The 144,179-nt window shown below is 41.6% G+C and overlaps 4 protein-coding genes, 1 long non-coding RNA gene and 3 other non-coding genes across 8 annotated transcripts; 5 read left to right on the forward strand and 3 right to left on the reverse strand.

Moving 5' to 3' along the window:
* Positions 1 to 10,235: 10,235 nt before the first annotated feature.
* On the reverse strand, positions 10,236 to 14,434 carry LOC126006677 (uncharacterized). Its single transcript, XR_007494867.1, has 2 exons — positions 14,195 to 14,434; positions 10,236 to 11,288 (listed from the first exon to the last, which is right to left on the reverse strand). It is a non-coding gene; the product is annotated as an uncharacterized LOC126006677 (long non-coding RNA).
* A 1,498-nt stretch (positions 14,435 to 15,932) lies between these two features.
* C4H12orf4 (chromosome 4 C12orf4 homolog) lies at positions 15,933 to 57,310 on the reverse strand. Its single transcript, XM_049772484.1, has 14 exons — positions 57,244 to 57,310; positions 53,966 to 54,160; positions 52,811 to 52,956; positions 47,337 to 47,518; positions 42,218 to 42,317; positions 41,991 to 42,112; positions 39,391 to 39,497; positions 37,328 to 37,525; positions 35,985 to 36,113; positions 30,759 to 30,833; positions 26,711 to 26,913; positions 17,095 to 17,154; positions 16,373 to 16,505; positions 15,933 to 16,231 (listed from the first exon to the last, which is right to left on the reverse strand). The coding sequence occupies exons 2-14, from the start codon at positions 54,141 to 54,143 to the stop codon at positions 15,933 to 15,935; spliced, it is 1,932 nt and encodes a 643-aa protein (XP_049628441.1). The 5' UTR covers positions 54,144 to 54,160; positions 57,244 to 57,310.
* Positions 57,311 to 57,780: 470 nt separating this feature from the next.
* Positions 57,781 to 75,701, forward strand: RAD51AP1 (RAD51 associated protein 1). The gene is made up of 9 exons (XM_049772485.1): positions 57,781 to 57,797; positions 62,581 to 62,630; positions 67,889 to 68,018; positions 70,430 to 70,539; positions 70,814 to 70,900; positions 71,397 to 71,546; positions 73,441 to 73,605; positions 74,589 to 74,738; positions 75,568 to 75,701. Exons 1-9 carry the CDS (start codon positions 57,781 to 57,783, stop codon positions 75,699 to 75,701), a joined length of 993 nt encoding a protein of 330 aa, XP_049628442.1.
* On the forward strand, positions 67,270 to 67,373 carry LOC126007314 (U6 spliceosomal RNA). The gene has a single exon (XR_007494896.1). It is a non-coding gene; the product is annotated as a U6 spliceosomal RNA (small nuclear RNA).
* A 2,127-nt stretch (positions 75,702 to 77,828) lies between the features above and the next one.
* LOC126007383 (U1 spliceosomal RNA) lies at positions 77,829 to 77,992 on the forward strand. The gene has a single exon (XR_007494959.1). It is a non-coding gene; the product is annotated as a U1 spliceosomal RNA (small nuclear RNA).
* Positions 77,993 to 85,968: 7,976 nt separating this feature from the next.
* Positions 85,969 to 113,369, forward strand: DYRK4 (dual specificity tyrosine phosphorylation regulated kinase 4). Its single transcript, XM_049772486.1, has 14 exons — positions 85,969 to 86,055; positions 87,655 to 87,735; positions 88,578 to 88,703; positions 90,302 to 90,434; positions 92,307 to 92,474; positions 96,771 to 96,912; positions 97,214 to 97,354; positions 98,784 to 98,922; positions 103,056 to 103,137; positions 109,422 to 109,594; positions 109,730 to 109,790; positions 110,327 to 110,456; positions 111,048 to 111,223; positions 113,131 to 113,369. Exons 1-14 carry the CDS (start codon positions 85,969 to 85,971, stop codon positions 113,367 to 113,369), a joined length of 1,878 nt encoding a protein of 625 aa, XP_049628443.1.
* Positions 94,189 to 94,328, forward strand: LOC126007692 (small nucleolar RNA SNORA72). Its single transcript, XR_007495190.1, has one exon. It is a non-coding gene; the product is annotated as a small nucleolar RNA SNORA72 (small nucleolar RNA).
* A 2,595-nt stretch (positions 113,370 to 115,964) lies between the features above and the next one.
* Positions 115,965 to 129,283, reverse strand: LOC126006521 (A-kinase anchor protein 3-like). The gene is made up of 4 exons (XM_049771979.1): positions 129,217 to 129,283; positions 128,364 to 128,392; positions 119,672 to 121,987; positions 115,965 to 116,120 (listed from the first exon to the last, which is right to left on the reverse strand). The coding sequence occupies exons 1-4, from the start codon at positions 129,281 to 129,283 to the stop codon at positions 115,965 to 115,967; spliced, it is 2,568 nt and encodes an 855-aa protein (XP_049627936.1).
* Between the last annotated feature and the right edge of the window lie 14,896 nt (positions 129,284 to 144,179).

Consider the following 144,179-nt stretch of genomic DNA (forward strand, 5'->3'; position numbering starts at 1 on the left):
CCTAGGGTATATTCCTAGGAGTGGTATAGCTGGATCGTATGGGAGCTCGATTTCCAGTTTTTGGAGAAATCTCCATATCGCTTTCCATAAAGGTTGAACTAGATGGCATTCCCACCAGCAATGAATAAGAGTTCTTTTCTCTCCACATCCCCACCACCGCTGCTTGTTCTCATTCTTTGTGATGTGTGCCAATCTCTGTGGTGTGAGGTGGTACCTCATCGTTGTTTTGATTTGCATCTCCCTGATGATTAGTGATGTGGAACATTTTTTCATGTATCTTTTGGCCATTTGTATTTCTTTGTCAAAGTGTCTATCCATTTCTTCTCCCCATTTTTTGATAGGATTAGATGTTTTTTCTTGTAAATTTCTGTCAGTGCCTTGTATATTTTGGAGATTAGCCCCTTATCTGATGGGTATTGGGTGAATAGTTTCTCCCACTCAGTGGGTGGCTCTTGTATCGTGGGTGCTATTTCCTTTGAGGTGCAGAAGCTTCTAAGCTTAATATATTCCCATCTGTTCATCTCTGCTTTCACTTGCTTGGAGAGTGCAGTTTCCTCCTTGAATATGCCTGTAGTCTCAATGTCCTGGACTGTTTTACCTACGTGTTGTTCTATATATCTTATGGTTTTGGGTCTGATATCGAGGTCTTTAATCCATTTGTATTTTACCTTCATACATGATGTTAACTGGGGGTCTAAGTTCAATTTTTTGCAAGTGGCTACCCAGTTGTGCCAACACCACTTGTTGAAGAGGCTTTCTTTGCTCCATTTAGGATTTCTTGTTCCTTTATCAAAAATTAGGTGATTGTATGTCTGGGGAACATTCGCTGAGTATTCAAGCCTATTCCACTGATCTGAGGGCCTGTCTTTATTCCAATACCATGCTGTTTTGCTTTGTAGTACAGTTTAAAGTTGGGGAAAGTAATTCCTCCCATATTCTTTCCCCCAATGATTGCTTTAGCTATTCTAGGGTGTTTATTGTTCCAAATGAATTTCAAAAGTGCCTGATCCACTTCTTTGAAGAATGTCATGGGTACCTTTAGAGGGATCACATTAAATCTGTACTATGCTTTGGGGAGTATTGCCATTTTAATGATGTTAATCGTGCCAATCCATGAGCAGGGTATGTGTTTCCATTTCCATGTGTCCTCTCATTTATTGGAGCAAAGTTTTATAGTTTTCTTTGTATAGGTCTTTCACATCTTTAGTCATGTTGACTCCAAGATATTTGAGTTTGTGTGGCACTAATGTGAATGGGGTTGTTTTCTTAATGTAGCAAGCCAAGACAGTATTAAGAAAGAAGTTAAAGAGAGGATAGCAGGAGGTAAACTGGGAAAGACTTTTAACCTGAATGTTAGAGATTTTTTTTTCTTCAGAAAATAAGTATAAGAGCAGCAGATGTGTTGAAAGCAAAAAATCAACTTCATAATACTTGAATTTGAGCTCATTTAGTGTGGCATCTAAAGAAAGGAGAAATGCCAAGTTGTTCAAGTATTCAATATTTCAACATCAATCCCACTACCAGTGTGATTTTTCTCTACCTGTGTCCCAGTTTCCTACCCACCACCTCACCCTGTTATTTATTTCATACTTTTGTTATAACATAAAGGCAAATGGAATTATCAAAACTTATATCAATAAGAATCAATTTGTAATAATTGTTCTCTCTCTCAATGGTGTCAGGTAAAGTCATTATCTGAGGATTGACTGGACTGGTTAGTGCTAGTTGAGCTGTTTAGAATTATTTTTAGTTTAAATGATCTGGGTAGTCTTTTATGCAACTTTCCCATCAGATTTGCTTTGACCCTACTGCACTGATAGTCCTATAAAATATTGAGGTATGACGTGGCCATGTTTGTGGTCATGTGGTCTCGATCTATAGATCTGGAATAACTTGGTAGCATGGCAGTTTGATGAGGTTCAGTTGTGGAGCTGGGCTGTTTCTATGTTAAAAGGCCATTTCTACATTGGGTCTGGGGCCTGCTGTGCCTTCATGCAGAAATGGAAAACTCCCTACATCATTCTGAGAGGGCCCCAGTGTTGTCTATATGGATTTGTCTACCTGGAAAGATCTGGTAGCTAACACATTCTTTTGGAGATGAGTTGTGTTGTATCCTCTTTTGTCAATCCCATACTGTCCCCTCTCTATTTTCCTCCAGCCACTGTTAGTCCTCTTTAAGCAGGAAATATCTGATTATCTCATGGATAGTAGAGAAGAATGTGTCAGGATGAATGTCTGTGTAATTGTCACATGGACAGGGGACATTAAGTTTCATAACAATTTCATGTTTCAAAATGTACATCTCCAAATATTATATTCCTGACCTGTTCAAATGTAGGGTTTATGCCCTACTCTATGACTTCCTACTTGACATTTGAATTTGTCCTGTCCTTTGTCTGTGAACTTTTGTTGCTGTTGGCCCAAGTGGCATTGTCTATCTTCCAGAAGCATCTGGACCTGACCTTTTGGGAGTGACTAGGACTCTCAGATAGGACCCCCACCCACCCACACAATGCCAGAAAAAAAAAAAAAGGCAGGGCTAGGGGTTCAGCTCTCAAAAGTTTAGCATCCTGCTAGGCCCAGTGCCCTGCTCAAGTTTCCACTTGAACTTTCGAAGGCCTCAGTACCCTGGATGCTACCAACTGTTTACACTTATAACTTGCTGGCTGGGACTGAACTTGGCATACGTTCCCCTCACAACTCAGTTATGCTGTAAACTCCTGGAAGACACGGTGTTTCCCATGACTTAGTCTCCCTCCTAGCCACCAAAAGGAAGGAAGGAAAAAAAGGAGAAAGGTCAGACAGGAAGGAAGGAAGGGGAGACAGGAAGGAGTAAAGGGAGGAGAATAGCCAATAAATATTTATAGAAATATTATATGCCAGGTAGTATGCACTTCCTTATTTAAATCTTCTAACTACGAAATGAAATAAACACTATTAACTTACAGGGCGGTGAATTGAAAAGGGTTAGTAAGGTTGGCCAAAGGCAACAGGTTCTTGGGGGTTGGGGTGAGGAAGTACTTGGACCTAGTTTTCCAAATACACAGCATGGTGCACCACAGGTTCATGTCTGGTGTTTGTCAGGCTTGTGAAGAATGGGGGAAAGGAAAAAAAGTAGGAGAGAGTGAGAGAGAGAGTGAGAGAGAGAGAGAGAGAGAGAGAGAGAGAGAGAGAGAGAGAGAGAGCTGAATGAAGGAGCACTCTCCTACAGGAGTCAGCTTGTCTGCTAACTGCCTCAACATCTCCAAAATGTGTGCTTGCTTCTCTTGTGAGAACTTCCAGGTTTCATTCTCCATGGACCAAAGATGTTTACTGTGGTTTGTTTGAGGGCCACAATCAGGGGTACTTGAGATTCATTCCTGGAGGAACTCAAGGGATTATGCCTTGCTGGGGATAGAACTTGGAGTCTTCGCATGCTAAGTAATCCATTCCTTTGCACCATCTTCCTTGGTGTGCTTTCCCACCTGCAAGAGAACCGCCCCCCCCCCCCCGCATCTACAGTTAATTTTGGAGCAGTGGACATTCAATTAGCAAAGACTAAGCTGCTGTTTCTGTGGAAAACATTGTTGAGGTTCTTTCATCAATCAATATGAAACCTATTTATTCCCTTCCCCCCATTTTTAGTTAAGCAGACTGATTTAAAATTGTAGTCTCCCCTTTTGTCTTTCTTTCTTTCTTTTTTTTTTTTTTGGTTTTTCGGGCCACACCCATTTGATGCTCAGGGGTTACTCCTGGCTAGTGCTCAGAAATTGCCCCTGGCTTGGGGGGACCATATGGGATGCTGGGGGATCGAACCGTGGTCGCGATCTTTCCTTGGCTAGCACTGGCAAGGCAGACACCCACCTTACCTCTAGCACCACAATGCCGGCCCGTAGTCTCCCCTTTTGATTTTGGTTATACCTAGCAGTTCAGGGCTCACTCATGGTGGTGCTCAGGAAACCATTTTGAGGGTTGAGGATTGAACTTGGGTTGGCCACATGCGAGGCATCTTCCTAATTGTACTATTGTGATAGCCCCCTAGACAGCCCTTTAAAATGTTTCTCTTTCAAGATTCTTCTTCTTTTTTTTCTTTTTGTTTTTTTTTTTGGGGGGGGTCCACACCCTGCAGCGCTCAGGGGTTCCTCTTGGCTTTACACTCAGAAATCGCTCCTGGCAGGCTTGGGGGACCTTATGGGATGCCGGGATTCAAACCACCGTCCTTCTGCATGCAAGACAGATGCCTTATCTCCATGCTATCTCTCCGGTCCCCTCTTTCAAGATTCTTGGCTAGCTATAGCTGATTCATTGACATGGATCTCTGGGCCCATGACCCTTTCACCTTAAAATTCTGAACTAAGCTTCTATAAGATGTTTTTCTTGTCTGGACACAGACCTAATCTTCTTGAAAACAGGTCTACTACACAGCACACATCTGCACAGTGTGGCACCTCAACCCCAAAGTCACTGGCACAATATACCACATTGAGAAAAGGCAGCAAAGGAACATGAAGAGAACATAGGTGCTGTGTAAGGTCCCACGTGGGAGCACAGAAGCTGGATGAGTCCATTTTTCTGCAGTTCGAGGCATGACCACATATGGGGAAGCCAAGGCAGCTGACACATCCTCAGGTTATCCTGTGGTGAGTTACAATGCCCATGCAATGGAGTTAGAAAGGAATGTTTCTCTTCGATAAGACGTGCTCTTATTCGTGCGTGTGTGTGTGTGTGTGTGTGTGTGTGTGTGTGTGTTGAAGAAAAAAAGACATCTGACACATCTGTGGCTCTCTAGGTCTTGTCCACAATGAAACTTGATTTAGAGGTTCAATCTTCAACTTGAAAATAATAAGCTCGAACTGCAGACAGTTAGGGCATTTGCCTTGCATACATCCAACCCAGGTATAATCTATGGCATGTCAGAGGGTCCCCTGAGCACCACCAGGAGTGATCCATGAGCACAGAGCTAAAAGTAAACCCTGTGCACAGCTCACTCTGGCCCCCTACTCATTCTCCCACTTCAAATAAATAATGAGAGGCTGATTTATTGTCGAGTTGGGTATATAAGAATCTGGGTTTACCCACGGAAACCACGTAAAGAACAGCAAGAGCAATTAGGAGCCTACAGTGGTGGTTGTCATTCGATACAACACGAGCCAAGGAAGTCCCACAGGGAACCCCCAGAGATTCCTAGTCCCCTCTCTGTGAGAGTGGGGAGTTCATCCTGCTCTTTAGAGCTGCTCAGCACTAGAGGTCACACAAAGGCTTGTCACGTCCTCTGTCTTTAGCTGTCAAGTCTCTTGTCTTTGCAGAGAGAGGATCTCGTTCAGCCTCATGCATTTACATGAAAACAGTTCAGGAGACATTTATTGAACAGAACATGCAGCGTCTGATGTGACACTCGTGAACCATTTCCCGGCTCTCTTGGACACACAGAAACACTCACTGACCTCAAGTTGTAGGCTTCAGCTTGTATGAGGGTGCTCCTGGAATTAGCACTTCTTTAAGAAGTCACTGAACCATTTTATTTTATTTTACATATTGGGGGGTTAGTTTGGGCAACACCCAGCAGTGTTTAGGGATTATCCTGACTCTGCACTCAGCATCTCCTAGCAATGCTCCTGGGACCATATAGGAGGCTGAGGATAAAACTTGGGTCAGCTGCATGCAAGGCAACTATGCCCAAACCTACTGTACTACAGTCCCCACAGAGCAATTTTTTTTTCAGGGGGTGTTGGTGTTTGGACCATACTCATGGTGCTCAGGTGTTATTCCTAGCTCTGTGCTCAGAAATAATTTCTGGCAGGCTCAAGGGACCATAAGGGATGCCAGGATGGTACCCTGACCAGATGCATGCCAGGCAAACACCATACCCAGTGTACTGTCACTCCAGCCCCAGCTGAGCAATTTTAAAAGGATCTTTCCCAGAACACATTTCATGAAAATGAGACCTTGCAGGATAAATAAAATGGCCAAGTTAGGTTTTGCTTTTTCAACTTTTCCAGAATAATAGAAATGGTCATTCCCTGTAATCTATGTGATGAAACTAAACCTCACTGACTAGCAATATCGCTTGCTCAGCTCCTTATCTGTCTGATTAAATTCAAAACTACTCACTTGACTTCAATTGTTAGCTATGCAAATGTATTCGAATATTTCAGGAAGTAGGGGGAAATCATTTGGAAAGGCTCTTGGAAGACAAAAGGATAGGAAACAACCCATCTACATAATCCTGAATATATGGCTCTTGTGTTAGAATTTAAATTCTTCCATACTTAGGATCATGATGCTGATACCTCTGCAACTTCTTTGGAACAAAAACAATTCAGACTCATATAAATGGACAAATGAAATATGAAAATAAAAAGCCACCGTTTTCCAAAATAAGAAGTTGAAAGATGGATGAGACTCCATTCCACTCTTCTAACACAGCTCTGAGAAGAATCCTCAGAGCCTGGAAAAGAGGAACATGACCACATGGAACATTATTTCATTCCTGTGAGAATTAGCCAGTATTCAAAGGAAGGGACACAGGTGATGGTGTAGTCCGAGCCAAAAAGAGACCCGTCCACTCCCAGGCAAGCTCAGATGCATTTTGTTAAGATTCTTTGCATGCTTTTCTTCCTTGTGGATCTGACGTCACGCTGAGGAACAGCTGAGCCATCCCCATGAATGACCTTACTTGGTTTTGTGCTAAGAGCAGAAACCAGGGCAGGGGAGGAGAGAGCAGTACAGAACAGAGACCTCGGGTGGGAGCACTGATGCAGCAGGGAGTGCACTTGCTATACACGTAGACAACTGGGTTCAATTCCCCTATAGCCCTTCCAGGCAACGCTAGGAGTGATTTCTGAGGACAAAGTCAGGGGTAAGCACCTAAGGAAAAGAAAGAAGGAAAAAAAAGAAAAAGAAAGAAGAAGAAAGGAAGGAGGAAGCAAAGAGGAAGAAAGGAAGGAGGAAAGAAGAAAGCAAAGAGGAAGGAAGGAGGAAGGATTGAAGAAAGGAGGAAGGAGGAATGAAGGGAGGAGGGAGGAAAATAGGAGGAATGGAGGGAGGAGGGAGGGAGGGAAAAAGAAAGGAAGGAAGGAAGGAAGGAAGGAAGGAAGGAAGGAAGGAAGGAAGGAAGGAAGGGAAGGAGGGAGGAAGGGAGACCCTGGTTCATTGTTCTGCTTGATTTATTTTTTTTAATTTCTCAGACTTAGTTTTATTTGTTTTTTTATATTAATATCTTTATTTAAACACCTTGATTACAAAAATGATTGTATGGGCCCGGAGAGATAGCACAGCTGCATTTGCCTTGCAAGCAGCCGATCCAGACCAAAGGTGGTTGGTTCGAATCCCGGTGTCCCGTATGGTCCCCTGTGCCTGCCAGGAGCTATTTCTGAGCAGACAGCCAGAAGTGACCCCTGAGCACTGCTGGGTGTGGCCCAAAAACCAAAACCAAAACCAAAACCAAAAACAAAAAACAAATATGATTGTAGTTGGGTTTCAGTCATGTAAAGAACAACCCCCTTCACTGGTGCAACATTCCCACCACCCATGTCCCAAATCTCCCTCCTCCCCACCCCACCTCCACCTGTACTCTAGACAGGCTTTCCACTTCCCTCATTCATTCACATTGTTATACTTCTCAGTGTAGTTATTTCTCTAACTGCACTCACCACTCTTTGTGGTGAGCTTCATGTCATGAGTTGGACCTTCCAGCCTTCCTTTCTTTGTCTCTGAGGATTATTGCAAAAATGTCTTTTATTTTTCTAAAGCAGATTCTACAGTCTTGGGGACTATCCTGCCATCTGTCTTAGAAATATAAAGAGGGGCCAGAGAAATTGGGGAGCAATAGGTCCATGCTGGCCTGGCACGTGGTTGAACTTGTCAAATGGTGTCATTTGAGTGACTCGGCTCCCCGAGGCCCTCAGGGACTGAGCAACTGAGTGAAGAGCCAGGAGTAAACCCAAGCACCCCCAAAGCCCAAAATTATCTAAAAAAAAAGAAGAGTCTGGGGGGGGCAACAGAGAAATAGCTCAGCGGTAGGGTGTTGGCCTACCAGGATAGCCCTCAGTTTGATCCCCGAAATCCCATATGGTCCCCCCAGCCAGGAGCGATTTCTGAGCACAGAGCCAGGAGTAACCCCTGAGTGCCATTGGATGTTTCCCCCAAAAAAGGAGAAGTTGGAGTGATAGGTAGTTAGGACACATGTCATCCATAGTATTGACAAAGATTTGATCCCCAAAACTATATAAAATTCACCAATCCAGGGGCGTTTGCCTTTCATGCAGAAGGTCATCGGTTTGAATCCTGGCGTCCCATATGGTCCCCCATGCCTGCCAGGAGCAATTTCTGAGCATGGAGCCAGGAGTAACCCCAGCACAGTGGTAGGGCATTTGCCTTGCATGCAGCTGACCTATGCAATGCTCAGTGGCCCAAATCCCAGCATCCCATATGGTCCCCTGAGCCTGCTAGGATTGATTTCTGAGCACAGAGTCAGAATAACCACTGTGTGCCACCGGGTATGACCCCAAAACCAAAACAAATAAACAAGCAAATAAATATGAACAGAATATGTGCTTGCAGGATCATTTCTCACTGATGTTCATGCTGAGACCCAGGTCCTCCACCCTCCAGACCCACTTCTCTCCATTTGTTTCCTGATTCTTTTTCTGTACTTGAGACATTCACTGCCACCTCCAACTCAGCCTTCTGAGATACCTTCTTCACCCACCCATGAAAACTCCTTAGACCACCTGTACCCTACCTAGAAACTCTGCAGACTACTCAAGAAAGGGTCATAATCTGGCCCTTTCCAGACCAAATATAAAACTGCAGATGTCCTTAGCTACCATGCACTAGCATCCTACCAAAGATAGGTACTTTGTGCCCTAAAGCATCATTCCTTTGCTATCAATTTGTATTGGCTGTGTCTCCCTTCTGCTGGTATGTGACAATTAAAACAAAGAAACCAGTAATACTATTTCCTCATTTTCTGGCTTCTGTAGATCTTCTAATATTGTACCATGTGAAAAGTGGCTACTCAAGATTTATCTTGACTGCATAGGTTAAGCCAGTCTAGAAATCAGACTGATGTGAAAAGCCATTTTGTAAGCCACGTGATAAAAAAGCCTGGAGATGGCAGATCAGCAGTGGTGATACTCAGATTTTGCCCAAGCATGAACCCTGACTCTGGCACCAGCTCACACTTAAGCAAGTACTCAGCAGAACATTCAGGGGAATTTATGAGTCCTGTGATATTTACTTACTTGTCTGGAAAATCTTTTGTGTTGTTTGTTTTGGAGCGACACCTGGCAGTGCTCAGGGGTTACTTCTGGCTCTGTGCTCAGAAATTACTCCTGACTCTGTGCTCAGAAATTACTCCTGGCTCTGGGTTGTCCTCATGCAAGGCAAACACCCTACCAAATGTACTAGTGCTCTGGCCCCTTATCAGGACAGTCTTTTACTGGTTTGTGTTTACAACATCTCCAAGTCACCAGTCGCATCATCAGTCAAGATGGTCTTTAATGTTGCTTATTCTTATAGACTCCTGTGGAGGGGGGGGTCTCAAAGACCACAATGGTCCACAGAATCTTCCTTCCTGGAAAGATCTTTATCTCTCTGACAATGGATTTGTAAAACATTTACTGTATAGTGACAGTCAGGAGTTGGGGGCTCCCCCTGCATTATTTCTTAGACAACTGTCTATTTATGTAGAAAATCAAATTCTTTCTTCTTTGTTATAGGAAAGCATTTGGTAATGTTAAGAAGTTCCTGTATTATTCCATATGGTCATGTTAATTTTGTTCTGTTTATGGAACTTAAGAGAGTGTATTACAATGTAAGAGGTCTAACTTTTCCCTCTGTTGACCATAAAATTGATTAATAAAAAATATTGCTTTGGCTAAGTGGTTTTTAAAAAAAATCTAGTGACTGTTCATAGCAAAAGTGTTATGGGGAAGGATAAATGAATAATTGATATGCACATCTGAGAAAGGAAAAAGAGTGAACAAGGAGGGAAACAGCAGAGACAAGTTAAAGAAGTGCAAGAGAATATTAAGAGAAATATAGGAAGCCAGAGGGAGTACAGACACTTGGCTTGCAATCAATTTTTTTGGCACTATTCCTGGCATTATACACAGTTTTTCAAGCATCACTTGGAATAATTCCTGAACAGAGAGCCAGGAATAAGCTCTGAGCATCACCAGGTGTGCCCCTCCGCAAAGAAGAGAAGAATGTAGGAAGCAGGATGGAAAAATAAAGTGATCACCATTCTCCTCTTTTAAAGTAAGAGTTTATTTATTTGGGGGCTTTGGACCAAATACAGTGGCACTCAGGGGTTACTCCTGGCTATGTTCTCATAGATCGATCCTGGTAGGCTTCGGGGACCATGTGGAATGCCAGGGATTGAACCTAGGTCCATCATGGGTCAGTCACTTGCAAAGCAAACACTCTACCGCTGTGGTATTGCTCTGGCCCTGATCACCATTCTCTCATTTCCCCAATGCTGTTGAGAACAACAACACTACCAGTGTGGGTTTATATATCCCATCTGGCTGCAAGCAGCACCCAACTTCACTAGATCATGAAGCAATATTAATAGGCAAGTACAAGATCCTGTGGGAAGATAAAGATGGGGGTTAATAATTCAATCTTTTTCTGACTCTCAGTTATACAGCTAGAGAAAGCAACATCCAAAGCAAGGTTTGGAAACAAGAGAATTGAAAAGAATATGCAAGCTTTGTATCCTATGCCTGTATTTCTACAAAAAAAGGATTTCACAAAGATTTCAGCGGTGAGGTATAATTGGGGGCTTTTTAAACTTTGCTTTACAAATAAAGTCAAGAGATTATATTTATCTGCTTTGGTAAGCCTTGCACCTGTTAAGATTTGAACGTTCTAGAAAAGTCAAATGTCTCTGTGGAAATGTTAGTGGGACAAGCTTCTACATCCTGTCCAGAGGAAGGACAGTGTGACCCAGAGAAGGTTTTCACTCACGCTCACAGACAGGGTGTGGCAGTGGTGGAAAACAGAGAACTTTTTCCATAAAGAAACTTTAGAATAAATGCACAGTCAGGACTAGATCCCTGGTTGTCCAGCATGGGCATTTCTGGAATGTTCGAACAGACACGTATCCTGGGTTGACTTATAACTTGGGTTGCAAGTTTTCATTCTGGGCATCTTTAGCCTGGCATAGCTCTCATTCCTGGGGTGTCGAAGGATCCTTTTTCTGCAAAGGTTCAGTGCTTGGAAGTCAGTGTGAGTGTTGAAGAGACTCGGAAGATCTGGGGGAGCATGTTACTGAGTTGGTAAAACATTTCTTCTGAAATACTCTGTAAGGGGTTGAAAACAAACAAAAAAATAGTTTGTACCACTTGTTGTATCAGCACTGATCTTTCCGAATTCTAAAGAATTGAAAAACAAAGAAGTCTGGGGAGTTCAGTAAGTGAAAATGACCTCTTCTGACTATGGGCCATGGCTGTTTTTCCATCCACAGAGAATCCAGTAAGTCTGATTATTAGGGGGGAAAAGGCCTGATTATATTAGTGTATCAGCAACAAAAAAATACCACTGCTTTTTCTAAGTGCTGTATAGATTGTCTGTTCTTAGTGTAGTATCCTTCTTTATGAAGGACTCACAATCTAGAATGCAAGGGCATGTGTTCCAACCCTGGCACTACCTTCACCATCCCCGCCCCAAGTCTCTATAAAATAAATGTAGGACAGAGACAGGTACACAATAAAAAAAAAAACCAATAAAACGACACAAGAACAAGCTGGCATGAATGTGGGGAGAAAGGGACCTTCATTTACTGCTGGTGGGAATGTTGACTGATCCAGCCTTTCTGGAAAACAATATGAATAATTCTTAAAATAAAATCTAGGAATTAAGCTTCCATTTGATCCAGCGACTCCACTTCTTGGAATTTTAGTCCCCAAGTGCCTCCAAACAAAAGGAGAAATGACAGTTGCCAACCCCAGCCCCTACGTTCCTTGCAGCACTATCACAAAATCTGGAAACAACCCAAGTGTCCAAGAATAGATGACCATTTAGAGCAGAGGTCTCAAACTCGCAGCCCGCGGGCTGTTTGCGGCCCTCCACACAACATTTTGTGACCCTGCTCTAGAGGAATCTTTTTTTGTTTTGTTTTGTTTTAGTTGTTTGGGTCACACCCTCCAATGTTCAAGGCTTACTACTGACTTTGCACTCACGGATCACCCTGACTTTGCCTCCTTCGGCCCGCAGGTAAATTGAGTTTAAGACCCCTGATTTAGAGAAACTGTGGTACATCTATACTATGGAATATTAGTTAGTCATATAAAACGATAAAGTCATGAAATATGCTGCCATATGAAGGGAGCTGGAGAGCATCCTGCTGAGTGAAGTTAGTCAGAGGGAAAGAGACCAACAAAGAATAATCTCTCTTATGACAATATGAAGAAACATAATTATGGAATAATGAATGCCCAAGGGCAATGGAAACAAAGAACATGAGAACTAGTCTTCAGTAGGAAACACACCATTTGAGGGGGTTAGGGGTTGACAGGGAGGGACAACATTTATGGCGGAGGGAAGAGTTTGACCAGGAGGAGGAGCTGGTGCTGAAAGATGGTAGAGTGTTATATATGAAATCTATAAACCAGAGTGCAAAAAATTTACATACATACATACATACATACATACATATATATATATTTAAAAGTGACTTACAGAAGCAAATGGGGGTGGGACACCAATAGATACTGGTGAAAGGATTGATGGTAAAACATTACATGCTTGCAACTTAATCATAAATAACTTTGTAATTTCATGGTGATTAGATTAAAAAATTAAAGCAATATGGCTTCCGGTTTCCTCTTGGATTCTGGAGACCAGCTCTTGCCAGGTATGGGGTTTGGGGAGGCCCCATACCAGAGCCTTTCTCCCTAGCCTGGGGAGTGTTGGGAGGCTTGGCAGGCCCCCAGCCGTCCTTGTCTTTTTTCCCCTGACTCCAGGCCTTCCCTGGGAGCCAGATCAGATGGCCAGAAGTGGGTTCAGGTGGATTCTTAGTGGTCCTCAGGTTCCCTCCTCCCTCCATACTCCAGGGGGGAGTTGCATGGAGAGGAGGGCGAGCAGACATCTGGCTTCCGATTTTGTCCTTGATTTTGGAGACAAGCTCTTACCAGGTATAGGGTTTTTCTCCCCTGGACTTCAGTCTTTCCCTGGGCACTGGTCTAGGTGGACTCTATAGGGGTCAACAGGCTTTCCCCCTATCTCTCCCTACACTAATGGGAATGCGCTCTGGGAGGAGGGCAGGCTGTTCTAGCACTGGTTTAAATTGGGACAGTCAGTGGAAATTTTTTCTGTTTGTTTTCATATTGATAGTATTGTGTGCATATATTCTATATATCCATAATATCCATCTTGTATTGGGACCTTGATACTGCCCTACAAAGCTCATTTCTAATATTTTACTGCCTCAGTCCCAACCCTTACTTCCCCCCATCCTCCCATGTAGGTGCAGCTAATGACATGAAGCTCACCACATAGAATGATAAGTGCAGTTAGAGAAATAACTACACTGAAAACTATCATAACAATGTGAATGAATGAGGGAAAAAGAAAGCCTGTCTTGAGTACAAGTGTGGGTGGGATGGGGAGTAGGTAGATCTGGGAAATTGTGGTGGGAATCCTGCACTGGTGAAGGGGGGTGTTCTTTACACGACTGTAATCATACAACTACAATTATATTTGTAATCATGGTGTTTAAATAAAGATAATTAAAAAATTAAAGAAATAAAGATTGAGGAATCAAGTTTGGCTTAGGCGTTCAACAAAAAAGAAGGCTTGAGTGGAAGGTGCTGGCACCTTTGACAATACAGTGAAAGCACTCAAGGCAACCACATCATTTTTCCCTTAAAAAAAAGGAGCAAGTAGAGGGTGGAGGAATAGTACAGCAGGGAAGGTGCTTGACTTGCACATGGCGAACCTGAGTTTGATCCCTGGTATCCCTTATGGTCTCCCGAGTATCACAAGGTGTTATCCCTAAACTAAAAGCTGTGGGTAAACCCTGAGCACAGCCAAAAGTGTCATTTTGCTCCCCTACACACACACATATAGACACACAGATACACACACACACACACACACACACACACAGTAAAATTATCCCGAGTTAGTACAGAGTGTTTTGCTCTCTCTGTGGAGCATGTGCTAAAAGATGAAACTGGAGTGGAGGCTATATGTACAAATAACATACCTGTGGTACCAGAAATTGCACTGTTCTGGAAATCCCCCCATCCCAGGAAGCCATTTCCATCATGAAACCTAAAATCAAGAACAAATGGTTTCACTGAATTAAAGTTCCACTCTCCAGACCTCCCAGTGAGTGCCTACCTGAGATAATGTGAATTTTTATTGTGGGGTTACAAGTCCTGACTTATTTCCCCCTCCATTTGTCTGTAGGAATGGGGAAGTCTGAATGGCGGGGTTACTTCCATGATCCTTACTTCTCCATGTCACACTACATTGTGACAACATATACAGCCTTGGGATTTCTCAGTCTTTGTGTTGTTTCCATACAGGAAGCACACATACATTATTACAGGACAGGAAAACACACACAGCTTGTTCAAGGTGAATTACAATTGTGACTTTATTTTTTTTCTTTATGCCTTTCAAGAAATAAAAGGAAACAATAAACTTTAATAAGAACATCTGAATATCCTTGTAGGGCACAGGAAGGGGTTAGTTTGTAGCTGGGAAAAGACAAACAAAAAAGCCTTTCAAGGGGCCAGAGCAATAACACAATGGGTAGGGTGATTGCCTTGCATGCGGCTAATCTGGGTTCGATCCCCGGCAGCTCATATGGTGCCCTGAGCCTGCCAAGAGCAATTTCTGAGCGCAGAGCCAGAAGTAACCCCTGAGCACCACCGGGTATGGCCCAAAAACCAAAAGAAGGAAATAAATATAAAAAGGAAAGTAAAGAAATATAAAGGAAGAACAGGTAGAAGATGGAAAGATAAAAATAAAGGAAAGAAGGAAGGAAGGATAGAGAGAGGGAAGAAAGGAAAGGAGGGAGAAAGGAAATGAGGGAGAAGGAAAGAAGGAGGGAGTAAGGTACAGAAATAAAGTATCTTACTTTATTAAAAAGGAAGAAAAGGAGGAAGGAGGGAAGAAGGGAGGGAGGGAAGGAGAGAGGGAGAGAAGAAGGAAGGAAGGAATGGTTTCCAGATCATGACCATGGCACAGTTCACGGGTTAATTTTCCTGGGATTGGCCCAGTGGTGACCATTTCCAAAACAAGGGGGAGATGAAACCAAAAAGGTTCAGAAGAAAAGCAGTGGGAGACAAGTGATATAGTGCATTCAATTCCTGCACCTCCTAAGGTCCCTGAGCACAGAGTCAGGAGTAATCCCTGAGCATTGCAGCATGTGTCCCATTAAAAACAAAAAGCAGCTGGTAAGAGAAGGGGAAACAAAGACATATGTGTAGTGGGGTGCAGTCATATTCCTATGCCAGCTGTCTGCCAGCAGTGCCACCCACCCCAGTTCTGTACTCCTTCCTTGGGCTCCTCAGCAGGTCCATCCTTGGACACTTGGAAGCTAACCTGGTCTCCCAGGGCCTGGCAGCCGGCGCCTGGCACAGGAAGCTCTGAGCTGGGCTTGCATGGCTCTGGTGCATGGCACCTCATAATGCCAGGAAAGGGCTGGCGTGCCACGGCCCCGAGGCCTGGGGCCCAGAGCCTGCCAACGAGGCTGGGTACTCCTGGTGGCCTCGGGAAGCTGACCTGGGCAGGGACCTGGTCGTGTATTGAGAGGCAGACACAAGCGACAAGCAGGGTAAGGAGGAAGGGGGCTCTGGACAGATGGCAGGATGCAGGGCCCCATCTCTTGAGGGGAGAGTGCCAGCCCCAAGAGACCTGGAAACAAGGAGCTAGGAGGAGGCACATCTTTCTCTGGAGGGGGGGAAGACCCTGAGCTGAAGGGGGGCTGGAGGCTAGATCAAAGTGTGCAGGATCGGGAAGAACAGCCAGAACAGGGCCCAAGCTGGCCTGTCCCACAGATCCTGAAACAGAACCTCAGGCAGCCCTGGAAGCAGGAGGGAATGATCTGAGGACAGACAGAAAGGCATTTCAGCTGGCCATCGTGGGCCAAGGCGAGGGCTCATCGCCATGCAGGTGGCAGAGGCTGAGACGTGGCTGAGATCAAGGGAGACCGACACAAGGGGAGCATGCAGGGCCCAGCTCCTGAGCAGAACGCGGGCACCAAGAACAAGGTACTCGCTCCAGATCAGACCTTATCAAGTTCAAGACAGCAGGAGGTACACAATGATTGACAGGTCAGGACCACATCCCTGAACACCTCACTAGCAATGCTGAGGCACAAGCTCAGGAAGGACCAGGAGGGAACGGAATGCAGGTTGGCAGGCTCCCCTACCTCCATTTCCACCTGGAAATAGAAGGGAGGCTGCCTGGAAGACGTGGCTCATGGAATGGAAAAGTGAAGGGAAAGGGGATGAACCTGTCGTCTGAAGGATAGAGAGGATCCAGGGCAGGAAGAAACACATGAGCTACACAGTGATGCGAGAGGAGAAACAGGAAATGACCAATGGGCCAGAGTGACAGCAAAGCAGTAGGGCACTGCACATGGATGACCCAGGATGGACCTGGGTTCGATACTGGCATCCTATATGGTCCCCCGAGTTTGCCAGGAGTGATTTCTGAGCACAGAGCCAGGAGTACTGCCTGAGCACTGCCAAATATGTGCCAAAAACAAATAAAAAGGGGCTGAAGCATAGCACAGCTGGTAGGGAATTTGCATTGCAGGCAGTCAAGACAGGATCAATTCCCAACTCCATAAGGTCCCCTGAGCTTGCCTGGAGCAATTTCTGAGTACAGAGCCAGAGTAACCCCTGAGTACCGCTGGGTGTATCCTCCCCCTCAAAACAAACAAACAAACCAAAACAACCAAAAAAACTGCTCATAAGCAAAACAAACAAATGAAAGGCTTACAACTTATTAGCCTTGCTGGACCACTTAGTGAAGGCACCAACCACAGTGGCAACTTCTACCGTATCCTTCTCCTCGGCTGATCCACTTGCAATATTTAGGAGGGAAAAGCAGGTCACTGCTGTGAAATATAATGTCCCTACTCCTCACCTTTGACACCCTTAAAACACAAGTTCTGCTCTCCGTCAGCACCAATGGTATCGTCATTTCCTAAAAATAAAGCAAAGATAAGAAGAAGCTATTGATCATATCGACCATTTTTTTTTCCCTTTTAGGTCACACCTGGCAAGTGTTCAGGACTGGTTCTGAGCTCTGGAATTCCTCCTGATAGGACTTGGGGGACCATATGGGCTTCTAAGAATTGAACCTGGGTGGGACCTCATGCAAGGGCATATGCCTCACCTGAGGTACTACTGCTCTAGCCTCCATTGCATTAATTTGTAGGGAGCATCCACAGTGGTACTGGGTGGCAGACGGTGTGTAAGGTGGGAGAGACAGAGCCACTCTTTGTATTTCTCTATCTTGTAGTGCCTGGGAACAGGGCATATAGTGCTAAGTACTAAACTTAGGGCTTGCATGTGGTAGACAGGTGCTCTACCATAAGGCTTGTCCACAGCTCCCAAAATATATATTTTTTTAATTTTGAAAATTTATTTGGTTTTTGGGTCACACCTGACCAGCACTCAGGGGTTACTCCTGGCTCTATGCTCAGAAATTGCTCCTGGCAGGCTCGAGTGACCCATATGAGATGCCGAGATTCTAACCACCATCCTTCTGCATGCAAGGCCAAACACCTTACCTCCATGCTATCTCTCGGCCCCCACCAAATAAAATTTTTAAGGCTTAAAAAATCATCTTATTTAAACATAGTGGTTTACAAGTTTGTTATAACTATATGCCTAAAAGTGAACTCAGACCTCTCTTTAATGCCATACATAAAAGTCAAATAAAAATGGATATGAAAACCTTGATATCAGATCTGACACCATAAGGTAAATTGAGGAAAATGTGGGCAAAACATTTTGTGGCCACGAAAGCTAAAGGTATCTTCAAGGATGAAACAACACTGTCTAAACAAGTGGAAGCAAAGATAACACAAATGGGGGCTATATTATATTATAAGAAGCTTCTGCATCTCAAAGGAAACAGTGACTAGGATCCAAGACTACCATGGAATGGGGAGAAACTATTCACACCAATAAACATCTGATAAAGGTCAATATCTAAAAGTATAAGGTCCTGGGAAGAGTTTAGCAAGAAAATGGGATTAAGAGATGAAAAGACCATTTCCTCCAAGAAGAGATAGAGATGGCCAAAGGCACACAAATAATATTAAGACAAAACTTAAACACACACATACACGCATTCATATCGAATTCCCCATCTCAACATTTAGCACACAACTACAACAACCTAAGGATGCTTAGGGTCATCTCTACAGAGGGTGTGTGGTTTATTCTGTTGAAGCCACACCTGGTGGTGCTCAGGGTTTACTCCTGGCAGGCTCAGGGGACCATATGGGACACTTGGCATTGAACCTAGGTCGGTTGTGCCTCAAACCAAATGCCCTATCTAGTATGCTATCTATCCCTCTGCCTCCCAAGAGGGGTTTATGGTTTAAGTGGCTGAAACAGAGCAGGAGAAATAGTTGGTGTTTTACATTTTAGAGTGTTAGTTAATGGGGATTCAGTCCATGAAAATCCGTGCAATATACTTCTAACATGGGCCACTAAGATAAAACATAACAATGGTGGAGCCCAGATGATAGCAACAGTACAGAGGGTAGAGCTTTGTTGTCTTACACATGGGCTCAATCCTTGGCACCTCATATGGTCCCCCTAAGTCTACCAGGAGTAGGACTGCTCTGAGTGCAGAGCCAAGTATGTCTACAATAAGACAAAACAAAACAAAACAAAACAAAACACCCACTTGCCAAAGGAGACAATCACATAGTAACCCCAAAGTCCCCAATTATCCAGAAGGTTACTAATCGGAAATGAAAGGTTGGGCATTAGACCTTCTGACAGGGAGGCTCCCTCCACACCTGTTGGGTCACAGGGACAGTGATGGGACCCAGGCTTCGAGGCACAGAGGACAACTGCTAATCTGAGTCCTGCTTTCATTTCTTCTTGTGGTAGATAATTTCCCCCCTTTCTTTTCTTTTTTCTTCTTCTTTTCTTAGCTGAGCTTTCTCCAGCTCCTTTTAATCTTTGGAGCAGAGGACTTCGCACATGCACATGAAAAGTGCCAGCTGTCTGGCTGTGTTCTGTTAGCGGAAGAAACTCGCCAGAATGTACTGGGATCCCAGTGAGAAAGGGCGAAAACAACCCTGGCCTCCGCTTCCTGTGTCATGTGGCCCGAGTTCATAGAATAAACCCCTTGACCTGAAGGGCTGGTTAAATACAAACCAACTGGGAGGGAGGCCGGGGCCCAATATACTTTGGTGATGTTAAATTGGACACTTGGGAAACAAACTTAATGTTCTGCAGCTGGCCTTCCCGGATTTAAAACATGGAACTTCTGCAGCATTCGTGGGAGAGGGAAACGCTGGCTGGAAGTAACTCTGAACCGGGTGGCTTTTTTGAAGCACTGTTTTTTGAGGTTGTTTCCCACCTACGTGCACCCATTTTTATAAACTGGTTAACCAGGAGTCCGGCTGCAGGAAGGCTGGCATGTTTCTTTGTGGCTGGAATGCATCATGATCTTTCTTTGTTACTCCTTGAGACTCTTTTAGAGAGGGGATAGCGAGGGAAGATCACTTAACCAGGTGGCTAAAAATCCCCAACGGAATGAACATTTTTTTTTTTTTATCAAGTCACAGGAAAAAAAAAAAAAGATGCATTTGTCAATCTCATCTCTCCTGATCCCACATAAGGTGAACCCAAGTGTATGGAATGAGAAATGAGAGCAAGACCAAAGTAACTTTTGTGTGATGGTTCATGGCTTTCCTACTAAAAATGTGAACATAGGAAATGAATTGGAACGCAGGGAACCCTTTACAAAATTCCTCTTTTACATGAAATTTATTTGGACATCTATTTGCCTATAGAAAACAGGTTTCACAATGTATTAAGTCAGGAACTTAATTTTAATAAAAAGTAAACATATATATATTTTTGGTTTTTTGGGCCACACCCTGTGACGCTCAGGGTTACTCCTGGCTATAGCGCTCAGAAGTTGCTGCACCTTGGCAACATATGGGGACAATATGGGACGCCGGGGTGATCGAACTCGCTGGTCCGACCGAGGCTAGCGCAGGCAAGGCAGGCACCTTACCTCCCACGCCAACCGCCCGGCACCCCACATATATATATTTTTTGAAGGGTGCAGTTGGGAGGAGGCTTTGAGCCACACCCTGGCAGTCGCTCAGGCTTACTCCTGGCTCTGTGCTCAGGGAGCATTCCTTGCTGGGGCTTCAGGGGAGCGATATATAGTGCTGGAACTGCAAAGAGAGTGCCTTAACTTTGCAAAGGGAGTTCCTAAATCTTGAACTTAACCTTGCCTTAACCTGCAAGTGCCTTAACCTTGAACTATGCCTCCCGCCAGTAATAGAGTTAGTATCTTTTTTTCCTAAATGCCAACTTTTTTTTTTTATTATTATCTGAAACACAATTAGAGCCAAGAAGAACCTAGTTATACACAATGACTAAATACAATATAGGATTCTAGGTGAAATTCTGAAACAGAAAAAAAAATGTTACATTAAATTTGAGGTAGTCAAAGAGAAGTAGTACAATTGGTAAGTCATTTGTCTTGCATGTAGCCATCCCGGGCTCCATCCTTGGAGTCCCATATGGCCTCCATGATCTCTGAGTTTAGAACTAAGAGTAAGTCTTGGGTATCACTTGGTGTGCCCCCCAAATAAAAACAATACAAAACAAAAATCCCAAACAGGAAGTCTAAATAACGTATGGGCATTTATTATTTTTCATTTTTCTTTATTTATACATCTTGATTACATAAATGATTGTGATTAGGTTTCAGTCATGTAAAGAACACCCCCCCTTCACCAGTGCAACATTCCCACCACCAATGTCCCAAATCTCCCTCCATCCCACCTCACTCCCACCTGTACTCCAGACAGGCTTTCCAGTTCCCTCATTCATTCACATGATTATGGTAGTTCTCTGTGTAGTTATTTCTATAGCTGTACTCTTTGTGGTGAGCTTCATGAGGTGAGCTGGTGTTCCAGCCCTCCTCTCATTGTCTCTTAGGATTGTTACAAAAATGACTTTTATTTTTCTTAAAACCCATAGATGAGTGAGACTATTCTGCGTCTCTCCCTCTCCCTCTGACTTATTTCACTCAGCATGACAGATTCCATGTACATCCATGTATAGGAAAATTTCATGACTTCATCTCTCCTGATGGCTGCATAATATTCCATTGTGTATATGTATATGTACCATAGTTTCTTTAGCCATTCGTCTGTTGAAGGACATCTTGGTTGTTTCCAGAGCTTGGCTATTGTGAATAGTGCTGCAATAAATATAGGTGTAAAGGGTTTTTGTATTGTATTCTTGTGTTCTTAGGGTATATCCCTAGAAGTGGAATAGCTGGGTCAAATGGGAGCTCAATTTCCAGATTTTGGAGGAATCTCCATATCATTTTCCATAGAGGTTGGACTAGACGGCATTCCCACCAGCAGTGGATAATATTTGCCATTGGCTTGTGGTAGATGGCTTCAACTATATTGAGAAAGGTTCCTTCCATTCCCATCTTGCTGAGAGTTTTGATCAAATGCTTTCTCTGCGTCTATTGATATGATCATATGATTTTTATTTTTCTTGTTGTTGATGTTGTGTATGATGTTGATAGATTTACAGATGTTAAACCATCCTTGCATTCCTGGGATGAAACCTACTTGGTCGTAGTGTATGATCTTCTTGATGATGCATTAGATCCTATTTGCCAGGATTTTGTTGAAGATCTTTGCATCAGCATTCATCAGGGATATTGGTCTGTAATTTTCTTTTTTTGGCAGTGTCTCTGGTATTAAGGTGATGTTGGCTTCATAAAAGCTGTTTGGGAGTGTTCCTGTTTTTTCAATTTCATGGAAGAGCTTGGCTAGGATTGGTAGTAGCTCCTCTTGAAAGATTTTTAAAAATTCATTAGGCAATCCATCTTGGCCTGGGCTTTTCTTTTTGGGCAGATATTTGATTACAGTTTCAATTTCCTCAGTAGTGATGGGGGTGTTTAGATATGCTACATCCTCCTTACTTAAATGTGGAAGGTTATGTGTCCAAGAATTTTTCCATTTCTTCTAGGTTCTCATATTTAGTAGCATAAAGTTTCTTAAAGTAGTCTCTGATTACCCTTTGGATCTCTGCAATATTTGTCATGTTCTCCCCCTTTTCTTTTCTAATACGGGTTATCAGATTTCTCTTTCTCTCTTTCTTTGTGAGTTTTGCCAATGGTCTATCAATCTTGTTTATTTTTTCAAAGAACCAACTTCTGCTTTCGTTGATCTTTCAGATTGTTTTTTGGTTTTCCACTTCATTGAGTTCTGCTTTCAGCTTTGTTATTTCCTTCTGTCTCCTTATTTTTGGTTCCTTTTGTTAGTCATTTTCTAATTTTTTGAGCTGCGTCATTAAGTTATTCAGGTATGCCCATTCTTCCTTCCTGATGTGTGCCTGTAGAGCTATAAATTTTCCTCTCAGGACCGCTTTTGCTGTGTCCCATAGATTCTGGCAGTTTGTGTCTTCATTATCATTTGTTTCCAGGAAAGTTTTGATTTCCTTTTTGATTTCATCTCGGACCCACTGGTTGTTCAGTAGCAGGGTGTTTAATTTCCAATTGTTAAAGTTTTTCTTCTATGTGGCTTTGTAGTTCACAACTAATTTCAGAGCCTTGTGGTCAGCAAAGGTAGCCTGCAAGATTTCTATCCTCTTGATTTTATGGAGGTATGTTTTATGTGTCAGCATGTAGTCTATTCTGGAGAATGACCCATGTACATTGGAGAAGAATGTGTATCCAGGTTTTTTGGGATGGAGTGTCCTGTATATATCTATTAATCCTCTTTCTTCCATAACTCTTTTCAGGGCTAGTATGTTTTTGTTGGGTTTCAATCTGGTTGACCTATCAAGTGTTGATAGGGCCGTGTTGAGGTCTCCACAATTATTGTGTTATTATTGATTTCTTCTTTCAGATTTGTCAGTAATTGTATTAGATAATTTGCTGGTCTCTCATTGGGTGCATATGTTTAATAGTCTGACTTCTTCCTGTTGCACATATCCCTTGATTAGTACATAGTGTCCATCTTTGTCCCTTACCACTTTTCTGAGTATAAAGTTGGTGTCATCAGATATTAATATGGCCACCCCCGCTTTTTTGAGGGTGTTGTTTGCTTGGATGATTTTCCTCCAGCCTTTGATTTTGAGTCTATGTTTATTATGACTATTCAGATGTGTTTCTTGTAGGCAGCAGAAGGTTGGATTCATCTTTTTGACCCAGTTTGCCACTCTGTGTCTTTTAATTGGTGAATTTAGTCCATTGGCATTGAGGGAGATGATTGTCATAGGATTTAATGTCATCTTTGTAGATAAGTTTGCTGTGTTTGTTGGTCTCTCTTGTCTTAGAGTAGACCTGTCAGTTTTTCCTTTAAGGCTGGTTTATCATCTGTGAAGTTTCTGAGCTGTTGTTTATCCATGAAGCTATGTATTCTTCCTTCAAACCTGAACATGAGTTGGATTGGGTGCAGTATTCTCAGTGAGGCATTCATTTCATTCAGTTTTGTCACAATATCCCACCACTGTCTTCTGACCTTGAGAGTTTCTTGTGACATGTAAGTCTTAGGGATCCTCCTTTGAATGTAATTTCCATTTTTGATCTTGCTGCTTTCAGTATTCTATCTCTATCTATGGGATTTGTCATTGTAATGAGGATGTGTATTGGGATGTTTTTCTTTGGGTATCTTTTAGCTGGTACTCTTTGGGTATCCAGGATTTGATTGCATGTAGTCTTTAACTCTGGGAGTATCTCTTTGATGATGTCTTTGACATCCTTCCTGGGTTTCTGTTGAGTTTATCAAAGACTTCTATTTTCATCTGTTTGCATTCCTTGAGTACTTTTTCCATTGCCTGTTCATTTGTCTTAAGGTTCTTTTCCAATTTCTTCTGTTGTGTTGAGTTTTTCTGCATCACATCTTCCAGTACTCTGATTCTCTCCTCAGCTGCTGATACCCTGTTTGCGAGGCTATCCATTGAGGTTTTCAGTTGAGCATCTGTGTTTTTCAGATCCGTTATTTCAGTTTGGAGTTTTCTGATTTCTGTCTTTGTGTTCTGTTCAGATCGATCTATGCTTTTTTGGAGTTCTACGAACATCTTCCATATTTCTATTCTAAACTCCTTATCTGAGAGGTTAATCAGGTGGTTGGAATTTATTAGGTCATCCGAGCTTTCGTCTTCATTCTCTGTGGATGGTGTTTGCCTGCGAGGTTTCCCCATTGTCACGCTTGTAGTGTGGTTTTTCCTGCGTGTTGTGGTGGGGTTCATTGATTAGAAAGAGTGCGTGGCCGTGAACCGAAGCAGCCACGCTCTTCTGCTGCCTCTAGTTGACAGTCCTCAGAGTGAACAAAGGCACAGCAGGGCGGAGCCTCCACAGGCCAGAGACCTCAGCTTATTGGACAGCGACCCCCGCAGCCAGAATGTACTTACTGGGCAGCTTCAAAATGCAGTTTTTTGGGGGTGCGCTCCCTAGGCCTCTGAGGAAATCTTCAGGGATTCAGAAACACAGGCAGATAGGCGCAGAGGAAGTTTCCCTTGAAGTCCTCAGAGTCTAGAGGTAGTATCTTATACTGCATTTGCACACATCTTTTACTTTGGGAAACCATGTTCAGAAACAATGACCAAAATTCTTTCTGACACTCACAATTTCCTGGTCAGTCAGCCACTTTGTTCTCTGAAAACATGCCTTAGAAACAAGCAGGTACTGAGTGGCTGCTGTGGGCCCTTCCCAGTAGGCTCATTGCTGCCTCTTTCAGAGGTTCTAGCTTGCACACATTCATTTCAAGGATTCTATGTTCCTCCAAACTATTTTAAGTTGGGTTTTACAATCTTTGTATTATTTCTATGATTATACCCTCTGACCACTATTTTTTTTTTTTTTGGTGACTTAGGGAAGAAAGCAAAGAGTCGTAAATGATCACAGCATGTTTTGACTATAGAAGGTCCAAATGTGTATTACCCAGCATATTTGAGAAAATGTTCAATTGAAGCTGATGTCTTCCTATCACACGCCACCACCATCTATGAATGTTTAAGCAGAGAATGCGAACAAAAGCGACGTGGAAATTACATGCACCCAAAGTGAATCCCATATGCACCACTTGTAAGTGTGGAGGCAACGTTCAGGCTCCTTGAGACAAAATGGGAAGAGAAAGAAGTTTTAAAAGTTGGGGCATCTATATGCCTTAGCTGGAGCTAAAAATAACGTTCATTTTTTTAGTTTTATCTATGATAGGAAAAAAAAATCACGTAATTCCTGAGCATAAAGGCTTAAGGATTATTCATTGTTATTCATTGTGCCATTCAACTCTATTAATGAGAGAAGAGATGCAAAGATTAATTAGTAAAAAAAAAAAAAAACATGCTTTAAAATGTAAAGCTGCTGAGAAGGGAATAGCACAGTAGGGAGGGCACTTGCATTGCATGCAGTCAAATCAGGTTTGATCCTCTGCATCCCATATAATTCCCCAAGCACCAGCAGAAGTGATTCCTGAGTGCAGAACCAGGAGAAACCCTGAGCATAATGGGTGTGGCTCAAAACCAAAAAAACAACAACAACAACATCAACAACAACAACAACAAAACAAGCATGGTAGGAAACTTGCTGCAAAGAACAGTGAGTGCAGTTAGGGTAGAGAAGAGTCCACTAAGACAATGATAGTTGAAATTGATCACTGTGGACAAGAATTTTGTGCTGAAAGGGGACTAAGTGACATGGCACCCCTTCATTAACAATGGTGCACACCATTGTCAGAAAGGGAAACGAGTGAGACAGAGTGAGAGTGAGAGTGTGTGAGAGAGAGAAAGAAAGAGAGAGAGAAGCAAAATGCCTGCTCCAAAGACAGGAGGGGGTGGGTGGGAGGGAAACGGGGACACTGTTGGTAAGAAAAGTGCACTGGTGAAAGGTGGTGTACATTCTATGACTGAAACCCAACTATGAACCATTTTGTAACCAGCTTGCTTAAATAAAGCAATAAAAAAGTAAAGCTTATCGTGATTAATTTATAATAGGAGGGTTAATATATTCATAGCATGGTATTTCTCTTTCTTCCTTCTCCTTTCCTCCCTCCCTCCCTCCTTTCATTTTCTTTCTCTTCCTTCCTTCCTTCCTTCCTTCCTTCCTTCCTTCCTTCCTTCCTTCCTTCCTTCCTTCCTTCCTTCCTTCCTTCCTTCCTTCCTTCCTTTCTCTCTCTCTTTCTCTCTCCCTTCTCTTTCTTTCTTTCTTTCTTTCTTTCTTTCTTTCTTTCTTTCTTTCTTTCTTTCTTTCTTTCTTTCTTTCTTTCTTTCTTTCTTTCTTTCTTTCTTTCTTTCTTTCTTTCTTTCTTTCTTTCTTTCTCTCTTTCTCTCTCTCTCTCTCTCTCTCTCTCTCTCTCTCCTTCCTTTCTTCCTTCCTCCCTCCCTCTCTCCCTCCCTCCCATTTCTGGACCACACCTGGGTCTGTGCTCAGGGGCTATGTCAGCCAGTGCCCATATTTGAGCCCAGGTGCAGTCACACCCCAAACTTTCCAGCCCACCTGATGTCATCCCTCCCTGCCTGTTCACCTCTGACATCTCATGCACCAGCAAGAGCGGAATGCTGATTGTGGTGATGTCATGGCTGCAGCAAGTCTTGAGTATATTCCGAAGTCCCATGATGGCCGGATCACGGGCAGTGATGTTTCCTGATTTCACGTTGTCGTCCACACAAAGATGAAAGGCGACGTGGATTTCTGAGAGGTTCGAATGGCGTGTGATGTAGAACTCTCCTGCGAAGAACACATACCAGTCTAAATTTCAAACACGTATGTAGGTCACATATAACGATGGGCTTCATAAATAACTGCATGGGAGAATCCACACGTTGAAGCTTCTAGATACAGCAGGAACCACATGTGGGTGCAGGAAGTAGATATGGTTTTACTACACCTTCATCCTTGGGAAGAAGGTGATGAAATTAAGAAGGGAACCAATTTTGCCCTATGTTAGTGAACTGATCTGAAAAGATCACCAAGTAATAAGAACAGCACTTAAAATACTCATTGTCTCAAGTTATAGCCAAGTAATAATCGCAGTACTATTCTGTGCTTCTGTGCTCAAATTACCTCCTTCATCCAAACAGGATTAATCTGAACGGGATTAAACCAAACATGGTGTTGCCTGATTCAACTCTACTATATCCTCTGCTGGCTCTTTCCCATTTGCACTAATAGAACCCACCTTTGTAAAGTTACTTAATTCAGACAGAAACATCAAAGTTCCCCATAATTTTGTTTCCTTGGGGCCAGAGCCATTCATAGCACAGAACTAGGGTGTTTGCCTTGCATGTGGTAGACCCAGGCATCCCATATGGTTCCCTGAGACTGCCAGGTGTGGCCCAAAAAACAAAACAAAACAAAAAAAAACAAACAAAAAAATAAATAAAATAAAAATAAAAAAGTTGTTCCCTCAAAGGCCTCGTCCCCCATGTTGCTGTCACCAACTATTTGTCAGTGTGTGCAGCTAACCAGAGTGCTCCGTTCTGGTCAGTAACAAAAATACTAAAATCAACCAGACAGAGAAAATATAATGAGGAAACGTCCTGAGAACAGTAGTTATGACTTCCCCAGAGGCCATTAAAAACACAGGTTTGCTTACTCAGAGACCTAAAAGGGTGTGTGAGACAATAGCCTCTGTACCCAATAGACTGGAATGTTCTGGAGTGCCCTAGTGATGGCTCAGGGGGTTGGAAGTTATTGCATTAAAAAAAAAAAGGGCTATTGTCCAGGAAGTAATGAAACGGGGGATTTAGTGACCCATTAGGTACTTCTAATCCCCCACTGGCACTCCGTAGTTCAACCCCAGATAACTTACCTTCTTGGCCTATTTTATCCATAAATAAAATGGGAATCGTGAGCTGGCAGGATAATTTTGCTCATATGATATAGCAGATAAAGAACAGAAGGGGTGTTTAGATGATCTGGTCTCTAGAGCTAGTTGGCTGAGTGATTTTTGAGCAAATTAAATGCAGCCTATTGAGCCTCTGATACAAAAAAAATCCAGGGCCTGACTGCTTCTCAATGAGGGTGAAAACAAGATGGCAGACAATATATTATTTAGATTACCAACTACATCTACATATAAACACAACTTTCCCCTCACTCCTTTGTCATCTAAAAGAATTTATGATTTGGGTCTTCTTTCATCTCCTAAAAATTTCTGGCCAGTGTAGGAATTCTTTAAGTGAAAATTCAGATTTATCAGCATATATAATGGAATGGTTTTCTTTTCCTTTTTCAGTGCACACTTATGAAAATAACTGCTTGATTTGGTGGGAGTAATGAGATACTTTTGATAGCATTTTCCTCTAAAAAGAAGCAAAGAAGGAAATCAATATACCAACAAGGAGTGGATATTTTTTTCCTCTTTTATTACATATCCATTATGCCTTTAGTACTGAGCCAAAAAATCATTTTGACACATCGAAACAGATGCCCATTGCTCAGGAATAAATAAGATGGGACCTTTTTTCTGGGTCTGCTTTTGGTTTTTTGTTTTTGGGTCACACCTGGGGGTGCTCAGGGGTTATGCCTGGATATATATGCATGTGGAAATCCTCCTGGTGATGCTCAGGGACCAAATGGGATGCCAAGGATCAAATCCAGATTGGTTGTGTGCAGGGCAAATGCTGTCCCCTCTGTGCTATCACTTTGGTTCAGATGGGCACCTTTTAAGAAAGCCACAAAATAGAGAAAATGTGAATTATGGATCTTTGGAGAGAAACAGAATCAATCCTTCCATGAGGAAAGTATTTTTAGAGGGAGAGGAGTGTTTCCAGGTCCACAAAGGAAAGGAAACAGCATGTGGTGAAGTGATCCCGCCTATGACAATCCCCAATAAGGTTAGAGGGTTGAGGGCAGGAGGTGATGACCACAAGCTCAGTGATTTCCACTGACAAGAGAGGCTAGAAATGGGAATGTGATGTGCTTAATTGGCATTTGAACTAACTACAAGAGGAAGATGTGGGGGGAGGAAGTGTGAGAAAACAACCCTGGTTATTTATGAAACAGAAAAGCCATTTGCTTGATGTTCTTTCTACTTACAAATAGAGAAGTCTATTTTGTTTTTAGGGCCTCTCATCGGATGTATCATATCAAACACAAATTATCACCGGAAGAATTTCAATCTGGGAGAGGGTCAAGAGAGTGAACTTATGACTGAAACCCAACTACAATCATCTGTAATCAAGGTGTTTAAATAAAGATATTAAAAAAAATAAAAAGAGAGAGTGAACTTCCAGATGCTCAAGAACAACTTCCAGGTCAATAAAGGACATTTCAGTCATGGCAAGGAAGAGATATTCAAAACTAAATGACTACCATCCTTTCTGCAAGTTCACCTGTTTGAGTCTCTCTGGACACTTCTTACTATTCCAGAGTCAAAATGATTTCCCAGCTCAGTACTAAAGGCACAATGAAGATGTAATCAAAGAGGAAATCTGAAATAGTAAATCATAAGAGAACTTAAGCAATGGCCTGAGTAAATTTGATTTTAGGGACAGAGGGTGGTGGTGAAAAGTTCATCTCAGAGTAAAAGTTTAAATTTCAGGGCCTGGGAGATGGTGCAGGGCAAAAGTGCACTGACCTTGTAAGCACAAGGTAGTGAGTTGGATCCCACATGCACCATAGAAAGCCCAGGGAAATCTGTTTTTGGGAACCCCTGTGCTGTGAGAGTGTGGTCAGATGTGTGAGCCCAGAGGAGCACATGTCTGAGCACCCCAGTGCCCCCCAGTGAGCATTGTAAACAGAATGTGCTATCCTGCAACAAGATGACTGTGATTCCAAGTGTAAGAACAGCAAGCATATGTGGAACTGCCAGCAAGCACTAGTGACCCAGCATAGGACCATTACACCTGCCATCTTAGCAGCAACAACAAAAGAAGAAGCATTTGTGTGGAGGGAGGGGAAGGATTTAAATTGCTGGACATCTGTGATGGGTACTACAAATGATACAAACATTAAAAAGATGATATACTACGAAAAAAAAAGATGATAGACTGAAGAGACCAGAGAGATAGTACGGTGGGTAAGGCACTTGTCTTGCACTTGGCCCACTCAGGTTCAGTCTCTGGCATTCCATATGGTTCCCCAGCACCACCAGAAGTGATCCCTCCTGAGTGCAGAGCCAGGAGTAAGCCCTGAGTAATGCTGGGTGTGGCCCAGAAATCAAAAATTAAAAAAAAAAATCCGGAAAAGTCTTTTATTTTAAGAGCTCGTGGAACTGGGTGATAGTACAGTCGTTAGGGTACATGACTGGCAAACACCTGACTTAGATTCAATTACCAGTATCAGTTGCCCCCCCCCCCCCAAAAAAAAAGAATCACTGGTGCAGCTCTGGAGACATTCAGAGCTGCTAGAGTGACCTGGACCTCTGTGGGGTCACAGGTCCACAGAATCCTGGCACTGAATGCTGGTTCAGTTGGCAAAGAATTAAAGTGGGAGACTTAGGCCTTCTGGACATTGCTTGGAGTTCCCCCCAGTCTCTTAAAAAAAAAAAGCCTCCTGTTTCAAATCTATCCATGTTCCATGTAGTATATGATAAGAAAAGCCACATTTGAAATAAAAACAACACTTACCGGGTAAAATGTTTAAATAGTTTCTATCAGCATTTTTAGTCTTATCATCACTGCCTTCATTTCGGCTTCCAGAATCTATTAATGAGACAGTGCATAACAACATGAGAATAGGTTGAAACTACGACCAAGCCCCAAACAACTACAACACTGAACATTCTTTCATATCGGGGAGGGGCAATGCTTAGGATTTACTACTGGCTCTGCGCTCAGATATCACTCTCATGGTGGTGCTTAGGGGACCTTAAAAAATATCAATGGTCCCATATGGCTACATGCAAGGCAGATGTCCTTCCTGCCAGACTACTGCTCTGGCACCCTAGCATTGGTCATTTTAACACCTACTTCAATAGATGGTCTCATTCAATTCCTACCAATCTGCCATAGCCATAACCTGATGAGGCAAGTCCTATTCTACATGATAATATGATGAGAAAACAGAGGCTTTGATAGATTAGCTGAACCAAGGACAGGCAGATAAATGGTGGAACCACATCTCAATTCCATATATGCTAATTAGACTTCACATTCTACTCTTTTTTGTTGTTGTTGTTGATTTTTAGTTGTGGTTGTTTTGTAATGTTTTGTTATGCCATGCCATACCTGGAAATGTTCAAGGATTACACTTGGCTCTGCATTCAGGAATTACTCCCAGGATGCTGGGGATTGAACCTGGGTCAGCCACACGCAAGGAAGCGCCCTACCCATTGTACTATCTCTCAGGTCCCAGACTCTACAGCCATAACCACATGAGCCTCGCCAATACAGAGTATTTCATCTGTGAGGTTTGGGGCACTAGGTTAACTCGATGTAAAAATACCTTCATTCAAGAGCTGTCGAGTGGCCATTTTTATTTTTAGTATCTGAGTCACTGCTATCGACTTCACATGTTCAGGGCTAGAAGCAAATGGTCTGCAGCACCAAGAGTCACGTGCTATTAGTTAATTCCTGAAAGTTCTAACATCTTTTGTGGTGCTACCTAAAATTGATTTCAAATAGACATGAGTCTTGGTTACTCAATACTTTCTTCTTTCTAGGTAATAGGATATTACTTAACATTGCATCACAATTGGTCATTATTACATGATTATGAATGCATATGAATTTTTGTGTTTAAGGTTCACTCCTGGCTCTGTGCTGAAGGATCACTCTCTTTTTTTTTTGGTTTTTGGGTCACACCAGGCAGCGCTCAGGGGTTCCTCCTGGCTCCAGGCTCAGAAATCGCTCCTGGCAGGCTCGGGGGACCATATGGGATGCTGGGATTTGAACCAATGACCTTCTGCATGCAAGGCAAACACCTCGCCTCCATGCTCTCTTTGGCCCGAGGGATCACTCTTGGTGGGCTCAGGGGAACTTATGGGGTCCTGGGAATCAAACCCACGCCAGCTGTGGCCGATGCACATTCCTTACCTGTTGTTCTATCTTTCTGACCCTAAATTATTTTATATAACAATACATATTTAAAAATACAAGATACTTATACATTTTATAAGAATTATATTAAGTGGGGGCTGGAATGATAGCAGAGCGAGTAGGGCATTTGCCTTGAATATGGCTGACCTGAGTTCAGGTCATTCCATGTGGTCTCCCCGAGACTGGTAGGAGTCATTTTTGAGTGCAAAACCAGGATTAATTCCTGAGCACTGCTGGGTATGGCCCCACCCCTCAAAAAAATCTGTCAAGGGGAGGACTGATGGGTAGGGAACTTGACTTGTATGCGGCCAATCCAGGTTCGAGCCCCAGCATCCCATATGGTTCCCTGAATCCACCAGGAGTGATTCCTGAGTGCAGCTCCAGGAATAACTCCTTAGCACTGCTAGGTGTGGACCTCCCAAAAAGAATTCTATCAAAACTAAAAAACATATACAATAAATGTTATCATTCAAACTGGATATTATTAAAAGGCTATATTTTTATTCACTGCACATAATAGACATATATATTACTTATCATCTACAAGAAACTACATTGGAAGATTGTCAGCATCAGAAAGTCAGAATTTGGAGAATATGGCACCTTTCAAGTTATTCTGAATAAAAAGAAAACTCAGCAATTTTACATGGTGGCTACTCTGACGAACTGTTAATACCTCAACTTAGCTGGTAAATACTTATGTTCTGCCCACATACATGGGAGAGAGACAGAGTGAAGAGGGTCTGATCTGTGTTGCCAGAGTCCATATGTTAAATGACAGCATGTGTTTCTGATGGAGAGCCATGACAGCTTTCCCGAAATGCCTGATCACAGTACAGAAACCAGAACAATAAGGAGTCTAATCTTGTTCATATGAGCCTGAATAAACAATCCCAATGATGTAAGCAAAGAAGAACATTTCATTGTCCATTTTCCCCCTTTGATGTTTTAGTGGTAACATCTTGTGCTACAAGCAAGATGTTGGTATTTTGCATGTGTCCATTTTAAAAAATATGTATGTAAAATGCACAAACTATACTTGTTTTGGCTTTTTTTTTTGGTTACAAGCAGTAGAACTCTAAAGATGCCAATACCAAAATTCTGTAATAACAACGTTGGCATCTCTTTGTGCAGGTACTTGTATGCTGAGATGCAAACGCGTAGAAGCAAACACATGGATGGGCACATCCAGAAAAAGGAAATGCCAGAGCATTCCCACAAACCTTTTCTCTGACAACATGTGAGCTCCTTTAAGAAAGTTGTCTTCTATAAAACTTCCTTGTTTCACTGACTCACTGAAACCACAAGGACAAAATAATACCATGATGGACATGCACTGCCTTCTCTGTATGTGGTTAAGAAACTTCCTGTCATTATGCCTTGCTTTCTAGCGCTTGTTAAATATACTTAGAATCCTCCTCCTTCTCCCACTCCCTGTCAGGAGCTCAATCTTCGGGCTTTGGGTTACTACTAAGAAGACACAAACATTTCTCATGCTAGCTTGAAATGAGGAGGGAGAAAAAAAATGTAATCTATTAGAGCCATAGCGATAGCACAGCAGGTAGGGCATTTATTTGCCTTGCAAGCGGCTGACTCGGGTTTGATCCTCCACATCACATATGGTCCTCCAAGCCTGCCAGAAGCAATTTCTGAGTGCTGCCAGGTGTGGCCCCCAAACAAACAAAAATCAACCTATGTTTCAAAGGCCCTTTGGGAGGCTATTACTTCTGAAATGATTTTTTTTTCATTTAGTTGGGGGAAGCAGGGGCTACTGAATTCCTGGGTCAAGTTGGGTGGGGTCCCTGAGAATCACTCTGGACAATGTGTTTTCTGATGTGGGCATGGCATTATGGTATCCAAGCCCTGCAATGGGGCCATCAAGTCCATCTTGGTAGTGCCAAGGAAAAGGGGGGGGGCATTCAGTTCCAGGAGAGAACTCAGGGATTCATGCATATAAGGCTCCCCTGTCTTGATGTTTTGAGCCATTTTCCCTTCCCATAATGATCTATTGATATTCATTATGGCTTTGTCATATAGAACACTGCTTACCACCAAAAAAATACAAAATAATATAGGGATGTAACTGGAAGATATTAGGTTAAATGAAGAAAGCCAGAAGAAGGAGGATAAATACTGAATGGCATCACTTACTTATATGTGGTATTTAGAGTAAGTACATGAAGAAATGCAATGGTCTAAATGGTCTAAATGGGACCATTGTCTAGAATACTCTTGGCCTGAGACTAGTGAGGAGAAGAAAAAAAATTGAATGGAGGTGGAGAAATATAAATCTGAAATAATGGGGGACAAGGGCCAAGAGGTCCCAAGGTACACTGGTGGTGTTAAGAAAGGACAGAAGTTGGGGCTGGAGAGATAGCATGGAGGTAGGGTGTTTGCCTTGCATATAGAAGGATGGTGGTTTGAATCCCGGCATCCCATATAGTCCCCCGAGCCTGCCAGGAGTTACTTCTGAGCATAGAGCCAGGAGTAACCCCTGAGCGATATCCAGCAGGTAGGGCATTTACCTTGTAAGTGGGCAACCTAGGTTCTATCCCCGTCATCCCATCTGGTCCCCCAGCCCACTAGGAGTGGGCACCAAAGCCAGGTGTAAGCCCTGAGCATGGGTGGGATGTATATGTTGTGTGTGTGTATGGGGATGTGGGGTATGGGGATGGTAGTGGTTCATGTCTTACCTAGCTAGAAAGCATCTATGGTGGATTAATTAAAAAATATCTTCCAAAAGGGGAAATGCTTAGGGAATATACAATGTTTACAAGGACCGCCAGAAACCATTTTGATCATTGATCTCATGCTACTTATGTGTATCAACAAGGTATCAACATGACAGCGTATCATCAATGGAATATTAGAAAGGTGTATACTTGATGCTATCACTGGCTCTTTGGGATCAGTGCCCCCTAGAGTAAAATTCAAGTTCATTTTGAGATTTAAAACAATTTTCCACAAAGTGTCTACTTTACAGGACTAATGTCAACATTTTTGTAATGTTCTTGGGGCTTAGAGAGATAGTACAGTGGGTAGGGTGCTTGCCTTGCATGTGGCCAACCTGGGTTCAAACCACAGCATCTCATATGCTCCCTTAAGCACCACCAAAAGGAATTCTTGAGTCCAGAGCTAGGCATAATCCTTGGGTGCAGAGTAAGGAGTAATCCCTGAGCACCACTAAATTTTTTAAAAATCCCCCACATTTGGCTAAGATCTAGCATGAAATCATTCCCCCTCTCCAAAATAATGGAAATTAAGAACAGAACTCAGGCCTACACCATAGAACATTCTCCAGTTCTGATCTAAATTTCTTCCTCTATTTTATGCAGAAGGATGGTGGTTCAAATCCCAGCATTCCATATGGTCCCCAAGCCTGCCAGGAGTACCCCTGAGCACTGTCAGTGTGGCTCAAAAAACAAACAAAAAGGAAAGGGATAAAAGAATTTACAGATTTAAGGCTTATACCATAGAATGATCTTCAGTTCTGATCTAAATTTCTTCCTTTCTACGAATACAAATTCCTCTATTTTGTTGTTGTTGTTGTTGTTGTTGTTGTTGTCAGATCACACCCGGCAACGCCCAGAGGTTACTTCTGGCTCTACGCTCAGAAATCACTCCTGGCAGGCTCAGGGGACATATGGGATGCTGGGATTCAAACCACCGACCTGCATGCAAGGCAAACGCCTTACCTCCATGCTATCTCTCTGGCCCCAAATTCCTCTATTTTAATGATGACTCACAAGCCATGAAAGCAATTAGAGACAAAGCAGACTGAAAGTGACCATTTTTAAAAATCTGAGCATTCCTCACCATGTGATTCTCTCAGCTTGCTCCTGCGCTGTGTTCTTGCATACAGAACCACCTGTTGGACCACTTCCAGCTGTTCTTCGATTCGAGGGAAATGGAAGTCTGTGCATTCTTGGCAAATGGTGGCGAAATCTAAGCATCCAAACATGCACAATTATCTAAACATGAGCTATGCATTTAATTCTTACATGAAGCAACAAACAAACAAAAGCATAAAGACACAAACAAAAGTAACTCCCCAGTGTGATTTCCTGCATTGCCCTTTGAGTAATGCTGTGTGGATTACGTAATGATGTCTGTGTGATTTGAAACAGAGACCCAGTAAGAGAGTATCTATCATTTCTATGAAAGGATTGTAAGAAAAACCTAAAATCTTGAAGCTCTCTAATCTCACAAGAGGAAGAAACAAAAGTAAAAAGAGCTAGTGGGGAGATGTGCATTTGGGTGACTGAGTTGCCTTTTTCTTTTTATTCTCCCTTCAGTTTTCCTTTAATTCTTTTCTTTATTTCTTTTTTTTTTTAACTGAATAATGTTGGTTTTGGTCTACGATACTATCAATAATGGTTTCTTCCATGGGTTCTCAGCTTGCAGCTTGGCACAGGAAATCAGACAGAGTCACGGGAAAAGGTTTATTTAGGCCAGGGGTTGTTCAGTAGCTTTTTGGAACTTTCTGCGCCAGACAAGTTTCTTCCTTCTGCTGCTTTCTCTGCCACTTTTATTAGCCAGAGTTTAATATAAATCACCTCAGGGTCAGGGTTGAGTAAGAAAGAGTATTTGTGCTAATTAACTCAGAAAAGGTGAAAGGAAAAAAAAACTAAAGTGATTTTAAAGGTGGATGACAACAGTTTCTCTTCTGGCTTCGCTGAGTACAATAACCCAATTGCCTTCTTTTTTGTTTGGTTTTGTTTGGGGGCCACACCTAGTGGTGCTCGGGGCTTATTCCTGTCTCTAAGATCAGGATTCACTCCTGGCAGTGTTCAGGGGACTCTGCAGGGTGCTACGGATTGAACATTGTCGACCACATGCAAGACAAACACCTTACCCACTGTACTATTGCTCTGGTTCCCAATTTCCTTCTTTTCTTTTCTTTTTTCTTTTTTTCTGATTTTTGGGCCACATTAAGTGACACTCATGGGTTACTCCTGGCTATGCATTCAGATATCTCTCCTGGCTTGGGGAACCATATGGGACTCTGGGGATCGAACCCAGGTTGGTCCTGGGTCAGCCGCGTGCAAGGCAAATGCCTTACCACTGCACTATCGCTCTGTTCCCAATTCCCTTCCTCTTTAAGACTGGTATTACATGGAGCAATTTGACTACATGAAGCACAGATGACGTTAACTTACCTCTCTTAATTCCACTGTAGGAATTGATGCGGTTATCGACTAGCAAAACCAAGCCACAGAGAGAGGTGGAGTAGAGCGACAGTGCGGTCTGCAGTCTGTGGAGCTTCACCCCACTTCTGTGATTTCTTTTGTGCTTACAGAAATCCAGCATATCTGCTCTCAGCAACCTCAAATTATGCATGGTCTTCAGCTGGGCTCCTGCGGGATGAGCAATGGGCCCAGAAAGATAATTAAGTGACTGTAAAAAATCAGTGTGACCTAGCTGTTAGGAAAAATGAAGTCAAGAAATTTGCCTCTACATGGATGGATATCGAGAGTATTATGCTGAGTGAAATGAATCAGAGGGAGAGGGATAGACAGAATGATCACACTCATTTGTCAGATATGAAAAAAAATAGTGTGGTAATAATATCCACTGTAACTCCAGTTACCTGAGACCCGCCCTTTTCCGGAAGGGGTCTTGGGAACTGGATATTAGGTGTAACCTTACCTGCAAGACTCCTCCCATTCCGGGGAGTGGTCTTGGAAGGTTATATAAAGCCTTTGACCAGGGGATTAGGGTCTTTGCTCTTTTGGCTTTAGGCAGGGTCTCTGCCCTTCTGGTCTTTGACAAGCATGGAGGTCAAAGGAAGATAGCTGAAAGGAGTTAAGATGCAGGGCTAGGGGCCGGCGAGGTGGCACTAGAGGTAAGGTGTCTGCCTTGCAAGCGCTAGCCAAGGAAAGGACCACGGTTCGATCCCCTGGTGTCCCATATGGTCTCCCCAAGCCAGGGGCAATTTCTGAGCACGTAGCCAGGAATAACCCCTGAGCATCAAATGGGTGTGGCCTAAAAAACCAAAAAAAAAAAAAAAAGATGCAGGGCTAGCGAAGAATGGCTGTGCTTGAAAGGTTATAATGTAGGCCACACACATGTGGTGGATAGGGTATGAATAAAGCTGATGCTTCCTGATGCCTGCCTGTGAGTGAGTTCAATACCCGTCACTTTCCTGAACCCCAGACTCGCCGGTTCATGGGGGATGAAGCCACGTGGCCGGGGCCTAAGGACAAAGGCCTCCATCCTTCACCATCCATCTCCATCCAGATCCATCCTTATTTATTTAAGACAACAATCCACAAACAATAGAGGAAAGAGGATCAGGAGGACTGGTCTATGGTAGGAAACTTGCCACGAATAGCAGGGGAGTGCAGTTAAAGCAGAGAAGGAGCACTATGACCATGAGAGTTGGGAACAATCACTCTGGGCGAGATCTGAGTGTTGAAAAGAGGTAAAGTGATATGTGTGATAGTCCTCTGTGACAATATTGCAAACCACAGTCTTTAGAAGGGAAAAGAGGAAGAGCAAGAGAGAGTGAAAGAGAGAGCAAGAAAGAGAGATAGAGTGTCTATCATAGACGTGGGCAAGAGGGAGGGCAGGGGGCGGATGGGAAGCAAACTGGGGGCACTGGTGGTGGGAAATGTGCACTGGTGAAGGGATGGGTGTTGGATATTGTATGGCTGAAACTCAATCATAAACCACTTTGTAAATGTGTCTCATGGTGATTCAATAAAAATTAATTATAAAAAGTCAGTGTGACTAGACTCCAATCTCTATGGCAAGAATCCAGATAAGCTCATGGTATACATAATGCAAAATGGGCCTTCACTTTCCATTTTTCCAACTATTAATATTTAATCTACTTGCCAAGAAAAGGTCTAAGTGGAAAGAGAATAAATGCGTATAGCCAAATTATAGCTTTTCTTGGACCGAAGTGTGATTAAAAAAAAAAAGTCCTACTCATTTTATTTTATTTTATTTGGTGGGGTGGGGTTACACCTGGCAATGTTCAGGGGTTACTCCTGGCTCTGTAGATAGGGATCACTCCTGGCAGTGCTCAGAGGTACATATGGGATATTGGGGCTCGAATCCAGGTTGGCTATGTGCAACTATCACTCCAGCCGAAAAGATGTGATTTTTTTTTTAATAAAAAAGAGCATGAGTTGATTTCAACATATGCTAGGGTTCCATATCCAAAAAAAGTTTCACAAGTTATAATGAAACAGGCATGCAAAATATTAATACTTACCTAAATGAATAGTAAAACTTTCTTCCAATTTTCTCTGTTCCTCATAAATCCTTCCATTGGCATCTGCAGATTCTCTGAACTGACTTGGCTGAACTTTAATTTCCTCACTGAAATGAATAAAATGATTGAGGATTTGGGGGGGGGGAGAGGGGGAAAGGGTATGTCTGTCCAGAGCTTTTCTTAAACAAAAGCATGCTTCAAAAGGATTGAGACAAAACTCAACAGCTGAGAGCAGCATTTCTTTGTTTCTCAACTCTTCCTTAATACTTGCTGACAGCAAGAGCCTGAGCACCAACAGGTTCAGAAATTCCCACATGCTCGCTCGTTTCCTCACGGTTAAGTAACGCGAATTATTCTCTTTGGTCATTACTAGAACGGTTCACATTTTTTCCTGTAGTATTTTAATGGCCGAGCAGAACGATTAAACCAGATAACTCACTCTTACTTTAGAATGACAGATGTGTCCTCTCTTGGGAATGGCTGTTAGGCAAAACTAGAAAATAGGCCACGAGGAGCAATGCAAATTGAAAATTTAAACCAAAATGGAAAAAAAAATGGAGTTTTTTTTTTTTTTTTTTTTTTTTTTTTTGTGCTAATTCCAGTGGTTTCCTTTCTTCCCAGCAACATTTGCCTCCCTTTAAAGGTCTTCTCACCTGCTCTTTCCTCAAAGAGCATTTCCAGAAAATGCTGTATTTCTTGAAAATGCTCCCAGGAAGGTTTTCAACTCTTTAGCTCAAAGGGTGAAATGACAGAACTGCCAATAACCACCTATTCTTCTGACTAAATTTTGATGACTGTTAAGGACAGGCTTGCTTCTCAGTCTCATTGGTTAACTTCATGAAGTCCTATTTGTATAGATAAGAAATGGAGCCTAACAATGAATGGGCATTATTCATTCAAGATATTCCTCATTTGAGGAGTAAACCACAAGAGATCCCTGGTCACTTTCTACCAAGAAGTAGCCAGATATTTGACAAAATTAAACACCTCTGGAACCCATCAGAGATTTGAATTGGAATCAGGAAACCGGGTCAACTATTTCTACCGTCTCACTAGATCCTAAAGGAGTTTGCCCATCTCAGGCAGCGCATGGGACACCTGGGCTGTGACAAGAAGAAATTTGCTGTAAATATAATGGATTTTTATATTTTATTTTCATTTGGGTTATTTGGGGATTGGGGGTGTTGGTGTTTATGCTTGGTTTGCTCAAGGCTTATTCCTGGCTCTGTGCTCAGGGATCACTCCTGATGGTGTTCAGGGGGTGGCGGCATAGGTAGTGTTGGGGATTCAACCTCAGTCAGCTCCATGGAAGGCAAACAAACACCTTTACATGCCATACTATGGCTTAATGAATTAAAAAAACAATTCAAACACAAGCTTGTTTTGAGTTCAGAATTGTAATGGTTTCAAAACAAGAGCCCTTGGCATACACTTACAAGCTCTTTTCCATTGGTCTTCAGAAGGGAATTCCAAGGAAAAAAGGGGGACAGGGGAACGGCCTAGAAGGGGAACAGTTCTAGAAGGTTCTCTATACAAAATCTGTCTCTTGCTCATGATTAGATAACTATATCCATGTCACTCTACACAGTATTGGTTTGCTTAAAAGTCATTCCTTTAGGACTCCACAGTTAGGATAAGGATTAAGGCCTAGTGGCCTTGCATGTGGCCATTCTTTGTTTGATCCTTGACATCACATAAGTACTAAAAGCCACTCCTGAGCAAAGAGCCAGGATAGCTTCTAAGTACTCTAGGGTTTAGCCTCAAAGCACAGCCTCCCAATCCCCACCCTCAAATAATTCTTTTGAAATATAAGCTCCACACGAGTAAGCAATGTTTTTGTTTTTACTGCTTAGATATTTGGCATCGAAGAGTCACTGTTAACCAATATTTACAGCCCTTGAATGAAAACCAGTTTTAAGCAATGAGATCATACCCAGGATATTAATAAATGTTACTTTATAAGAGGTATGTATATAAGGCTAAGATCTAAGAGAATAACTAGTGTTTTTTTTTTTTTTGGTTGTTGGGCCACACCCGGTAATGCTCAGGGGTTACTCCTGGCTATGCGCTCAGAAATTGCTCCTGGCTTGGGGGACCATATGGGACGCCGGGGGATTGAACTGCGGTCCGTCCTAGGTCAGCTGTGTACGAGGCGAATGCCCTACCGCTGTGCCACCACTCTGGCCCTGAGAATTAGGTTTTTTTTAAACCACTTTCTTAATTTCATATTTATTTATTTTTGGTTTGGGGGTTCATACTCAGCTGTGCTCAGGGCTTACTCCTGGTTCTGCATTCAGGAATCAATCACTCCAGACAGGGCTCCAGGGACCAAATGGGGTTCTAGGGATTGAACCGAGTTGGCTGCGTGCAACTCAAGTACCTATCTAGCTCTCCACCACTCTCCCTACTTCATCTTTAGTCATGGTAAAATTATCTAGGTTCTGTCAAACAACTTGCAAGTATCAACTTACTGCCAAGGTTCAACTTTCCAAGAAATTAAAAACTATTACTATCCATAATAGTAATAATTTCTGTGACACCTCCAGGTCATTTAGGTGAGCCCCCCCCCCCCCCCGCCCCCCGAAACTTAAGATCAATACCTGATGGAACTATTGTTGGGATTCTTCAGGTCTTGATGAAGTTTGATCACCCACTCCTGATACTCTTGCTTTTGGATAGCAGTTGACTGCTTCAATTCATTAGACCATTTATTTTCTAAGACCTAAAACATATGAGACAGTACCCCACCTGGTCAATCCACTTGACAAAAATAAATAAGTTAAAACCAAAAAACAACTGCCTACCAGAAGGTCTGCACGTCACTTACCTGTTGGGATTCAAAATGCTGAGCAGCCAGAGAATTAACATCTTGATCCGTCAGCGATTTCCCCAACTCCTGCATCACTTTTTCCATTTCGATGCCTTGTCTAAGACAGGAATAGATGGATCAGGTATATTCAGCAAACTTTCAAGGTAAACAACCACTCCAGATTTACTAAGCCACCTCTCCAAGAGGAAAACAAATTCTAAGAGACAGGAATGTGGCTGGGAAAGGCAACTATAATATCCAGCACCACTTTGGAAACCAAGATGTGGAAATGATGACAATTATTTGTCTAATAACAATAATATCCTCAACAGAGCAAGATTTTAGTTTAAGTTTCCTTCATAAATGAGAGCAGCTTAAACCTAATTCCTCTTTTTATATATATATATATATATAAAATCTTTATTTATTTATTTATTTATTTATTTATTTTGGTTTTGGGGCCACACCAGTTGACACTCAGGGGTTACTCCTGACTATGCGCTCAGAAATCACTCCTGGCTTGGGGGACCATATGGGACACTGGGGATCGAACCCAGGTCTATTCTGATTCAGCAGAGTGCAAGGCAAATGCTGCGCTATCACTTTGGCCTGGGTTTTTGGTTTTGTTTTTGAGTATAAAATCTTAATTTAAGCACCATGATTACAAGCATGATTGTAGTTAGGTTTCAGTCATAAACAGAACACCCCCCCTTCACCAGTGCAACATTCCCACCACCAATCACCCCCCTTTCCCCTTACCCACCCTAGCCTGTATTTGAGACAAGCAGTCTATGGGTTTTAAGAAAAATCAAAGACATTATCGTAATAATGCCTAGAGACAATAGAGATGAGGGCCAGTAGGACCGTTCACCATATGAAGCTCTCTACAAAGAGTGGTGAGTGTAGTTAGGGAAATAACTACACAAACCTGATTCTTTTTTTCCTTTTTTCGTTTTCTTAGATTTTTGGCTCACACCTGGCAGTACTCAGGACATTAAACCCAGATTGGTCACATGCAAGGCAAACTCCTTACCTGCTACCTGATTATTTTTTTGTTTCTATGACTATTGGGTCAAAAGTCCAACTTGCTTGCCGTTTGAGAATCTCCTCAAAAATGACTGAGCTGTAATTCCTGACAAAACACATTTTCTACCTATTAACAACTAGGTGCTCATTGACAAAAGGAGTTAAGGTGATTTCAGCCTTGAAAAGTTAGTTTATATTAGCACCAGAATCTTCCAGTTGGGCTCTAAAGATCAAACTTGTATTAAGTCAGAAAGATCCCTGTGCAGAGAATAATATTTCTTTGAAAGAGAGATTTTTAACTATTTCTTCATTATCCATCTGAAATTCAGAAATTTTAAAAAAAGTTTTTTCCTAGAGAAAAAGGTGAATGAATGGTATTAGTTGTTCAATAATAGTTATTTATGGGGACAAATGAGAAATGATTAGTGGGACTGAAGGAGCCTTTTGCAGGGCTGGAAATATTATATTTCTTCATCTCATTCTTGGTTGTGTGGGCTGTGTTTATGTTGTGGAAATGTATTGGGTTGCCACTTATTGCCTTTCCTCTAAGTCTATCTTAGTCAGCTCATTAACACTTTTTTTTTTTTTTTTTTTTTTGGTTTTTGGTCCACACCCGGTGACGCTCCAGGGTTACTCCTGGCTATTTGCTCAGAAGTCACTCCTGGCTTGGGGGACCATATGGGATGCCGGGGGATCGAACCGCGGTCCGTCCAAGGCTAGCGCAGGCAAGGCAGGCACCTTTCCTCTAGCGCCACCGCCCGGCCAACACTTTTTATTTGTTTGTTTGTTTTGGGCCACACCCATTTGATGCTCAGGGGTTACTCCTGGCTAAGCGCTCAGAAATTGTCCTTGGCTTAGGGGGACCATATGGGATGCTGTGGGATTGAACCATGGTCCTTCCTTGGCTAGCGCTTGCAAGGCAGACACCTTACCTCTAGCACCACCTCACCGGCCCCTCATTAACACTTTTTGAATTAAAAAGCCTTTGAATACAAATGTATAAAAATAATTTGCTCTAAAACATTTCAAACGAATTTGGCAAAAATGAAACACAGAAATGAACTCAAATGATTTTTACCATTTGGTAAAATGTTTAAGTAAACTCTTCTTAAAAGCCAGTTTACATTAATGTATAATAACAGTGAATGGTATAATCTATATGATTACAGCTCATTATACATTTATACCATTGTCATATTATGGTCTGAATTGCATTTATCCCCCACTTAGTTATAATGTAGATGGCCTCATTACTTTAAAGTGAGTACTAGAAGACTGATTTTTATTTAAAACAAAAAGGGGTCCTCAAACTTTTTAAACAGGGGGCCAGTTCACTGTCCCTCAGACCATTGGAGGGTCTGACTATCGTAAAAACAAAACTTATGAACGGATTCTTATGCACACTGCATATATCTTATTTTGCAATGAAGAAACAAAACAGATACAAATACAATATGTGGCCCATGGGCCATAGTTTGAGGACCACTGAAGAATATATTTTGCTGTACTCGTGTTCCCTCTAGTGGATAAAAGGTGTCATTGCCACTTTGAAGTTGCCTTTTTTTTTTTTTTTTTTACTAGGTAATATAAATTTTCAATGAGGAAAGATAGAATTTCCCAAATCAAATTTCATTAACGGTTGTTTCACCCTAAATACAAATGCCATGTAGCTAATGACATGATATGGATTTTTTCTATGTTTCCAGTGAAATAATTATATATTGATTTAGTGTGTTAGCTGTGACAGTTAAGACAGCCTGTGAATTATCTTGAAAAAACTTCCTAATAGATAGCTGTACTCAGGGATCACTCCTGGCAGGGATTGGAGGACCGTTTCAATACCAGGCAGACTGCAAGGCAAGAAAGAGCCTTATCTGCTATCTTACCTCGACGAGTCCCTAAGTGCCTTGTAGTATGTGTGCTTACACATGCAAGGCAAGTGCTCCAATTCTGAAGGATATTCTTGACTGAAAGCATCTTTATTTATTTATTTATTTATTTATTTATTTATTTATTTATTTATTTATTTTGGGTTTTGGGTCACACCCAGAAGCACCCAGGGGTTCCTCCTGGCTCTAGGCTCAGAAATCGCTCCTGGCAGGCTCGGGGGACCATATGGGATGCCGGGATTCGAACCACTGTCCGTCTGCATGCATGGCAAATGCCATACCTCCATGCTGTCTCTCTGGTCCTTATTTTTATTTTTTTAAACTTGATTAATTGATTTATTGGTTGTTGAGCCACACCCAGCAGTGCTCAGGGGTTACCCTTGCTCTGCACTCAGAATGCTCGGGGGACCATGTGGGGTGCTGGGAATCAAACCGGTTCACTCCTGGGTTAGCCACATGCAAGGCAAATGCCCTACCGCTGTGCTATCTCTCTGGTTCTGAAAGCATCTTATAAAGATGAAAAATGGCATTAAAATGATAGAAGGGGAGGTGTGGGAGTCATTTCTGTTTATGAAATGAATTAAGCAGCAAGATACTGGGTGAACTTTCCCAGACACCAGTGAATCCCAGCTCATTTTGAGTCCTACTGTTCTTCTTTGTATCAACATAACATACCTGAAGAACATAGCTGAGAGGGGCTGAAATAATAGTAAGGCACTTGCCTTTCATGAGGGTGACCTGGATTTGATCCCCAGCATCCCCTATCTCTGGCAACCTGAGCACCACCAGGAGTAAGCCTTGAGCATCATGGGATGTGCCCCCACCCCCCAAAAGAACACTTTAGTTTTCCTTTTCAAGCATTTTGAACACAAAAGGTAAATTAAAAAAAAAAACTCTTAAATAAATCAATGCCTCGAAACAGATGCTTAGGAAGTGAATGGGGTAGGTAGGGGGAGTAAAATCTACCCAGGAAGAGCTGTCAAAGAATGTTTCAAAACATAAAATACGGTCCAAGAGATAGCACAGTGGTAGGGCGTTGCACACAGCCGATCCAGGATGGACAGTGGTTCGAATCTGGCATCCCATATGGGTCCCCCGTGCCTGCCAGGAGCAATTTCAGAGCACAGAGCCAGGAGTAACCCATTAGTGCTGCTGGGTGTGACCCAAAAAACCAAAACAAACAAACATAAAATCAACCAGCAAACACATACCCATAAACTATTCCACAGTCCCCCACAAAATGCACAAAGTATTAGTAAGTACAAAAAGTTCTAATATGCCTTCACCATCAAAAGAATTTTTACATTAGCAACAGTGAAAAAACTGATGCGAGAGCTGGAGACAGTTCAGTGGGGAGGGTGTTTGTCTTGCATGGAGTCAACCTGGGTTGATTCCCCAGTACTTCCTGGAGATGAACAGGAATGATCCCTGAGCACAGAGCAACAAGTAAGCCTTGAGCACCACCAGGTGTGGCTCAGAAATTTTAAAAAAGTATAACTTTTAAGACATTTGACTTGCATGAAGTTCATTTGCATTAGATTCCTGACACCATATATGGCCCCCTGAGCACTACCAGAAGTGATCCGGGAGCATACAGTCAGTAGTAAACCCTGAGCACTGCCGGGTGTGTCCCAGAAACAATACATAGACAAATAGCTAGAATAAAGTGTATTCTAATTGACAGAATTACCAGTGTGCAGAGCCAAGACTAAGCCCCGAGGGACTGGAGTGATAGCACAACAGGTAGGGCATTTGCCTTGCATGTGGTTAACCAGGGCTCAATCCTAGGCATCCCATATGGTTTCTCGAATCTGGCAGGAGTAATTTTTGAGTGCAGAGCCAGGAATAACCCCTGAGCACTGTCGGGTGTGGCCCCAAAGCAAAATAAATAAATAAATAAATAAATAAATAAATAAATAAATAAATAAATAAATAAATAAATAAAGACTAAGTCTTGAGCATTTTGGGGCAGGTGTGACCCAAAATATAAAAACACAAACAAAAATATATACAGGTACTATAATTAATCTAGGAAAATTACTTGGAAGGCTTCATAAAATTACAAAGGCCTTCTTAATTGAAATTAGAGACTTAAATATGTAACATTTTAAATTCTAATGTTAAATTCTCTTCCACTTTATTTCTTAGTCTGATTTTAAGTGAACATATGCTGTTCCTCAGGGCATTCTAATTGACAATACAGTTACGAATATGAGAATTACCTCTCCCGCAACTTTTTGAGTTCCACATCTCTTTCGCCAATCAGTTCTGAGATGCTAACAAAGTAATTGTGTTCTAAATTTAGGAGCGTTTCAGAGGCAGGAGAATGGATTAGATCATGGTACACATCTGCAAAATCTTCATCCCAGCTGGGTTCTTCGGGCCTTGCGTGTTCTAATGTGGTCTGCGAGACAATACAGAACATTCTTAAGTCATTATATAGTGCTTTCATTTAACACAGTATGGGAAAAAGATGTCTAGCAGGATTCCATTTTTGTACCCCACATAAACCAGAAAAGACTTACTTAGGTATTTGGATACAAATATAGAAAGGAGCACTAGAGAAATAGTTTTGTGCTTAAGGCACTTGCCTTGCACATGGCAAACCCTGGTTCGATCTCCCACACCACATATGCCCATTCCATACCCATTCCACCGCCCCTGCCCCATCAGGAGTGAGGCCTGAGTGCAGAGTCAGAAGAAAGTCCTTAGAATTGCCAAGCATGTCCCCCAAATCATAAGAACTAATATATGGAAATAATATGGAAACATGAAGGGTGAGTTGTTCATATGAGTTACATGGTAGGAGGTGGAGGAAAAAGAAGGGCTCACATATATGTAAACACATACACTCCCACACATGCATGCATTTACAATTAGATCTGCTATGGTCTCATTTCAGTAAAACAACACATACACACACAGGAAGGAATGATTAATGCTAATGGTGATTGTCGAGATGGTGAAATTTCTGATGCTTTTTGTAATCAAATGTGTTGTCTAAAACTTGATACATGGATTGTCTCGTGCCTTCAAAAGCCTGAAGCTGTATTCTAATAACTACTACTCTATACCTTTATCTATTTTATTTAATTTTTCGGCCACACCTGGGGGGTACAGATGGCTTTCTCCAGGCTCTAGGCTAAGGAGTAACTCCTAGCTGAGCTTCGAAATAACCAGCCCATGGGACTCAAGCTCTGTTCAACATTCATTTCCGATTCAAAATGAAATTTTGCAGGAAGGAGTCAGCATCAGAGGAACCTGCTTGGTCAAACATAAGGCTAGTTGGCTGCCCTGCTAACCAGCTTGTCTGCTCACTGTGGTTTGCAGCATCAACTTCAAACTCGGCCTCAAGCAAGGCTTACGGAATAGGCAAAAGTCACTGAGGTAAAAAGCACTAGAAAGGAAGAGTGATTCTTGAGAGGAATCAGGAACTCAACTTAAGGACCCACAGAGAAAAGAATCTGGTGAGCAGCCAGGCCATTATTTCTCCCCTTCTAACTTTAGGTATAGAGCTCAACTGTCCTTACTGCTCAAGCCATGTGGCATACTTCACTTTTTTTTTTTTTGCTTTTTATGGGCCACACCCAGAGGTTACTCCTGGCTATGCACTCAGAAATTGCTCCTGGCTTGGCGGACCATATGGGATACCGGGAATCAAACCAAGATCCGTCCTGGGTCAGCCACATGAAAGGCAAGCGCCCTACCACTGTGCTATCGTGCTGGCCCCATACTTCACTTTTCATGGCTGCTGATATCTAACAAATAAGATGTTTGCTGGGTAGTAAACTCTAGATTGAACATTTCTTTCATTCAGTAATTTGAATTATCTCATTCCATTTTTTTCTTATCTGAATGATTTCAAATGGGACATCTGGTTTGACTTAGTTCTTGGCCTTACCCGGTGACACCCCGTGCCAACCAGATCTCCTGGATGTTATGCTCTTATTGCCTGGTTTTCTTAAAGCCCTGCATGCCTTATCTTTAGGAAGTTCTCAACTTCACTTCAGCTGTCCCAGATAATGATGGGGGGAGAAACTTCATCTAAAAACTGGATCAAATCCAGCCTCATTTCAGTTTGCTAACACCCAGACAAGCCTCTTTCTCTCACCTCCACCCTATGTCATTGAGGATAGACCATCAAGCACTGAATAGTCAGACCTGAATACATCCTTACCTCTACAACAGTTCAGACATTCAATCTGACATCACTGCTAATTAAGACATTTCAGTGCTTTCTTCAATACATCTAGGCAACTGATTAGTTTTGTTTTGGGGATACACCTGGAGATTCCTGGGGTTACTCCTTGCTCTGCACTCAGGAATTACTCCTGGTCATGCTCTAGAGACCATATGGGATGTAGAGAAACTTCATCTAGTTCAACAAACAATCTAGATCCATTGTGTTGACTATTCCTTAATGTTTTGATGAACTATAAAGTACCTATATAAACTAAAATGTCCCTATAAATAGACTGTGTTTAGTGTTAGACTAGGAGCCAATGTGGATGAAAAGAAAGAACAAAACAACTAACCAGAGAACCCATCCCAGACGGGGTCAGATAGACCAGTGGTTTTCAACCTGCGGAAAATCCACCCCAAACCCCCACTAATGTAGATCACTGTTAAGAGTGGATTCACCACAATCACACAATTATATCACCATTACACCACAATGCCACCTCACATTTTGCCAACAGGTTGGTTAACCCCAGGAACTTTATACAACCACTGACATCAGCAAAGGACTGTCAAGCTTTGAAGCAAGAAGCTTGGGTTCAATCTTCAGCACCACATGGTCCTGATACTGCCAGGGTGATCCCAAATTACAGAATCACTTTGCCCTAAGTACTCCAGAGTCTGACCTCCCCTCACCCCCGAAAAAACTCAAAAAATAAAAACAAAAAACAACAACGAAGAAAAACAGACAAAGATTAAAGAAATCTCGTTTGTTTTTATGGGACTATCGAGATCATTGGATGTTGGGAGAAAGACAACAAGAAAGACAACAAGTTGACAAGTCAAAACAACTTGGGCATCATTAAAAGCAGGTTTTAGGTGAGACCAGTTTCTCAGCATAACTAATGTGTTTTCACTGTTTTGGCATGCCATTTCTATGCTAAGTGCTCTACAGCTTTAGTGCCTGCATAAAGGAGGGGAATAAGATTAGGGTTTTATTAGGAAGGCAAAGGAAGAACACCAATCAGAGAATTGGGGTATTTGAGCAAAGATTTTATGCCAGACCATAAAATCTAAGCAGCATAGGGAAGAAAGGAAAGCTAGGTGTGAGGTAATTGGTGATAAAAATTTAATAAAGCAGAAAGGTCTGTGGAGTGGTAGGTTTAATAAAGTTAAAAAAAATCAGTTGTGGGACCAGAGCAATAACATAGTGGGTAAGGCATTTGTCTTGCATGTGGCTGACCAAGGACTGACCTAGGTTCGATCCCTGGCATACTGTATGGTCCCCTGAGCCTGCCAAGGAGCAATTTCTGAGTGCAGAGCCAGAAGTAACCCCTGAGTGTTGCTGGGTGTGGCCCAGCATCTCCCCCCTCCCAAATCAGTTGCCTTGGGGCTGGAGTGATAGTACAATGGGGACGGTATTTGCCTTGCACGGAGTCAACTCAGGTTCGATCTTCTACATTCTATATAGTGCCATGAGTGTAGAGCCAGGAGTAACTTGAATATGGCTGTGTGTGACCCCAGAACTAAATATATAAACACATATGTATAAATGTATGTATATATGTGTATTTATGTACCTATATAAATTTATACATATTTAAAGTTAAAGTATCAGTTGCCTTAGGTCTGGAGTGATAGATAGCACATCAGCTAAGACCTTACATACAGCCGATACAGATTCCATCCTCTAACATCCCATATGGTCTCCAGAGCATGGCCAGGAGTAATTTCTGAGTGCAGAGCAAGTAGTAACCCCAGGTATCACCAGGTGTGTCCCCAAAACAAAAACAATCAGTTGCCCAGATGTACTGAAAAAAGCACTGAAAAGTCTTATTTAGCGGTGATGTCAGACGGAATGTCTAAACTGTTGTAGAGGTAAGGATGTATTCAGGTCTGACTATTCAGTGCTTGATGGTCCAGCCTCGATGACATAGGGTGGAGGTGAGAGAAAGAGGCTTATCTGGGTGCTAGCAAACTGAAATGAGGCTGGATTTGCTCCAGAAAGCCATCTTACTTTCAGACGGGCACTTGGAGTTTATAAAGGGCTGGTGAGGGTAGTAGGAAAAAAGTAGAAAAGGCTCCTAGGCTACCACCTAGTGGATACCTGTACCATCTAAAGGCACTCTGGGGCCTCCATGGGGGTTGCACAAGAGAATGCTATGGGAACTGAGTGGTTCCATGTAAAAGACATAAACTTTAATCTCTGTACTATCACTCTGGTCCTCTCTGTTTTATCTTTCTCTCATTCTATATCAATAAAGGAAGCTTAATAATTCTACGATGCTGGGCGTGCTTTAGAAAGCTAAACTCTTTTTTTTTTTTTTGGTTTTTGGGCCACACCCTGTGACGCTCAGGGGTTACTCCTGGCTATGCGCTCAGAAGTTGCTCCTGGCAACATATGGGGACCATATGGGATGCCGGGGGATCGAACCTCGGTCCGTCCTAGGCTAGCGCAGGCAAGGCAGGCACCTTACCTCCAGCGCCACCGCCCGGCCCCATAAACTCTTTATAAAAAGAGGTGCTTTGAAAAATTCTTCTGTACTTAACAAATTTGCAGAGAGTTAAGATTATTTACTCAACTGATTCTTGTTTATTTTTTTAATTGTACACCTGTACTCTCATGACTAAAGTAACTAATATAAAATCTTGTTTTGCTTTGCTGATGTTGACACCTCTAATCGGGAAGATAGATTGGGCTCTTCCTCCACTTTGTTCCATGTTCTCACAAGATTTACTCCTAACCTAACACTTACTGTAGTAGTAAGTAAAAAAAACAAATAGTGCACTAAGATAAATGATATCTCGGCCTTCTGAAATGAAGTTACTTAAACAGGAAAATGACAACGGTATGTAATTATAGAATAAGAGTGGAGATCATGAGAGAGAACAATAGTAAAATAGTAAAATATTATAAAGCACTACTTACTATAGCCAGTGTAGGGTTGTCAGACAAAATACAAATTACCCAACTTCATTAGAAATCTGTAATTTTTGCTATATGTATGTATATGCTATATGTGATATACATACACTAAGAAAATATGTTCCTTTCCTGAAACTGATTTAACTGATTAACTATCATATTTTCAATGACTAAACCTTGACGTTTTGTTCTAGTTAGACTCACTTTGGCTTTTGGTTCACATCTGTGTGTGCTCGGGGCTTTCTCCTGGCTATGGGCTCAGTAGTCAGTCCTGCTAGGATTCAGAGGGATCATAAGCAGTGCTGGGGATGGAACCTGGGTCAGCTGTGTGCAAGACAAGCATCTTACCTGCTGTACAATCTCTTTGATGAGCTCCTGATCTATTTTCTTTTTGGGGGGTGAGGGACAGTGTCATTCAGAGTTACTCCTAATTCTGCATTCATAAATTACTTCTGGCAGGGTTGGAGGATGGGATGCCATATGGGATGCTGGGGATCATATCCTGGTTGCCTGTGTGCAAGGGAAAGGCCCTACCCTATGTGCTATTGCTCCACCCCCAACTACCCCTTGCCCCCAAATCTATTTTCTTACCTCTGCATAAGCTTTGGCCCATGCGCTTGTCAGCTGGTGTAAATCAACTTCGCCTGACTTCACAGCTTCTAGTGAAGCTTCAGCATCATTATCATAATCTTTGAGAGACTCTTCCTCTATAAACTGGCTCAAAGCTGTTTTTAGGTCTGTAATAGGGGTAATATATAACACTATCAGCAAAATTCAGGTATAATTATTGATAATTAAAATAATGAATCTACCAATTAAAAGATGCCAATAATTCTTTTTGTGTGTGTGTGTGGTTTTTGGGTCACACCTGGCAATGCTCAGGGGTTATTCCTGGCTCCCAGCTCAGAAATTGCTCCTGGCAGGCACGGGGGACCATTTGGGACACTGGGATTTGAACCGATGACCTCCTGCATGAAAGGCAAACGCCTTACCTCCATGCTATCTCTCCGGCCCCAATTCTAATGAGCCTTATAACAGATTTTTCATTATACAGTTAGACTTCCGACTTGGTTGCCTTATAAACAACTAGAAGGAGTATAGAGAAAAATACACAATAAAACCAAAATTTGAGGAATCTTTCTGTTCTTGAAAGCATTTAAGTGCTTCCTGTTTTATGGAGGTTTCCAGTACATTCTATGCTTATAATATTATGTTTTTGTTTTGAGACCACACCCAGAGATAGTCAGAAGTTACTCTTGGCTTTGTACTCCTGGCAGTGTTCATGGAACCATGGGATACCAGGGATCAAACAGGTCAGCCATGTGCAAGGCAAGTGCCCTACCTGCTGGACTATTGCTCAGCCCCCTAAGTCTATGATTTCTAACAAGAGACTTACAATAGCGGAGATGACAGGATAAAAATTAAATAGTATTTTCTTTTTTTTTTTTTAATATTTTTGGGGCTATACTCAGGAGGGCTCAAGTGACCATATGTGGTATCAGAGGTCAAATCAGAGTCGAGCATGTGCAAGGCAAGCCCTTAGCCCTTGTACTATCCTTTTCTAAAATAATATTTGACTTCTTTGGAGGGTGGGGAGGCCATGATGCTCAGGGGTTATTCCTGCTCTATACTCAGGAATTACTCCTGGTAGTGCTTGAAGGCCCAAATGAGATGCTGGGCATCGAACCCAGGTTGGCTGCGTGCAAGGCAAATGCCCTAACTGCTGTGCTCCAGGCCCAGACTAACCTTTCTCTATAAAGCAGGGTAAGTTATGCAGTTGCATCAGACGGCCATGTAAGTGGCTGGCATTCTCTTCGACAGGAAATTGCAGAGGAACCCTCAGTTCTAAGCACTGATTACCAACTTTGAATTTATACACAAATTCCCTTTCTTTGTTGCAGAATCTTTCTCTGTTTGTCTTCATCCTTGAGAGCAGAATTTCTGTAGAATAAACAAAAATATTTGATTTATAAGCAGCAGGTTAGAAATCCATAAAAAATGCATTTCATTTCTGCTGTACCACTTTCAAAATTTTTTTCCCATTTTCATAGATTTTATTTATGTAAGTCTGAGCCAACTATTCCAATTTTCATCTATTTACCTCTATATCTACATAGTAAAAAGTTGTTTCTTTTATTTATTTATTTTTGTTATTGTTTTGGGGACCACACCCAATGGTGCTCAGGGGTTACTCCTGGTTCTGCAATCAGAAATTACTCCTGCCAAGTTTGGGGGACATATGGGATGCCGAGTATTGAACCCAGGTTGGCCATGTGCAAGGTAATGGCCCTATCTGTTGAGCTATTGCTCTGACCCTGAAAGTGTTCCCTTTAAAAATGAAAACAGGGGGGCTGAAGAGATAGCATGGAGGTAAGTCGTTTACCTTTCATGCAGAAGGTCATCGGTTCGAATCCCGGTGTCCCATATGGTCCCCCATGCCTGCCAGGAGCAATTTCTGAGCATGGAGCCAGGAAAAACCCATGAGTACACTAAGTGTGACCCAAAACCAAAAGAAAAAAAAATGAAAACAGGGGGCATGAGTGATAGCACAGAGGTAAGGCATTAGCCTTGCATGTGGCCGACCTGGGCCAGCCCTAGTTCAAGCCCTGGCATCCCACGTGGTCCCCTGAGCCTGCCAGGAGCGACTTCTGAGTGCAGAGCCAGAAGTAACCCCTGAGCACCACTGGAAACAAAAAAAAGAGGGGGGGAAGGAAACACTTTATTTGAAAGTTGAGCTAAAATGTTAGGCCAAGAAATGTATGTCTTATTTCCAGATAAGATTCTGAAGAACAAGAAAGTTGTTATGCTCACCCATTTAACATTTTTTTAATTTAAAGCATTGTGAGTTACAAAGTTATTCAGTTAGATTTTAGACATACAAAATTTCAGCACCAATCCCACCACCACTATCAACCTCCCTCCACCAATATTCTCAGAATTCATCCCATGCCCCAGCCCACCATCATAACAGGCCCGTTTTTAAGTTGATTGCTAAAGTTTGGGTCCCATGATTTCACTGTTGTTGATTCTGTGGCTTAGACATTTATTTTTGTTCTTTCCTAACTCCATCTAAGTCCCCTATTATTTCACATCTGTATTTCTCCTTCTCCACTCAATTTCTTTCCTTCTCTCCTCACTATACTTTGGGGCCAAGAGTGTTCTCAACAAGCCCCATTTAAACCATTGTATTTTTTTTAAATAAAAGGTATGCTAGTTGTCAGATCTAGACTTTATGGAACAGCTTATGAACACAAAGAGATAAAGAATCAGGAACCAAGAAGTAATCTCTGGGATTTTAGAGGTTGAGGAAGAGATGTGATAGTGGGTGAGGGAAAGGAAGGTGACAATGGAGTTTCATGAGGAAAGCAGATACATAAAATAGAAAGTCTAGGATCTGCCAGGAAAACTTGACTCTATTAAAAAAATATTGTTGAAAAGAAGAACAAACATCAAATAAAGACGTATCAGCTTCTCAGAGGTGCCCAATCCCTCAGCTTTTCCAAACTAGTTTTCACACATTTCTCGACTTTGAAATTCTAATATTTCTCAAAGTGCCTATCAGGTCATGTTGTTTATCTGCTTTAACATCTTTCTCTGACATTCCACTGCTCTCAGAATAAAATTTAGACTCTAACTCAATTTACAGGACCCTGTCTTATATCTTCAGACTCTTGTTCCTCCTTCCACTCAACACACAAGTTCCCCATCTTTATTTTTCCAGCCAGACTGAACTTCTTTCAACATAAAGCCTCTCTTCCCACTTCCAATCTTCTAGAAAGCTTTCCCTTTGCTGAGATCACTTCTGCCACTCTTCTTCCCTCCTATAACAACTATTTATTATTCAAGTCTCAGCTTGGGTAAGAGCCAGATTTTATTTTTAATTCGTGTGACTGCTTTAAGATTTAGGTAAATAGAACAGTCGAAGCCTCTAGCAAACAAGTCAGTAAGTGAAATAAATAAAATCATACACGTTCTTTAAAACATATCAATATTCACCCCCTCAAACCTCAGGCTGCTAATTTAGTACATATTCCTTTGCATTTCACCAAATCCTTTCCTCTTTAAAGAATAGGCAATAAAGGCTCAATGTAGAAAAGAATGTAAAAATAACAGTCAAAAATTAATCTCGCTCAGATTTAATATTTCTGGGAAACAAATAATAGTTTTGGCTCCAAATAGTTTGTCATTTAGAATCATTGTATACCCGGTTCGGAACAATAGCACAGCGGTTTGCCTTGCTCGTGGCTGACCCAGGACGGACCTGGGTTCGATCCCCGGCGTCCCATATGGTCCCCCAAGTCAGGAGCGATTTCTGAGCGCTTAGTCAGGAGTAACCCCTGAGCATCATCAGATGTGGCCCCAAAACAAACAAACAAAAAAACCCCCCAAAATTAGTATATTTCAACAAATATACCTTGTCTTCCCTCTTTTATTTAAACATTTTAAATTTATTATTTTTACAATGAAATGAAACTACAAAAGGTTTCTCTTGCAGAAAATTGGGACGGAGGCCAGAGTAAGGTGCTTTCCTTGCACACAAACGACTGGGTTCGATTCCCAGTACCACTTATCTCATCCCCTCCTCACACACCCTTCCAGTAGTAATCCCTGAATGCAGAGTCAAGAGTAAACCATGAGTACCGCAAAGTCTGAGAAGACCCAAAAGTCTTCTCCATACCCCACTCCTACCCCAAATGCCCAGCAAATGGAAAGGTATGAAGAAGCCTGAAACCTGATCACAGAAACGAAAGTGAAGTTTTTTTTGGGGGGGTGGGGGTGGGGGGCCCACTAGACCCTGCTCAGGGATTACTCCAATCTCGGAGCTCAGAGATCACTCTAGGTGGGATCAAGGGCCCAAACGGGGGTGCCCCGAGGATGGAACCTGGGTAGGCTTTGTGCAAGGTAGCTCCAAGCCCCAGCAGTGTAAATTGCTTGCGCTTCAATCAGAAAGAGAATAATCAGAAATCAGAAAGAAGATGAGAAGGGCCCCTTCCTTCGAAGCTGTCAGTCTCAAGGGGGCTCACCTTCTCTCAGTTCCAAAATCCAGAGCTCCAGGTACTCCCTCCCAGCTGTCAAATTGCTGCTGCTTGGGATCAGGTGACTAGCCTTCTGGCTTTCCTAGCATCGTATTCGAATCCGCAGATTCGTCAAAAATATTTTAATTCAAGCTCATCCCTGTAGAAAATTTCTCGGCCCCTTTTCTTCCATCTTTCCAAGGGTTCCCTGTTTTCTCGATTTAATTAATTCTTAAAACCGTAATTCTCTCGCTGAATGTCTTTCAGAGCTAGTTCTCAGAGCGAACGTGCGGCGGTCAAACGCAAACTAGGCGTTGATCGGCGGGGGAAAGCGGATGCGGAAGAGCAAAGCCGGGCAGAGTGTGCGTCATTAGGGCAAAGGCGCATGCGCATGGTCAAGTCTGGTGGCTGGTGATTGGAGGATGTGACGGAACGGGCGGGGACTTCCAGTGTGGATGTTTGGGCGGGAATTTGAAACCGCCTGGACACTGCCACTGCCACTTCGCTGTCCATTAGGACCTGGGAGTTGCAAGTTGAAAAGGGACCATGGTGCGACCCCAGAGGTAAGTAGTTCATGACTTCCTAGGGGAAGAGGAGGAAGACGCTGCAGGTAAATTGTACTCAATAGAGGAGGTTCAATGGATGTGGTTTAATTTGTAGAGTAGATGACCATATATCTCAATGCCTAGATTTGATCCCAAATGATCTCATGTCCATGTTCTATTATTCTCACAACTTGTATGAATTCATTTATCTGTATGTATAAAAATAGGTGCAATACTTATGCTGGTCACATCTAATAAAGCACCTGTAAAAAAATACAGGCAGAGGTGGGGAAGGAGTGATGGGGGAGTGGTGGTGGGAATGTTGCACTGGTGAAGGGGGGTGTTCTGTTTATGACTGAAACCCAATAACTCCAACTTGTAATTATTGTGCTTAAATAAAGATTTTATTTTAAATAAATAAATAAATTGTACTCAATGATCAGGGGAGGAAGGGCCTGCCCTAGGGGAGGTGATGGCTGTGCGGTGGGACGGATGAGGCTGAAGTGACCCTCCAATCTTCGATGAGAGCCACCCCTGCCTCCGAAGTATCCTAACAAACCTGGACATAATCTAGCCCTTTGCCTCTCTTATTGCTCATTTATTATTTTTAATTTTTTATAAAAATCTTTATTTAAGCACCATGATTACAAGCATGTTCATAATTGGGTTTCTTTTCTTTTTTCTTTTTTTAAATAATATTTTATTTAAATACCTTGATTACAAACATGGTTGTGGTTGAGTTTCAGTCATGTAAAGAACACCCCCCATCACCAATGTCCCAAATCTCCCTCCTCCCTATAGTTAGGTTTCAGTCATAAACAGAATACATCCCATTCACCAGTGAAACATTCCCACCACCAATGCCCTCCCTCCTTCCGCACTCCTGCCTGTATTCGCAACAGGCATTCTACCTCTCTCATTCTTTAACATTGTCATGCTAGTTGTTAGTGTAGTTATTTCCCTAACAGCGTTCACCACTCTGTGGTGAGCTTCAAATTGTGAGCTGGTCTTTCTGGCACTCCCAGCCCTCCCAACCCTTAACTCTATTGTCTCTGGGCCTTATTACAGTAATGTCTTTAATTTTTCTTAAAACCCACAGGTGAATTAGACTTATGTGTCTCTTTCCCTCTGACTTATTCACTCAGCATAATAGATTTCAGGTACATCCATGTACAGGAAAATTTTATGACTTCATCTTTCCTGATGGCTGCATAATATTCCATTGTGCATATGTACCAAAGTTTCTTTAGCCATTCATCTGTTGAAGGGCATCTTGGTTGTTTCCAGAGTCTGGATATTGTAAATAATGCTGCAGTGAATATATAGGAGTGAGGAAGGGATTTTTGTATTGTATGTTTGTGTTCCTAAGGTATATCCCTATGAGTGGAATAGCTGGATCAAATGGGAGCTCAATTTCCAGTTTGTTGCGGAATCTCCATATTGTTTTCCATAAAGGCAGGACAAAACAGCATTCCCACCAGCAGTGATTAAGAGTTCCTTTCCACATCCCCGTCAGCACTGATTGTTCTTATTCTTTGTGATGTGTGCCAGTCTCTATGGTGTGAGATGGTACTTGATTGTAGTTTTGATTTGCATCTCCCTGATGATTAGTGATGTGGCGCATTTTTTTCATGTGTGTTTTGGCCATTTGTGTTTCTTCTTTGTTCATTTCTTCTCCCTATTTTTTGGATGGGATTAGATGTTTTTTCCTTATTAAGTTCTGTCAGCACCTTGTATATTTATGATATTAGTCCCTTGTCTGATGGGTATTGGGTGCATAGTTTCTCCCATTCTGTGGGTGGCTTTTGTATCTAGGTACTATTTCCTTTGAGGTGCAGAAGCTTCTCAGCTTAATATAGTCCCATCTGTTTATCTCTGCTTCCACTTGTTTGGAGAGTGCTGTTTTCTCTTTGAAGATGCCTTTAGTCTCAATGTCATATAGTATTTTACCTACGTGTTGTTCTGTATACTTTATGGTTTCAGGCCTGATATCAAGGTATTTAATTCATTTGGATTTGATCTTTGTGCATGGTGTTAGATGGGGTTATTGCTCATTTAAACAAGGCCCCTTTATTAGTAAATCATTACATTAATTAGTAAATCATTAGTACCATTTACTTTGCATTTTCACCAAGCCTTGATTCATCCCTTTCTAATGTTCATCCCTAATGTTTCCTTTGATACAGATTGTTTGGGTAGCCCCGTATTACCGGCTTAAAACTCCAAGGCCTAAAAGCTAGTTGACTCAATTCACACAGCTAGTAAGTGGAAGGTTAATCCTCAAAATTGAATGTACCTGCTTCTAGGACTTTCCGTTTTGCTACTTGAAATAGTCCCTGTACTTAAAGTTGAATGCCATGGAGTCCTCTTTGTTTTTAAATCGATGATGCAGGTGCAGAAGGTAAGAACTGAAGAGGCATCTTGCAATATGATAGAAAGTAAGAAAGAGGAAAAAATTTTACTAACTTAAGAGCCCAGACTTCTAGAAGCGTGTGGAGGTGGTAAGAGCCCATGCATAGTGGTGTAACTGAATGTGGGACTCATGATAAAAAAAAAAAAAAAAGGCAACAGAAAATGGTTTCTAAAGTTGCAACCACTGACTATTAAATAAAATCATTCAAACATGAATTATTTGATTTATACAGAATCAGTGGATCTGAGTGTTTCTAGTAGTGCTTTCCTGACTTGGCATTTCTCTGGTATAAAGAGCTGGAGATTAAAAAGGTTTAAGAAGCCCTGCTTTATAGGGTAGTTAATTGGTGTCTCTTCAGGTAAATGGAAGTATGAATGAAGAAAAGGAACCAGGTAGGAAATATGGTATGGAGGCAATCCTGAGAGAGGGAACAAATAACCAAGGCTCTAGCTTAACTAGGGACAGAAACAAGACCATTAAACCTATAGCATTCATTAGGAAGGAGAAAATGATTTGTTAGGAATTGAGTCTGAAAAATAACCAGCGATTAGAACAGGTAGGGCTCTTCAGACTTTATAAAGGAGGTTGGATTTTGATTCTAAGCACAATAGACAGTCAATGAAGCATTTTAAAGAGGAGAGAGAAATCTGGCATCCCATATGGTCCCCCGTGCCTGCCAGGAGCTATTTCTGAGCAGACAGCCAGGAGTAACCCCTGAGCACCTCCGGGTGTGGCCCAAAAACCATTAAAAAAAAAAAAAGAGGAGAGAGAAATCAAAGTTTGGTTTTTACAAAGTTCAGCAACTGCTAGAATGAATAGGGAGTGGGGGTGACGAGGAGGAGTGCAAGGAAGCCATTTAGGGGGCAGTCATACTCTTTGGCAATGATTTGAAGACATGGATTGAAACTGATGAATTTGGGGTATATTTTGAAAGTACTGCTGATAGCACTTGCTAATGAAGTGGATGTGGAGATAAAGGTAGGGAGAATCAAGACCAACTGTCACAATATTTTTGGTGTGGATTAACTAAGATGCAGCAGTCTAGAGAAAGATTATTCAGGAGGCTTGGGTACTGAAGAATAGGTACAAAAGTTTTGTATCAAGCATATTAAGTTTAAAAAAGATGGGGCCAGAGAGATAGCATGGAGGTACGGCGTTTGCCTTTCATGCAGAAGGATGGTGGTTCGAGTCCCGGCAACCCATATGGTCCCCTGTGCCTGCCAGGGGCGATTTCTGAGCATAGAGCCAAGAGGAACCCCTGAGCGCTGCCGAGTGTGACCCCCCCCAAAAAAAAAAGTTTAGAAAAGGCTTTTAACATCAAAGAATGGGAGACATAGTCTCTTTGTAACAGTTGTCAGAGTTTCACAGTGAAATTCTACAGACATCCCCTTCCCCTTGTGACTCCTGATACTCAGGAAGCTTATGAAGATGAAAATTCTTTTCATGATAAAATTAATATGGTTATTTTTCCACACTTCTATCATTTGCAGTGTGATGGGGGTAAAACTATTGGCCCCTCAGCAGAAATCAGGATAGTGACACCAAACTGAGACTAAATTACTGGATTCTTTACTGCCAGATGCTAGGAGTAAATAAAGGAGGGCATCAAATTCACTAAAATATATTTGATAAAGCAATAAGAATTAGTATGTTCATTCTAACTCAACTCTAGAGTATATTTTTAATGTACTATATACAATAGATTCGACTATTAGTGTCCAGTCTTAGAATTTCCCTTTTTTATCGTACTCTTTTTTTTTTTTTTAACTCCAAAAAGTAGGAAAGTAATAAAACCCATGCTTTGTAAATATTCTCTCTGGAGAAAGTGACAAGTATCCATAAAGCTTTCCTATAATGATCATCTTAGGTAAAACTGCTCTTGAGACCAAGTTATTACCTAATTAATCATTTTTGTTACAGGAAACTCAGTTCAATCTCCTGATGTCCCATATAGTCCCCCAAGCCAGGAGTGATTTCTGAGCACATAGCCAGGAGTAACCTCTGAGCATCACTAGGTGTGACCTAAAAATAAAAAAAAAAAGAAAACAGTGTAGCAAACACATTTGTGATAATTATTGTATCACCAATAAAGTCATTAATACAATGGCAGAAGTTTTAGTAAGCACTTATTGTTAGTTGTCCATTCTACTAAATCGGGGTGCTTCTATAAGAGTGACAGCATCAGTTTGTTTGACTGTTTTTGACCACACTAGGCAGTCTGCAGTGTTTTTTTATAATGTGTTCTATATCTCAGGCCCCACATTTCCATATTCATTCTGAAAGGAATTCAAACACATATCCATTTACTCAAGGCTTTGAATGCCCTTGAATGCTGGAAGTGGAAATTTGATATTTGTATAAAGGGACATGTTTTTTTCTTGTTTGTAGGCATAAGAAGTCAGTTGATTATTCACAGTTTGATGACTCTGACAGTGATGGTAAGTAGAGCTTATTATTTTTCCTTTAAAGATACCAGACTTAAAAGTAAATAAATAAATAAAATAATGATTCCAGACTTGAGGCTGGAACAATAGTAAAGTGGGTAGGATGTTTGCTTTGGACACGGCCAACCCCCAGCACCCTTTCCTCAGCTCCAGGCAGGGGTAATTCCTGACACAGAGCCAGGTGTAACCTGAGAACCACCAGGTGTGCCCCCTTCGTGTAAATAAATAAATCCTAGACTTATGGTATGTGTAACTCAAATATTGAACATATTTCACAATTGCTTATGAGGTAGGTTAAAACTATTTTTTAAGCACTTGGGATATGTAGTGAAGAATAAATGAATAGATTCAGGTGAAAGGACTATTCCAAACTACGCTGGGTTCATGTTTTTCAAAGTTGGGTTTGCCACCTTCTATCCTTTCCTTAGAAGCAAAACTGCATTTTTTTTGTTTTTTGTTTTTGGGCCACACCCGGCGGTGCTCAGGGGTTACTCCTGGCTGTCTGCTCAGAAATAGCTCCTGGCAGGCACAGGGGACCATATGGGACACCGGGATTCGAACCAACCACCTTAGGTCCTGGATCGGCTGCTTGCAAGGCAAACACCGCTGTGCTATCTCTCCAGGCCTGCAAAACTGCATTTTTAAGACACAATTTTTATTGCAGAATATAGTGTGAAATTCTCATTAATTGTCCAATAAAAAGGCCCATGGCAAAAAAGCTGAATAGAAAATTTTCCTAAGCAGAAAGCAGGTTAGCAGATATATGAAAGGATACTCATTGTTAATAAATTATCCAGGAAAGCAAATCAGAAGCACCAGAGGACCCGAAATGGTCTGGATTTGATTTCTAATATTATAGGAACAAAACCTAATCTATGTTGAGATCTCTGTCACTTCCTCTCTCCTGTGAGAATAGCTGTCATTAGGGGATGAACAGGTAAGTGTTGACTAGGACATGAAGGAAAAGGAGTCCTGAGCACTGTTGGTAGACATGGGAATTGAGGCAGCCACTTGGAGAACAGTAATATGGAGGATCTTCAAGAAGTTAAGGGGCCGGCGTGGTGGCGCTAGAGGTAAGGTGTCTGCCTTGCCAGCGCTAGCCTAGGACGGACCACGGTTTGATCCCCTGGCGTCCCATATGGTCCCCCAAGTCAGGAGCGACTTCTGAGCGCATAGCCAGGAGTAAACCCTGAGTGTCACCGGATGTGGCCCAAAAACCAAAAAAAAAAAAAAAAAAAAAAAGAAGTTAAAAATTCAGTTATATTAGGGCTGGAGTAGTAGCACAGTGGTAGGGCGTTTGCCTTGCACATGGCTGACCCAGGATGGACGCAGGTTTAATCCAAAACAAAACAAAACAAATTCAGTTATTGGAGCCAGAGTGAGAGTACATCAAGTAGGGTGTTTGCCTTGTACACAGCCAACACATATGGTTCCCTAAACACCACCAAAGGTAATTCCTGAGTGCAGAGCTAGGAGTAACTCCTGAGCACTGCTGGCTTTGGTTTAAACACACACACACACACACACACACACACACACACACACACACACAACACACACACATACACACAAACCAAACCAGTTATTATTGGATCCTGCAATCCAATATCTGGGTATTTCTCCAAGGAAAAGAAAAACACTAATTCAGAAAAATACTATCTCCTCTCCATTCCAACTGTTGTTTATAGAGTCTTACCTTTAGAAATAATCTGACCATCAACAATTGGATAGTAGGAGCTGGAGAGATAGTATGGAGATAAGGTGTTTGCCTAGAGTGCAGAAGGTTGGTGGTTCGGATCCCGGTATCCCATATGGTTCCCTGAGCTTGCCAGAAGTGATTTCTGAGCGTAGAGCCAGAAGTGACCCCTGAGTGCTGCCAGGTGAGATCCGAAAACCAAAAACAAACAAACAAGCAAAAATAAAACAGTTGGATAGTGGAAAAAGGTGTATCTATACACAATATTATTCAGCTATACGAAAGGAAATCTCATCATTGGTGACGATATGTGTAGGCTTTATGGTGTGCTAAGAAAAATAGGTTAGACAAAGAAAGACAAAGAATATATTATCTCACTTATATGTGATTTTTTTCTTTTTTCTTGCTCCAATGCTCCCCATCTCCCTCCTCCCACATCCCCTGCATATGTGAAGTTTTTTTTATAAAATTTCATTGAAAGGCATAGTTTTTGTATGGTTTTTGGGCCATACCCAACAGTGCTCAGGACCTATTCCTTACATCTAGCCAACCTAGGCTCGATCCCTGAAACTCCATAGGGTCTCTGGAGTTTGCCTGGAGTAATTCCTGAGCACAGAATGAGGAGTAAATCCTGAGCACCGCAGGGTGTGGCCCTGAAAACCAAATATAAATATATATAAGGACTTAGAAAATGAGAAAATGGCTTCTATCTAAAGAGTTTTACAATAGAGTAGAACTCTTCTAACAAAGCCAGACATAAGCTCAGGGATGTTGGTCACATGCAAGATAGATGCCCTATCCACTATGCTTTCTCTCTGGCACCCCCCTCAGAGCTCTTTAAGTCAAATGTTTAGAAGTTCCCGGGTTTGAAGTAATCTGCTTTTGCAGTGGACACAAACTGAAGTGTGCCTGACTTGAGGGAAATAGTGTAGGATAGAACTTGTAGCTTTCAATGGCTGACATCAGTCTGTCACCACATACTTAGCAGTTGCCAATTGTATTCTCCTTATGGTTTTTGTTTTTGAGCCACACCCTGGCGATTCTCATGGGTGACTCCTGGCTCTGTACTCTGGAATTCCTCCTGGTGGGGCTTGATGGGGGGTACTGATTGGGATGCCTGATATTGAGCCTGGGTCAGCCATGCACAAGGTAAGGGCTCTTCCCACAGTGACACCACTCCTGTCCACCAGTTATATATTGAACACTGATGGGGTAGCTGGAACGGTATGCCACAGATTATATTACTACATAGAGAAGCATTCAAGCATTGGCTTTGGTTAAAAAAACAACAAAAAAAAAACCCAAAAAACAGTATGTGTATTCATTGATGCTAAGTAAATGACTAAAAAATTACAACTTCTCTGAAGTCAACCATGCCTCACAGATGAGTTTATTAGCTATAGTAGCAGTTTCATATTGCCGATAGAACTGGGTCAGTCTGGGCTTGGTAGAACAGGACAACCTGGGGAAAATTGTAATGGACTTTGCCAGAAATGAAAAGGTCACTATTATTGTATATAAGATTGTAAGAACACTATGATGATAATGGAAGGAGAAAGTTCTACTCTAGTGTAAAACTCCTCCAAAAGAAGCCAGTTTTCCCTTTCTCTAAGTTCTTCTTTATTTAAGTATTTTTGGTTTGGAGGGCAATACCCTGTGGTCTTCAGGACTCACTCCTGACTCTGTGCTCAGGAATTACTTGTGGCATGCTCAGGGGACCATATGGGGCCTTGGGAATTAAACCTGGGTCAGCTGTGTTCAAGGCAAGTACCCTACCCATTTTACTATTTTCTGGCCCCCAGTTCTGATTTTTCTTAGCTTATTTAAGTCATTTTATGGTAATGGGATTTTGAAAGAAGATGTTTGGTAAGTTGCAAAAAAATTATAAAAAATCTTTTTTGGGGGCTGGAGCAGTGGCGCAAGTAGTAGAGCATCTGCCTTGCACATGCTAACCTAAGACAGACCACGGTTCGATCCCCCAGTGACCCATATGGGCCCACAAGCCAGGAGCAATTTCTGAGAGCATAGGCAGGAGTAACCCCTAAGTGGCACTGGATGTAGACCAAAAATCAAAAAAAATCCTTTTCCTCCTCTTTTCAGAACGACAAATTTAACTAACTTTTCCAGTGGTCTTATATCTCTGTTATTTTTCTTTGATAATTAATATATTATATATATACATATATATATATATATACATATATATATAAACTTGCTTTTGCAAGTTTTGAGTGAATTGGATTTTTGATAGAATGGCAGTTTTTAAAATGAGCACCAGGTACTGGGACTGTGAGGGTAGGCACATATCCACCTTTTATAAAGCCATGGGTTTAATCCCTGTATCATGTGGCCCCCTGAGCATTGGCAGCTGTGACTCTCGTGACCTCAATCACAAAAATAAAGGCCAGTGAGAAAAGGTTGAAGAGTAAACCGTGGGGAGCTAGCGAGGTGGCGCTAGAGGTAAGGTGTCTGCCTTGCAAGCGCTAGCATAGGACGGACCTGGGTTCGATCCCCCGGCGTCCCATATGGTCCCCCCAAGCCAGGGGCAATTTCTGAGCGCTTAGCCAGGAGTAACCCCTGAGCATCAAACAGGTGTGGTCTGAAAAACCAAAAAAGAAAAAGAAAAGTAAACTGTGAACATAAATACCATATACTGACGCTGGAGATAGTACAGAGGGTAAGGTGTTTGTCTGTACTTGGCAGACCTAGGTTTGATCCCTGGTATCCCACATGATCCCCTTAGCACTCCTGGTATCCCGTATGGTTTCCTTAGCACTGCCAGGAGTGATCCTTGAATGCAGAGCCAGGAGTAACCCCTGAGCACCACTGGGTGTGCCCTCCAAACAAAATAAACAAACCATATACTAGCAGTATTTGTTTTTATTTATAGGATTGAAAGCTTGGACATGCATTATAATGAATTAGAAAATAATTTTAGTGCTCACTTCGGCAGCACATATACTAAAATTGGAATGATACAGAGATTAGCATGGCCCCTGCATAAGGATGACACGCAAATTCGTGAAGCGTTCTATATTTATAAAAAAAAAAAAGAGAGAGAAGAGAATTTGAATGCAAGGGATATGGCTCAGAAAGACAGAACGCAGACCTGAGTTTGATCATTGCTATTAGATGCCTCCCCTGTCCCTGACTCCCCCGATCGTGACCCCTGCACTACTGGAGATTGCCCTGCTGGCTCAGTACCACTGGGTGGGACCCCCATGAAACAAGGATTTTGTCAAGGTGTCTGACAGTGGTGGAGTGCATGCTTCAAAAATGTAAGACCAGGGCTGGAGAGATAGCACAGTGGTAAGGCGTTTGTCTTAGACACAGAAGGACACTGGTTCAAATCCTGGTATCCCATATGGTCCCCCTGAGCGTAGAGCCAGGAGTGACCCCTGAGTGCTGCCGGGTGTGACCCAAAAACCAAAAAAAAAAAAAAAAAAAAAAAAAGACCTTGGTTTTAGTCCTTTACTCACCACCTACCCCCACACACACCTGTGCATGCAATTTCACAGGTTTTTTTTTTTTTTTTTTACATTTTGCATATAATTAGATGATTTTGTCGCTTCCACTGCCCCTTCAACCAAGAAATCCAGGACAAAATTAAAAGAAGAAAAGCCAAACTCCAAGTTGACAAGTCTCCAAAAAGAAGACATGCTTCAAGAGGAAACCCCTAAAAAAAGGTGAGAGGTAAGATGAACAGCTATTTAGTACATGTAGAAGAACAGGGATCTAACATGAATTGCCTTCAGAATTAAATATGAAATTCATAAATACAAAGGGAAATAATTTCAGTCTCAGGGCAATCAGCAACAAAGATTCTAAGCTAGAATCTACTGATAGGGTTTAGTATCTGCAGTGAGACAGGACTATTTGATTAAATATATGCTCTAAAGGTCTATATTGCACATACAGTTTTTTAAAACCTAAAGCTATTTATTTGGTCCTTTTTTTTCCCTCACATTAAAAAAAAAAAACTCTCTTGGGGGCCAGAGTGATAGTACAATGGGTAGGGCATTTGCCTTACTTATATGATTGCCAAGCACTGCCAAGAGTGATTCCTGAGTGCAGAGCCAGGAGTAACCCTTTAACACCGTCAGGTGTTAACATTGTCAGGTGTGGCCCAAAAACAAAACAACCAATTTTCTAGGACAGTAGTGCAGGAATTAGATTAATGCCAAGTTTGACTCCTGGCATTTCATATGGCTTCCCGAGCACTTCCAGGAGAGTTCTTATGTGCATAGTCCCTGAAGATTGCTGGTTGTGGCCCAAACCCTTTGTCCCCCCTCAAAAAAAATTCCTTTTTTTTTTGGTTTTTGGGCCACACCCAGTGACACTCAGGGGTTGCTTCTGGCTATGTGCTCAGAAATCACTCCTGGCTTGGGGGACCATATGGGGCTTTGGGGATCGAACCCAAGTCCGTCCTAGGTCAGCCATGTGCAAGGCAAACGCCCTACCTTGGCACCATCGCTCCGCCCCCCCTCCCAAATTCTTATCTTTTTATTGGGATTTATCTAGCACTGATTAGGTCCTCTTGTTTCTAGTCAAACCTGGCTCCAATTCCATTAGTTAGTACCTGGTACAGAGGAAAGGGATTGGGAGACTTTTTCAGATGTCAGCCACCAGCCAGCAGTGCTCAAGAGTTGTTCCTGGCTCTGAGCTCAGGGATCACTATTCAGGGGATCAATGGGTTGCCAGAGATAGAACCCAAATCACCCATGTGCAAGGCAAGTGCCCTACCTGCTGTACTATATATTTCCAGAACCTGTAGGAAATTTATTTTTCTTTTTAGGGTATGTATGTAGGGATAATTGCTTCCAAGCAGTACTGTGGGTTCTTGGGGCCTCTCCCCATAGTACTCAGCTAACTGTGCAGGCTAGATAGTTCCATACTTAGCCTGGTGATAAGGTAGTGCTCAGGTTCAGTGTGCTGGGGGCAGTGAGGAAGTGGCTATGCTAGGGATTTACCAGAGGCCTTTGTATGCAGAACATGTGTTTTTTTTTGGTCCTTGGGGCTATCTTCCAGGTTCCCATGTCATTGTGCTTTGGTAGATCTATAAACAAGTAAAAACAAAGCTGTCATTACTGCAGAATACTATTTGTACCCTCCCAAAATGTTCCCCTCATTCTTCAGGGTCCAACCCAGCCTCTGCTCCCTTCTCACTGGCCAGTTTTTACCCTCCTTTAATTTTATATGCATGGATTTCTACAAGGCATCTATTTATATTTATATTGACTTTCTTAGAATTAATTTTGAAGCTTACCCATATTTTTTTTCTCTCATACCAGCCATGTAGGACTTTGATTTTGAATGTTTGAAGTCTTTTGTTTGTTTGTTTGTTTGTTTGGGGGCCCCTCCTGGACTATTCTTATCTCAGTGCTCACGGTACCTTGCAGTGCCAGAAATCGAACCCTGAACTTCTGCACGCAGAATGTACTCTGCGGCCCCGCTGTATGATCGCTCTGGTGCTCTAGGTGCATTTTTTAACCTCCTCAAATAGGAGACATGATAATCTGCTCCCCGAGGTAATTGTTAGTTCTTCCCTTTTCTAGTGTGTTCAGCTAGCTAGAACATTACCATTGTGTTTTTTTGTTTTGTTTTGTTTTGGTTTTTGGGTCACACCTGACAGTGCTCAGGGGTTACTCCTGGCTCTATGCTCAGAAGGCGCTCTTGGCAGGCTCGGGGGACCATATGGGATGTCGGGATTTGAACTACCGTCCTTCAGCATGGAAGGCAAATGCCCTATCGCTATGCTACCTCTCTGGCCCCGGAACATTACCTGGTAGGAACCATAACAACAAAGGGCACATGTAACTCTAAGGATGTGCTTTTTATTTAGGGGCCACTTATGGCTGTGCTCAGGTCTTACTCCTGCCTCTGTGCTCAGGAATCATTCCTGTTGGACCTCTGAGCACCATATGGGGTGACAGGGATTGAACCAGCTACCTGGGTGTCCTGTCTCTCTGGCCCTAAGACTCTAGTAGTTAAATAATTTTGTTAGGCTAGTGACCCTTCAGGAAAATGGAAAATTTGTGCCTTTATGGAGGTTGAGAAATAAAAATAAAATGCCCCTGGTTCTCTGTACCTGCTGCAGGATGGCTCTGGATGACAAGCTCTATAAGAGAGACTTAGAAGTTGCCCTGGCACTGTCTGTGAAGGAGTTTCCAACAGTCCCCATTGAGGTGGAAGTGTCTCAGGATAAAAGTAACTTGATTTTCTTTCTATTGATCGATCCGATTGGTTGGTTTTGTTTGTTTACTCAATATATTGGAGGTGGGGGCATAGTTGACCCAGGAACCACTCTCTATCCTACCTCACTGAGTAAGCTGAATGGTTTGATGCATGGTGCTGGGGACCACCAGGGCCAGCCTGCTGGTTCTTGAGGGCCTCCAGGGCTATCCCCAGTAGTTCTGGGACTGTTGGGGGGAGGGCATCTATTTAAGCTGCATATGAATCATTTCTTTCTCCTTATATTTAGGCATTGAAAAACTTGGCAATGGTAGGGTGGAAACAACGGCCAAGTCCCCCCTTATGTCCAACTGCAGCGTTGCCAGTGATTATTTAGGTAAGTTTTGGATCTGATATTAATAATTGCAGTTGTGTGTGTGTGTGTGTGTGTGTGTGTGTGTGTGTGTGTGTGTGTGTGTGTGTGTATGTGTAGGGAACAAACTCAGCACCCTCAAAACCTCATATGTGGAACACTTGTGCTCTGTCACTATAGGACACCCACAGGCCCCACAAAGCAGATAATATAGACCGCTCCTCCACCATCTTTTTAAAATATTATTTGTCACCAACATTTTCTTTTTTTCTTTTTTTTATTTAAACACCTTGATTACATACATGATTGTGTTTGGGTTTCAGTCATGTAAAGAACACCACCCATCACCAGTGCAACGTTCCCATCACCAATGTCCCAAGTCTCCCTCTTCCCCACCCGACCCCCACCTGTACTCTAAACAGGCTCTCCATTTCCCTCATACATTCTCATTATTAGGACAGTTCAAAATGTAGATATACCAACATTTTCTATGTTTTTTTTTTCAATACTTCTCTTGAAGATCTGGATAAGATTACCAAGGAAGATGAGTGTCATAGTGTGCCAGGAAAAAGAAAAGCAGCATCAAAGGCTGTGGTGCAACAGAGAAAGATGCTTCTGGAAGGCAGTGATGGTGATAGATCTGAGGACTCGGAGCCAGATTTTGCAACTGGTAAGTTACTCTCTGCCTCAAAATCTCCTACTGAAATTCAGGAAAAGATTTTGGAGACCACTGTCTGCAGAGTACTATGCTCTATGATTGGAATGATCATCATTCATCCATGGAATGTAATTGATGGAGAAAGGGGTAAGAATCTAGTCTGGAAGTGGACGTTATGCCATGTCCTTTGTTTATTTGTTCATTTGGTTTTTTTGATTTTGGTTTTGGGCCACAACTGGTGGTGCTCAGGGCTTATCTCTGACTCTGCACTCAGGAATTACTCCTGACAGTGCTCAGGGGACCATATGGGATGCCAGGTATTGAACCTGGGTCGACTGCTGCAAGGCAAATGTCCTACCCACTGTACTATCACTCCGACCCCTAGTACCAGGTCTTTGAAAACTGAGTATCATTTAAGCAAATTAAAGATGGAGTAAAATAGCATTGTTGACTGGTCAAATGGCATAAGCAACCGAAGAGACTAATGTAGGTACAAGGCATGCAGAGAGGAGCATTTTACCATAGACAGCGTGATTTTCTAGGTACCCTTCATGCTTTTTCCTAAAGTGACCTCTGCTCCAAAGCACATGGCTGCCCTCTTATCCCAGGTGGCTCAGAGTGTGTGGGACTGAGAGGGAGATCCTAGAGTCCTTTTGAGGACTCTGTCTAGAGTTGACAGAGGGAAGGGCGGGAGTGAAACTGGGGACATTGGTGGCAGAAAACGTGCATTGGTGAAGGGATGAGTAATGAAATATTGTATGACTGAAACTACAACATGAACAACTTTGTAAGTGTATATCTCACAGTGATTCAACTTAAAAAATTATAAATAAGATTTCCTACTTAGGGACCAGGGATGTGGCTCAATGGGAAAGCACCTGCCTTGCTTACTTGTGACCTTGGTTCTATCCCCGGCACTGGAAGGCAAGTTTTTAGTGAGTCGAGAAATTGAGAGATCACTCCTGGGAAATTTTTGTGACAGTGGTAAATCGCATAGTTATATTTTTGCTTGCTTGCTGAATATCTCTAGGTGATTATAGATGTTTTACTTAAATTACGTTGTCCATCGTTTTTTTCCATTTAGAAATAAGATTCTGGAATTTAGCCATAGGACAACAGATAGGGCGCTAAAAAAAAGTATAACATTCCCCTAAAAAAGTATAACATTCTTCATGCCTTTGTTGTTACTGTTGCTATGATCACCAGAGGTCACACACAGCTTAAATGCTGAGCTGGCCCACTTGCTCATGGTACTTACCTGGGTTCCACATATTTTGTGGTTCTGCTCACACTTGCTCACTTGCACACACCAGAGATCAAATGCTTTTGCATTGCTGGGGCTCCCAGGAGCACTGCCACCTGGATCCCCTTTGGCATGTGGTGTGGTTCTGGGGATCCAGCTCTGGACCTCACTCCTACAAGGCAAATACTATGCCACATGCCCTCCCCAGACCCTCTGCTTAAAGAAATGCAGGCACAGTGAGTTAGTGACCTAAAACCATTCAGTATGGAAGTGGTCAGGATTCCCACCTAGCAGCCGTGCTCTCCATCATTGCAAATGTCCTACCACCAGCAGTGATGCAACACAAAGGCACCCAAGAACCTGGTCACCCAGAGGAGGCCTTCGGAGGCATCATGTGCTTTTGGCTTTTTTTTTTTTTCCCTTTGTCACAAAGGTAAACATCTGTAACATTTCTTTTTTTTTTTTTTCTCCATTTTTGGGCCACACCCAGTGATGCTCAGGGGTTACTGCTGGCTATGCGCTCAGAAATTGCCCCTGGCTTGAAGGACCGTATAGGACTCGGTGGGGATCGAAGTGCAGTCTGTTCTAGGTTAGCACGTTCAAGTCAAATACATTACCGCTTGCACCACCACTCCAGCCCCCATCTGTAACATTCTGTTTTAGGTGAAGAGTCTGAGGAGGATTCTGACTTCGGAGAGAGTGAAGACGAGGATGAGAAATTTATTGTGAGAAAAAGTAAAGCTAAAGAAGTGAAAAAGAAAGAAGTGAAGGCAAAGCCCCCAGCTGAAAAGAAAGAGAAGAGACCCAGATCAAAAAGTAATGCTTTAGGTAAGCTTGGTTCACTTAATTCGGTAAAAGGACATGTGTTTGATTTTTTTTTTTTTTTTTGGTCTGTTTGTTTTGGGAACCACACCAGGTGATGATCAGGGTTTACTCCTGGCTCTATGTTCAGGAGACCCTATGGGATGCCAGGGATCAAACTGGGTCAGCAGCGTGCAAGGCAAATGCCCTCCCCACTGTGCTCTTGCTCAGGCCTCCCATATTTGGTTCTTACCTTCACCTTCCTATAAGTCAGCCAGCCCCTGGCTCTCTCCTGCTGGAAGGGAGAAAAGCAGATAGGATTGTCAAGCCCACTGCCCAGCTAGTACTCCCTTCCAGAGTGCCAGCAGCCACCCACTGAGGGTAATTTGTTTTATCACCTGCTCTGACAGGGAGAAAATTGGGGCTCCCAGAGGTGAAATTGTTTGTTGAGCAATATCCCCAGTTTGGTTTCTACTCTTGATTCAGACTCTTAATAGCTCTCCACCACAGGCAAATTACTTAGCCTTTTCAACTTCTTTTCCAACTGTGGGGATGATAATATCCATTTCTGAGTTGGTTTAATGGTTCAGGTTAATTTCTTTTTTTTTTTTTTTAATGAAGATTTTAATTTGGTTATGGGGCCACATCTGGTAGTATTTGAGATTACTCCTGGCTCTGTGCTCAGGAATCACTTCTGGTAGGCTCAGGGCATCTTATATGATGACAAGGAATCGAACCCAGGTCGGCCATGTGCAAGGCAAACAGCCTCCTCGTTGTGCTATTACTCCAGCCCCCAGGTTAATTTCTACCATATCCTTGCCATACTTCAATGTACCTGTGCTCTGAAGAGGAGAGAGCTGTTTTCTGGTTCTTGGTACACTTTTGCAACTTTAATAGGTTATCAGGTTGTATTGCCTTTCTTAAGTGTTTGGCTGTATAATTATATGCCTTCATTCTAGACCTGCTCTTCCTCTGACAAGGTTTGTCTGTGTATTTTTTTTTCACATTAGTGACTTCGATAACCTCTGCTCCAGCTGCTGTCAAATCAGAACATCTGCCTTCATCAGAAACTGGGTCTCTTTCTCCAAAGACCCCAGGAAAACCCTTGCAAATACATCGTACTCCCACAGAGAGCAAGCGGCCCAAGTGGGTTCCACCAGGTGAGGCATACTTCTTTTTATTCATATGCCAGGGATTCACAGATGGTTTACTATACATAGGTAAATCAAAATAATATACTATATCAACACAGCAAAAACATTCAAATCAGATTATCATATCAGTAGATGTAGAGAGAACATTTGACATGAATGATCAGAACTCTCAGTAAAATAGGAATAGAAGAAATTTTTTTCAGGATAATAAAAGCCATTTACCACAAATCCACAGTCAGCATGTTCATGATACTTAGTACCCAGACATGAAAGGGGTCGGGACCTCTATCCCCAGAGTAGGTGTGTGGGGCTTCCTCTGTCCAGGTCATCCTTTGGGAAGAGGGCAGGAGAGATCATGTGGTGTTGGTGGGCTGCAAGCTAGTTGTGCAGCTGAAGCCTTGTACTGTTGAGAGTGGGATGAAAAATTTACCAGACTAGCATTTTATTACAGCTCAGTCGGGGAATTATATTACATAGCTGGGTCCAATGCAGGAACCCTATAGTCCACAGATTATTGCAATTGGAAGATCTGACAACAAGAAAAAAGAAAATGAGGGGTTGTAGCTCAGCTGTAGGGCATTTGTACGCGGTTGACGCAGGACCGACCTAGGTTTGATCCCAAATGGTTGACGCAGGACCGACCTAGGTTTGATCCCAAATGGTCGTGTGTCCCCTCCCCCTCCCACCCACCCCCAGCCAGGAGCGATTTCTGAGCACAGAGTGTGTCCCAAAAACAACAACAACAAAAGAAAATGAAAAATTAAATTACTTGCAGGGGTGGGATGGCGGAATGTCCCATATTATCAGCAGTCCGTGATGGTTTTTTTTTTTTCAGCCGTATCTGGAAGTAGCAACAGCAGCCGCCCCCTGCCAGCAATGCCCGTTAAGTCTCCGAATCAGAGTCTCCGCCTCGGTTTGTCCAGGTTGGCCCGAGTGAAACCTTTGCATCCCAGCGCTCCTAGCCTCTGAGTGGGCTAGTACAGAACTGGTCGGTGAAGACGGTCACAGTTTTGCAGGCGTAGCTACATTGGATTTGTATTTATATCCGAGGAAGTTGTTGTCGAACAAAGGAACGCTGGGACCTGCTTCACAGAAATTAATTCTCTTTACCCACTTGGGTTATGTTCTCATCACTAAGAGATTTCATTTATGTGACTTGTCTTCTGTAAATCTTCTATTTGCCTTCTGTGTCATCGCCATTGTCCTTCAGCGATTTTCAGTTTGACATGGAGTTAACCATTTAGAGTCAAGGTGCTAGAAAAAGCTTTTAACATTTAAGAGGCCAAAAAAAATAAATAAATAAAATGCCAGTTTGTTTTCATTTCCTCCTGGAGACATTTCCCAAGTAGTGTCAGTTATTAAAGATACACGGAGGGTCTCGTTATAGGGTGTTTTGTATTTTCAGTCACAGGTTTCTCTATAAGAATTCAGAGTTATTTTCTAAAGGAAAACAGTTTTTATTCTGAGGGGTTGTGGGGTTTGTCTCTATTTTAGAAGCAACAGATGAGGGGCTGGAGTAATAACACAGTGGTAGGGCATTTGCCTTGCGCGCACCCAGACCCAGGATGCAACTGGGTTCGATCCCCAGCATCCCGTATAGTTCCCCAAGCCTGCCAGGAGCGATTTCTGAGTGCAGAGTCAGGAGTAACCTCTAAGCGCTGCCAGCTGTGGCCCAAAAATCTAATAAATAGAAAATTAATAAGAAGTAACAGATGGGTATAGTGTAGCATATGAACTGCCAGGACTTTTCTATGAATTCCTCACTGCCAAGACCACTACAAAAAGAGAAAATGTTTTGGTAAAAGCCCTTTTCCTTCACCAAGTCATATCACATCCCTCCGTCTTCGTTGACATTTCATGATGAAATTAGCATTGCCTTTTTGTTGGGGGAAGGCTGTTTCTTATTCACTCTCTGTTTCTCCACGTCTTTTTTGTTTGTTTGTTTTTTGGGTCACACCCAACAGTGCTCACGGGTTCCTCCTTGCTCTATGCTCAGAAATAGCTCCTGGCAGGCTCTGGGGAACCATATGGGATGCCAGGATTCAAAACACCATCCTTTTGCAGGCAAGGCAAACACCCTCACTCCATGCTATCTCTCCAGCCCCTACTCCACTTCTTTTAAAGGTGGCTGTCAAGTATTCATTCCTAGTATGCTATCAGGTAGCAGTACTTTTCAAGAAGAGTATGTCTGAATTCATGGAAATAAAAAAATAGTAACAAAGTTTATATTGATAGTAAGAATTTTTGGCTGACTCCCGAATACTTATTATTTTTTTTTTTTTTTTACAAATCATTCATGTCAACCTTTCTTTTTTAAATGTAATATTTATCTGTTCTTGATTTATGGAAACATTTCTGTTAATGTGAAATAAGTAACAATTGATTAAAGTGAACATTTGCCTATTGTTGTCATACTTTTCTCTTAAAATGTTATTATTTTAGGGACCATACTTTGCAGTGCTGTTAACAGTAGAGTTTCAGACATAAGCATTCCAACTCCAAACTGGCCAGCAGTGTCTAAGTCCTTCCAGTGCCCTAATTCCTCTGCGCTGCTTCTTTTTAAGACTCATATGTGGGTTTAATGATTATAGTTTGGGAAAGGAGGAAAGAGAGAGGAGAGAGAGGAGAGAGAGGGGGGAGAGAGAGATAGAAAGAGAGAGAGAGGAGTGGGAGGGAACTTGGGAACACTGAGGAGGGGATTAGTGGTAAAACATTATATTTCTAAAACTCAACAATCAATAATATGGCCAGAGTGGTAGCACAATAGTAGGGCATTTACCTTGCACACGGTTGACCCAGGACAGACCCAGATTCGATCCCCTGCATCTCATAAGGTCCCAGAGCCTGCCAGGAATGACTTCTGAGCACAGAGCCAAGAGTAACCCCTGAGTGCCACTGGTTGTGGCCCAGATAAAACAAAGCAAAACAAACGGAAGGAAGGAAGAAAAAATTTTAATTTTATGTTTTAAACTTAGGGGTATAAACCTAACAGTATTATAAACAGATGGCCTAAACTATATTTCCTTTTACCAAAAGGAGATATAGATATAATTATATCTCCTTTTTGTTAAAAATTATATATTTAAAAAAAAGACGATACTTACCTGGTAGGGGCGATTCCATGATCACGAAGGTGGTTTCCCCAGGGTGAGGCTCGCCCACTGCACTCCGGGCGTGCTGACCCCTGCGATTTTCCCACATGTGGGAAACTCGACTGCGTAGTTTATGGTAGTGGGGGACTGCGTGCGCGCTCTCCCCTGGCACTTTGGTCTCAAGAAAAGATTTTCGATCTTTCTGTTATTCACCGACAGTTAGCTTTCAACTTATCATCCTAACACAGGGAGGTTTGTTTACGTTACTTTCCTCTTTGCCGAAATAGGAGCAATTCTTGCACTCAAAAAGTGTCTAGTTCTAAGAGGCTTCTGAGCCATACAACCACTGCCACGGGTTTTGTTACCTGTTATTATATACTCTTCAGCTTACTTTCTTATATGTAGCCTGGGTAGCACTCCACATTTAAGAATCCTGTCGGGCTTTAGGGACCCTCAATGCACATCACTGATTGAATGCGGGTCAGCTGCCAGGTGTGACCCATAAAGAGAAAAGGTACCCCTTCCTTGGATTTCCTTCTGGACATACTCGCCTCTCTTTCTCAGGGTATAATGGCAAGATTTTCCCCTTAGTGACTGACATCACTCAATCTGGTAGTAATGCAACCTTCTTTACCTCTTGATTCCCACTCATGTGGTGGGTGTCTCAAGTGAGGAGGCGCCAGTCTCAGCAACTTCATAATCTTTATTAGGTTTCTGGTAGAAGCATTTCCTTAGTAGGAACTAAGATCAACCAAGTCAAAATTTATAGATACTGGGAGCAAATGATCACTGTGTATTACTTTCCTTCCTTCCTTCCTTCCTTCCTTCCTTCCTTCCTTCCTTCCTTCCTTCCTTCCTTCCTTCCTTCCTTCCTTCCTTCCTTCCTTCCTTCCTTCCTTCCTTCCCTCTCTCTCTCTCTCTCTTTCTCTCTCTCTCTCTCTCTCTCTCTCTCTCTCTCTCTCTCAAAAAAGAAAAAAAAAGAAAGAAAAAGAAAAAAGACTCCGACGAAATCCCAGAAGTAATACAGGAATTAAAGTGCTTGTCTTGCAATGAATGCAGCCAACACCGGTTTGTTCCCTGAAATTACAGAAGGTTCCTCAGGGACCACCAGCTGTCATTCCTGAGCACCATTGAGTATGGATCCCCACCCCCCAAAAAAAACCAAACACACCAAGAAATGGCTCCTGACTAAAATGCTCACTATAAGGCTGCAAATTTAATCCCAGTGCCACTTGCACAGGATCCTAGCAATTCTGCTGTCCACAATTCCCTAAACTGCAAGCCACTGCCAGCTGCACGGTAGCCAGGCACTTGTGAGCACCAAGACTGGAGTGTGATTTCCCCAGGAGCCCTGAGAGTATGTGAGCACTAGCCCCTGGCAAGCAACTCAATCCCAACTATTCCAGAAATATCAACAGAGAAAACAGAAGGAGGGACGTGAACTTGATTTTAAAAGAGACCATGCTACATTGGGTCTTGTATAATAGTCATCCAACATGAGCTTGTAAACCTATTTCATCTGTCAATTCACATGAGTGAATGAAGGCAGAACAATACTTTTGAGTACACTCAGGCCGTCCTTGCAGAAGGCACTCATGACTCCTATTGCTAATCCAAATACACATTTTCTTCATCTAAATCTAGACCCCCTGTGGCATAATGTTTTGATTTTGAGTCCTGTTCTCTCCACCTTACCTCATTGACACCAACACAACATTAGGTGTCTCCTCTGCCCACTCCTCCCACTAGGTCTGATGGATGCTACATTCCCCACCATCTTAGTCTGTGAACCCAGTTTTTACCACCTTCATCCTTGCATTGCCATTTGGGTGCCTTTGAGCTCTGGATTGTCACTTGTGTCAGGATCGGTCATCAGCTCAAAAACATCAGTGCTGATAGCCCTGCCCCTCTGCCCACTGTCTCTTGCTTCAAACACCTGAAGGCTCCACTCAGCTTTTTGCAAAAACCAACTTGTCCACATCCTTACCAGAGCTGACTATTCCTCCAGACCAACTAGTTTTCAACAAGTGTGCACAAAGTAATTCTCCTGTGATCCAGAACCCCACTCTGTGCTTCTAGTGACTATATGTTGGGGGATGGGGGTGGGTTCATGTGTCTGGTCTCTAAACACAGTTTGTTCTTCAGTTTTTGTCCTACCCTTCATTGAACCTAGCAAGAGAAGGAGCCACCACTGGAAAGAAAAGAGGTGTGTTTTCAGAATGATCTCTCTTACATGCAGATATAAGGAAACATAATGGTGGAATAATGAAGCCCAGAGGCAATGAAAACGAAGAACATGAGAAATGGTCTTCAGTAGGAAACACACGCCACTTATGGGGGTCTGGGGGATAGTACAGGGAGAGGAGCAAAGACTATTTGGAGGGAATCATTCAACCAGGAGGAGGAAGTGGTGCTGAAAGATGGTAAAATGTTCTGTATAAAATCCTATCAGCAACAGTACTATAAACCATAATGCAAAATTTATCTATCTATCTATATCAATCAATCTATCTATGTATTTATTTATTTATTCATTTATGGGTTATGAGTCACACCTGCTGGTGCTCAGGGGTTACTCCTGACTCTGCACTCAGAAATCACTCTTGGCAGGCTTGGGGGATCATATGGGATGTCAGGGATAGAACTCGAGTCTGTCCTGAGTCGGCCACGTGCAAGGCAAACACCCTAAAGCTGTGCTATCACTCTGCCCCCCCCAAAATATAATAAAAGGAAGGCCAGAATGACAACAGTGGGTAGGGCACTTGACTTGCACAAGGTGGACCCAGGTTAAATCCCCAGCATTCCATATGGTTCCCTGAACACTGCTAGGAGTGATTCCTGGGTATAGAGCCAGGAGTACCCCCTAAGCACTACCAGATGTGTCCCTCTGCCCCCCAAAAAAGGCAAAAAAAAAAAAAAAAAAGAGCCCTTTGTAAAGGCAGATTGATGGATGGAGGGCTAATGAGTGTGGAAAGGGGAGATTGAAGCGACCAGTGTTGAAACATCGTGTGCCTGAAACCCAATCTAAAATGACTGTAATTTAATAGTGATTAGGTAAAAAAAAAAAATTTTTTTTTTGTTCTCTGAGCTGCTGTGAAGATGCTTTGGGACTGGATCAGAGAGCCCGGGGCCTTCTGCTCCAGAGTCACAAAAAGGCAGCATCCGTTTCTATAACGACAGGGGATGGGCGAGGGTGTGGTCCTGCAGCCCCCTGTCCTCGGTTTGCCGGGGGGGGGGGCGGTATTTCCTGGGTGAGCCCCTTCTGAGCCCGCTCTGCAGCCAAATGCACCTTCTCCCATGTCTAGTCCACAGCGGAACTAAGTAAGGGTGGGCAGGGACCCGACCCCGCGGGATCAGACTCAGCCCTTCGGGGGGGCCAGGACAAAGGGAGGGGGAAAAAAGCCTAGGGTGGGGCTGAGGCGGGGAGCCGGTGGAGAGGGAAGGAGGACCCCCAAAGCAATGTGCTGGGAGGAGAGAGAGGCGTGGTTTGGGTCCCTGGGAGAAGCCCAATTTCAGACCCTGCATCCACAGCCCCCCCGCCAATTCAGCACCCTTTTTAGTGAATAGAATAGATGTCGCCCCTCTGGGTGGGGTGAAGTGAAATTTAGGGAACCCACAAGGCCTTACCTGGCCTTACTCTGGCCTGGACTCCTCAGAGTTTGCAGAACACAGTCTATTTTTTTTTTAAAGGGTGCCACACCCAGCGGTGCTCAGGGATTACTCCTGGTAGGCCCGGGGGACCCTATGAGATGTAGGGGTTAGAATCCAGGGTCATCTTGTAAGTCAAACACCCTACCCGCTGTGCAATAGCTCCAGCCTCCTTTCTGTCCCTGTTTATCCCTCTTCTCTGCTGCTTGACACCAAGTGGGTCTACCACACCACGCCTCGTGCAGACCAGTTCCTGGTGAATACCCAGTAGCCCTGTGGATGCACCCCTCCAACCAACCCATGCTCAGGCAGAAGCTCAACTCTTGACAACAGAAGCTAGCTAAGGTATTAGGGATCCCTCAAAAAAAGAACTAGGAATTCAGAGTGCTCCAAACTGTCTGTGCCCAATTAGTTCTGTATTTAAATCAGATATTTCTCTGCTCTGATTTGATCCTTGGCAAGAAGGCTGTCTTTCCCTCTTTCTCCACAGTTTTCTTTCTTTCTTTCTTTCTTTCTTTCTTTCTTTCTTTCTTTCTTTCTTTCTTTCTTTCTTTCTTTCTTTCTTTCTTTCTTTCTTTCTTTCTTTCTTTCTTTCTTTCTTTCTTCTTTCTTTCTTTCTTTCTTTCTTTCTTTCTTTCTTTCTTTCTTTCTTTCTTTCTTTCTTTCTTTCTTTCTTTCTTTCTTTCTTTCTTTCTTTCTTTCTTTCTTTCTTTCTTTCTTTCTTTCTTTCTTTCTTTCTTTCTTTCTTTCTTTCTTTCTTTCTTTCTTTCTTTCTTCTCTCTCTCTCTCTCTTCCTTCCTTCCTTCCTTCCTTCCTTCCTTCCTTCCTTCTTTCTTTCTTTCTTTCTTTCTTTCTTTCTTTCTTTATTTCTTTCTTTCTTTCTTTCTTTCTTTCTTTCTTTCTTTCTTTCTTTCTTTCTTTCTTTCTTTCTTTCTTTCTTTCTTTCTTTATTTCTTTCTTTCTTTCTCTCTTTCTTTCTTTCTCTCTCTCTCTTTCTCTCTTTCTCCCTTTCTCTCTCTCCCTCCCTCCCTCTCCCTCTCCCTCCCTCCCTCCCTCCCTCCCTCCCTCCCTCCCTCCCTCCCTCCCTCCCTCCCTCCTTCCTTCCTTCCTACCTACCTTCCTTCCTTCCTTCCTTCCTTCCTTCCTTCCTTCCTTCCTTCCCTCCTTCCTTCCTTCCCTCCTTCCTTCCTTTCCTTTTTGTTTTTGGGTCACACCCGGCAAGTGCTCAGGGGTTACTCCTGGCTCTATGCTGAGAAATCACTCCTGGCAGGCTCAGGGGACCATATGGGATACCGGGATTCGAACCACTGATCTTCTGCATGCAAGGCAAATAAATGCCTTTCCTCCATGCTATCTCTCTGGCCCCTCTTTACGTTTTTTTAAGGCAAAAAAAGTCTCTGTACATTTGTGCCAGAGCTTGCACCAGCTCTACCTGCTTCAGCTCCACAAACATGTCAGCAAATGGACTGGAACTGGTGCTTGTCTAAATATGTGACTAAATACATATACACAATAGAATATTACTCGACTGTAAACAGAGATGAAATCACCCAATTCATTGCTACATGGATGGATCTGGAGCTAATCATGGTGAGCAAAGTTAGTCATAAAGTGAGAGACCGAATCAGAATGATTCCTCTTATATGCAATATGATAAACGAGGAGACACAGGGTACATAAATACCCAAAGGCAACAGGACCTGAGAGCTAGCCTTAAGTTAGAAGCATGCCTTGAGAGGGTGGTAGGAGGTGGGATTGGGAAGTGAGGGACACTGAGACAGAGGTGGAGGAAAGCTGGAACTCTGGTGTAAGACTTGGTGCTGTACTATTTGATGTCTGAAATCCTGGATTAGTATTACATTAATATTAATTTACATTAATATTTATATTAATATTGTGAATCATGGTGCCTAAAATAGATTTATACATTTTGTAAAGATTATGATCCTAAAACCAAAGGGGTAGAGGTGGGCTATATATGCTGTTGAAGTACAAGGGATAATATTGATAGAGACTGGATCTGTAAAGAGACTAGTAAACTATGACAGAGGAACTTTCAATGGCTTTAGTTTTCAAAGCAATATTCACTCTAAATCTTCTGTTTATTCTTTATCTTTAGTCCTTCAAGCAACAAATAATGGGTATGTTAACCCTCTTCCTACATCACACATATTGAGTCAAAAAGGACATTTGTAAAACTGCATTCAAGTTAAACATAATGGATTAAATGCAACGCTCTATCTAAAATACCAACAATGATTCTGTCATATTCCATAATAAATATGGCCCATATATTCATTCTAAGTATCTATAGACAAGCATTAATTTTTCAGCATTCGATTGCAACCAATGTTGTGATTTGCTTTAATCCTCTGGAGAGTTTCAGAGTTGTGATATAGTCACCATTTAGAACAGTATTTTCCAGAATCTCTCTGAGCAGTGGTCTTCCGAAGCTGAGGTTAGCATTTGGGTTGGTCATTGTTTTATTCCTCTTTCCTGCTTTCTTAATCTCCTTGGTTCTTGCTGGTCCTGGGACAGCAGAACTTTGTCAGTGAGCAATGGAAATTGTACATATGCAGCTGCATGAAACGTAGGGAAAATGTTTCTTCCAGTCATTCCCCTTTTATTTTACTCTAGGCCATGAGCTGCCAGGTAACCACTGATACAGCCATTGTTTCAGGCAAAAGGCAAGAACTTGTTTACAATTATTAAGCAGAAATGGTCTTTATGCTGGATAGCCTAGAATGCTAACTACCTTATCCTTGCCTAGATCTTCAGGGGTTTTCCCTCTTTGTCCTGAGTTCTGTAAGATCATTGCCAGAATGTTCTATCTACTGCCTCATCCAGCCCCTTGAAGGGAAATTGATTTAGATTTTTCTTTTTAAAAAATTATTATTATGGGGCCGGAAAGACAGCATGGAGGTAAAGCGTTCCCCTGCTGTGTTCAAGACTTATTCCTTGCTCTGAGCTCAGGAATCACTCTTGGAAGGACAAAGGGGACCAAAGGGGACCATATGTGGTGTCAGAGCTTGAATGTGGGTCAGCCACTTGGAACACAAGTGCATTACCCACTCTACTATTCTGAAACTTCAATCCACCTCTCCAATTTGTTTTTTGATGGACTGTATTCTTCATTCCTGTTAATTTTGTGAGTGTTTATGTTCATTAGCTCACTATATTGTGTGCAGTGGGTGAATATTTTCTCACAGGAAGTATGGCCTATTTTCTTTTTATTTCTGAGTGTTGAGACATTTCTATCTGAAAATAAAGATTTCCCATGAGATCGTTCATAAATCTAAATAGTTCTGTGTGAAGAAGCAATTATCTTTATTTTATATGGGAAATTAGCATTTAAAATTTTAATCACTATAATTACAGAATTACAAAGTTATTCATTATTACGTTCCAGACATATAATGCCCCAATACCAATCCTTTCTCCAGTGTAACTATGTATGGAAAAAATTTTAGCCTTCCAAGACTTACATAAAAACTAACAAGATTTAAAGAAAACCTACCATGGGGCCAGAGTAATAGCACAGTGGGGAATTTGCCTTGCATGCTGCTAACCCTGAATGGACCCGGGTTCGATCCCTGGCATACCAGACTGGTCTCCCGAGTCTGCCAGGAGTGATTTCTGAGCACAGAGTCAGGAGTAACCCCTGAGTGTCACTGGGTGTAGCCCAAAAACAAAAGCAAAACCAAAAGGTTAAAATAAAGAGAACCTACCAATCACATCAAATGACACATAGAACTTGAAATAAAATACATCAAAAGCAGACTAACGTAATCTGTGGATGTGTTTTGGCGTAGGAGCTTGGAGGGGCCATTTTTAGTGCTCCAGCTGCTCCAGAACTAACACTGAAAGAATTTTTTTCTTTTCCAATTTTTAAAATAAAAGCAAAAATTCCTCTTTACATTTCTTTTTGGTTGGTAGTCTTCCATAAAAGCCAAGTAAGCAGAAAGAGAACTTAGGAAAAGCTGTAGGTATTTTTAAATACACTCTTAAATTTTATCGTTTTTGTCCATTATTTATTTAACTGTGTCACTTGTTTCAGTTTTTGGTTTTTTGGTTTTTGGGCCACACCTCGAAGTGCTTAGGGGCTACTCCTGGCTCTGTGCTCAGAAATTGCTCCTGGCAGGCTTGGGGGACCATATGAGATACTGGGAATTGAACCCAAGACTGTTCTGGGTCAGCTGTGTGCAAGGCAAATGCCCTACCACTGTGCTATTTCTCCGGCCCCTTTTGTTGGGTTTTTGTTTTTGTTGGTTTTGTTTTGGGGTTTTTTTTTGGGGGGGGTGGGCCACACCTGGCTTCGGTAACTTCGCCACTTAAAGTAGTAATGCTTGGGGGGGGTCATCAAGGCCACACTCAATGAGTGCTGGAGTGGAAAGGGCTTGCGGTTCTGGACATTGAACAAAACATCTGTTCTACCACTTCCCAACTTCCCCAGTTCTGACCATTTTGTATTTTACTCTCTCTCCTACAGGATTAAAATGGATGCTAAAAAGACAAAGAAATACTCTCTCACATCCTTCCCGGCTTTGAGAGGAAAAAAGAAACAAAATAATACCTCTGTGAAGGTAAGGGGCCTTGGGTCAAGGGATGATGCTCAGACCATATGCGATTCTGGATACTTCACCATGCATGCAAGGAAAGCACTTAACCTCTGTACTGTACTATCTCTCAACATCAGAAACTACTTACTCTTTCTCTCTCTCTCTCTCATACACACACACACACACACACTCTCTCTGTCTCTCTCTCTCTCTCTCTCTCTCTCTCTGTCTCCTTTTTCCTTTAGACATGGTTTGCTATATAATTACTAAAGGGGTATCATGCATATCACTTTATCTCTTTTCTGTACTCAGTTCTTGTCCAGTATGATCATTTCCAATGATCATTGTCATAGTGGTCCCTTCTCTGCCCTAACTGTAGTCTTATACCTATTTTTAATTTATTTTTTAATTTAATTTACATTTGGGAAGGGTCAACCGGTGGCACTTAGGGGTTATTCAGAAATTGCTCTTGGCAGGCTTAGGGGACCATATGGAATGCCGGAAGCGAACCCAGGTCGACCTCATGCAAGACAAACATCCTACCCACTGTGTTATTGCTCCAACCTCTGTTTTTAATTTTAATTTTTTTTGGCCCACACCCGGTGATGCTCAGAGGTTACTCCTGGTTATGCGCTCAGAAATAGCTCCTGGCCTGGGGGACATATGGGACTCCAGGGGATCAAACCGATGTCTGTCCTAGGCAGACACCTTACCTCTTGTACCACCGCTCCAGCCCCATGTTCCGACTTCTTATACCTATGTTTAGTCTCACCAGTGTTGAGCCTAGGATTCTATATTCAAGTGAGTTCTTCTAAGGCACTTCAGAACTACTTAGAGAATTTCCTGGCAAGACTAAGCATTTTCTTTAGCAAGTGAAGCTCAGCCTTTTAGTACTTTCCCATGACTATATCTTCTAGTTGAGATTTTGTTTAAACAAAGAGTTGTTGCCCCATTTGTTGGGTCCCGTTTACTCCTTGATTGTTTGTGTGTCCACAAAGAGCTCCCAGAATGAGAAATTGATTTCCATCCTCATGTCCCCTTTTGTGGGGAGGTCTTGGTAATATTTATCCGCAGCAAAGAATTCACACAGACAGGAGGGTTAAGGGGGTAAAAGATTTGGAGTTTTTAAGTGTGAAAACCATAAAACAAGTTAACACAGGATACATACTATTAGAATGACTTGGGTTTTTATCATATACTTTCATATTCATTCAGTATTTCTGTGTGCTAATTCTGACTAGCTTTGGAGTAAGGAGAGAGCTGACTTTGAATATAACTTATTTATTGGGGTGAAGCTATATGACTCTAGCAGAAAGAGGTGGGACCTTGTAAAAGGACTTCAATTCTCTCATTTGCTTGGGTGGGCAGAGTGGAGGCAGCTCAGGAGTCCATATGTGATGCCAGAGATACCCTAGCTTCTGTATTCTCTCTTCTGTCTCTGAATTTGGTTATTTATTTGGGACACTGTTGGTGATCAGAGATAATTCCTGGATTTGTACCCAGGAGTGACACCTGAAGGTACTTGGGGCCATATGCAATGTAGGGACCAAATGGGGATGCAATATCAGTGCTTTAACACCTATACTATATCTCTGGTCTTAATTCTCTTTTAATTTGTTCCAGGTTGAGAGTAAGCCTTTGGTTCAAGCCCAGAAACCTCCTTGCAAGACCAAGAACTTTAGAATGACCCAATTTTTACGTAAGGTAGGAAGTAGTGATAGTCTCGTCTCTAGCAGAGGGTAGAGGCAGGGAAGGGTAGGCAGGATAGCTAAGAGGCATTTTGGATCACCCCACCATAACATGATGAATGTGCTCTCTTGACATCATCATGCTTTACCTCCACACAATTTTAAATGTTCCTGTTCATTGAGAGTCAGATTATTGCTCTCCAAATCCATGCATCGAGATAGGCAGGGATCCATAGGTCTAGGTCAAATCAATGGAAGCTTACATGACCAAGAAAGATGAAAACACAAAGAAAGAACTTTTGTGGTAGGGTGATTGCTACTGGAATTATGATGATAATAGTGAACACTGACATATTCTAGATACTCATTTACCTCACAAAAGCCTTCTCACGTAGAGCTCATTTTTGTCCCCACAGTAGTAATGAGGTCATCAAAATTTAAGAAACTCTTTCAGTAGCCTGTTCAAGGATTACAGAAGAGCTAGGTATAAAAACTTTGGTCCATGTACCATACCACTCTGCTTTTCTTTCTCAGAACATTTTTTCTGTTTTGTTTTGTTTTTGTTTGATTTTGGGCCACACCCGGCGGTGCTCAGGGGTTACTCCTGGCTGTCTGCTCAGAAACAACTCCTGGCAGGCACGGGGGGCCATAGGGGACACCGGGATTTGAACCAACCACCTTTGGTCCTGGATTGGCTGCTTGCAAGGCAAACGCTGCTGTGCTATCTCTCCGGGCCCCTTTCCCAGAACTTTTAACAATAGCCTGATTTTAATTAGATTCCTCTATCTGTAGAGAGAAAGCTGGAAGAAAAAAATTCCTTGGAGATAGTTGTAACCTATCTCAATTTTCCCTCCATAGACTTTAAACCCCAACATTCCCTGTATTCCTTCACTCCCTTCTGTGGAAAACAAAGAGAAGAAGAATATGGTTAACTTTCCACATATCGGCAACAAAATATTGCTGAAGTCACCGCTACTGTATCAGGTAAATATAGGGAGTAGACGTGGTTCCCAAAGCAAGTAGAAAAAGAACTTGATTTTAGTACAGAGCCAGGATTTAGAAGAGGTCTGGTGGTATGGAAAGTTTAATGTCAGCTAAAGGCAGGTTTAGCCCCGCTTTCACTTTGAAAAATCAATGTGACTTTCAACAAATCAGTCATTTCTCTCATCTACCAAGGGGGCATTCTCCAACCTTGCCATAAAAATTCATAGAGGAAAGATGAAGAGTCTGGTGTACAAATATTTGAACTCTGTTCCCCTGTTGTGTTTCTGTAAAGACCCATTGAAAGAATGTGAGAAAGTATAGAGGGGTTAGAGAGGTAGTTAATTTTTTGTACATTCAGACGTGACTATTTTTTTCTTTTTTTCCTTTTTTCTTAATTTCTTCCTCCCTCCCTCCCTCTTTTCTTTCTTTCTTTCTTTCTTTCTTTCTTTCTTCTTTCTTCTTTCTTTCTTTTCTTTCTTCTTTCTTTCTATCTTTCTTTCTTTCTTTCTTTCTTTCTACTTTCTTTCTTTCTCTCTTTCTTTCTTTCTTTCTTCTCTCTCTTCTTTCTTTCTTTCTTTCTTTCTTTCTTTCTTTCTTTCTTTCTTTCTTTCTTTCTTTCTCTTCTTTCTTTCTTTCTTTCTTTCTTTCTTTCTTTCTTTCTTTCTTTCTTTCTTTCTCTCTCTTTCTTTTTCTTTCTTTCTTCTTTCTTTCTCTCTCCTTTCTTTCTTTCTTTCTTTCTTTCTTTCTTTCTTTCTTTCTTTCTTTCTTTCTTTCTTTCTTTCTTTCTTTCTTTCTTTCATCTCTTTCTTTCTCTTTCTCTCTCTCTTTCTCTCTCTTTTCTTCTCTCTTTCTCTTTCTCATCTTCTCTCTCTTTCTTTCTTCTTTCTTTCTCTTTCTTTCTTTCTTTCTTTCTTTCTTTCTTTCTTTCTTTCTTTCTTTCTTTCTTCTTTTCTTTCTTTCTCTCTCTTTCTTTCTCTTTCTTTCTTTCTTTCTCTCTTTCTCTCTTTCTCTCTCTCTTTCTTTCTTTCTTTCTTTCTTTATTTCTTTCTTTCTTTCTTTCTTTCTTTCTTTCTTTCTTTCTTTCTTTCTTTCTTTCTTTCTTTCTTTCTTTCTTTCTTTCTTTCTTTCTTTCTTTCTTTCTTTCTTTCTTTCTTTCTTCTTTTTTTTGGCAGTTCCAGGGCTTGAACCCAGTACCTCACATATGCATGGCAAATGGAGCTACACCTCCAGCCTGGGCAAGTCACTCTATGTAGTTAAATAAATGGCCTTCTCAAGGGTAGCAGTTAAAAATAAAATCTTCTCACTAGCGTTTTCCTGCACTCTGATGTTGCTGGGGTTGTCCATTTTTAACTTATTTGTGTGGGTCTCTCAGAGAAGACAGTTGAGAGGAACAGTGAAATTCTACTGTGTCCTCATTGCTTGTTCTCCCTAAAGAGAAAGATATAGGGATCTGGTGGTGGTGGTGGTGGTGGTGGTGGTGGTGGTGGTGGTGGTGGTGGTGGTGGTGGTTTGTGTGTGTGTATTTGGTCAGATAAATGGTTTAGGACACCCTGGTGAAATCTAAATAGCCTATCATTGGGGTTTCTTTCCCTCAACAGGATACGCAGATGCACTTATTGTCCTCTGAACACACAACTTCACAATCAACTTTCCAAAGTAGCACTAAATCCCATGCATCCAAATCAGAGGAGAAACCAGCCAAGAACACAAAAGTACCCCTGACAGCCTCAGGTATGCCTTTAGGGTTTTAGCCAAGGGGACTGGGGTGGGAGTCAGGGCAAAAACATCTGGGCTGAGCTGCCAGGTGTTGGAGGAGTGCTTTAAAGAAACAAGCTTAAGGGGAAATAATAGTCCAAATTCATCATTTTTTAAAATTGATTGGTTGTTTTGTTGTTATTGTTGTTGTTGTTGTTGGTTTTGGCACCACACCTGACTGCTCCAGGAACTACTCCTACTTTTGCATTCAGGAGTGAACCTTAGTGTTTCTTGAGGGGCCATGTGCAGTGCTTGGATTAGGACGGTAACCTACACTGGAAGCTAAAAAGAAGGCCCTATTTCTCATCCCTGCTGCCCAGCTCTATGACTAAGACCCCAAAGGCATTCCAGAAGATGTTGGGGTCACTTTGTGCTACTTGGATGATTTCTTCTATGATTTGGATTCATGGGATTTCATGTTTCCTTTTGTTTTCCTGTGGGCTGGCCACCTAGGAAATGGTCTCACAGACTAGGAGCCAGTTTCCTCTTAGCTTGAGGAGGAGGTAAGATTAAGAGCGGAAAAAGTCTGAGTGGCAGAAAGAATCTTGCAGCCAGGACCTGAGAGACTTCCTGCATTTGGTGACTCTAAGAGCCAGGTTGGCCTGGAGAGCCTGAATCCTTGGAGCTGACTCTCAAGAGACTTTAGTATTGACTTCTGTGTATTTGGTCAGGCAGAGCACTGAGGCTGGTGTTGAGAGGCAGCTGCTACTTCCCATCTATCCCTCTGAAAGAACTGCCAATAGTGCTTGGCAACTGCATATGGTCCTGACCTGGAAAGCTCACCTTACATAGGTTCTTGGCCAGGAACTAGGCTCTATAAAGGATTCAGAGATGCAGAAGAGTTTCCAGGAAGAGTCTCCTGATATCTTGAACCCTGACCACAGTACTCACACGATCTGATGACTAAATGAAGGCAGTTAGCCCCTTCCTTTCCTTCACTGTCTTAGAAGCTACCCATGAGGTGATCATCCCAGTTCTGCACTCCAGCTACTCTTCCCCACCTCAACTCGTTCTCTTGGGCCTTGGTTGTCCTCTGGTCCACTAATGAAACTTGAGTGAACTCAAACCCAACTGCCTTTCACATCTATGAAAATAGAGATCTTGGCTCCTGGGATCTTACTTCTGTCCCCCTTCCTCCTACCATCCACTCTACTGCAATACTTCTTCTGAAGGTGGTAACAGATAACAGAGTGTCTTCCCCCATGCCCTATTTCTGGTTTATATCCTCAGAGTACTGTTTATTGAACATTGAATCTCTGTCTCATTCATGAGAAAATCTCACCTACGGGCTACCAGTGCCCTGTTGTCCGATGGCCAGTATAGACTAGAAAAGACCTCAAGCATGAGTCTTTTGTTGTGGGAGGGAATTGCAATCTCCCCTCATCTACAGAGTTAATATAGCCTGGACTCTGTAGGTACATTCAAGTTCCTTTCTTAAGCGGTTCATTATGGGCCTCCTTCATGGTCCCTGAAGACCATGTACTTTGCAAAGACTCTCTCTATCTAGCTTAATACCATGTTAACTTGTACACATCAGTCACCTACTATAGTTGACCCTTAGTTTACTGCTCTTTCTTCCTCCCCATACTACCACAACTTATAGGCCTTTAGAAACCAAACTCTACTCTTCCCCAACATTTGTGTTTTCCTTCTGATTTTTGGTATCGATTCAAGATCTGGACATTTGCGTTGCCTTTGCATCCATGAAACTAAAACTGCTTAGGAGAGTATCCTAGTTGTGGGGAAGGCTGACCTGGAGTTAGGAGTGATCATCACCATCTGCATGCTGGGAAAACCAGTATGAGCAGGCCCTCAACTTAGCAGACAACTGCAGTCTTTTCCCCACAGAAGCCCTCAAGTTCTTTAAAAACCAATTGTCTGCATATGAGCAAAGTGAAATCCTGGGCTACACTGAGCTGTGGTTTCTGGGACTCGACGCTCAGAAACTCCATGTGCCTCCTCAGAAATGCAGCAGAACATGCTTTGACGATGAACGTGGGTCCTATATAAAGGTGAGGTGGGGGGGGGGGTCACTACCAGAGACTCAAGTAAAACTGGCTGGCCCTGGAGGAATGGAATGGGAGGTGGGGAAGATGAGCTGGGAAATCAGAAATGGGCGAGATGCCATGTAGCATTGGGTTTCAGTATACCAGGCCTTCACTTGAATGAAGTCTCATAAGTAGGTGCACAACCAGGCATGCCCTGTTGAAACCTGGGGAAAGATGCAACTAATATATGAACTATTTTTTACTAAGAGAAGGCTGACTTTGTCCAAGAGATGTTGGGGTCACTAGTGTGGGTGAAGTGAATTCCCACAGTCTCTTTTCCCACATATCTCTGAACTGTATGGAAGAGGCCAAACTAATATTTTTCTCAAGTGGACAATACCCCTAGAGGGGTTGGAAATAGGACACTTGAAAAATGTGGAATGTATAGGGATGGAATGATAGTATAGTGAGTAGGACCTTGCATGTGGCTGACCTGGGTTTGATTCCTGACATCATATATGGTCCTCGGCCCACCAGGAGTGATTCCTGAGTGCAGAGCCAGGAACAGCCCTGAGTGTGCTGGGTGTGGCAAAAACAAACACACAAGAGCCAGAGTGGTGGCACAAGTGGTAAGGTGTCTGCCTTTCCTGCTATAGCCTAGGACAGACGTCGATTCGATCCCTCATATGGTCCCCCAAGCCAGGAGCAATTTGTGAACTCAGTCAGGAGTAACCCCTCATCATTACCGGGTGTAGCCCCCAAAACAAAAACAAACAAACAAAAAGTGAGACATGCTGGTAATAAACGAAGATGTAACTGCCTGGCACTTTCTGTTTGTTCTCTCCAGGAAGACTGGTTTTGGGATTGAAGTGATAACACAGTGGTAGGGTGTTCGACTTGCAAGTAGCTGACTTTGGTTCCATCCCAAACATCTCATATGGTCCCCTGAGCCTCCCAGGAGTAATTTCTGAATGCCAAGCCAGGAGTAACCCCTGAACACTGCTGGGTGTGGCCCCAAAACAAAACAATTGGGTGGGGAATGGTCATCATTGAGGGATTTTTTTTTTCCTAAAAAGGTGGTATTTAGTCAAATCAGTTTAGGAAGGAACTACTTAGCCAGAGTATGTATGGCATTAGGTACATCTTCCTTGTCTGTCTCCTTCATATCAACCCATTCACTGATGGGTTTTTATTCTATCTTAAATATCACTACATCCACAATAGCAAAACTAAGCAAAGCAAAAATGAATGAAAGCAAAACTATAAAAAAACAATTAATGTCTTCCCTAGAGCTTAGCACTCAAGTCCTCTGGCTCCCTGAGGTTGGATCCTCTTTTTCTCAACCTCATTCTGGTCCTCTAGGACAGTGTGAATTCTTTTAGATGAAGTCTGAGCAACAAAGATGTCCCTTTGACTTTGGGAAACAAATAGTAGAGCAACTGCCTAGCCTAGGTGAGACCCTGAATTTGATCCCCAGAACCACATGCTGTTTTCCCCTACTTCCAACCTCAGCATCATCAGATTCCTAAAAAGCTTCCCAATAATGTTCTCATTAGGTCATACCTCAAGAAGCAAGGCTTTAGATTTTCACACATGCTCTACTTTAACATGTTAGTTCAGAGGTCCCTTTGGGAATCTGATGAAAGCTCTAGCCCCTCATCCCAAGAAAAGACTCACTAAATAGCCACAGAATTTCAAAGGCAGCAGTGTAAACAGGTCTTTGGTTAAGAATCTTCCAAATACCATGAATCCTCTCTTCCTAATCTGATTTTGTAATAATCAGGGCATGTTAAATCACTTGTTATAATAAAACTATGCATATGCCCCCCCAACCTTGCCTTTTACCTACTTAGGTTTGGTCTTATAAGTGTTGGTGATAAATTAGGTTAATTTTTTTCTTGTAATAAACAGAAGAGAGAGTGAGGCCAGAAAGATAGCACAGCAGGTAGGGTTTACTCTACACATGGCCAATCCATGTTTGATCTCTGGCATCCTATGTGGTCCCCTAAGATGTCAGGAGTAACCCTCTGAGAATTGCTGGGTGTGCCCACCCCATATAAAGGGGAAGAGAAAGAGAAAGGGGAAAAAAGGAGAGAGACAGAGAGGAAATTGTTTACCATAGAGGCAGGATGGTTTGGGAGCAGGAGATGTATACTGATGAAGAGATGGGTATTGGAGTATTGTATGAAACTCAATGGTGAAGAGCTTTTTAAATATATCTCACAGTGATTCAATTAAAAATACTTTAAATTTTTTTCTGTATAAACTCACCTCCAGTCCTTAGCCCAATCTTTCTTCTATTCCATCCCCAGGAAATTCTATAGGGATGCCACTACTACTTTTAAGCTAATTACTTGGAACCCAATTCTTCAATCATAGAGAGTTAAGTTTCAGCCCTCTTCCCATCCCTCTGTTGATATTGTTGTAAATCCCACACACTCTTGGTGGTGGTGTTTTCAAGGACTTCCTCCCTCCCTCCCTCTGTCTTCCTCCTCCTCCTCTTCCTCCTCCTCCTTCACATCATCATCATCATCATCATCATCATCATCATCATCTCTCTCTCTCTCTCTCTCTCTCTTTTGTTTTTGGGCCACACCTGGCAGCACTCGGGTTACTACTAGCTCTGCACTCAGAAATTACTCCTGGTTGAACCAGGGGACTATATGGGATGCTTAGGATCCAACCCAGGTTGGCTTTGTGCCACATGAATGCCCTACCCACTGTGCTATCACTCTGACCCCATGGATTCTCTCTCTCTCTTTTTTTTTTTTTGGTTTTTCGGGCCACACTGAAATCAAGGGTTACTCCTGGCTAAGTGCTCAGAAATCGCCCCTGGCTTGGGGGGACCATATGGGACACTGGGGGATCGAACCGCAGTCCTTCCTTGGCTAGTGCTTGCAAGGCAGACACCTTACCTCTAGCGCCACCTCGCCGGTCCCTGGAGTCTCACTCTTTTAGTGCTCTTTTAGTGGTGATGCTCTCTCTCTCTCTCTCTCTCTCTCTCTCTCTCTCTCTCTCTCTCTCTCTCTCTCTCACACACACACACACACACACACACACAAGTTCACTGGGGGAATCACCCTCTAACCTCTAGTTGTGGTTGCTCAAACCCTCCTGATTGCCATGAGGTGAGAAATTGCTATTAGGTGCCAAGCAATTGCAAATGGTGAGCTGCCAGGTTCACATTTGTGCATGATTCTGTGAGCAAATGATGTTGATACAGCCACACTCATGGTTTGTAGGAGGCATATATGAGTTCATAAAATACACCTGGGGACTCCACAACAATAGTTGTGGAACCTGCCTCCTGCCCTTTTGTAAACGATCTATACAAGTAGGGTAATTCAATTCCACATAAGAGTTTCCCGAGAGGCATTGTGCAAGCAGAAGATTCTGATTTTCTGGTTTGACAGGTTGTTTTGAGGGGTCAGGAATGCTTAAATGTTGAAGCATAAATCAATGATCATGGTGTCCCCTCTCAAAATAACATACCAAATCCTGTGTAACACATGTTTGGGAATTGGCCTCTCTGACACTTGCAAAGTAGGCTCTTTTGCCTATGAACCATTCCTACCCACTGGTCCCCACCATCCCAATCCATAGTCTTTTTAATTGAAATTTGTCTATTGCTTTGACTAAATGCTTCCCACTTCATTTCCAGCATAAGGAAGCACATGGATGTGATTTTGGAAACCCATTATTTTCTTAGGTGGGAAAAGTTCAAGTTCTATTTTGCTATCTCCAAAATAGAATTACATTTGGATAAGTGGAGAGGAAAACCAGATCAGGCCTATTGGAGACAGAGCTGGCATAAAATCTTCTGTGATTAGTTGAAGGGGTGAGACATGGAAATTGCCCCCCCAGAAGCTGAGTTTCAGCTGCACACAAGAATCATGGTGTGTGTAAACTACAATGGCCCTGAGAAATCATTGTGTTCAACTCACTTGCTTTCCAAGAGTCCCTCACATTTAGACCCTGTTGTAGCAGCAAGACTGGGAACAGAACCCAAGTTGCCCAAAGATTGTCCTATGTTCTCTCCTGCCATGAAGAGAGTCTGGGAGAACTTTCTTCAGCTTCGCCTGGGAGGCCTGGGATCTGGGAAACAATCTACATATTGGATGGTCTATAGAGACGTGGGTTTTAGTCTGAGTCCTGCTACCATTATAATAGAGATAGGAGGTGGAGAGTTACAAACACAGTACAGTTGAGTGACCTCACACTGCCCCCAAGAAGTAGCCAAGAATTGAGGATGGGTTTCCAGGCGCCCCAGTATTAGGGAGCCCCAGAGTCTAGGCTCTACTCCTCCTCAATCCAGTTTGGCTTCTGCAGGTTCTACATGACCACATTGCCTACCGCTATGAGGTTCTGGAGATGATCGGCAAAGGGTCCTTTGGGCAGGTAGCCAAGTGCCTGGATCACAAAAACAATGAGCTGGTAGCCTTGAAGATCATTAGGAACAAGAAGAGGTGGGACTTTGTGAATGGAAGAGGACCATGACTCTGGACCTTTCCTAAGGCCAATTCGTTCAAACTCTGTCTCTTTCTCCAATGTCTCTACCTTTTCCTCTTCTTTTTTATTTTCTTTTTCCTCTGTTGTCCCTACCTTCTGCTTCTGTGATAGAGCAAGAGGGTGGAGTTCTCCATGCTTTCTGATTCCTCCAGTCATGGGAGGATCTGAGGACATGGGGCTGATTTCTGTAGCATAAAGTGACATTTGTGTCTTCTCTCCCCACCCTATACCCTCCCTGCTGCTCCCCAATCATTTCAGATATCAACAACAGGCTCTGGTGGAGCTGAAGATCCTGGAGGCTCTCAGAGACAAGGACAAAGACAACAATTACCATGTGGTACATATGAAGGACTTTTTCTACTTCCGCAACCACCTCTGCATCACCTTTGAACTCCTAGGGTCAGCTTCCTTGCATTTTAATTTATCCTCATTCCAAACACTGCTTAAGGGAGAGAGGAGAAAGTTTTAGAACACTGGATTTTCTTTCTGGACGTGAACACTGAGTGACTAGAATGAACTAGAATGAACATGATTGTCTAGATTGTCTTGGTTGTCTAGAAAGCCCAGGGGACTTAGGCCTTAATCTTTTTACCTCATGCCATCCTTCAGTCATGCCTGCCACTCATCAGTAGTTGGAGACATACACCTGCCCAGGCTCTGTGTGCCAAACCAGACTTTTGTTCTCCATCCCAGAACTGAGCTTTGTAGAAAAGGACTTTCTTTTGCTACCAAAGCTCCATGTGTGGTCTTCTAACCATATAGAGTGGGAGCCCAAGGGAACAGACCAGTATGTCAGAGTAGGGGAGGAAGCTTAGAGTTTAAAGAAATGGACAAGAGCTGGTATTTGGGGGTAAAAGAAGACCCAGAGTTACATAGATTGACATCATCAGGTTAAAATATTGGCATCAAGTGTTACTTTTTTGATGGGTGCTCATCTGGCTCTGCTCGGGGCTTACTACTGGCTCTATGCTTCATGGAAACATTCCTGATGGTACTCAGGTGACCACATGGGATGCCAAGGATTGAACTTGGGTTGACCAAAGGCAAGACAAATGCCTTTACCCATTGTTCTATCTCTCTAGCCCCTGTTTTTGAACACTAATCTCTCTAGAAGCCCTTCTCCTTAAATTCATATCATACAAGTGCAGAATGCACTTAGCAAAGAGGTGACTAAAGCAGCAAGGTTGTGATGGGGTGTAGGGGAGATTTGTTGGAAGTCCAGGATAGCTTAGCTCCAGCAGGAAGCTCGAGCATCCCATGAGAATGACTTCAAAGATAGGGAAATTCTAGGAACCTGTTGAATTTGAATAAGAAAATTGACACTATCTTTTGAATAAGAATAGAATTTGAATAAGAAAGTTGACACAATGATGGCATCATTTATCATGGTCTTAGAATGCAAGCTACCTTCTGTATCCAGAGTGAATTCTCCTCTTTTAGGCAAAATAGACTACTTAGGTTTCCTCCCCACTCCCAGTTTCTTAGGACAAAAATTGATACACATCACTATGTAAAGGCTTGAATAACTGATTGTTTTATAAAATTAATCCAACATCTTTGCGCACCTCATGCAAAAAAAAAAAAAAGAAAAGAAACAATTGTCATATAAGAAACAAGGGAAATTGCTGAGTTATGAGCACCCTAGAGCTTGGCCTGGGACCTGCTTTCAATTAAGGAGAAAGTTGAGTTTAGAGGAACAAAAGATCTGCTTGGCTCAGGGTCTGCCATGTGTCTACTTTGAAACTAAGTGATCTGGGATCATTTGATGCTCGAGCTCAATATTCAACTTGATATAATCAGTCCCTTATTCTCTTTCTCTCTTTCCTAGAATTAACTTATATGAGTTATTGAAGAATAATAGCTTCCAAGGTTTTAGTCTCTCAATCATTCGACGATTTACCCTTTCTGTGTTGAAGTGTTTGCAAATGCTTTATGTAGAAAAAATTATTCACTGTGACCTCAAACCTGTAAGTACAAGTTTTATTCTGCCTGGAGAGCTAGTTTCCACCCTCAGAAATAATATTTTCCTTTGCATTCCCCAGTGGATGCATTGCCATCCTAGCCAACATCCTGAGTGGAAATCTGTTCTAAAGTTCTGTAAACTGGGTGAGATACTGTGAAGATTATGACCCACCTATTGGGAGGCCTGGGGATCCAACAGGAAGACATAGGGATCATTGCGGCACTCCTCCCTGCAACCAGTCTATTTGGAAGTTGATACCAAGGCACAGCCAATTCCAAGCCATTTTTCTTTTTTGGCCACATCTAGAAATGCTCACACTCTATACTCAGGAATTATTCCTGGTAATGTATAGGGGTTCATATGAGGCCCAAAATCAGAACCCAAGTCAGTTATGTGTAAGGAAAGCACCCTCTCCTCTGTATTATCTCTCCAGCCCTCCACTTTTTTACTCCCAAACGCATGTACCTTCTAACATTGCCTAGTTCATGTTCTCAACTTAGCATTGATTGGTTTGCTTGAAATTTGTTTATCTGGACTCCCCTCTCAGCTAATATCTCCCAAGGTGAATGACCCAATTTTCTTTCCATTTTATTCATAGGAACTAACAGTACTTGACAATATTGCTGACAGGCAATGAGTTAATGCTTATTAGACAAGTTATAAGAGAATACACAGAGGGGGTTTTGGAAATGATAGAAAGGTCTGAAGACATGGGGACTGGAACAAATGACAAAAACCACCTAATTCTCAATGACATGTAGTTTCCCCCTACATGTTTCCTCTTCACCAGCCTGGCTTGCCTCTCTAAAATAAAAGAACTGTAAATTTGAACTGAGGATGTGGCTCAGCTGTAGAGAACATGTTTTTGTATGTCTGAGCATGTCAATTCCTAGCACTGCCAACCAAAACCAAATTCTTTGGGTAGTCCAGGGTTAAGGTTCAATCCCTCAGCACCACATGTTTCTCTACACCTAGTTAGATGTGACCTAGAAGTTCCCTGAGCACTGTTGAGGTGCCAGATAACCCCTGGCATTGCAGTGTCCAAATGAACCTTGAGGGCCGGGCGGTGGCGCTGGAGGTAAGGTGCCTGCCTTGCCTGCGCTAGCCTAGGACGGACCGCGGTTCAATCCCCCGGCATCCCATATGGTCCCCCAAGAAGCCAGGAGCAACTTCTGAGCGCATAGCCAAGAGTAACCCCTGAGCGTCACAGGGTGTGGCCCAAAAACCAAAAAAAAAAAAAAACAAAAAACCAAATGAACCTTGAACCCCATTGGTTGAGATTCACTGAGAATGAGCTACCCATCCCCGGTCTACACACACACACACACACACACACACACACACACACACACACACACACACACACGCACGCACGCACGCACGCGCACATGCACACACACCATCCATTGAGTTTTTGTGATAGTTTAGCAATGAAAGACTATCAAGATAAGGCTAGGAAGATAGCTCAGGGATTGTGGGCGACATGTATTGGATATAATTATGTATTCAAGATTTTACATGCTCTCACTTTACATTGGCAAAGGTTGATCTACCAACCTTTAGCATCACCGGGTCCTAGTACTGAAATATTCAGTCCAGGAGGCCCTGAATCACTAGGAGTAGATTCTGAGACTCCCTAAGAATTGCTTGGCCCCACCCAAAAAGAAGATGGCCGAGTTAAAGGTGTTCTTTAAAGAGTGTCTCGTGAAGCCTTTTATGAATGAAGGATACATTGATTTGTTCTCTATAATTACTTTCTAATTTTCTACAGCAGCAAAGGATCATGGCATCCATAGTGCTTGGACTTAGAGAGGACTGATGGTCACCAAAGAAATTCAAAAGACACATAGTGTTGCAAGTGATCAAGTCATAGATTCTCCTGAAAAAACGATCAAGTAGACTAAACAAAAGCTGCCCAATTTAAGAGGCACACACACACACACACACACACACACACACACACACACACACACACACACACACACACACCCTAGAAGAGTAGGTGACAATTCAAAAGAAACAAACAAATAAATAAACAACAGGCCTGTTCAGTTGAATGTAATGTTCAAGTTAATGATGCTAAAATGCATTTTCTCATTAGATCTAGTTTTGCCCATCAAAGGGGAACATCATCCCCCAAAAAATATCTAATTAAGGAGATTTCCCATTCGGCTAAAGATACACTAGAAACTCTTGCTCTGTTAAGACTTTTACCAATGACTCTTTCAGTTAATATAAATAATTTTTCTATTGGGTGCTATTGGTTAAATTTGTAGTTTTCGTAATTTGTGGTGCCAGAAGCTTCAGATCCTGCTATAGTATATTTGGAATGTTAAGATATTCAATAAGAAGCTATTTATCTGCTACTGGAAACACAATGAAAACTGTAATCTTTCACCCGGTTTAGAGGAGGCTATATAGAGCTCTGCCTTTTTGGGATGTGAGAGGAAGCATTGAGGGCCATACCCTGTGGTGCTCAGAGACTACTGTTGGCTTTGTGCTTAAGAGTTAGTTAGCACTGGTGGTGTTTGGAGGACCACAAGCTATTGTGGGTATTTGAAATGGTACTACCTTCATGCAAGGCAAATGCTTAACCCCTGCACTCTCTCTGAACCTAGAAATTCTGCCTTCTAATCTTCTAGTCAGTGCTGAATGACTGACTTTACCCATTACCCCTCAAGTCAACATAAAAATCTCAAATCATGGGTTTTTATTTTTTTAGTCTTCTACTGTTTTAGCAGCATTTCAGAGTGTGTGTATATGTGTGAGAGAGAGAGAGAGAGAGAGAGAGAGAGAGAGAGAGAGTGTGTATTTGTGGAATATTTCACGGAAACATCAAATTAAATCCTTGATACTTCTAAAGCCTGATGCAAATGAAGTATAGAACTAGATGCCAAGGACTACAAAAATTAATTCACATTCTTTAAAGATTACATCATCTAAATGGAGAAAGAGAAAACATATATACAAAAGAAATGCTTCCATGGGACCAGTGATAGCACAGCAGTTAGGGCATTTGCCTTACATGCAACCAACCCAGGTTCAATCCCCAGCATCACATATTGTCCCTGAAACCTGATTGCAGAGCTAGGAGTAACCCTGAGCATAGCTGGGTGTGCCCCAAATACACACACACACACACACACACACACACAGAGAAAATGCTTCCATGTATCAAGTACTAGACTCAAAGAGGAGGTGTGGGCCAGAGGCAAAACCGGCAGAGGGAGGAAGAGGGCAGTGAGATTTGGAGACTAGGGTGGGAGGTCTCCACTTGGAAGGGGTCACATCTTGACTATGGGAAATCAAAACACACACACACACACACACACACACACACACACAACCCCAAGGTTGGGATCATTACCAGGGCAAAAGAATTTAGGTCTTTTAGAATAAAATTCAGGTGACAAAATGTGCCCAGGAAAAATGACATTAGAAAAACAGTTTAAGGGCCCGGAGAGATAGCAGAGCGGCGTTTGCCTTGCAAGCAGCCGTTCCAGGACCAAAGGTGGTTGGTTCGAATCCCGGTGTCCCATATGGTCCCCCGTGCCTGCCAGGAGCTATTTCTGAGCAGACAGCCAGGAGTAACCCCTGAGCACCACCGGGTGTGACCCCCCCCCCAAAAAAAAAACCAAACAGTTTAAGGGGGACTTGAGCGATAACACAGCAGTATAGGCATTTGCCTTGCACGTGGCCAACCTGGGAAGGACCTGAGTTCTTCTCCCAGCATCCCATATGGTCCCTAAGCCTGCCAGGAGCAATGGAACTATTTCTGAGTGCAGAGTCAGGAGGATTCCCTGAACGTTGCTGGATGTGATCCCAAAACAAGCAAACAAACCAACCAAAGAAACCCTCAAAAACAAAAAACAGTTTCAAGTCTTTTAGTAAAGGAGACAACATTAGCAAAAATAGAATAGGAAAGTGTCCCAACTTTATATTTTAAGTGCCTGCTGATTAACTATGTGAAATATCACAGCCTCTTCTCCTAATGTGCTTGCTAACTGTCCTTAAAATCACTGTCAGCTTAAACCATGGCTCAGATTGCCACTCTATACCTGATTTTGAAGGACAATAGGTCTCGAAAGGGTCAATTGCCTTAGACAGCCTGATGACAGCTGATTCTCTTCTTTCTAGGAGAATATAGTGTTATACCAGAAGGGTCAAGTTTCTGTTAAAGTTATTGACTTTGGATCAAGTTGTTATGAGGACCAGAAAGGTAGGCCCATTTAAATAATTTTATTTTTAAATGTTTTTCATTTAAAAAATGATTTACAACATTTTTGATAGTTGCATTTTAGGCATATCAAATTTTAATACCAAGCCCACCACCAATGTCAACTCCTATCACCAGCGTTCTCAAATTCAATCATCTGTGACTCCCCTTACTCTTCACTCCCTGCCTGTTATCTTCACAGGCACATTACAAAATTTGGTGGTTGCTGCTTAAATCTTCGGTGTTGTTGAAGGGTGCTTCTTTGGGTTTTATAGCTACACATCTCTCCCACATCACCAATATAAAACTCAAGCCCCAAACCCTGTTCCTCATTACCCGTATTTGCCGGCGTATAAGACGACTTTTGAAACAAAAAAAAGTCAACTGAAAATCGGGGGTCGTCTTATATGTCGAGTATATCCCCAAAAATGTTTCAATATGCCGCTAAACAAAAATTGTCTGGATATTGCCATGAAACGAATTTTCCAACTGGATCCTGCACCAATCTCTGCAAGGCTGCTCAGACCGCCTCTCTGACTCAGTCAATCCAAGGAGGCTTTTGATGCATGCAAATTAGACAATGTTCTGTACCGAATCTACACTGTCAAAAGCCTGCTCAGATGGGCCAGAGTCAGAGAGGAAGTCTATTCCAGTAGAACCTTTGAACCTTTGCTTGTTGTGATTGGCTCACTGTGGTACATACAGTTGCAGCACAGGAACGTTCTGTCTGATACAGCGAATATAGGCCTAAACCTATGTTTTAACTGCAAAATTAGGGGGTTGTCTTATACGCCCGGTCATCTTATACGCCAGCAAATACGGTAGTTAAGCACCTTTCTCAGGTACTGACCTAAGGAATAGAGATGCATGTTTAAGAAATTATGCATTTTTAGGAGTCTAGAGTTAATCCCATGACAGTATACTTCAGGGGTGGAGAAACCCTGTGTCTCCTAGGTCAAGGGAATTCCCTCTACAATAACCCCAATAGTTACTGTGCCTATGCAGGGGAATAAAGAAAAGGAGAAAAAAAAAAGCACAAAACAATCATTTTTCCACATGTTTATTTATCGATCAATTGATTTTTTTTGACGTCTTTGTTTTGGTGTGGAGACTACTATTATTGATGTCTCCAATATTATTTTATATTATTTTGTCTTGTCTTTCTCTTTCTTTTTGCACTCCAGCATGATTTGATTTCAGAACTGAGACTATTGTGTGGTGACTGTCTTTATTGCTGTAGTGTTCACCGGTTATTTAATTCGATATTTTTTTCTGTATTGTTGTGGTATCTCAATTACCTTTTTCATGTCCTCTCTCAAACTGAGGTTGGAAGCCTCTAGAGGGACTCTGCCCATTTTCAGCCCATTTTGACTTACGACCTTTTTTTTTTCCTCTTATTTTGTACCCCAATCTATTGCTTTTTTTTCCTTCAAACAAAACCACATACCTCGATTTTTCTAGCTCTGCCTCTTAAATAGAGGGGGAAACAAGGGAGGGTTCCAGGACCAAACAGATATGTGATCACTAATAGTAAGCCAGTCAAAGAGGGGTCCACCTACTCTAGCAGCCCGGGGGGGGGGTGATGGTGGGGTATATGGGTTGTAGAAAGGGAACTGGAATGGGGGGAGGACATAGTTGGTGATGGGTATTCCCCTGATTCAATGTTAATATATACCTAAAATACTACAGTGAAAGATATGTAAGCCATTATGGAAAAAAATTGTGTTTTTAATCAGAAACTTTCTTTGACTTCCATGTATTATTATTATATCAATTATATTATATGTTATGTCACTATATTATGTTATGTTAGTTTACCTCATTATGTTAATCAATTTTGTCTCTTGAATAAATTCTTATAAAAATAAATAAACAAATAAAAGGAGAAACAAGGAAAAAAAACACAAAACCACTAGTTAGCTATCTACTGTCAGCAAAACAGGAGGCATATGCCTAATAATTTCAGTCTTTTCATGATTATTATTCTTTCCAAAAAAAAACCTGTCAGAGGTTTTATTTTATTCTTTAACTAAAAATATAGTCATTTTTAGCATCAAACACTTACCACCTTCTTTTGTAAATTATGAAACTTAAGTCACATATTAAAAAAAGAAAACAATAAAAGACCTTAAAGAGCTCAGCAAGGTTTGCAACCTGTAGGTGAGTTTATAGACCATAAGTTCAGCCATCCTCAGGCATTTTTCAAAGCTGGAAATGTCAGACATTTATGTGGTTTATTTGTAAAGTACTAACAGTAATTGGAACATTATGGTCTGATTATTTACTAAAATAATTTATTTAAGCATTTAAATTGGCTAATTTTTATTTAAGAGTACAAAAATATCAGGTGACAGAAAATAAAACTTTATTAGTTTCTGCACTTACATAACTTAGGAATACCTATTGTATGTTTTTGTTCCTTTTCATTTATATTTATTTTTAATATATTATTTGCTTGAATTACCCTAGCATATATCGTTACAAAATTGTTCATGATTGAGTTTTAGACACCCATCCCTTCACCAATTTAATTTTCTCACCACCAGTATCCCCAGTTTCCATTCCATTCTGCCTTTCATCCTGCCCCCCTCCCTCTCTCTCTCTTTCTCTCCCACCCCTCTCTCTCTTCCTTTTTCTTTCAGACACCATGGTTTGCAATATCGTTGCTGAAGGGGTGTCATACGCATTACTTTATTTCCTTTATGCACCCATCTCTTGTTCAGAGCGATCATTTTCAACTATCATTGTCATAATGGTTCCTTTTCTACCCTAATTGTACTTCCTCTCTCTGTGGCAAACTTCCTACCATGGACTGGTCCTCCTGGTCCTCATATCTATTATCCCTGGATACTATTACCATATTATCTTTCTTTTATGTCCCACAATGAATTCAATCACTCATATAGAGTTATCCCTCTTGCTCTGACTCATTTGACTCAGCACAACACTCTCCATATTGTCCATGTATAAGAAAATTTCATGACTTCATTTTTTCTAAAAGCTGCATACTATTCTATTGTTTAGATATATCAAAGTTTCTTTTTCTTTTCTTTTCTTTTCTTTTCTTTTTTGGTTTTTTTTTTTTGGGGGGGGGTATGTATGATGCTTAGGGATTGCTCCTGGCTAAGCGCTCAGAAATTGCCCCTGGCTTGTGGGGTCCAAACCGCGGTCCTTCCTTGGCTAGCGCTTGCAAGGAAGACACCTTCCCTCTAGCTCCACCTCGCCGGCCCCAAGATGTATCAAAGTTTCTTTAGCCACTTACCTATTTTAGGGCAAGTGAGTTGTTTCCAGATTTGGGCTATTATGAATAGAGTTGTGATGAGCATAAGAATGCAGAGGGCTTTTCTACATTGTGTTTTGGGGCTCCTAGGGCATAATGCTAGGAGTAGTAATGCTTGGTTATATGGAAGTTCAATTTCTATTTTTTTTAGGAATATTCATAACATTTTCCAAAAAGGCTAGACAGTTTACATTTCCACCAGCAATGAATGAAAGTCCCTTTATCCCCACATCTGCACCAGCACTGGTTGTTCTTGTTCTTTATAATATGTGCTATGTCTGTGGGTATGAGATGATATCTCATTGTTGTTTTGATTTGCATCTCCCTGATTAATAATGTGGAGAATTTTTTGGTGTATTTCATAGTGTATCTGTATTTCTTCTTTGATAAAATGTATGTTGATATTGTCTTCACATTTTTCGATGGGGGTAGATTATTTTTTCTTAAGCCAGGGCCTTATATATCTTAGATACTAACCCCTTATCATATGGGTATTGAGTAAATAGTTCTCTTATTCTGTGGGTAGTCTATATCTTGTCAATCATTTTCTCTGAGGTGCAGAAGATTTTTAGTTTAATATAGTCCCATTAATTTATCCTTGCTTTCACTTGCTTGTCAGAGTTGCTTCATCCTTAATAATGCCTTTAGCTTTAATGTCATAGTGTATTCTGCCTACATTTTTCTTCATGTACTTTATGGGTTCAAGACTGATATCAAGGTCTTTAATCCATTTTGATCTGACTTGTTCATGCCATTAAAAAGAGGTCTGAATTTAAAAAAAAGAAATTATGCATTTTTGAGATCTGAGACTGAAGCTATTCAGACTTGGGTGGGTCTGAACAAACTCCTGGGACAAGCCTCTATTGAAAATGTTAGTTCAGTTTTGCACAGCACAGTGAGTTTCCTTGTTACATCTAAATGGGATGAGTGCATTCTTTGCATGCTGAAGGCCCTGGTTCAGTTTTCTGATACTTCATATTTAATTCCCCAAGCATCAGGAATTTATTGTACCATCTTAGATAAATGAAACAAAACAAAAGTATTTTAAAACCTAAATAAATTATTTCCCTGGATATATATACACACATATATACATATATACATATATATATATATACTATAATTGCAAGGTTCCTCAAATCATTTTGGGGTCTAGCAGAGTATAAAATTTTTTAATTACCCCCAAAGGTTTGATTTAAATCTTTATTTTATAATAAATAAGTATAGCACTTTTAACCATAATACCAGAAGTTATTATAGATTTCCTGCCTATCCCCATCCCCATCCAGACAATCCTACAGAATCACATGGTAATAACTTGACAGTTGCACTTCCCTGATTTTAGTCTCTTCACTTGTGTTTAGAAAATCTGGACTTTTATAATACCCTCTAACAGTCTCATCTGCTGATATTTCACTGAACTTTGCTTCCTAGACTTTCTAGCATATGACACAGTGCATACTAAATGTATTGGGTCTACATGCTTAGAGCATGCATTTGGTTTGCTTTCTAAATTTTAATGCACATCCACCATTGATACATTACAGGACTTTCAGAAGTTATCAACCCCAGTGTTGTGTATTTGTTGTAATATTGTTTTTTGCCTGTTGTCCCACCTGGATCTTCCAGGTGGGGGTGATTAAGGAAAGAAATAACTAGCTTGTTGGGGAGGCAACAATTTATTTCTTTCCTTAATCACCCCCACATGGAAGATCCAGGTGGATGACAGGCAAAAACAATATTACAACAAATACACAATTCCCCCTTTTTTGTAAACAAACAATAATAGTGTACAATAAAATAATAATAACAATAATAATAATGTAACACTACCTAACCCCAAACACATAGTTACAAAAACAATATTACAACAAATACACAACACCCCAGAATCTGACTATTTAAAATTTAGCTTTCTATTACTCTTTTGTGTCTGTTGTGAAACCTTGGCTCAAAAACATGAACACTGGGGCCGGAACAAGAGCAAAGAGGTAGGGTGTTTGTTTGCATGTGGCTGCCCAGGACTGACCTGGGTTTGATTCCCGGTATCCCATATGGTCCCCCGAGCCTGCCAGGAGCAATTTCTGAGCACATAGCCAGGAGTAACCCATGAGTGACGCTGGGTGTGGCCCCCCAAAACAAACAAACAAACAAAAAACCCACATGAACATTATTGCTGACCCATAGTTCTGGAGTCTTGGCTGTCTTTCTTTTACAGAGACCCCCCCTTCCCTAACCCCACCCTATTAGTCTTAAGTAAGTACCCTGCTCGATGGGCCCATCCCAACTCTCCCCTTCAGCTAAACTTGGATGAATAGCTTGCTTTATTGCTGCAGAGATCAGCTCCTATCATGCTTGCTCATTGGATTGTAGAAATTCAATTAACCAGTCCCATCTAGAAATGGGGCCCCTTCTGAAATTACAGAATTCCCCTAATTAGTCAGGTCCAAAACTGGGGTCCTCCCTCTGAAAATAATCATCTGTTGATTATTCCTGAGAACTAGCTGCTTATTGACCTCGTAACTGTAACCACATTCCCTGTTATTGTGACCTGGCTTATCTACTTGTTCATATCTGTTTTGGGAGGATGCACCTCACACTTGAAGCAGACTAGAAGAACTGCATTCGGGGCTGCACTTGGTCTTCTCTTGCATGAAGGGAACAGTTGCAATGGGAGAATCTGAAATTAGGTATACAACATAGCTTTGAAGTCTTGCTCATTATCTTGAATTTGATTTTTTTCCTATTGCTGGCAGTGTCCCGTGGCTACTCCTGGCTCTGTTCTCAGGGGACACTCCTAGAAGTGCTCAGGGTACCATATGCAGTGCTCAGTGCCAGGGATTAAAACAGGGGTTGGCTAAAAGTTCTGCTTATCTTCGCATCTTCCTGCAAACCCTCACAGAGTAAGATATGGGGGGAAGGTTTAATGATCTTTCATCTACTCCCAGGCTCAACCTGGTGAAAATGAGCTTTCCTTCACATGATTTCTCTCTCTTGTTTTCTGCAGTGTACACCTATATCCAGAGTCGGTTCTACCGATCCCCAGAAGTGATCCTTGGTCATTCCTACAACATGGCCATTGATATGTGGAGCCTGGGTTGCATCATGGCCGAACTGTACACGGGCTACCCTCTGTTCCCAGGAGAGAATGAGGTAGACCAGCTGGCCTGCATCATGGAGGTGAGAGGGAGTCGGGATGTGGGGGGAAACTTGTGCATCTTTCATTTTCGATTATATGAGCACACACAGTTATTTTGAATGTGAAATACTCCCAATGCTTCACATGAGTGAGCCCCCACGCTGTGATTGTTGAAGGTGCTGGGCCTGCCACCACGCCACTTCATTCAAACAGCCTCCAGGAGACAGACCTTCTTTGGTAAGTCCCCCAGATCCCATACTAGATGTCTCTGTCTCTTTCCTCCCCTCTACCCTGTGACTATTTTATTATACTCCGGGGTGTTTCCAAGTCTTTACTATTGGGGAAGGAATAATGCACAGACAATCAAGGGGTGGACAGTTTCTTTTTTCTTTCTTCAGAGCTGAGTGATTGTGCCACTTCAGATTTAGTTGTGTAATAACTAATACCATCCTGATTATTTTACTTATGTTGTGCCAGTTAAATCATGATTGGTTTGGGTAGAGATCATGGGAAGGAGGCTTGGAGTATACTGAAGAGCAAGAAAAACTGTGTGTGGTCAATTTTCTTTACTGGATTATTTTATTGATTTTTTTCAGGCTGGCTGAGGCTGTTGGATAGGTCAGGGGTGTGTGTGGGGGGGGCACGGGGAGGGAGTTGGTATAGAATAGAGAGTGTGAAGATAGCAAAAACAACTCTAAGTATGGTCGAAGAGCTATGATGTGACCGCTGAATATTTAACCTGGAACTAAACACACAATGTTGTATCTCTAAAGATTCCAAAGGTTTTCCTAAACATATAACCAACAAAAGGGGGAAAAAAAGATACCCAGATTCCAAGGACCTCACGATGGTGCTGAAAACTTATGACCACAGCTTCCTGGATTTCCTCAGAAGGTGTTTGATGTGAGTTTGTTGGGGACTTGAGGTATTCTTTACATGACTGAAACCCAACTACAATCATATTTGTAATCAAGGTGTTTAAATAAAGATATTAATATAAATATATATTAAAAAGTCCTTATAATAAATTCCCATAAAATATAGAAACATGTAGCCAATGGAATCTAGTTCATTTTACTAAGATCAAAGAGATACCTTGTGATCAGAGAGATAGTACACTGGATAGGACACTTGCTTTGCACATGCCCAACCTCTGTTCCATCCCTGACTTTCCTTGGCCCACTAAGCATGATTCCTGAGCACAGAGGCAGGTGATCATATGGGAATATCTAGGGACTGAGAGTTTGGGACTCTAATATCTTGGCTTATCACACCCATTTTCTAATTATTCCTAGTTGTTGTCTAGGTAATTAAAAATAATGAATCATCATTTCTCTTCTCTGATACCTTGGAATTTTAACATGACTTAAATGTGATCTTTAAGAAGGAACCACTTTTTATATCTTAGTTTATTTATGGGATCAGTGAAAATGTTTCATTTAATAACAAGGAAAACACAACAATTTACCTATATTGGGTTTGGTTGATATCTAGATGGGAACCTTCTCTTCGCATGACCCCTGACCAAGCCCTCAAGCACGCTTGGATTCATGAACAGCGAAACTTCAAACCCCGGTCCAGGGCTCAGACCCTGAAAAACTCCAGTCTCTATTTCCCCTGTGAAACAAGGAAAGATAAGGTTCCAGGGCATCATTACATTGGCAAAAAAGGTACAGAATTCCCACTAATCAACTCTGTTTTTGTAGTCTGAGAGCCAGGCACCTCTGGAAAATTTCCACATTGATTTTTTTTTTGAACTGAAAATCTGGGAATCGAGTTATTTATTTTGGGGGCCACATCAAGGCTTACTTCTAGTTCTGCACTTGGGAACTTGGGGGACCATATAGGATGCCAGGTATCAAACCTGGGTTGGTTGAGTGCAAGGCAAGCACTTTACCTACTGTACAATTGCTCCAGTCCCTCATTACCACTTTCTAGAGATATTTTTCTCTTTTTTTCTCTCTCTTTTTTATTTTATTTTTTGGGGCCACACCCAGTGACACTAGGGGTTATTTCTGGCTATGTGCTCAGAAATTGCCCCGGCTTGGGGTACCATATGGGACAGAAGGGGATAGAACCACAGTCCATCCTAAGTCAGCTACGTGCAAGGTAAATATTCTACTGATGCTCCACTGTTCTGGCCCTTATGCCAGCTGGTTTCTCTATAACACTCTCTTCCCATCACTGTTAAGACTTTTTTTTTATTCCCATTTTCAATTCCCTTTCCCTCCTTTTTTTCCCCACTACATCTCCTCTGTATGAGCTATAATCATTTCTTGCATTTTTATGGAGATTATAAAATTTTTCAAAAATTTTTATGCGCAGCACAACCTATTGTTTTATATATGTGGTCATGGGATTTAGTTCTGACTTACTGTTTATCAAGTGTGATTCTGGCACTTTCCTTCAAATGTCAATGCATGCTCTTCTTCATATATGAGGATATAAATAAATCTCATGATAGGTATTACTACATATGGTGGCTGAAAGGAAGAAATGAGCTGGTACATGTATTGTGCTTAGTGTACTGCCTGACACATAGAATGTACTTTACAAAGGACTAGCTTTTATATAATTTAAACCAGGATTTTCCCTTAAGTAGTTTGTAGCCTCAAAGACAGTTAAGACTAATTAGCGTCTCAAATCAAAACAACAATGAGATACCATCTCACACCACAGAGACTGGTACACATCACAAAGAACAAGAACAATCAGTGCTAGCGAGAATGTGGGGAGGAAGGAACTTTCCTTCACTGCTGATGGGAGTGCTGTCTAGTCCAGCCCTTATAAAAAACAATATGGAGATTCCTCCAAAATCTGGAAATTGAGCTCCCATATGATCCAGCTATCCCACTCCTAGGAACACAAAAACGCAATACAAAAATCCCTTCCTCACACCTATATTCATTGCAACACTATTTACAATAGACAGACTCTGGAAACAACCAATATACACTTTAACAGACGAATGGCTAAAGAAACTGTGGTACATATACATAATGAAATTTGCAGCCATCAGGAGAGAGGAAGTCATGAAATTTTCCTATACATGGATGGACATGGAAACTATTATGCTGAGTGAAATAAGTCAGAGGGAGAGATACAGAATAGTCTCACTTATCTATGTGTTTTAAGAAAACTAAAAGACATTATTGTATAATGTCCAGAGATAAAGGCTGGAAGGACTGGCTCCTGATATGAAGCTCACCACAAAAAGGGCTGAGTGCAGTTAGAGATATAATACACTAAACACTATGATGACAATGTTAATGAGTGAGAGAGGTAAATGCCTGTCTCGAATACAGGCAGGGGATGGTGTAGGATAGAGAGGGGGAGCTTTGGTGGTGGAAATATTGCACTGGTGAAGGGGGTTGTTCTTTTTATGGCTGAAACCCAATTAAAGTCGTGTTTGTAATCATGGTGTTCAAATAAAGATATTATTAAAAATAAAAGTAACTTTGAAGCAACAGAGAGACCCTATGTCAGTTTTGTTTTACTTTTTTTACTTAAAAGAAGGGGGGAAAAGATTAATTAGCACCTGAACACTTATTCCTATGTCCTGGCTTTCTTTTGGCAGATGGGATCGTGAAAGATGTTTTGGACAAAATTAAAGATGGAGCATGTAAGCACACGCAGAATTCAAGTGATCCGCACCACACCCTCACACGCACCGAAGAGGTTGTCCATCTGCCTAGACTCATTGAAACATCCGTAAAGTCTGAAACAATCACCAAGTCTGCTGAATCCAAGGCCTCCCCAGAAGCAACGAAAAACTCCACACCCAAGAGCAAGATTATTTTGCCACCTATTGTATGACCTTTAATGAGGGTGGGTGCCCTATTTCTTTCCACCCACAGTGATTTGTAGTAGAGACAGCACTTCTATTGTACAATACTTCAGATTGTTGTTTTTTTTTAATGCATAAAGCTTTGTTTAAGAAAACAACAATTCTATTCAATTGGCCAACTGGCATGATTCTGCTTAGATGAGGAATGGAGTTTAGGTCCTTGTATGTATATGCCCTACTTATCCCTCCCCCTAAAAAATAAATAACCCAGATAAAATACTGGAGGTGTGTGTGTGTGTGTGTGTGTGTGTGTAAAAGAGAGAGAGAGAGAGAGAGAGGAGTGTAAGTGCTCAGTATTAGAGCAACACTAATAGAACTGTTAATAAAGTGTTTTCCTTATCCCAAATAGCTGTGGTTCTATTATTCATGGTTCTTGATTGAAAATGATGAAAGCCAAATCCAAAATCATGCTAATCACCAAGGATATGAGGGAGGAATGGGGTGGTGGTGGTGAGTGTAGTTTTACACAGACCAGGATCTAGTAAATTAAAAAAGTCCCTGGATCTCAATCCCTCACTCTACCTCTGAGACTTGCATTTTCATTAGATCCTTGCCAAAGGTAATCATTAGTATCCAGTCAATAAATAGCCTTTCCTCATTGGTAGGGGAGTCTTAGAAATAATTGAACCTACACCTATCACTGTGCCTGAGGCAGTGGGTAATAGTCTGATTGAACAGACTGGATTCCTAAATCCACCTTTTGGTGGTGGGGGTGGCACCCCAGAGACAAGTACTTCTACAGGCAGTGTAGAAGTGTAAGCAAACTGCATAAGCAACAGGATGAGTTCACTCATCTGCCATCCCTAATCTAGACATGCTCTAGACTAGAGAAATATATGGTTTTTTGTTTATTCACCATGAATTGTGAAGTTATTGATTGGGCATCAGTTATACAATGTTCCAACACCAATCCTTACACCAGTATTCCCTTCTTTCCACCAATGTTCCCCATTTACTTTTCATCCACTAGGCAGCCTCTATAACAGGAACTTTTTAAAAAATAGATTTTGGACACTATGGTTCACCGTAGTTACTAATAGGCTTTTATGCACACAACTTCACCACCTTTCAACAATCCCTCCTCTTCCTCCTCCTTCCCTCTATTGTCTTAGTGTTCTCTCCCCTGCCCTATCCTTCCTTCACCCTACTCTTATTTGCTAACCTTCCTGCTGAAGACCAGTATTCATGTTATTCTATTCTATTGACCTTGGACTTTCTAGATTTCCATATTTCTTTATATCCCACATCTGAGATGTATCATCTTGTGTTGGTTTTTCTCCCCCAAACCCCAGCATGACAGTCTCCACATACATGCGTTAAGCAGCAAATAGCATGGTTTCATCTTTTCTTATGCTGAGTAATTGGGATATATGATTTTTATGTGGTGGTATATAAAATGCTAATGATCATAACATCATTAATAACTTGGAAAATAGATGTGACTTTCCATTTTGATAGGTATCACTGTGTCATATGTGAATGGAGATATGAGGTAATTGAAGCTATTGCTGTGTATGAGAACACCTAGAGAAGATGACTTAAAAGATTTTAAGAGCAGAGAGTCAGGGCTGGAGAGATAACATGGAGGTAGGGCATTTTCCTTGCATCCAGAAGGACAGTGGTTCGAATCCTGGCATCCCATGGATAAAGATGTTATGTACAGTTTGTACAGCTCAAAGGAAAATAAGTGGATAGCTCCTTGGGAGTGGACTTAAGTTGTTAGAAAACATCAGGGCTGGGACTTGAGAGATAGCACAGCGGTAGGGCATTTGCTTTCCATGCGGCTGATTCAGGACAGATGGTGGTTCGATTTCCGGCATCCCATATGGTTCCCTCAAGTCTGCCAGGGGCGATTTCTGAGCACAGAGCCAGGAGTAACCCCTGGGTGCTGCCGGGTGTGACCCCAAAACAACCCACCCTGGAAAGAAAAAGAAAAAAAAAAGCAGGTAAAGTGTTTGCTTTGCATTTAGCTGTCTAGTTTGATCCGCAGCACTCCATTTGGTTCCCTGAACACTGTCAGGATTGATCTCTGAGCACTGAGCCTGCACGCCTTAGCATGCCTGGAGCACAGCTAGGTTTTACCCTGAAACAACAAAATATATGTTCTCACTGCTTGAATAGATTGGGACTTGTTTTTCACTCATCCAAGGAGCCGTTAGTGATGAGACAGGTCAATACTCCAAGATCTGTCTTGACATATCTCTGCATGATACTGCTCTGCCCTCTGCCTGCCATCCTGTTTCATTCTCATTCCTGCCACATCTCAGCCTGGATGCCCTTTGGCTCCCCCTTCCCCCTTCAAGGAAACCACACATCAGGAGCCATTTCATTGTAATGGTTTAATTTTAATATTCTGCTCCATTGTAATTGTTTAATTTTAAATTTTTTTGCTTGCATGGACAGAAAACTGCAAAATCCAGTGACTTAGTGTGTGATGACCAGTGGTGAGTGTGAGTGGAAAGATGGAAATGAGAGGGTTCACCCTGGAAGTGAGGAAGGCTGGAGAGAGGGTTGGGGGGAAGGAGCATGAGATGGGGGAGAGCCTGCAGCAGAACATGCTCAGGTCACAGGTTCTCCATCAGCCAGTCCAGCAGCTGCAACTTAGTGACATTTCCTACTGCCTCGTTCAGTTGCCTTTCCTTCTCATAGCGAAGCACGCACTGGAGCACCTCACCCACGCTGCGTCCCCTTTCCACTGCAGCTGCCGAGAGCTGAAGGAGCTGTCAGGAAAAAGCGAAGGAGAGTAGAGTCAGTCCTAGGTAGAAGCTGGATGAAGAATGGTTACAGAGTTATACGTGTATGTAATACTTAGGATGATCATATGACTTTCAAAACTTCCAAGTATTATTTACATACATATATAGGTACTTGTATTTCTGGAAGCCTAAGAAATTTATTGGAAGGAAGGAAGGAAGGAAGGAAGGAAGGAAGGAAGGAAGGAAGGAAGGAAGGAAGGGAGGAAGGAAAGGTTTTTATTTCCAGAAACAGCAAGAGAGATAAGGATGATATTAAAAACTCTTCAGTTTCACCTTGTGTTCAACGATTTGACTCAAGAATAGCTTAAAATATGCTCAATTGGATTGTTTATGCTATCACAGTGAACACAATTCAGCCTCTTAGAGCCCTCATATTATCTGCATCAGTATATACATACAATATAATTGTATAGACTATACTGTAAGGAATCTCACCTCCAAACTCAAATAATTTTATGCAACCTACTTTAAAAAATAGACATGTTGGGCCTGGAGAGATAGCACAGTGGCGTTTGCCTTGCAAGCAGCCGATCCAGGACCTAAGGTGGTTGGTTCGAATCCCGGTGTCCCATATGGTCCCCTGTGCCTGCCAGGAGCGGTTTCTGAGCAGACAGCCAGGAGTAGCCCCTGAGCACCGCCGGGTGTGGCCCAAAAACAAACAAAATAAAACAAAAAGAAATAGACATGTTTAGCAAAAATCTACCCATTGAACAAAGTGTGGGTGTAATGCTGTCTACTCTCTGTGGTTGCCCTTTTATAAAAGAGGATCCTCTTTTTCTTTTCAGTGGGCACAGAAGTATGTGCATATGTATGTATGGGTGTGTGATTGCAGAAAGGTTACTGCAAGGCCATTGCCTTCATTTGAGATAAGTATATTGCATCTTCTTTCAACATGATCTGGCACCAGATGGATGACTATATTATGTATGATAGTTTGGACTTAAAATGGCTAGAGAACAAAGGTCCACCTCCCATCAAGCTATTATTTTTCTGAGATATTTTTCATTGGTCTATACTTTTTGTGAAGAAAGCTCCCTTTGCTAATTTGTTGTATATCAAAATCACTGTGTCTTACAGATGAGAAAAACTGCAAAGAGAATAGCTTTCCAAGAATTTTTTTGAACTGGTATGTGTGGGTGTTGTGTGTGTTGGAGAGATAGTAGAGGGTAGCATACTTGCTCTTCCATGCAACCAAACCAGTTTGATATCCTGAATCCTACATAGTCCCCTGAGCACCACCAGGAATAATTGCAGAGTGCAGAGCCAGGAGTAATATTTAAGCATTTCTGGACTTCTGGGTGTGTTCCATAAAACAAGAAAGACAGGAAGAAAGGGAAAGAAAAGAAAAGGAAAGAAAGAAAGAGAGAAAGAAAGAAGGAAAGGAAGAAAGGAAAAAAGGAAAGGTAGGAGGTGGGGTGATGGCTAGAAGTCACATGCTTTGCATGAGAGAGGTCCAGGTTTATAACCTGGAACCACACAGAATACCTCACCACCACCACACCCCAGCATCACCAGGAGCAACAGAACAAGAGCCAGAAATATCCCCTGAGCACCACCAACTATGACCCACAAACAAAAAATAACTAAAATTAGTCTTTTTTTTTTTTTTGGCTGCACCCATTGATGCTCAGGGGATACTTCTGGCTATATGCTCAGAAAACGATTCTGGTTTGGGGGACCATATAGGATGCCAGGGAATCGAAACGTGGTCCATCCTAGGTCAGTCACATGCAAGGCATTACCGCTGTGCCACCGCTCTGGTCCCTCATTAGAATCTTAAAACAGTAATTCTTAGGGTAGAGATGAGAACTGAAACTTTATAATTTGCTCCAAGTTAGGATAGGCCAAATGTTACTTGGGGATTTAGTGAAAGTGAAAAATTTGACTGAATAGGTAAGAAGTAGAGTCTGAGGTTCTGCATGTCTCACCAGGTCCCAATTTATTTTCCCCATGAACTACCCTTTGAAAAACAAAATCACAGTTTCTTTTTTCAGCTTGGTATAGCTTAATCATGTCTCTATACAATCCTGTGTCTTTCCAATCATTAGATAAACTAACTCAGCTGTACAAGGGTTAAGAACAGGAGCTGGAGCTATAGCACAGCGGTTAAGGTGTTTATTTGCCTTCACACAGCCAAAACAGGATGGACCCTGGTTCGAATGCTGGCATCCCATATGGTCCCCTGAGCCTGCCTGCCAGGAGTGACTTCTGAGCACAGAGCCAGGAGTAACACCTGAGTGCCTTCTGTGTGACCCACAAAATAAAAACAAAAACAAAAATTAGGAACAGTGTTAGCCAGAGAAAGCCTTCACTCTCTACCGACTTATTTTATGAGGATGAATTATTCTTAGTAATAACCTTTCTTATAGAAGTGAAATAATGGGGGCCAAGAACCAAGGGAACTTGGGTGTGTTAGTGGTGTTAAGAGAGGACAGAACAATTCAAGTCACAAAAGTCAACAACAATGAAACCATGAGACCCAAATTTTAACAACCAAACTTAAAACGATGTCTGTTATAGTGGCAGGCTGGAGCAGGCATGGGGAGGAAGAAGGGGTGGTATTGGACTCTAGAAACATTGTTGGAGGGAAGTTAACAATGGTGCTACTGGTGCTGAAACTGTATGTCAAAAATTTAACTATGAGGGGCCGAGAGATAGCATAGAGGTAGAGTGTTCGCCTTGCATGCAGAGGGTTGGTGTTTCGAATCCTGGCATCCCATATGGTCCCCTCTGAGTGTGGGTGTGGCCCAAAAACAAACAAACAAGCAAAAAGTTAACTATAAATAACTTCAATAATAATGCTCTAAATAAAAATATTTTTTAAAAAATTACCTCTCTTGTGTCACTCTTTGCTACTTAGTGACAACCACTATTGTTTCCAACTTAGTGGCAACTACTAGAGAAGTAGTCAAAGCCCTAAACTGTGTGTGTGTTGTGTGTGTGTGTTTGTGTGTGTACGCATAAGGTTATTTATACTTTTCCAAAATTAAAGTTCCTTGAGTGAGCAGTTCCTAGGTCTAACTTTGGAGGCCAGAGTTCACGTATTTGGACCTACAATAACATCCTGATAATGACTGATTGCTTGTCTACTGAGTTCTTTAGTTTTACTTTTCAACTGATTCAGAACTTAGGGCAAAGGACAGAGAGATGCTGTTGATGGGAATCTTGCAAAAACAAACAAACAAACAAACAAACAAAAAAACCAATACCACCTAACAAAGCACCTGAGAATAATAGCAGGTTCCAAAAACTCAAACAGTAGGTGTTTGCTAAAGAGTCATTCCCCACCCTCCTGAAGCATCTTTCATTCTCAACACATTCCTAGGCTTATTGGGCAAAAACCTGCATTTTCTCTGCTAATGTATCTTCAAATTCACATTGTGCTTCTAGTCTTCTTGGGGGGAAAACTTCCCATTTAGAAAGAAAACAGAACTTGAAATTCCTCAATAATCCTTCCTCAACCATTCCACATCCCCCCACCCCACCCCCCACACCCCGGCTCCAACTTTCCTTACCTTTTCCTGGATGCCTTCATCATCGCCAGCAAAATACAAGATAGGGACATTGAGCTCAGAAGCAGCCACCCATTGCAGGACAGCTTGGAGTTGTTTGTTCTGAATCGTGTCCATGTCATTGTGATTGCTGACAATGACTTTGGGTGCTTCACAGCCTGTGGGAGGTCGTACGGATGCACATCGCAATTCATTATGAATAGCCTGGTAGGTGTTCTGCAAGAGAGCCTCTGCGGTCCCTGTGCCCTTGACGGGCAAACACTCTAACACACACTCTGGGATGGTCGAAGAGGGCAAGTTGGCATCCCCACAATTATCTCCCAGGTCTCCTAAGGGAGAGTCACAGGACTTGGCAATAATGAGACACAGCTTCATCACTGAATCTGTCAAATACTCTATCATCTGCCCATTTAAGTGGCCTTCTAACTTGCTGGCAACCATCTTGGTTAATCCAGACAGCAAACCACTGCCACCACTCTCATTTGACTCACATGAGCGAATGGGACAAGGGGTCATTGGTCTTTCACACCTGCGTAACTCATCTTCATTCACTGGCGATTCAGCTGTCTTTTCAGGGGTTTGCTCCCCCTTGAAAATGGTCTCGTTAAGGAGATTCTGGATAAAGTTGAAGAAAACACTCATCAGATCTTTCCTCTCTGCAGTCACTTCTTTTTGGTCACCTCTTTTCACGGGAGACTTCAAGCAAGTCTCACCAGGAAATAGAGGAGGCTTCTTCTGGGGAAGGTTGGTGGCATTAGCAGCTTCAAGGAAGCTCTGGGCATCCATGCTTCCTCCCTGTGCTAGGTGGTGCTGAATCAAAAGTAAGGCAGTCACAATCAGGTCCATGGCCCAGGAGTCAGAATCACACATAAAGTTATTCTCTGGGCAAGGCACAGGAGGACAAGGCATAGGACAGCTGAGGTTGCAAGGTTCCAGTGGAAAGCCAAAGGGTATTTCAGGTTCAGGCTTACACTGCTTCTTAGGAGTTCCCTTGTTTGCAGGCTGGAAGCATGAAGAGGTTTCTTTTTCACGGTTCTTATACCACAACGACAACCCTTCTTTGATTACGTGCTCACCCAACGTTTCAATACAACTCTTCTCCGGAGATTTGCATGGAGACATGCTCATTTTCCCCTTATATTTACCTTCTGATTTCATGGAACTATAGTTTAGATTTCGATGCTTGGGGTCTCTATGATTCATGGAGAAAAGAGAATAGGCCTCAGATATGTCTTTCATAACAGTGTTGGGTTGTTTCTTGCAGAATACCATGGTGTACAACTTCATCATCATGGCATCCATGATGTCTGAGGCTTTCTGGCTTCCATGACAGAAGAAGCTCCTTTTCACAGCAGAGACAAAATCTGTATCTGTCATCAGAGTGCCTGTGGCATTGTGGAGATTTTTCATGAAGGAGTCGATGAGATCAGAGACAACATCTCTGGCATGTTTTAACAGCACCTTCTTGAGTAGACAAGTGGCTATGGTGGTGTCCTTTACTTGGATATTCAATGACTTCATGATAGAGACCATCATGTCTGAGACCACGTTGTTGGCATAGGTCATAATCCCTTGACTAACAGAAGCTGAAAAGTCATCAGGCCTTCCTAGTCCTCTCAGAAACCTTCTCTCCCCGAGTACAAATGTCCTTCCGTTTTCTCGGGCGTCACCTGCATTCCGAGATTCAAATTCTTCCTTAAAGAAAAAAGACTTAGGAGTAGGCTTGTAATAGGGACACCTGCCATCCTTGGTGTTCTCCATCTTGAAGGTTCTCTTGTATCTCAAACCAGGGGATCTCTGGGAATTGTCCCTGTCACCAGAGCCAGGAGTCTTATCATAAGCAATGTCCTTGGAACATTCGGTGACGGTTTTGTGTACCAACTCTGAGGCAACTGCGCTCAGGCTCTTGGGGGAAGGGGGATCTTCCCCGAGGTACAATGACTGATGGACACATCTGTTATCAGTCCCATCAATCCTCTCATTGATCTCCTTGCGGGCCATGGCTATAACTAGATTTGTGAGACGATTAGCATAGAAGGAAATTTCATCCACTGTACCCTTGTTACCAATTCGGCAACAGATATCCTGTGGTGGGATTTCTTTGTGAGACGCCTCAAAATGGAATCTCCCTGGCTGCCTCTGATTGGTGGTATTGCAATAATCCACCATGAAACCCACGTGTGGCTCTGGTGATCGGGCCATTTCCCCACCTACTGTTGACTCTTCAGGCTTGAACCGAGCCTCTTGCAACCCTGCTGTACATTTTTCCAGGTCTTTGCGGAGCCAGCTGAGCACTCTGATAGGATCAGTTGAGGCTTCCTTAAAAACAGACAAGGTTTCACCCGATTATAACAAAATAAAGATGTGGAATAGTCAGGACAACCTTAAGATAATTTCTCAGAGGCCTTATCTGCTCAATTATAAATTCTCAACCCATATTTAATGAATTAGGAATTCATTGGTAGGCCAAGTATCAGGCACCACTTCAAGTAGTTTTACTTTAGTTTAATGTTTAAAATATTTGCACAGTTAATCCAAGTGTTAACTCTTATTATCTGCTAAGGAGGAAATGTAAGAATGGAGCTAAGGTTATGTTTCTTATTTTAAGTGATAACAACCACTTTGCTACCTTGTATCTAAAATATATATCCTTATGAACTAAAAGAAAAGTAGCTAGCAATTGAACAAAATCAGATTTTTAGAATATTGAGATTAATGGTTACCTCGTTTTTTTAATGGGCTACTCTGTTTGTTTGTTTTTGGGCCACACCCATTGATGACACTCAGGGCTTACTCCTGGCTATGCACTCAGAAATTGCTTCTGGCTTGAGGGGACCATATGGGACACCTGGGGATTGAACTGTGGTTTGTTCTAGGCTAGCACTTGCCTTACCTCTAGCACCACCGCTCCATCCCCTACTTTTTTTTAAATTTACATCTGTTATGGGTATGAAATTGGGAAATTCAAGAGAAATTTGGTATGTCCATCAATTTTTAAGTCTACATTAGTATCATCTTGAATAAACTAATAGCTTCCAATGGAATTCCAGCTAGACATCATTTGCACAATCTGATTTTTAACATGCAAGTTAATTTATGTCACCAATTTTATTTGGTCACTAAGTTTTTTGAGTGAATATTTTTTGGTAGACTCTCAGTCTAAGTTTTCTTTCTATGCATGTGTTTATTTTAATTTTTCTTTTATGTTTAAATATTGTAGGCCATAATCACTTAAACATGGCTAATGTAAAATGTATGTAAATGTCATATCAACTTTCCTATCGAAATTATTTTTGTCATTATTTGGACATGATCCGATAGTGACCTAGAAATGATAACAGGTATTATCTTGGAACGATCACAAGTATTATCTATCATTTAAGAATAATTTGGTATGGGGGCCAGAGTGGTGGCACAAGTGTTAAGGCATCTGCCTTGCATGTGCTAGCCTAGGATGGACTGAGTTCGAACCCCCGGCCAGGAGCTATTTCTGAGTGCATAGTCAGGAGTAACCCCTAAGCATCACCGGGTGTGTCCGAAAAACCAAAAAAAAAAAAAAGAATAATTTGGTATGATAATTATCAAGGTCATAGTCCCTAGTTCTAGGTAAATATTGTGTTGTCAAGCATGGTGCCAATTGTCTTACACACAATATTGCATTTAATTCTCATACATGCAAGCTAGATATCACTCAATTTCACAGATGAACACACACAGAAGATTAAAAAATTTTAACACTGACTAAGTTTTTCTAGCTACTACAGCATGGGCTCTAATATTTAAATCATTTCTGATGCTAGAAGAAGTGGTTTCACTCCCACAGTATATTGCTCTTTTTCATATTCTGTGCTGGTGATTGAACTGAGGTTGGCAGGATATAATGCAACTGCCTTAATCGTCCCATCTCTAGCCAGAAAAGCAAATTTACCAGCTGTTTGTGGATCATTCTGCTCATTTCAAAATCCTCTTGAATGGTTCTAAATAGAGTAATAGCAGCTATAGAGAGATATGTATGCCTTAATAAAAAATGCCATGCAGAATCTTTTTTTTTGTTTTTGTTTTTGGTTTACACCCTGTGACGCTCAGGGGTTACTCCTGGCTATGTGCTCAGAAGTCACTTCTGGCTTGGGGGATCATATGGGATGCCCGGGGATCGAACCGCGGTCTGTCCTAGGCTAGATATGGCAAGGCAGACACCTTACCTCTAGTGTTACCGCACCAGCCCCACCATGCAGAATCTTAACATGTCCTTTCACATGTTCTGATTCTAATTCTCATGGAGGTTGTTTGTTTGTTTGTTTGTTTTTGGTTTTTGGGCCACACCCGGCGTTGCTCAGGGGTTACTCCTGGCTGTCTGCTCAGAAATAACTCCTGGCAGGCACAGGGGACCATATGGGACACCGGGATTCGAACCAACCACCTTTGGTCCTGGATTGGCTGCTTGCAAGGCAAACACCACTGTGCTATCTCTCCGGGCCCATGGAGGTTGTTTAATAGCACGGCACACCAAAGGAAAAACCGTAGCAAGGCAATGAATCTTGATTATACATATTAATTCTGGACAGAGATGATCTGCTACCTCCTCTCCTTGGGTGGAAAACATGTTTTGTTTCCATTTTCACATTCACATCAGTAGTTCTGATTTATAGAATGCTTTTTAAATTAAAATAAATTTAAATGTAAACAACTTGGTTACAAGGTTGTTCGTACTACAATTTGTTTCTTCACAGATCAAGCTATTCATGATTGAATTACAGTCACACAATGTACAGCAGCCTTATCAGTGTGCATACAGATGTGTTTTTATATTCTCCTTTGATCCTCACCAGTTCCTTGTTAATGAATTAAATAAAATCTTAATTTGGGGGCTTTGGGCACAATCCAATGGTGATTGGAGATTATTTCTGGACCTGTGCTACCCTATAATCTGGAATGTTAGTTACTTGGGGCCAGTGAGGTGGCGCTAGAGGTAAGGTGTCTGCCTTGCAAGCGCTAGCCAAGGAAGGACCGCGGTTTGATCCTCTGGTGGCCCATATGGTCCCCCCAAGCCAGGGGCGATTTCTGAGCGCTTAGCCAGGAGTAACCCCTGAGCATCAAATGGGTGTGGCCTCAAAAAACAAAAAATAAAAAAAGAATGTTAGTTATTCTGTAGTGCCAGAGAATAGAGTCTAAATAGAATTTCTAACATAAGGATTTGTTGTTGTTTTGTTTTGGGGCTAAACCCGGTGATGCTTAGGGCATCACCCTTGGCCTTGCACTCAGAAATCACTCCTAGCTTGGAGGACCATATGGGATACCAGGGGATCGAACAGCAGTCCGTCCTAAGCTAGTGTGAGCAAGGCAGATGCCTTACCACTTGCGCCACCTCTATGGCCCCTCTGATTTTTTAAAAATAATTTTTATTTTGACCACAGTAGATTAAGATCTTTCACAGTAATATTTTAGATAAAAGAATGACCTTTTATCACGGACATTCCCACCAGCAATGTTGTCCTCCCTCTAACACGAGTTTTATATAGACATGCTAGTCTCTGTTTTCCCTTTTCTGAAAACGATCTTTTGAATTGATCTTTTGAATATTTTAGTCTAGAAAATTTTGCCAAAATGCTCAATAGGATGGACCATAAGAGGTAAATGCCATCAAGAGAGGTTTACTACATGCTTCTTCCCTTGGCCCTTAGGAGTGAATCTGAAGCATCAAGAGGATTAGCAGGAATTTTTTTTTTTTAATGATTTTCATGTTCCTCTCTACTAATTTGGTCTTTGGTTTGCAGTCTAGTTCTTTGATGGCAAATAATAAACGGGTAACAGCAGTGACCAAGAAATTGATTTCATTGTCTTACACGTCTGAGCCTTCTTCAATTGACTAATGCTGAGAGACAATATTATTTGTTTTATTAGTTTTATTTTTTGTTTTATTTTCAATTCAAATACACTAAAAATTTAATTGTATTTAAAAATAGAAGAGCTCAGGGGCCAAAGTGATAGCATAGAGAGTAGGGTGTTTGCTTTGCATGAGTCTGACCCAGTGTTGATCTCTGGTATCCCATATGGTGCCCTGAGCCTGGTAGGAGTAATTTCTGAGCACAGAGCCAGTAGTAACTCCTGAGTGGCACCAGGAGCACCCCTTGATCTCTGGGAAAATGTTTTGTTTCTTTTGAGGCATGACTGAAAGATGATGATGATTAGGTTTAAGAATACAACATAAAAAGGAATACAACATAATGATTTGACATTTGTGCATGTATGTGTGTGTGTGTGTGTGTGTGTGTGTGTGTATGTGTGTGTGTATTTTGAAGTCACAACTGAAGTGCTCTGGGGTATTCCTGACTGTACTCAAAAGTTACTACTGCATGGAGCCAGGAGTAACCCCTGAGCACTGCCGGGTGTGACCCAAAAAAAAAAAAAAAAAAAAAAAACAGAGTACAATGGGGCCGGGCGGTGGCGCTGGAGGTAAGGTGCCTGCCTTGCCTGCGCTAGCCTAGGACGGACCGCGGTTCGATCCCCCGGCGTCCCATATGGTCCCCCAAGAAGCCAGGAGCAACTTCTGAGCGCATAGCCAGGAGTAACCCCTGAGCGTCACAGGGTGTGGCCCAAAAACCAAAAAAAAAAAAAAAAAAAAAGTTACTACTGGTGGTGCTTGGGAACCACATGGGATGCCAGGGATCAAATCTAGCTAACATCTGTAGCCACTCATTTTACTATTTTCTTCATGTCATGTGAACTTTCCATATTTAATCTCAGTATCTTTAGATTGTATAATCCTAGACTACCAACTACTAACCACCATGCTATGCATTATATCTCTGGGCTTTACATTTTGCTATATATTTTTACCTTTTGACTCCCTTGCCATATTTAGTTCACCCCCTCTGACTCTGGCTGCTGACAACTACCAAACTGTTCTTTACATCCAAGAGTTAATTTTTTCACACTTAAGTGAGATTAAGTGAGAATCAACTGCTGAGAGTTGATTAGGGTTAGGGTTAGGTTTCTGAGTGCAAAGCCAGGAGTAACCCTTGAGCACTACCAGATGTGGCTCTAAAACCAAAAAACAAACAAAAAATAGGAGTTTATGATTTCTCAAGAAATCTATAATCAAAAATAAGAGACAGAGGGTAATGGTGCAGAGAAACTATCTGACTTGTTTCACTCAGCATCATGCCTTCAAGGCCCTTCTATGTCATGGTAAATGGCAAGATTGACTTTTTTTCTTATAGTTAGAAAATATTCCATTTTTTACATCTGCTGTCTTTCCTCATCCATTCCTCCATAATGAATATATTCATATCTGTGTTATTGTGAATAATGCTTTGATTAGCACAGGGGTACAGATAGCTTTTTCAAGTGTTTTTAAACATTTTTAAAGTGTTTTCGTGAGATACGTACTCATATATAGCTAACTGGGGCTCATATGATAATCATAGTTTCCTAATAATTTCTGCATATGATTGCAACTAGATTTAAATGAGACAATATCGACAAAGACATTTGTATGCTTAAAGTGATGTCTATCAGGTAGATATTGATATCAAACATTTCAGATAAAGATTATGACTTCAGGGGTCGAGTGATAGCACAATGGTAGGGTGTTTGCCTTGCACATGGTCAACCCAGGGCAGACCCAGGTTCGATCACTGGCATCCTAGATAGTCCCCCGAGTCTACCGGGAACAATTTCTGAGCTCAGAGCCAGAAGTAGCCCCTGAGCACTGCTGGGTGTGGCCCCCAAATAAAAACAAACAGGCAAACATACAAAAAGATTGTGACTTCAGAAGAGGTAAGAGAATACTAAAAGAAATCAATATTCAGAGATCACTCTTGGTGGACTCTGTGCCATAGGTGGTACTGAGGATCAAACTTGGGGACCACATGCAAGATAAGTGCTCAATCATTATCTCCGCAGTCTGTAGGGTTTTTAAGTTATATTTAATTTTCAATGAGTTATTTTTAATTTTCCAAATAGTGAAGTCTATCTATAAGGGGAGACATTGCTTCATTCTTTTCTACATCCCCGGAATACAGAACTGATCTCAGTGAAAATTAAAATATTTTAAGTAATAATTTAGGGATGTAGGGGTAGGAGAAGGTGGACAGAAAAAACATAGGATCCAAGGAGTTGAGCTTCTGACATTCTGGCTCCAAAACTCAGAAATATTAACACTATTGTTAAATATGCTACAACAGCTAAGACTAACAGTTTATATTATTAATCATAATAAAAATTATGTTTTATCATTAATATCTGTTGTCAAGTAATAGATCAAATGAATTTTAATATTGAAATTCATTCATGTGTAAGTAAAAAGCTTATCGAAGTAGTTTTGTTCTTTACTTAGTCTCAAGGGACTGGATATCATCACTGTCTTATATTTTATATAGCTGTTAATAATTTCTCTCAGGAAATATTTAGATAGACCAAGTAGGTTTGGAACAAACAGAAAACCAAACAGCAATGTTACATGCCAATAACGTTTTGCTGAATGTTCTTAGTAAGGGGAAAGGTTCAAGCTGTGATTCCATTGAATTAATGAGATGCATAAAAATGAAAATTTTGTCAGACTTATTTTTAAATACCTGGCCTGTAACTCAGTGCCCTATCTATGACAGCCAGAAATTATAAAGTTATCCATTGATATTAACTCCATTACAACACTCTTTCTTATGTTTTGATTCTGGAATAGAACCTTTTAAACATTTTTTTGATTGGTAGCTTGACTGTTAGCTAGCATTAACCTCCCAAGGACTCATTTGCTTGCCATTCATGTGTCTTCAGCACCAACAGTCTGTGTTTCTGTGGCAACCACATCCTCCACAGAAAGACAAACTGGCCTGGGTTAAGGGGCAGAAGCCTTTTGTGTCTTCCTCTTCATTGTTCCTCAGTTATTAGTAGTTGCTTTCTGCACTTTCTACTTCTACAGTTCTTGGAGTTAATTTCCTTTTGCTAAATTATTTTACAAATTAACATGGCTTGGCATATTTAACTAGCTTGATTTAATTTTATATATATATATTTGAATTTAATTTTTAAATGTTGGTAATTTTACATAGTATGAGTGGCGCCCATCTTCAGAGTTGACTGTAACTTCCTGTGCCTGAGACCAAGTAAGAATTAATATGTGCTGGATGAGGAAGGCAGAAGGGCAATTACTGAAATGACAAATTATGATTCAAATATATTTGTTTGGATACTTCTGGACCACAATAAGCAGAACTCCTGGCTCTGAGCTCAGAAATCCCTCCTGGCAGGCTTGGGACCATTGGGATGCCAGGGATCAAACCTGGGTCTCCCGAGCCTGCTGAGAGTTGGTTAGGGTTAGGGTTAGGTTAGGGTTAGGTTTCTGAGTGCAAAGCCAGGAGTAACCCTTGAGCACTACCAGATGTGGCCCTAAAACCAAAAAAAAAAACAAAAAAAAATAGGAGTTTATGATTTCTCAAGAAATCTATAAGCAAAAATAAGAGACAGAGAGTAATGGTGCAGAGAATGAGGTAATTCCTAACATTCCACAGATCCCAGTTCAAAATGGACCCTCACCATTTCCAATTCACCAGGTGAATAGACATCAACTTTGCAAACTCCAGTTTGGCTTTTTAACCAGTCAACCCTTTTCGACATCTGGAAGCAGAAAAAGAATGAGAAATATTAACAAGGGGTCCATGAAAAGAAGATGTAACAAGGAAACTCACTGTGCTGTGCAAAATTAAGCTAACATTTTCAATAGAGACTTGTCCCAGGAGCTTCTTCAGACCCACCCAACTCTGAATAGCTTCAGTCTCAGCTCTCAAAAATGCAGAAATTTCTTAAACATGCATCTCTATCCTTTAGGCCAATACCTGGGAAAGGTGCTTAACTAGTCGTGTCCTACTGCTTGTGATCTTCCTCAATACGGATCTTTTCAAATAGCACTCAAAGCTTAACATGATTACCACTGACTTAATTTACTCCTTCTTTGCCACAACTATTTTTTTTAAAGTAAAATAGGATTTAAATTTAATTTCTAAAGAATTAACTAAGTCTAGCACTCTTTTGTTTGTTTTTGTTTTGGGGCCACACCTGGTGTTGCTCAAGGGTTACTCCTGTTTCTGAACTTAAGGGTCATTCCTGGCAGTGTTCATGCTGGTGAGGGGAGGGACCATATGAGATGCCAGGGATCGAATCTGAGTAGGCAGTGTGCAAGGCAAATGCCCTACTTGCTGTGCTATCTCTCCGGCCACAAGTCTATCACTCTTGATATTAATCTCTCAAATCAGTCCAAAATTTTGGGAGGAAATTCTCAGTCTCCATGTTTTAGTCAAACTTATGAGTGCCAGGAAAAGCAGTATAGCCTAATTTTACTGTAAATGCAGAGATATCCTTAATAATGCTAATTCTTCTCTTTATCCCTAAATCTCTGTATTGTCTTCCAAACCAAAGACATTATATTGTCCTCATCTCTGATCCTCCCTGCAGTTGCTATACTTCTGTTTCTTTGTTGGGAGGTAGAGGAAGTAAGAAAGGATTTGGGCCACATCTGGCAGTGCACAGGTCTTACTCCTTGTTGAACTCAGTGATCACTTCCTGGTGCTCAGGGAACCATATGGGATGCATTTAGGGACCAGGGTCTATTGTTTGCAAGGTAGATATTCTTCCTACCTGCTGTACTAGCTCTCTGTCCCCCTGATATGTAGCCATTTTTCCTTGAAAGAAGTGTTTATTCTTGCTGCTGCCAAGGTAACGTCTCACTATGGAGATCAAAACGTCCATTCCATCTACCCCTGGCTTTAGTTATTTGTTTTTGTTTGTTTGTTTGGTTGGTTGGTGGGTTTTTTTGTTTTTGTTTTTGGGCCACATCCAGCAGTGCTCAGGGGCTACTCCTAGCTCTGCGCTCAGAAATCATTCCTGGTATGCTTGGGGAATTATATGGAATGCTGGAGATTGAATCCAGGTCCGTCCAGGGTCGGCTGTATGCAAGGCAAACTCCCTACTGCTGTGCTATTGCTCAGGCCCCATGGTTTTAGTCTTGTCCACATAGATAAATAAAAGCTATTACTGAAATTTCTTCATCTCCATTGGTATCTAATTAAAAAAATTCTAACTAGGGGGACGAGCAATAAAACAGTGGGAAGGGTGTTTGCGGGAAGGGTGTTTGCCTTAATGCAGCTAACCAGGTTCAATCCCCGGCTTTCCATCTGGTCCCCCGAGCCTGCCCAGAGTGATTTCTGAGTGCAGAACACCATCAGATGTGGCTCAAAAACAAAAAACAAAAATAAAGAAAATTCTAACTAGGAGAGAAAGAGATAATATAAGGATTAAGGTGCTTACTTTGCATATGGCTGACTCAGTTCAATCCGTTCAGAACCAATAGAAGTGATCTGTGATTACAGATAAGCAGAGAAACCCAAACTTCTAAGAAGATATTCAGGTCTGTGAAATTAACACAATGCATGTATAGTCTCTTAGCAGTAGAATATATAAATATTTTTGATTGAATAATCATCATCATGAAGAAAGAAATATATGGTACTGGGGCCAATGAGATTGCATAGTAGTAGGGCGTTTGCCTTGCAAGCAGCCGACCCAGGTTCAAATCCCCGCATCCTATATGATCCCCTGTGCCTGCCAGGAGCAATTTCTGAAGGAGAGATCCAGGAGTCACCCCTGAGTGCTGCTGAGTGTGGCCCCAAAACAAAACAACAACAAAAAAAGAAATATATGGTACTATGACTTGTTGGGACATCAGAAGACTTGGAAACAGATTCCTCAAAATGAGTGACATTTCAGGTGAGTGTCATTAATTTAGGTCTCAATCTTTATATTTTATCTTAATGATTTTTTTCCTAGAAAAATAACCTGGTGACTGAATTGATAGTTCAACAGGCAGAGTGCTTGCCTTGCATATGGCCAACCCAGATACAATTACAGGCACTCCATATGGTCCCTTGAGTCCACATGAATGATCCCTGAGCAAAGAGTTTAGGAGCAACCCCAGTGTACTTCTGGGTGTGACCCAAAAAGCAAAAAGCAAACAAACAAAAATACACAAAACCCACACACACAAAGGAAAGAAAAGAAACTATCGCTTTAAGCTAGAAATTATAACCCAAATGCAAGCATAAAATATTGTATAAAAAAGAAAATTAAACCACTTACTCCTGCTGTGGACAGGTGCTGAGATACTAGAATATGATTAATTTGTTGTTGTCTTTTCTATCCCTAAGTTCATCACCCCTCCTGCCATAATCTCTAAAGAATCTGCAAAAAAAAAGAGACAATGACTGATATTTACATATGAATCACATAACCAGGCAAAGATTTTAACTTAATTATTATTTTCTTTCATAAATTGTACAATTTATGAAAACAAAATGACACGCAAATCTCAGATTGCTTTGTAGATGGTCTTTTGAGGACTTTAGAGAAATATACTTCCTCTTGTTATAAAAAAGAAATGTCAAAACCAGTTTCTAGACTAATTATCTTTCTTCTATAGCTTTCAAAAAGAGCTGACATGGGGCTGGAGAGATAGCATGGAGGTAAGGCGTTTGCCTTTCATGCAAGAGGTCATCAGTTCGAATCCCAGCGTCCCATATGGTCCCCCGTGCCTGCCAGGAGCAATTTCTGAGCATGGAGCCAGGAGTAACCCCTGAGCACTGCCGGGTGTGACCCAAAAACCACAAAAAAAAAAAAAAAAAAAAAAAAAAGAGCTGACATTACGGTGTTATACTCCTGGAATATACAAGCAACTTTTTAATAATGTTAAGTTGCACAAATACTTCATATTTCAGGTCAAAGTTTGTCCTCCTAAATTCCTAAATAGTATGATTATTCCCTCATTGAAGTTTCTATCATATTCAATATATCATTTTTTAAAATTTTTTAAATATTTTTTATTTAAACACTTTGGTTACAAACATGATTGTGGTTGGGTTTCAGTCATATCAGATGGCACCCCCATCAACATATCGTTTTTAACATCTTATCTAATATCAATCACATATATTTCATCTTCTTTATTACATAGTTTTTTAAGGGAAGTGCACGGGTTACTCACCTTGGTATTCCCTCATAGTAATTAGTATCTTTTTGTTTGTTTGTTTAGTATCTAATATTTTAAATTTTCAGTTTAAAGTTGGTCTACTGGAGACCAGTGTGTTCGTCCAAGCAGGTTGGGCATTTGCTTTGTACACAGTAACCTGGATTCAATCTTTGGCATATTATAAGGTTCCTCCAAGCACCGCCAGGAATAATTCCTGAATGCAGTCTGGCGTAACCCTGAGCATAGTCGGTATGGCCCCAAAACAAACACACACAGTTGGCTTACTGATTTAATTAAGTTGAATTGAACTGAATTAATACTCTTTAATGAATACTATCTAAATTTAGTTACAGGTAGCTCATTTTTTTTCCTTCTAAAATTGGAAAATCAGAATATAAAAGAAAGACCTTATCTTAATTTTCTAAGGTAGAAGAAAGCTGTACATTAGGCTTTCCAAATTTTTGACTCCTTTTGCAATTAGCTCTGGAGTATTCAAGGTGCAAATATTTATCTAAGGATATAATGAAAAGACTTTAACCTAATAGAAAATGCCCCCAAATTATCTTTTTTTGTTTATTTGTTTTTGGGTCACACCCAGCAGTGCTCAGGGGTTACTCCTGGCTGTCTGCTCAGAAATAGCTCCTGGCAGGCACGGGGGACCATATGGGACACCGGGATTCGAACCAACCACCTTAGGTCCTGGATCGGCTGCTTGCAAGGCAAATGCCGCTGTGCTATCTCTCTGGGCCCGCCCCCAAATAATCTTGTATTCCAAGTACTTTCAATACTAGTACATTCTTCATAGATATCCAGCAAAATTTCCATTTACATGTTAAGGTTAGTATTTTTATTTTGTCTCCTGAAATATTTATTTTCCTCCAATAAGGATGTTTAAACTTTAAGATCCCTACATTACATCAATAGTATAACATAAAAATATATCCTTTAGGGCCCAGAGAGATAGCACAGCGGCGTTTGCCTTGCAAGCAGCCGATCCAGGACCAAAGGTGGTTGGTTCAAATCCCGGTGTCCCATATGGTCCCTCATGACTGCCAGGAGCTATTTCTGAGCAGACAGCCAGGAAAAACCCCTGAGCACCGCCGGGTGTGGCCCAAAAACCAATATATATATATTCTTTAACATATTTTAATGTTAATAATTTACTCAACCTGGTAAAACTGTAAACAATTCTATATGGAAGAGTAAAGAAAAAATCCTTAATTTAATGAAGCCAGTGAGTGGATTCATAAGTATCTTCAATTCAAGGTTAGTAGATCAAATATTGGCATCAGGGTTGAAAACTAAATATGATGCTGTTATCAAATTTGATGAGGAAAGAAAGCAGATCATAATATAGACAAATAATATGCAAACACTATACAATAATGAGGTCAACCTTAGAAACCATTTATTATAATACTTCATTTGAAGTGATGAGAAATATATTTTTAGAAAGGGTTATGTAAAATCAACTAATACCAATCTTTGATTATTAAAGCTCTGAGGTTATTATTTTAAAAACTCTTATTTTTTTTGTTTTTGTTTTTGGGCTACACCCAGTGAAGCTCAGTGGTTACTTCTGACTATGTGCTCAGAAATCACTCCTGCTCCCCTGCTGTGAGCTTAGCAACTGGGAGAGACTGAGGGGAATGTCCCCTTTGCATGTTTCTCTTTTTCTCTGTTTCCTGAAACTCTCCTGAGAAGGCCAAGAAAAGCCCAACCAAAAAATGTCTCCTAGAGGTGCCCAAGCAGAAAGGCCAAGAAAAACTGAGTGAAAACCGGCTACCAGAGGCACCCTGACAGAAAGGTAGCAATTAGGCAAGAAAAAGATATAAAGGGAATCCAGATAGGAAAGGAAGAAGTCAAGCTCTCACTGTTTGCAGGTGACATGATACTATACTTAGAAAACCCTAAAGACTTTATCAAAAAGCTTCTAGAAACAATAAATTCAGATAGCAATGTGGCAGGCTACAAAATTAACACACAAAAATCAATGACCTTTTATACACTAATAATGATAGGGAAGAAATGGACATTAAGTAAACAACCTCATTCACATTAGTGTCACACAAACTCAAATATCTTGGAGTCAACATGACTAAAGATGTGAAGGACCTATACAAAGAAAACTATAAAACCTTGCTCCAAGAAATAAGAAAGGACATGCAGAAATGGAAACACATACCCTGCTCATGGATTGGCAGGATTAACATCATTAAAGTGGTAATACTCCCAAAGCATTGTACAGATTTAATGCAATTCCTCTAAAGATGCCCATGATATTAAAAGAAGTGGATCAAGCACTTCTGAAATTCATTTGGAACAATAAACACCCTTAAATAACTAAAGAAATCCTTGGGAAAAGGAATATGGGAGGCATTACTTTCCCCAATATTAAACTGTACAGTATTACAAAGCAATACTTATCAAAAACAGAATGGTATTGGAATAAAGACAGACACTCAGATCAGTGGAATAGACTTGAATACTCAGAGAATGTTCCCCAGATATACAATCACCTAATTTTTTGGGGGGGGCACACCTGGTGGTGCTCACGGGTTACTCCTTGCTCAGAAGTTGCTCCAGGCAGGCAAGAGGGACCATATGGGATGCCGGGATTCGAACCACTGTTGGTCCTATGTCAGCTGCTTGCAAGGCAAACATCCTACCGCTGTGTTATCTCTCTGGCCCCAATCACCTAATTTTTGATAAAGGAGCAAGAAATACTAAATGGAGCAAGAAAAGCCTCTTCGACAAGCAGTGTTGGCACAACTGGTTAGCCACTTGCAAAAAAGCGAGCTCAAACCTCCACCTAACACCATGTACAAAGGTAAAATCCAAATGGATTAAAGACATTGATATCGAACCTGAAACCATAGGTATGTAGAACAACACATAGGTAAAATACTCCATGACAATGAGACTAAAGGCATTTTTATTTTATTTTGGGTTTTTTTTTTTTTAGGTTCACACCCAGCAGTGCTCAGGGGTTACTTCTGGTCTACTCACAGAAATCACTCCTGATAGGCTTGGGGGACCTATATGGGATGCCGGGATTTGAACCACCATCCTTATGCATGCAAAGCATACACCCTAACTCCATGCTATCTCTCTGGCCTTAAATACATCTTTAAGGTGGTAACAGCACTCTCCAAACAAGTGGAAGCAGAGACAAACAGACAGGAATATATTAAGCTGAGAAGCCTCTGCACCTCAAAGGAAATAGTGTCCAGGATACAAGAGCCACCCACCGAGTGGGAGAAACTATTCTCCCAATATCCATCAGATAAGGGTCTAATATTCCAAATATACAAGGCACTGACTGAACTTTACAAGAAAATAACATCTAATCCCATCAAAAATGTGGAGAAGAAATGGAGAGACACTTGGCCAAAGAAGAAATAGAAATGGTCAAAAAGCACATGAATAAATGCTCCATATCACTAATCAGCAGGGAGAGGCAAATAAAAACTCTTAGGTACCATCTCATGCCACAGAGATTGGAGCACATCACAAAGAATGAGAATAAGCAGTGCTGATGGGGATATGAAGAGAAAGGAATTCTTATTCACTGCTGGTGGGAATGTCATCTAGTCCAAACTTTATGGAAAGCGATGCCACAGCATACATAAACTTTTAGGGGAGCTCAGCCCACCAGATGTATCCTCAGATTTTCCTGGTGGGGAGAACTGAAATAAGCTCCAGGGGGTTCCTCAAAAGGCCCGCCCTGTGTGGATGGTTGAGGAACTTCCAAATATATGCTTGACATTACATTTTTGGTCATTATTTGGCTATCTTTCCTTTGTAAAATCTCAGGCAAAATTGTGGCTTTTATCAAATAATTTGGCTCAGAAATCCCAGCACCAAAGATTACTAAGAGAACCCCTTTTTCTGGGTAATATTTAGAACAATGTTTTTTCTCTTTTTCAAATATGTCCTTGTAGCTGCAGTTTCTGATAATCAAGGGCGAAGCCAGAGAGAAGACTCCTGGGCTATTGACTATTCATAGAAAAAGGGAACCAAACGTAACCACAATTTAGGGGATTTGGCTCCTTCCTTTACTTGACCTCTAAAACAATAGAGTCCAGCCTAGTGAAGCTCAACTTTCTAGTTATTTTCTACTTCCTCCTAAACCTTGTTTTGCATTTGAGGTTTGTTGTTAAAACCTGCCTTGAGTGTTACCTTTTCTTTTGCAATTAACTTTGTTTTGTTATTATAATTATTCTTCTCTACATCTATGGTGGTTTTACCCCCATGAAAACCCTTGCCTAAAGATTAAATTTGTCACACTCCTGTCAGAAGATGTGTTGACCCACATTCTGTGTGGTTTCATTATTTCATATTTCGTATTCATCCGTTCGTGTACCCATTTTCCTTTGTGAAGGAATTTGTCCCCACTAGAGATGCTGAAATGCAAGATGTCTGAAGCAAAACAATATGGAGATTCCCCCCAAAACTGGAAATTGAGCTCCCATACAATCTAGCAACATCTGTCTTAGGAATGTACCCTAGAAACACAAAATACAATCCAAAAAACCCTTCCTCACACCTATATTCATTGCAGCACTATTTACAATAGCCAGACTCTGGAAACAACCAAAATGCTCTTTAACAGATGAATGGCTTAAGAAACTGTGGTACATATACAAAATAGAATATTATGCAGCTGTCAGGAGAGATGAAGTCATGAAATTTTCCTATACATGGATGTACATGGAATCTATTATGCTGAGTGAAACAAGTCAGAGGGAGAGAGAAAGACGCAGAATAGTCTCATTCATCTATGGGTTTTAAGAAAAATCAGACATTTTTGCAATAATACTCAGAGACAAAAAAGAGGAGGGCTATATGGTCCATCTCATGACATGAAGCTCACCACAAAGAGTGATGAGTGCAGTCAGAGACATAACTACATTGAGAACTATCCTAACAATGTGAATGAATGAGGGAAGTAGAAAATTTGTCTAGAGTACAGGCAAGGGGTGGGGTGGGGAGGAGGGAAATTTGGGACATTGGTGACGGCAATGTTGCACTGGTTAAAGAGAGTGTTCTTTACATGACTGAAATCCCACTACAATCATATTTGCAATCAAGATGTTTAAATAAAGATATTAATTTAAAAAATTACTCCTGGCTTGTATGTCCATATGGGATGCCGGGGATCAAACCATGGTTCGTCCTAGGTCAGCCGTGTAAAAGGCAAATGCCCTACTATTGCACTATTGCTCCGGCCTCATTTTTTTTAAACTTAATGTATTTATTGATTCATTGGTTGGTTAGTTTTTGGCCTTGCCCAGGGGATCTCAGGGATCATTCCTGATTTCTACACTCAGAAATGATCCCTGGCAGGCTGGGGCCCCTTATGGGATGCCAGCCATTGAAAAGGCTCCCTCCCGGTCAGCCGCATGCAAGGCAAATGCCCTACTGTTATGCTATCTCTCCGGCCCCTGTGTGTTGTGTGTGTGTTTTCTATAGTCAACAGAAAGGGGATCCTGCAGCCAGAGGACTGGACTAAAATTACTTTTAAAAATGCTGATGTGATTATCACCTTGGTAATAATTGAGAACAAATAATGGATGTCAGTCAGAGAGGGTAGAAACAACCCAGTATGTTCAAGAGGGTTACTATGCCATAGCCCATGTCTCCATATCAAGACATTTTCTTCCAGGGCAGTTAGGAGAGAGATCGCGCCACAATGACAATGGTAGTTGGGAATGATTACTCTGGACAAGTACTGGGTGCTGACAGGTGTTAAAGTCATATGTGTGATACCCTTTCAGTAACAGTATTACAAACCACCATACTTATAAGATAAAAAGGCTTTTATTTCCCTCATACATTCTCATTGTTAGAGTAATTCGCAATGTAGTTATTTCTCTAACAAAACTCATCACTCTTTGTGGTGAGCTTCATGGAGTGGGCTGTAACTTCCAGCCCTCCTCTCTTTTGTCTCTAAAAATTATTGCAAGAATGTCTTTCATTTTTCTTAAAATACATAGATGAATGAGACCATTCTGTGTCTTTCTCTCTCTCTCTCTCTCTCTGACTTATTTCACTCAGCATAATCGATTCCAATTACATCCATGTATAGGAAAATTTCATGACTTCATCTCTCCTGACAGCTGCATAATATTCCATTGTGTGTATCCAAGGTGTTTAAATAAAAAATATTATTTGGAAAAAAATAAGATAAAAAGGGGGAAGAAAAAGAGAAAGAAGAAAAGTGTTTGCCACAGAGGCTTGTGTGGTGATAGGAGGAAAATTGGGAACATTGGTGGCAGGAACCGGGGAAGGGATGGTGTTGGAACATTATATAAAGCTCAAATATCAGCAGCTTTTTAACCTTGCATCTCACAGTGATTCAATTAAAAAATAAGATGTAATTTTCTTGTATCATTCATATACAAGAAGTCCTGTTGACTCAAGGCTCCTAATCTTAGAAAAATATATTGATGTATTAATATTTCATATATGATACATTTATATGTGATATAAGTGTATTTTATATAATCAAATAATTTCATAGATTAATTAAAATTATAAACTCATTTAATAAAATTCATGTGTATGGTGCCAGGAGTCAAACCCAGGACCTCACACATTTTAAGTATGAGATCTGCCACTGAGAAAAATCCTTTGCTCTTTAATGAGATTTTAGAGTTTTAAGAGGAATCTATTACATTACATCCAATTCTTTGTCTTTTCCTCTAAGGGTTTCTTCTACTGCAAAAACACAGCACATTTTTATTTCTGAAATAAACTTTATTTGTTTAAAGATTTTCATGTGTTTATGTATATATATGTGTTGATGTGCCTGCCTGTATGTGCATCTCTGTGAGGCCTTTTGCTGCTAAGAATTTCTCAGAATCTATTCTATTCACACTTTAGCGTCCCTTTTATTTCTTCACATAACTATAAATATCCTGTCTTTTCACAGCTCTGTGGTCCAGCCAAGGCTTCTGAAAAAAGTCTGAAAAAAAGTCTAAAAGTGGATGAAGATCAAGCCTCGGTTCTATGAGGCAGATCTATTAGCATACTGATGCAGTTGAATCAGAATACAGAAATAAGGGAATTTTGGGAATAGCCACATAGTATAGAAGATAAATAGTTAAGCTTTCAGTTTAATAAAATGGAGGATGCATGAAGGGAGGCCCTCTCATGGACTTCAATTGATGGCCAAGGAGAGTTGGTTCAATTTGCAACAATAAAGCTAGATTTGGGGCTAAAAACTCTGAGGTCTTCTCAGATTGGGCACAGGCAGCCACTTCCCTCTGCCCATCTATTCTGTCATTCTTTCTCGAAGCCCCACGAGCCAAATCCACATCTCACAACTGCCACCAGGTGAACTGATTGGCCCAACTCCACAGATCCTAGACTTCTTGGAGTGCACAGCCTCCAAATTCCTTAATATTGACACTCCAGTAGGCATGCAGCAAATTAGATGTGAATGTAGCATAGAAGTCGCCTTTATAAGCAAGACCATTAACAGAATGCTCAACTATTAATTTCCAATTTAGTAAACTTTCAGATAATGACTCAATCATCCCATTGTGCGATATAACAATTTTCACGAGTTTTCTTTTACTGAAGTCTTTTCCCAAATGATTTCACTATTATTGAGTTGTAACATGCATTATAAAGTAAACATTTTGTTCCTGTCAAGGGGCCAGGCTTGGGGAGGAGGTTGGAAAATGGGAACAATGGTGGAAGGAATATTAATCCCACTGTTGATAGGATGAGAGTTGGAACATTGAATGTCAGAGAAACTATTCTAAACAAGTTTGCAAACTACACTATTTAAAGAGAGTAATAAAAAAATTTAAAATTCACAATAATATTAAAATTTTAACAGTAAAGATAATGAGTTCAGTTGTAATGCTGTTATTTGGCAGGCCCCTTTTTTTCTGGAGGAGTTTGATGTTAAATTGAAATGGGGCAGAAGAGTGAGGTCAGATAGAACATTAAAAGTTGGCTGTTTTGGGGCCAGAGAGATAGCATGGAGGTAAAGCATTTGTTTTGCATGCGAAAGTTCGGTGGTTCAAGTATCGGCATCCCATATGATCCTCTGAGCCTGCCAGGAGTGATTTCTGAGCATAGAGCCAGGAATAACCCCTGAGTGCTGCCTGGGTGTGACCCCCCAAAAAAACAAAAACAAAAACAAAAACAAAAGTTGACCATTTTGTCTTTGAATTCTCCATTTTAACAAGTGAGAATAAGAAAATGGCTGTTGGACCAACTCAGTGGAAAATCCTACCTCTGTAGTTCTGGCACAGTGAACCACATAAGACTCCAGACTTAAAAGTCAATGACGATGCTGGGATGTTCTTGCTCAGCTCAAGATCTTGGTTACTCCTGCAGCGTCCCATGTATCTACTCCCTTGATGGGATCAGGGAGTGACATCAGAATCATAACTGATGATATCACCATCTCCAAGGCATCCATTGTGAGCTTAGCATTCTCAAAGGATAAAGGGAGGGCTTAAGAATACTTCCAGCACTCTACCATCTCATCTAAGAGAGTAGGGCATATGCTCTCCCAATCAATTGTCTTTTGAGGTATTTTATCTAGGTAAGGCCTATGGCTATGGGAAGCTTTGCCAGTGGATTTTAGTTATAAGTATCAATTGTTTACAAATTAAGTGGGTGCAAAGATACTACATATTTTACGCAACATTAATGGGGATTACTTCATTTTGTGGGATCCAGCCTGAACTTGTCTTTCTTATAAGCATCTAACTTTTGTGAAAAAATAAATTTTTCTTAACAGACCATCTCTTATAATGATCTTAAATAGTTACAGGCACAACCTGTAATAACCTATTATTAGTTTACTGGTTTGGCAATAAAGAAGTATTTTGCTGTAAATTTCTAAACTCAAAAGAGGACCTTCGAAGTAGTGTATTATTTGAAAATGTTTCCTTATACAGGACTAATACATACATTATTTCTATGAAGAAGAAAAAAATCTCTGGTCAGGATTATAAAGTTAAAGTCTTCAATAAATTTAAGTGGACTTCCCTTAAGGGATCCCTTGTTGAAGGAAGTCTCATTTAAATTTATTGAAGACTTTAACTTTATAATCCTGACCAGAGATTTTTTTCTTCTTCATAGAAATAATGTATGTATTAGTCCTGTATAAGGAAACATTTTCAAATAATACACTACAAAGGTCCTCTTTTGAGTTTAGAAATTTACAGCAAAATACTTCTTTATTGCCAAACCAGTAAACTAATAATAGGTTATTACAGGTTGTGCCTGTAACTATTTAAGATCATTATAAGAGAATTTAAGAAAAATTCATTTTTTCACAAAAGTTAGATGTTTATAAGAAAGACAAGTTCAGGCTGGATCCCACAAAATGAAGTAATTCCCATTAGTAGTATCTTTGCACCCACTTAATTTGTAAACAATCGATACTTATAACTAGAATCCACTGGCAAAGCTTCCCATAGCCATAGGCCTTACCTAGATAAAATACCTCAAAAGACAATTGATTGGGAGAGCATATGCCCTACTCTCTTAGATGAGATGGTAGAGTGCTGGAAGTATTCTTAAGCCCTCCCTTTATCCTTTGAGAATGCTAAGCTCACAATGGATGCCTTGGAGATGGTGATATCATCAGTTATGATTCTGATGTCACTCCCTGATCCCATCAAGGGAGTAGATACATGGGACGCTGCAGGAGTAACCAAGATCTTGAGCTGAGCAAGAACATCCCAGCATCGTCATTGACTTTTAAGTCTGGAGTCTTATGTGGTTCACTGTGCCAGAACTACAGAGGTAGGATTTTCCACTGAGTTGGTCCAACAGCCATTTTCTTTTTTTTCTTTTTTCTTTTTTTTTTTTTTTTTGGTTTTTCAGGCCACACCCGTTTGATGCTCAGGGGTTACTCCTGGATAAGCGCTCAGAAATTGCCCCTGGCTTGGGAGGGACCATATGGGACGCTGGGAGATCAAACCACAGTCCTGATCCTTGGCAAGTGCTTGCAAGGCAGACACTTTACCTCTAGCACTACCTTGCCGGCCCCCAACAGCCATTTTCTTATTCTCACTTGTTAAAATGGAGAATTCAAAGACAAAATGGTCAAAAAAAATTTTTTTTTTGGTTTTTGGGTCACACCCAGCAGCACTCAGGGGTTATTCCTGGCTCTATGCTCAGAAATCGCCCCCTGGCAGGCACAGGGTCCCATATGGGATGCAGGGATTCGAACCACCATCCTCCTTCATGCAAGGCAAATGCCTTATCTCCATGCTATCTCTCGGGCCTCCAAACGGTCAACTTTTAATGTTCTATCTGGCCTCACTCTTCTGCCCCATTTCAGTTTAACATCAAACTCCTCCAGAAAAAAAAGGGGCCTGCCCAATAACAGCATTACTTTACATCATTATCTTTACTGCTAAAGTTCTAATATTATTGTGAATTTTAAATTTTTTATTACTCTCTTTAAATAGTGTAGTTTGCAAACTTGTTTAGAATAGTTTTTTCTGACATTCAATGTTCCAACTCTCATCTCACCAACAGTGGAATTAATATTCCTTCCACCATTGTCCCAGTTTTCCAACCCCCCCTTCCCAAGCCTGGTCTTTTGACAGGAACAAAATAGTTTACTTTATAATGCTTGTTACAACTCAATAATAGTGAAATTATTTGGGAAAAGACTTCAGTAAAAGAAAACTTGTGAAAATTGTTATATCGCACAATGGGATGATTGAGTCATTATCTGAAAGTTTACTAAATAGTTGAGCATTCTGTTAATGGTCTTGCTTATGAAGGCGACTTCTATGCTGCATTCACATCTAATTTGCTGCATGCCTACTGGAGTGTCAATATTAAGGAATTTGGAGGCTGTGCACTCCAAGAAGTCTAGGATCTGTGGAGTTGGGCCAATCAGTTCACCTGGTGGCAGTTGTGAGATTTGGTTCCTGGGGCTTCCAGAAAAAATGACAGAATAGATGGGCAGAGGGAGATTGCCTGTGCCCAATCTGAGAAGACCCTCAAAGTTTTCAGCCCCATCTATTCTGTCATTCTTGGGGGACCATAAGGGATGCCTGGGGATCAAACCGTGGTCCGTCCTAGGTCAGCCGTGTGCAAGGCAAACACCCTACTGTTGCACCAGCGCTCTGGCCTCATATTTTAAAAACTTTATTTATTGATTGGTTGGTTAATTTGGGGCCACCCCCATGGGCTCTCAGGGGTCACTCCTGGTTTCCACACTCAAAAATTGTCCCTGGCAGGCTCGGGGCCCATATGGGATACCAGAAATTGAACAGGGTCCCTCCCGGGTCAGCCGCATGCAAGGCAAATGCCCTACTGCTGTGCTATCTCTCCAGCCCCTGTGTGTGTGTGTGTGTGTGTGTGTGTGTGTGTGTGTGTGTGTGTTTTCTATAGTCAACAGAAAGGGGATCCTGCAGCCAGAGGACTGGACTAAAATTACCTTTAAAAATGCCGATGTGATTATCACCTTGGTAATAATTGAGGAGAACAAATGATGAATGT

This window comes from Suncus etruscus, chromosome 4, assembly GCF_024139225.1.
Source record: "Suncus etruscus isolate mSunEtr1 chromosome 4, mSunEtr1.pri.cur, whole genome shotgun sequence".
In the NCBI taxonomy this organism is placed as follows: Eukaryota; Metazoa; Chordata; class Mammalia; order Eulipotyphla; family Soricidae; genus Suncus; species Suncus etruscus.

Bases quoted from the DNA above. Each gene is read 5' to 3' on its own strand.
- C4H12orf4 (XM_049772484.1), bottom strand. From the start codon at position 54,143: ATGAAGACAAACAGAGAAAGATTCTGCAACAAAGAAAGGGAATTTGTG. The intron at 37,526-39,390 runs GTAAGTATTAAT...CTCATCCCGCAG, and splicing joins AAGTTTTACTATTCATTTAG to GAGCCCAGCTGAAGACCATG. The intron at 16,232-16,372 runs GTAGGGGAGCCT...GAACTTGATAAG, and splicing joins ATTTCCAGGTGGAAATGGAG to GTCTGATCTGGAGCGAGTAC.
- RAD51AP1 (XM_049772485.1), top strand. The intron at 68,019-70,429 runs GTGAGAGGTAAG...TACCTGCTGCAG, and splicing joins GAGGAAACCCCTAAAAAAAG to GATGGCTCTGGATGACAAGC. The intron at 70,540-70,813 runs GTAACTTGATTT...CCTTATATTTAG, and splicing joins GGAAGTGTCTCAGGATAAAA to GCATTGAAAAACTTGGCAAT.
- DYRK4 (XM_049772486.1), top strand. From the start codon at position 85,969: ATGGATGCTAAAAAGACAAAGAAATACTCTCTCACATCCTTCCCGGCT. The intron at 97,355-98,783 runs GTCAGCTTCCTT...TCTCTTTCCTAG, and splicing joins ATCACCTTTGAACTCCTAGG to AATTAACTTATATGAGTTAT. The intron at 110,457-111,047 runs GTGAGTTTGTTG...GTTGATATCTAG, and splicing joins TTCCTCAGAAGGTGTTTGAT to ATGGGAACCTTCTCTTCGCA.
- LOC126006521 (XM_049771979.1), bottom strand. From the start codon at position 129,283: ATGTCGAAAAGGGTTGACTGGTTAAAAAGCCAAACTGGAGTTTGCAAA. The intron at 128,393-129,216 runs GTGAATTGGAAA...GGTTAATGCTAG, and splicing joins AGTTGATGTCTATTCACCTG to CTAACAGTCAAGCTACCAAT. The intron at 121,988-128,363 runs GTTTAAAAGGTT...TCTGTTTTTAAG, and splicing joins AAGCTACCAATCAAAAAAAT to GAAGCCTCAACTGATCCTAT.